At 39.6% G+C, this 143099-nt stretch overlaps 9 protein-coding genes across 25 annotated transcripts in view; 4 read left to right on the forward strand and 5 right to left on the reverse strand.

Moving 5' to 3' along the window:
- Positions 1-584, reverse strand: part of LOC103705116 (WAT1-related protein At5g47470-like) — a 3903-nt gene extending 3319 nt beyond the window's left edge. The window contains exons 1-2 of the mRNA XM_008788730.6: positions 388-584; positions 194-259 (exon numbers count right to left, since the gene is read on the reverse strand). Coding sequence (XP_008786952.5) covers positions 194-259; positions 388-584 — 263 coding nt within the window. The remainder of the gene's footprint in view (positions 1-193; positions 260-387) is intronic.
- Positions 585-4649: 4065 nt separating this feature from the next.
- Positions 4650-60516, forward strand: MIM (P-loop containing nucleoside triphosphate hydrolases superfamily protein). Of its 6 annotated transcripts, XM_039120638.3 has the most exons (29): positions 4650-5076; positions 5294-5613; positions 5812-5917; positions 7840-7973; positions 15149-15204; positions 22131-22217; positions 22463-22783; positions 24508-24627; positions 28984-29118; positions 33016-33092; positions 33195-33270; positions 35990-36064; positions 36230-36334; positions 38604-38773; positions 38899-39001; positions 39866-39978; positions 44450-44654; positions 44745-44873; positions 44984-45098; positions 47878-47963; positions 48042-48137; positions 53054-53190; positions 53283-53385; positions 59109-59188; positions 59303-59381; positions 59530-59587; positions 59928-60025; positions 60115-60209; positions 60318-60516. In XM_039120638.3, exons 2-29 carry the CDS (start codon positions 5598-5600, stop codon positions 60373-60375), a joined length of 3033 nt encoding a protein of 1010 aa, XP_038976566.2. In that variant the 5' UTR covers positions 4650-5076; positions 5294-5597; the 3' UTR covers positions 60376-60516. The 6 variants fall into 6 exon arrangements, with proteins under 6 accessions (XP_038976566.2, XP_038976557.2, XP_088574777.1 ...); XM_039120629.3 differs by lacking the exon at positions 5294-5613 and having other exon boundaries at positions 4651-5076; XM_088718651.2 differs by lacking the exons at positions 38604-38773; positions 38899-39001 and having other exon boundaries at positions 4651-5076.
- A 2546-nt stretch (positions 60517-63062) lies between these two features.
- LOC103716569 (expansin-B18-like) lies at positions 63063-65323 on the reverse strand. Its single transcript, XM_039115427.3, has 4 exons — positions 65066-65323; positions 64831-64943; positions 64517-64710; positions 63063-63765 (listed from the first exon to the last, which is right to left on the reverse strand). The coding sequence occupies exons 1-4, from the start codon at positions 65268-65270 to the stop codon at positions 63429-63431; spliced, it is 849 nt and encodes a 282-aa protein (XP_038971355.3). The 5' UTR covers positions 65271-65323; the 3' UTR covers positions 63063-63428.
- Positions 65324-79651: 14328 nt separating this feature from the next.
- Positions 79652-80809, reverse strand: LOC113463356 (cyclin-U2-2-like). The gene is made up of 2 exons (XM_026808249.4): positions 80264-80809; positions 79652-80116 (listed from the first exon to the last, which is right to left on the reverse strand). The coding sequence occupies exons 1-2, from the start codon at positions 80674-80676 to the stop codon at positions 79849-79851; spliced, it is 681 nt and encodes a 226-aa protein (XP_026664050.2). The 5' UTR covers positions 80677-80809; the 3' UTR covers positions 79652-79848.
- A 4753-nt stretch (positions 80810-85562) lies between these two features.
- LOC103716568 (transcription factor UNE10-like) lies at positions 85563-90160 on the reverse strand. The gene is made up of 6 exons (XM_039120607.3): positions 89605-90160; positions 88874-89507; positions 88598-88717; positions 86989-87054; positions 86549-86869; positions 85563-86098 (listed from the first exon to the last, which is right to left on the reverse strand). The coding sequence occupies exons 1-6, from the start codon at positions 89703-89705 to the stop codon at positions 85967-85969; spliced, it is 1374 nt and encodes a 457-aa protein (XP_038976535.3). The 5' UTR covers positions 89706-90160; the 3' UTR covers positions 85563-85966.
- A 10947-nt stretch (positions 90161-101107) lies between these two features.
- On the forward strand, positions 101108-108858 carry LOC103711681 (F-box protein At5g51370-like). Of its 4 annotated transcripts, none has more exons than XM_089929712.1 (4): positions 101108-102486; positions 106656-106917; positions 107009-107271; positions 108148-108858. In XM_089929712.1, the coding sequence occupies exons 1-3, from the start codon at positions 101315-101317 to the stop codon at positions 107057-107059; spliced, it is 1485 nt and encodes a 494-aa protein (XP_089785838.1). In that variant the 5' UTR covers positions 101108-101314; the 3' UTR covers positions 107060-107271; positions 108148-108858. The 4 variants fall into 4 exon arrangements, with proteins under 4 accessions (XP_089785838.1, XP_038976527.3, XP_038976523.3 ...); XM_039120595.3 differs by having other exon boundaries at positions 101146-102486; positions 107006-107271; positions 108148-108785; XM_039120599.3 differs by lacking the exon at positions 108148-108858 and having other exon boundaries at positions 107009-107299.
- Positions 108859-109635: 777 nt separating this feature from the next.
- LOC103716556 (P-loop containing nucleoside triphosphate hydrolases superfamily protein) lies at positions 109636-127294 on the forward strand. Of its 5 annotated transcripts, none has more exons than XM_088718657.2 (17): positions 109669-109958; positions 110188-110271; positions 112532-112588; positions 112717-112790; positions 114254-114287; positions 115094-115152; positions 115914-116028; positions 116136-116173; positions 118916-119013; positions 119189-119244; positions 121165-121429; positions 121666-121781; positions 122671-122727; positions 123649-123714; positions 124350-124424; positions 126362-126485; positions 126951-127294. In XM_088718657.2, exons 3-16 carry the CDS (start codon positions 112586-112588, stop codon positions 126452-126454), a joined length of 1149 nt encoding a protein of 382 aa, XP_088574783.2. In that variant the 5' UTR covers positions 109669-109958; positions 110188-110271; positions 112532-112585; the 3' UTR covers positions 126455-126485; positions 126951-127294. The 5 variants fall into 5 exon arrangements, with proteins under 5 accessions (XP_008802820.2, XP_008802817.2, XP_008802818.2 ...); XM_088718658.2 differs by having other exon boundaries at positions 126389-126485; XM_008804598.6 differs by lacking the exon at positions 112532-112588 and having other exon boundaries at positions 109636-109958; positions 115970-116028; positions 116140-116173.
- Positions 127295-128077: 783 nt separating this feature from the next.
- Positions 128078-130170, forward strand: LOC148714413 (uncharacterized). The gene is made up of 6 exons (XM_088718660.2): positions 128078-128638; positions 128760-128913; positions 129027-129251; positions 129356-129560; positions 129652-129733; positions 129841-130170. The coding sequence occupies exons 1-6, from the start codon at positions 128225-128227 to the stop codon at positions 130030-130032; spliced, it is 1272 nt and encodes a 423-aa protein (XP_088574786.2). The 5' UTR covers positions 128078-128224; the 3' UTR covers positions 130033-130170.
- Positions 130171-130236: 66 nt separating this feature from the next.
- LOC103716554 (uncharacterized) overlaps positions 130237-143099 on the reverse strand; it is a 32148-nt gene continuing 19285 nt past the window's right edge. For all 5 annotated transcript variants that reach the window (XM_088718655.2, XM_008804594.6, XM_088718654.2 and 2 more), the window contains 15 exons: positions 142945-143048; positions 142738-142863; positions 142532-142618; positions 141693-141839; positions 141456-141605; positions 140239-140286; positions 139994-140140; positions 139858-139919; positions 139001-139154; positions 138714-138905; positions 138499-138603; positions 138132-138266; positions 136079-136327; positions 130830-130931; positions 130237-130721 (listed from right to left, as the gene is read on the reverse strand). In XM_088718655.2, coding sequence (XP_088574781.2) covers positions 130572-130721; positions 130830-130931; positions 136079-136327; positions 138132-138266; positions 138499-138603; positions 138714-138905; positions 139001-139154; positions 139858-139919; positions 139994-140140; positions 140239-140286; positions 141456-141605; positions 141693-141839; positions 142532-142618; positions 142738-142863; positions 142945-143048 — 1958 coding nt within the window. In that variant the 3' untranslated portion in view covers positions 130237-130571. The remainder of the gene's footprint in view (positions 130722-130829; positions 130932-136078; positions 136328-138131; positions 138267-138498; positions 138604-138713; positions 138906-139000; positions 139155-139857; positions 139920-139993; positions 140141-140238; positions 140287-141455; positions 141606-141692; positions 141840-142531; positions 142619-142737; positions 142864-142944; positions 143049-143099) is intronic.

Consider the following 143099-nt stretch of genomic DNA (forward strand, 5'->3'; position numbering starts at 1 on the left):
AATAAAAATTATTCCAAAGCAATCTTGAACATGGAATCCCATGAGTTATAATATGAATGAAACATATCAATAAAACATATCAAACTAAGCAATAAAAATATGAAACTTGTATCTCCGTCATTGGTGTGATATATTTATGCTACGAGTCTGATGCTGCAATGCTGATGAACAGAAATTCACCGAAATTTCCTACCCTCCCAACGCAATCAACAAGAACTGAGCCACCAAGGTGGAAGTCAATCTCGACGGCCATCTTTTCCTACACCCACGTATGCAAGATCAATCAAGAAACCAATATAAGAAGCATCTCATCCTGATAACCAGACGCATTGCACTGGCTATGAGAAAAGTGAGAAGAAAATCTACAATGAAAGCTCTCAGCCATACTGCTCATATGCAATCGCAAATGGAAGGATGAAAACGGAGGTGGCCAGGCTTCCAGAGATGATGAGAAATGAAGGCTTGACTCCAAGGGAGAGGATGGGGGTCAACAACACAATGTAGATGGCATTAGTGGCTTGCACTGCTGCAAGGCCACATACGATAAGGAAATCCTCCAAGGCCCTCCTCCGTGAACTTGACATCCTAGCAACATCAGGAATGCAGGGATCGTCACTATGGAATGAACCCGAGGGCCGTCTTCTCGTCGACAGCCCAACGGCCCCGCCGGAGAGAGGGGAGGATGGGAGGGGAGGGTACGAGAGATTTTCTTCGATGCTTGTTGTCATCCCACTTTCCTCCCTCTTCTTTTCTTTTCTTTTCGTTTTTTTCTCTTCTCCTTCTACTCTCTTCCTCTCTCTCTCTCTCTCTCTCTCTCTCTCTCTCTCTCTCTCTCTCTCCCCCCCCCAACAAACTTCCGGGTTCCTATATGTTTCTTGTGTCGTCCTCCAGAAAACGAGAGGCCATGCATCTCTCTCTCCTGCGGTTGGAACCTTTTTTGGATGGTAAAAGCAACGGTATCCTTCTTTTTCTCTCGAACTCCTCCTCCATTTTCCTGCATAATGATTTGATCCAAGTAATTATGTTCTTCAAAAGCTATTTTTAAAGCGCACGACTTGGATGATCAGAAATTGGCTAGTAACTTGGGTTCGAGCTCAAATCTATTTAATTCTTGAACTTGACCCAAACTATGTTGCAGTAATGTGATTGTTTAATGGTGCACCCTTCAGTTACATGTATGGTGAATGGGTTCGGGTTGCGTCTTTTGGGTGAAAGGCTGATTTATCTTCTTCCATCAATCACCGGATCGTGCAATAACAACAGTTGACATCACAAAAGAAAAAATAATAATTATTATTTTGTGCAAAAGATATAATCCGAATACATAGTAAATGAGAGATCAATCAGAGCATACTAAATTTATATGATTGCCTATTGGTGGTCAGGGTTGTTCAACGCCTAATATTTTGATTTTATGAATGTCATTTTCGGCAAAAAAATGTCATCCTTTAGTTTAAGGGACAACTTAGGAGACTAAACTTTTCCAACTTTGAAACTTGCCGACATAATATCGCCATTGCTCATGAAAAGCCTGTAGATGGTAATAAAAAAAATATTTGCACTTGGTATGGTTTTAAAGAGACAATAATGTATCCAGCACCTTAGAAATCTCTGCTTTCACTTTTCAATGAGATGCTCATAACTTTTGCTTCTAGGCCTAGTTTGAATGTGATATTACTCTTTTTTTTTTTCAAGAAGTTGCATTCCTTGATCCTATAAAGTTACCACGGGATAAATTTAAATTAGGGATCCAGATGCAATTAATTGATTATGCCTAACTAGTGTTTCGTAGGTGCCATGCACATGATGAGATGCATACGTGCGATCTCATTTTTAACATATGCACTTTCTTTGTTTTTGTTTCAAAAAGAGCGGGAATTAGAGAACCATTTAGTCGTGGACCGGAAGCATTAGTTTTCGTCAACAGGGACTTCCTGTTATAGTGGAGTCTTTAGAAAGATGGGAAAGTAATTTTTCGTATTTTATTCTAGGTATCTATAAACTTATGAGAAGCGATTTACTTTGGAAATTGTTGAAGACAGAATATGATAAATGATAGAATTCGTATTTTACCATATTTTCTCTAACACTTATCTTAAACTAGAAAGTCCAAAAATCAAATAGGAACAAGACTCCTACTAACGGAGTCCGTCAATCTCATAACTTAAAAAAAAACAAACAAAAAAAAATGACACACGCCAATTAAATGGGATCATCTGTGGAGAAAGATCATCCACACTTTTTTTTTCCTCGTCCAGCCTCCTCATTCCTGTGTATCGATTTATCTTGATGTGTGTATTGAATTGCTAAATAACTAATTTGCTTGATATATATTACTTAATTGTGTAATATGTAATGCAGTTGTTTTTTTAAGTTATAAGAGTAACGACTCCGCTAATAAAAGAAATTTATAATTTTTGGATTTCTTTTCCAAAATGAGCGATATAGAAAACGTGGCAAAATAAAAAATTTGTTATATATGTTTTTCTCTGATGCTGGCTCATATATTTTTTGTTCGCTGTACCCATACACATGCTTAGCCACGCTGGGCTTGCGCGTTGATGCGGCTGGCCAATTTGGCTTGCCACGTCATCTCACAGTTAAGGAGGAAAAAGTCTCCCCTTGCTCTATTATACTTTAGAATTGATGTGATTGTTGTCCATGGTAAATGAATCACACAGGAGGAGCTTAAAGAGAGCTCTCGTGGAGACCCAATGCCTTTTTTTCATGAGGTCAAGACCTTGATCCGAGGCAGCTATAGCCCTGACAATGTTTTAGATGAGATTGGGATCGAAGAAATGGCCGGTGTAATGAAGTTTGTGATGATACGAGGATTCCAGTCAGATTTGAAGGGATAATGGAGTTTATTGCTGCTAGAATCTAAGGTCTGTTAAGGTTCGTTGACTTTCGAGGTGAGATTAAGATTGGTTGCAATATGAAGTAAACTCCTTGTGCCGATGAATCTATTGCCGCTAAAATTCAAGGTTTATTGAGGTTGGCTGACTGTCAAGGCGAGATTAAGGCCGACCACGATCTGAAGCGAAATGCCTTATACTGACGAATGGTAGAGATGTTGGCAAAGTGTTGAGTAGGCTCTTAGGATGCAAATACCCGAACTGAAAATTCTCTTATTGGAGATTTTTCAATGGAGGCTCTTCGAGTTCGAAGTTAATTAAATTGTAGGAAAACAGTGGAATAGAGAGAGAGTTTCCAGAGAAAGAGTGAAGTCGAGATAATAACTTACTTGAGGATCCTCCGGTTCCCCTATATATAGGACAGGATCGGTGTTCATTGCCGAGATTAACAGAGAGTGTAATAACCATACAGTAACAACTTTCCATATTATGCACATGGAGATAATTGCTTGAATCATGCAATTACAATTGAGATGGCATAATTGTCGTTGAGATCATGGTCATATTTTTGATGGGCATTAATCACCTTCTAATGATCTTTAATCTTAATAAAACATGCCATGCATCCTTGTTGCTTGAATGGTGGAGATTTGTATTTTGTCTAGCGTCGAGGTAAAGTACTTCAGATCATACCAAGTTAAGGTTAGCAAATATTCATCAAATGAGAGATGAAGAAAAGAAAAAGGAAAGGACCACAACAGAACCATGGTTGGAAACTTTGGTCAATGCTGCGGCCCAAAGAGGGGATCGGATAGCCCGGGGAAGGTGTGAATGGAAAGAAGGCATAAATGAAAAAAAAAGGGAGGGTGGTTGGAGCCTGGAGGGGAGAGGATGCCATAAAAAAGAAAGACCTCACGGCACCTACGAAGTTACAGCGTTTCCATTATTCGATGAATAACGACATTAACTTGGGAGGCCTACGAGGATGCTCCGTCCCCTTGATTCCTTCCTCATTCAAAATAAAAACATTAAAAAAGAAGAGGCATGCTAATAGAGGAAATTATATTAATTTGATATCCAGTTTGAGAGAGCAGTAACCCACGCACTCGAGTCGTATGTAGCTACATAAACGCATGGGGCATTGGGTGCTCAAGCATGTAAAAGAAGATATTAATGATATTTATTTCTTATTTTTCCATTAAATCATTAAAAATAAAAAAGACATAATACTTCAAATGGCCACACTCATAGACTTCGGCATTACATGCAGGAACAAGATCACTTCTAATTTTCGCTTTTTTATGATATAGACCAGAGAGTTAGAGTTGTGAAGCTTATTTTGTTATCTCAATAGAATTATAATAATCACTATTGATCATTCCATAAGTCTTATTAGCAATTAATTCTCTCGTAATTTTTTTTTTTAGTAGATCGGTTGCTCATACCAATCTCACATAAGAATTGCTATCCGAGTCTGGAGAAAGAATACGACGTAGAGGTAGAGAAATAGATACAAAACAAATCCATAGGATCTTTCCGAAATAATAAGTAGAAAAGAAGGTGATTTAATCAGCAGCTCTGAGCGCCTTCAAGAGTATTTACTCTTCGTGTAAACGGCGAAATAGAATTCCCCTTCCTTAGTCGAAATCAACGGTTGGATTGATCATTGCACAGATCTCAAAGCTCTATGAAATCCCTCATCCATGGCAAAGCGAACGGTGGATGATCAAACGGTGATAAGGGCGAATGAAACGGAATCCTTCTTTCGAGCAAAAGATACAGCCCGTTCCCACTCTTCATAGCCCCGGTGAGCTGCTTGCTTGCTGGTTGCTCCGGTGCAGGTGGGTTCACTGACCGGTCACGTGACCAGGTTACCCAATATATTTCTCTTGCCATAAGAATAAGGTGCCCATTGAGCCCCTGCAAGTCCTTTTGGCGGGCTTCGAGTTTTCTTTTCACCGCCTCCTCCTTCCCCCGACCCTCGGGTGTCTCTTTCCAATCCCTTCTCTGTTTCTTGTCCTGCAACCAATTTCGATCCTCTCCTCGGAGCTGGTGGAAACCCCCATGGGAGATTCTAGGGATTTCGCGGAGCCTCGCGGGAACTCCGCCAGATCGGGGGCGGGGATCATCTCAAGAATCTGCCTTGAGAATTTCATGTGTCATAGCAGCCTCCAGATCGAGTTCGGGGACTGGGTCAACTTCATCACTGGCCAGAACGGAAGTATGAGCCCTTCACGATCCTCTCTCGTCGATTTCTTGAAAGAAAATCCTTTTTTGTTTCTTGTTAGCAATCTTGTTCTATTTCTAGGCTTTTCATATCTTTATACGTGAAAGAAAGTGCATTACTTGCGGTATATTTCTTGGAAAAGAATTTTCCCCCTTGTTTCTTAGTCAAAATCTAGAATTCATGCCTCTCTTTTATTTCATCCCTTTTATAGGTTGAAAAGGTGTAATACTAACGGCACTCTGTGTGGCATTTGGAGTCCGGTATTTCTTGGAAAAAAGAGAGCATATTTTCCCTTTTCTTGCTGCTAAAATCTTGATTTACATCTGGTATTTTCCATCCATTTATGGGTGGAAAAAGTGGAATACTAACGCCATTCTTTATGATACTCGGATGCCAATATTTCTTGAGGAAAAGGAGCATCCCTTCTTGTTTCTTGCTACCAATCTTGATTTGCATCTAGGATTTCTTATCTCTTTCTATGTGGAAAAAATGCAATACTAGCACTTGGCTCTTGGATGCCGACATTTATTGGTAAGGAAAAAAGTTTCCTTTCTTGTTTCTCAGTACCAAAGTTTTTTGCGTTTGGTATTTCCAATCCCTTTATAGGTAGGAAAGTGCAATACTAACTGTAGTCTTTGCGGTTGGATGCCAATATTTCTTGGGAAAAATAGCTTTTTTGTTTTCTGTTACCAATCTTGATTTTGCCTTGGTTTTTACATCTCTATACAGGTGGAAAAAGTGCAATATTAACGGCACTCTGTGTTGCATTTGGTTGCCGAGCAAAAGGCACCCAGAGGGCGGCCTCTTTGAAAGATTTCATAAAGACCGGCTGCAGGTACCATTGTTCTCTTCATTCTTTATTTTACTTGATAGACGGCGGTTTAATTTCTAAGGATTTTTAGTGCAATTTTCTTTCTTTTTCTTTTTTCTCTTTTATCTTTCCTTTTTTTTTTTATCGACATTATTTCCTGCAATACATTTGAACTGGAACACTGACAGTGGACTTAATCGAGGATATTTAATTATGGAAACTCGGAACCAATAGATAACCACCTAGATAATGAATGTTATTACTGCCGTTGAGTCTGCTCTAAGTTCTAGTTGTTTGTGTCCTTGTCCTTGTTGTTGTTGTCATGTACACTGAATATTGATAAGTTTGGAATATCCGCTATCTATCAGGGTGGAATATCTTTTGTTTAATCAAGCATTACCGATACCCTTATGGTTTGGAATTCATCAGTTCATATGGCTTCCAATTTCCTTATCTTTATTTGACCTAACCTAAATTTTAACCTCCATGACTTGGCTTATTTATTTGGGTCAACTTGCGATTTTAGATTGAACTGCAATTTTGGAAGACCGATTAGCAAGAATTGTTTTCTTCTCTGCTGTTCTCCAAGTTTGAGCATGGATCGTGCAATTAGAGGGCATGTTTCTAAGGATCTTTGAACATGGTAATAGTCTAAGGGCAAGTCAGATGTTTATGTTGATTTTGAAAAACCAATTAGCAAGAATTGTTTTTTTCCCTCTTCTTCACCTAGTTTAAGCTTAGATCATGCAATTATACGGTATGCATCTATGGATCCCTGTACATGGAAATAACCTAAGGGCAAGTCACGAAGCCCTAACCTGAAATAAGTTTTCATTTACTAGAATTATTATTATATATTCAAAAACATAGATATGAGGTTGAAGGATGGCTATATAAGAGTAATTGGTTAAGAGGTTCTATTTAACAAAATTAAACAAGTGGCTAATGGGACATTATTCTATCAAGGGAGTTAAGCTTAGGGTGGAGGGAGACCAACTGATCTCATATTGATGTTGCTATGGTGTGTATGCAGATTACTTTTGCTTGTATTGTTGGATGAAGGTGCAGGTTTGTGGGATTCTCCGAAATCATAGAAAGCATAAAGTCTATATAGTTTATTCTTTTAATCAACCAAAAAAATTATAACTTTGAAAGAAGTAAGGGAATTGGTGTCAAATCTGTGTGGGACATCCCATGAGATGCCGAATGAGGTATCTTCCCAAGTGTTGGGATGGGACCATCCTGCCATTGTCTTAGCACGCTGATCAGCATGTCTTGGGACATCCCTTGTCCCAAGTTTTGGGGTGGGGTAGGACAATGGCACATTCATGGAAAAGCGGGATGACCCCATGATATAGGATTTAGAATGTTAATTGTTATCATGGCTAAATTTAGGGAAGAATGTAATTGCTTTCTTTGTCAACTTGATTAGAAGCATATATCTTGGAAAAGTTTTGTTATATCTATGCTTAGTTGTTGCAGGTGAGTCATTTTGATGCTTGAAAAATAAATTAACATGGTGAAAGAATTTTTTTATAATTTCTTGTATTGTATAATTTAGAAAACGATGATGTTTAGTTGTCTGTTATAATATTCGAGAGTTGAATATCAATTGTTTTTCCTTATGTTCTGAAATAATGCAAGACATGATCATTTATCACAATCCATATGGAAGAATGGCCTTTTGGACTGCTTGGAGCTAATGGTCCCTAAAAATTATCTTGGTTATGTTTCAAACATCTAGTTAAATAATGTTTTTCTGTTGATAGTACACGCTAGTTGGATGTGTTTTTCATGCATCTTATTGTTAACTTGATATCCTTATTTTCTTGCACTGCAAGGTGTGGAATTTTGAGCACATTCACGCAGTTCAATTTGGTATTTAGTTGGTCAAACTAAAGCCTTTTCAAAGTGTAAATGATCTGATTTATCTTGTGCTTTTGCAGTTATGCAGCTATTCATGTGGAAATCAAGAATCAAGGGGAAGATGCTTTCAAGCATGAAATCTATGATGATCTGATTATCCTCGAACGCAAGATTACGGAGTCAACAAGCTCCATCATATTAAAGGATTGTCAAGGTAATTGAAATGTTTTTGACTTCAAAATTGCTTCATTCGAAACTATATCTTGGTTATCAGTCTGCTAATTGCAAACATGCCATGCTTTAATCATTTCCCCCTTTTTAATAGAGCTGCTTATTTGAAAATTATTTTGTATATTTATATTTTTTAAATAATTTTGTAGAAATTCCTTTATTTCTTTCAATAAATTACTAATTTAATCAGAAAGCATCAGCTCATCAATAGGGATTGGTTTTATAGATCAAGTCTTCATGCACATTTTGTTATCAATTCTCAACTAAACCTCAGCTCTAGTTTTTTTGTTGATTTTCCAGCTAAGGTAACTCTAGGCAAGATCCATTTTATTGATTGCATAGTTTATGATCAAGCCAAGATGATCAATTCTCTAAGGCCATGTTTGATTGAAATGGTTTTTTCATTCCCATCCATGAATTCAAAAACCGCTAAAACAGAATGGTATCATCAGTATGATACCATTCCAATGTGAAATCGACATAGGTGTGGTTGCCGGGATGCTAAAATAGTTTGTACTATTACATACCGGCCATGCAGGTCCATATAGAGAGTACCATACTGGCCATACTGGCTGGTTCTGACAGTTTTTTATTCTTTTTAATATCTTTAGTTTCGGTCTGTACCATGGTGGAATTGTCAAAATATATTACTAATGCATTGATATTTGATAATATAGAATTGATAATAGAAAAACTATGTAATATAGTATAACTATGCTTTAGCTATATGTGATTAATATAATTATATATTCTATTCAAATATTCTTGTAATAATCACTATTTGATTTATTATTATTATATAATATTCATATTTACAAAATAATGTGTAATATATTATAATATTATTCATTTATTAGAAATAATACAATACATGATGATAACCAGTAGATGTTCTAGTATTACAATAATTAAGTAATATTATAATATTATAACAATTAGTAATATTATATAGTATAGTATTATACAGCATTCTCTAGAATATTATATGATATTATAAAATATATAATACAATGCAATATAAGTATGCATTCAATATGATAGGTAATACAATATATACTAAATAATTTATTGTATTATAATATTACAATCATTGATTTATTATATCTCACTTTTACATAATGATATTATTGTAATGAAATTATTTATACCGATAAATAATTATAGGTTATACAAATCTCATAACATTAGAATATATTATCATATTAAACTTCTCTTAATATTTAAATTGTTTATTATATTAATAAAATATTACATTCATACTGATAATTAGTTACTGGTTATACAAATCTCATAATATTAGAGTATAATATCATATTAAGCTTCTCATAATATTTAAGTTATTTATTCTATCAGTAATATATTATATTTGATACATGAAATATGTTTTATTACACATAACATATATAATATAAATATATTGTATGGTATAATATATATACATTTTCAGCTGTATATAATTGCATCTTATATTATATAGCATATAGTTATTTTACATATGAGGGCTGAGCCAAGATTTAAACCTAAGGGGTCCAGGTTACTTACTAAAGGTATCGTTACTTTCCTAATGAAAATATTAGCCTTTTGCTCTCAAAAGTGTTGGTTTTTTCATCGCTTGAAAATGTAAAAAGATTAACTAAAGCTGGAATATTCAACAAGAAAATTGAATCATAGAACTTTGATCTAGTAAATAAGAATCTAACGGACCAAAAGGAGGGGGGCCAAGGAGAATCTAATAAGGCACAAAAGGAGAATCAAACCATTGCCTTTCTCAATTGCTTCATACACAAATTTCAACTAAATAGATGTGTAGATGATGATATAATCTAATGGACCAACCATTCACTATCTTGCATATTTTAAGGGATGCTATCCATAAATAAAGGAGGACAATGATTCGCTATGGACTCTAGAGGCCTTAGGATACAATGGCACCATAAAGATTTTGGAACTTTAGGGAGGTCAGCTCATATGGAGGTGGAGCAGAAAGGGCCTATCATGTGGGGCAGGGGGGCCAAGGAAGCATAATTAGTTGGGTGCTACAGGATTTTCTCGATCTTTGGATAGGCCATGCCCCCTTCCCCAAGACCCCTAGCTCCGCCACATTTTACATATAGATAATTACTTTACGTATGATATATTAAATATTACAATAAACAATCTCTATGTAATGTTTTATGTTAGTGTTATATAATATTGATATTTACATATTAATTTACAATATAATTTTGTTTATACAATAAATCATGTATATGATCAGGATATATTTTTTATATTATATATAACTTATATCAATAAATACAATATGTAAGAAAACTCTTTTTAATATTACTCTGGCATAGATTGAATACTAGGAAATATGGTTCACAATATCAGTTTTAGTCCCCATATTGGTACCATGCTAATATAATGCTAGCATGGGTTTGTTCATGGTATTGATACTTGGTATGCTCCCTATGCTAAGTATTGGTTCACCAGCATTATGGTACGATACACTTAGTACCGGGCAGTGTTATCCGATGCGATGAACCATGCTACGAAAAATGATACCCAATAGCCCATTGGCAATTATTTTGCCCCTTCATGGTAATATGATACTAACTGGAATTAGCATTCTTGAGTCTACATGAGTTATCAAACATGGGATGGGCTGGAATGGAAATTCGTACCTAGCACCCTTTCCAGTTCTAGCAAACCAAATTATGTGCCTAAGGCTCTTGCAGACTTGAAAAAATCTAGCTGAAGGGGAGAAGGCAAGGCTCTATGTAGCGACCCTGTTGTAGATCATTTAGATTAAGATCAAGTAAAGCTAGGAGTAGTCATCTTTTGGTGAATGAGGATGAAGGCAATTTTTGATAAGGAAGCACATCCACCTTCAAGTCCAAAATAATTGGCAGACAGCCAAACTGGTATGCAATTCCAAAAGATAGTCATTTTTTCTCTTTTGGTTGGAGATGGGTTGCTGGTCCCAAGAACAAACTCCAGATGAACAAAAGAACGCCCATAACAGAGGACATACATTCAAAGCCCACCCCCATGGCATCAACTTGTGCCTTCAATAGGACTTATGCTGGAATATCTTCCTCCAGACAGTTGGCTTCTGCATTTGTAAAAGGGGATAGTCTTTCATTCTTTTCAGTGTTTGAAGAAGAAATTAGGAATTTCATGTGAAGAAATAAGAAAACTAATAAAAGGGGTTATATTAGATCCATCAATCTCTACATTTTTGGAGATTATTCTATTTCTGTATTCTTTGCAGTTTTGATGGAGAAATAGGAATTTCATTAGTCCCTACATTATCCATGTTTGAAGAGGAAATAGGAATTTGATAAGTCTCTACTTATGGGAGATTAGTCTTTATTTGTAAATTTGTCAGTGGCTTTTCACTAAAAAATGCATATGCAAGCAAATCAAAAGACAACTACTAGCATTTGAAAGGGCAAAATTTTCTCTACATGCTTTAAGCCTAGCGAAGCATTGATCACCATGATACAGAATTACAGATTGAATTTTAGCATTTCAGATCCAGCTCTATTATTACCAATTATAGTTTCTTCAAAACCTTTTACAGGCTTATAGTGGACTAAGTCCACAAGGACTAGATCTAAAAACGATAAATTAACCTACACTAAAACCACCTACCACACGGCAAAACAATAATTTTTTCTTTTTTTAATACAAACAAAATTGAGATAATCCTCATTTTTGTTTTGTTTTCTTTTCCTTTCCATTGAAGGGAATTTTTTTTTTCTCGCTTTCGAGCCTTAATGATGAGAACCCATCCTTATACTGAAATTAAGAACTCTCAACAACTACAGTTTGAAACTCAATACCTTAGTGTCCTGAAATATTTGTGAGTTGGTAGACAAACTTTTGTGCAGAAAGCCCAACACTTCTATATGTTCTAATTTTTATCTTTAATATATCTAATGCCCCTTGCTGGAGCAATTTTAATAACTAGAATACCGGCTAGTTGTAACTCCTCTTATGTTAGAAAGTAAGGGAAGGACTAGAGCTAAAAATTTCAATATTCACTTAAACTACGTCTATGACATTATAGAAAATTCTAACATGATTCTATAACATCTTAATTAGTTTCAACAAAAATTTAAGTACCATGTCGGTCTACCAACAACAAAATGTCATGATAGGATTGTTATTTCTGGGCTATATTTTTATTTATTAATTTTCTATTGTTTCCGTTTGGGCTTTGCTACATGTTTTGCTTATCTCTGCATTAATCTTGACTTTGGATTGTGGTAACTATTTTACTTTCGAGTGAGGTTTTAAATGAATAATTGTTGGCTAGCTTATATTGTGCATATTATCAGGTCCATCATGCACCCCTAGTAGCATATTGGCACTTCTCTCTTTTGCAAGATTTCACTTTATTATTTCAGTCGCGGCTGAGCCAGGATTTTCTTGGGGGCATTATTTATCAAAATGTTTTTCAATCAAAATGTTCAAAATATATCTTTTACAAGTTAATAATGTCAACTAGACAAAATTTATGCAAAGAAGTTAATCCTTCATGTTTTGAAGTTTTGCAATTGAACAAGTTAATTAACAAGAAAGTGGGCACCCTATAATAATTAAATGTTTTTCCTGACCGCTATTGTCTTGCTAAGAGGATTATTTTTTTTAAAAAAGGTTGTTGTATCTTAATCTACCTTCACAACAATAAGTGCATAACTCACATGCCTGATTGAAAACGATTGTATCCATAATTTCAAACTGCTATACTTATATTTGATGAAAATAAAAATGTTATTTCCTAGAAAATGGATAAGTGTTCTGATATCAAAATGAATTCTATGGAACCCTCCATAGTCTTCATCAACACATGACAAACAAATAACTATCTCCCAAACACAAGAAAAATAGGATGAGAGAGAAGCCATTACTATATGTTGCTTTTTGGCTATAGCAAGAAAACCAAAGGCCGGTGGCAGGTTGGTTAGGGTGGCGGTAAAAGAAATAAGAAAAGTTTTTTTTTTTTTTTTTTTTTTTTTTAAGATTCCAGCTGCAACCACATCCTCTTGCTTATAGCATTCTTTTAATTTGTCTTGTCACCTGTTGGATGGAAGTCTTCTGATGGGACTTGCTTTTTGTGGGAAATAACTTTGGTTGGTTTGCTTAATATTTTAGTTTACCAATTATTAATAGGCAACAAAATCCTTAAGGTTTGGACCAGAACAAGAATCCTATCAAAACATGGAGTCATGATAATCATGATTTATTGATGGGAATCGAGACTTCCAAGAATTTCAAAATAGTCAACTCTTTTCAAATATTAGAGAATCTGGAAAAAATAGGCTGCCTTAAGTTAGCAGCCTGCATACAGCCTGTATAACAGCCTATTCTTGCAAAGAAATAGCTGTACATATTACTACATTTGCTGTACAGGTTTTGGAGGAAAACTATTGTAAATACCTTCCTTATTTAGAGGTGCTGTAATTAGTAGGAGCACATAATCAGGATGTAATTATGGGATTATAGTCTTTTGTTAATGAAAGAAACTCGGAGATGGAGGGCATTCAGCCATTCAGCCAAATTGACAGCCAGGGTTTTAAATCTCGCTTACAAGCCCCATATTTTTTTATATAATGGTGTGGTATTGGTGGTACATATTGTATCCGACAGCATTAGAAAGAATAAGAACCATTGATTCTGACTGGTATGGTTGGTATGGTATTGTCAGCATGCACCATGCAGACTGCCACGCACTGGTATGACCGATACGTACTGGTATGGATGGTTTCGGCATTTTGTCACCCCTATCAATGCCCCTTTTTTTTTGGTAAACCGAGAACTCACTACACTCGGCCGTGAGAAGGCCCAGAACAATCATAATACAAAACACGATCCAATGCCTGCGGCACACGATCGGACATCCCCCAAAATACAATTCTGGAGTGGTGGGCTGCCAAGGGATGCTGGTTTCATGTTGGAACTTTATGTTATCGATGGTACCTTCTTGTTTCCATGGTTTCTAATTCCATGCTTGTTGGTGTCCATCAGATTCATTTTTGAGATGAACGGGGATAGTGTTGAAACCTAAGCTTTCTATCTGCTACTTTGACTTGGCTTCAACAATTGAGGACTAGTCTATGTTCTTGAGACTTCAAATTGAGGTTTTGATGTGTTTTTGGACCTTGCGAAGTGTCCACTTCTAATATTCAAAATCTATCACTAATATCCAATTATAAACATCAAATAATTCTTGGAGTTTAATTGTGTTTCGGGCCCTTTAATGGTGGCAATACTCTTGGAGTTTTCTCATTAGCTTGATATCGTAATTTCTCATCATATGGAGATTGAAAGACTGGGACTCCTCTGAAAGATGAAAAATTTCATCATGAGCTTGGGTAAGATTGCTTAGTGAACTACTTTGAATGAATTATGATCTTCTGTGGATGGTCTTTTCTTTTCAATTATTTGTTATGACTGCAAGGAAACTCCGACTTGAGTAGTTATGGGTGCTAACATTTTAAGCATGTGAGGTAGCCATTTCATTTATTGGTTGGAAAGATGATTTGTTCTTAAATTAATATATGCCACATCTATGGTGCTAGGTCTTATGTTTTGCTAGATTTTCATGGTGGGCTGCATTCAAAAGTGGCTGCTTATATTGATCATGCTTATTGGTTGTTAGAGTCATTCTTCTTCCATTTTTTTGTCCTAATTACTTTCACATGTTGGGCTTTTGGCAGTGAATTAATTCAGTCTTTGTACAAAGATCTTTCTATTCGTACTTAATTACTTGCTTGCTCATGTCTGTGGATGATATATTTTTTATCTAATGCATTTCAGTTGTATAATATAAACTTCCTTCATAAAATTTACTGTCATTATTTATCACATAAATCTAAGTGTGCCGTTATTATAAACTTTTCCTTTTGTGATATCTTACACATTACCTGTGTATGTGTGGGTGGGTTTATGAGATAAAGTAATGGTTGTTTCAAGTTGGAGGTTGATGATTTGTTTGCTGCCAGTGATTTTTCAGTTGGAAAATTAAAAACTTGAACAGAATTAACTGTTTTGAATTTTTCGTAGTCATAAGTTTTTGTTCTTGCTAATATTTTTTTCCATGCAAATCCAATTCATAATTTTTTCTCTTTTCAATTTAGACATTTGTTGACTTTGTGCCTTGAACAGGAAAAAAGGTTGCCTATCGGAAAGGTGAACTAGATGAACTAGTGGAGCATTTTAATGTGAGCGCAAATACTTGATATTTTCACCAGCCTTAATTTTATCTATAGTTTTTTTTCTTAATGATTTCTTGTTGCTAATGTGCTTGCATTCTAACAGCTAGTGTCATGCACATGCTATGCATGTAAAAATGGTATAAACACTCATGTAAAGAACCATCTTGTCTTTCAAAAATCTTTTTATTTTTTATTTATTTTTCAAGCTGCTGACATGAGAGGGAGGGATGACTAGGTCAGGGGTTAAAATAAAATTGAAGGGTGGGATGGTGGAGTTGGTTTCCATGTTGATGTTTGAGCCATATCTTTCAAATACCAAACTATCGTGGTTGTTGTAACGACTTAGGAACTAACCCAAAATGGCTAGCTAGAAGGTGTTATTTGGATTCTTTGGCCCCATATAAGTACCCAAGGTCTACCCAGTGTATAAATGATGTGAGACAAAGCACACACCTGCACGGGTTTTCATACACTCCCCCCATTTAATCCTTGATGACCTCGTCAGGCTAAAGGTCCAAATTCCATCAAATTTGATCAAAAACACTACGATCATCCTGTGCTCAGCTTCATATGGGCCTGTATTACAGTGTCCCCAGTCCACGTGGACCATGGGTCGGATCTGCTCAGATACCATTTGTAATGATGCAGGACCTCATCTAAAAAGCTATTCAGAAGGTATTATTTAGATTCCTTAGCCATTTTAGATCGTCCAAGCGCACACCCGATGTGGGACTAAACACACCCATAAGGGTTCTCACAGTTGTGTAGCAGGATATTGAAGAATAACTGAAAAGCTAGTTCCCCATTTCGGGTAACGAAAATGCCTTTTCAGATCCATGCTCAGCTGCTTGGCTTTTTTATTCCTCTCTTTTGTTTTAGTTTAATGACTAGTCTTCACACTTTTGGCAATCCAGTTTTCTAGAACTAATACACACACAGGCAATGAAGTGGCTTTTACTCGAAATCGGTGTTTGGTTGAGAATTGAAAACAAGTTTTTAGCTTATACAATCATAGTAAACATCGGAATATGCGCTTTATGGAAATTCATATGATATTTATTTTTTGGAAACATAATCCCACTTGTATATTTCTCTGGCCTATGTTTCTTTCCCTTTCTGAAATCCATTCTTTCCCCTCCCTCACCCCCATGGAACTTCTACAGGAGGATTCAGTCATCCCTTTTCATGTGCTCCAAATGCCAGCAACCATACAATGATACAAGATTAACTCCAGCTGCAAGATCTAGCAAGTCTATATCTGAGAAGAAAAGTCTTGCACTAGAGATTTTAAAATCTAGGATACTGCTAGGAAAAAGAAAACACTTTGCAGCAGAGTCCTTTTCTATTGCAATTCACTGCGTTCGCAGTTTATTTCTAAATCTTCATATATTATCTCTCTCTCTCTCTGTTGGGACATCGGAAATAATTGCTTTTTCGAGCACAGAAATGTGCTTTTGGGCTTTTCTCTTTTGATCTTTGTGCGCCTTTGGAGTCGTAGAAGAGATGGGGATCCCAGAAGTAAGTGGTGATGTTGATATATTTCTTTGGACAAATTTGTTTTATGTTTTTTGCTTGAACGACCTTTGTCTCCTTAGGTCTTGCTTTATTTTGTATAATTGCGCAATGAAATATATGAAATTCAAGAACTTAGCCTGGTGCATTTGGGGAGTGAGAATATGGGAACACTGCATTTATGCCTTCTCTTTAGGGTTCATCTTTGTTGAAGTGTGAAGTTTCCTTGATAGGTTTTAGGTAAGATGATTTATATCTGACGAATAGACAATAATTTCCATGGGGCTTGGACTTTGGGCTTTTTTTTCCAGTACAAGAGAGGTTAGGGAGGGTAGGGTTGGATTTTTCATAGTTTGCTGATAGACATCCAAACAACATTTTAATATCAGAGATTGCTAATTCCTATTTTGACAGAATTTAGCCAGACAACTGAAAGATATAAAAATAGGATTTGCGAACCAACATTAGAACATGTTTTTTTATAAGATTTTTTTATATATATATATATATCCTGCTTTTACAAAAAAGTATATATAAGCCTTAGCAACTAAACAACTACTTAGCAAGGTCGGTGGAACTGTCCTGAACTGTCCGGTTCATGGCGTCCTGAGCCGTACCGGCCGCAGACTGAGACGGTTCCGACGACGAAAATGAGACCTGCGTTGGAGGGGAGAAGACGAAGGAAAAAGAGGAAAAGAGAGAGAGCGGGGGAGGGAGGGAGAGAGAGGAAGGTTGAGGCCGGGGAGACGCCCCACAGAGGAGGGAGCCGTAGGGGTGGCAAAATATGACCCGTGTTCGATCCGTCATAAACAGGTTTGGGTTTGGCCTAAACAGGTTCGGGTCGTAAACAGGTTGACCCGTTTAACCTGTTTATTAATTAGGTCGGATACAGATTTTAGATGTCTGACCCGTTTAACCCGTATAACCTGTTTAACTGTCGAGCTGATAGATAAGGACCACAACCCATAAGATAAAGCCCAGAGCCGGCTCAACTCCCCACCTCGGCCCGATTTCACCGCCTCGGCCCAACTCCCCTCCTCAGCCCGATTTACTTCTCCTTTAGGATTAGGGTTTGTGAAATGGCGCCGCCGAGCTCTATTCCTCTATTCCCTCAGTGTTCGGTGTCCTTCTCCCTCTCCTGAGTCTCCTCTCCTTCGGACCTCAAGTCCACCTCCCCATGGCTACTCTCTCCTCCTCTTCTTGCCCTTCTCCTCCTCCTCCTCCTCCTCCTCCACCACCACCCTTCCTCCTCCTCCAAATCGATGGCTCCGAAGAAGCCTTCTTCCAGATCCAACGGCGTCGAGGTCACTGGAGACGACCTCTCGGTGTCCCGCACCAACTGCTGGCCCTCCACTTGGGAGAAGATCTCCGTCGTCCCCCTCGACATCAACAGTCTCAAGCAACATGTCTCCTCAGCCCCTCCCCAGCTAGCCTCCTTCGCTCCCTCTTCCTCTCCCTCGCTTGCCGCAGCCCCCACTTCTCCTCCTCCTCCGCCGCCATCGACGAGTGGCGCCTCGCCGCGGCGAAGCTGTCCCAAAAGCTAGTCCACGCCACCCGGAAATGCGACGAAGCCCTCCTCGAATCCTCCCGTCTCAAGCACTCCCTTGCTGAGTTGGAGCGCAAGCTCGGCTGGCTCGAGTCCCACTGCCACGACCTGCAGGCCGCCCTCGACCGCCGCTCCTCGCTAACCCCGCTCCAGACCGCCTCCCCTTTCATGGTCGAGACCTTCCTCTAGGCCGTCTCTGACGCCCGCACCGCGGTTCGCCTCCTGAGCCGCTCCCTCGCCACCCAGCTTCGTCCGGACCGGATGGCGGCCTTGCTCCAGCCCCACGATGCCAGGGCTGCTGACCAGTGGTGGAGAACATCGGGCGGCGCGCTCTTCTGCCTGGAGGACCGGTTTTTCGGCTATTTTTTGAAATTTTCTGTGATCATTTTTCTTCTATTTGTTCTCTCTTTTTTTTTCTTTTTTGAACATAGAATCTTGTATTAATTTTGAATATTAATAGCTTTGAACATAGATTAAACAGGTCGGGTCAGGTTGGGCAAACATGTTAAACAGGTTGGGTCAGGATAAATAGGGCTAAACATGTTAAACAGGTCGGGTTGGGTTGGGCAAACAGGTTACCTGTTTATTAAACAGGTTAAACGTGTCGGGTCGGATTACCTGTTTATTAAACATAACAGGTTCAGGTTGTAATTTCTGACTTGTTTAATAAACAGGTCGGGTTTAGGTTTATGATTTTCTGACCCGACCTCATGTGACTCGACCCGTTTATGTCTGACTGACCCGATTACCACCCCTAGGGAGCCGCGGAAGAGGGGCTCGCTTCCGTCCCATGTTTCGTTCGAAATAGAGGCCCTTCTTTCGGCCTCCGCCTCCTCCGCGCAGCGGCTCTTCGGCCTCTGTTTTCTCTGCGTGGCGGCTCTCCGGCCCTCCGCCGACTTCTTTCGGCCTCCCCTTTCTCGCTTTCTTTTTCTCTCTCGTTCTTTCTCTCCCCTGGCTCTTCTACCATGTCGGTACGGGCCCGACACGACACAGCGTGAGCCCGTACCAACTCGTCCCGCCGGACAATTAGTACGGTGCCCTGTACCGGTTTCGCCGACTCTGCTCCTTAGTATATATATAGAATTTAGTAGTTACATATTTTGTAAAGATTTGAGCTATGATTAATAGAGTTTAAGATACAACATTTTTCTTCTTGCTTTTAACTTGTTTGTCTTGCTAAATTTCTGCAATTTTGGTTCTTGTACTTTTTGTGACCAAATAACCTGAAAATTCCACTTTCAATGGCGGCATTCATTCTTCAATGTCTTTGTAATTGTTTATATATTGCTTTCCACGGAACTTTCGCAGTTGTCTCAGAGAAAATTCCAAAGTAGAAAAGTCATTTAACTGCAATTTTCTTTCATATCCTGATCACAAAATAAAAATCCCTTCTTTAAAATGCATAGACCAAGGATACTTCATGCTTGTGGAAATATCAGTATAGATCAAAGATGCTTTTCAAGAGTGCTTACCTTGAACTATGTGGAAAGCCTGCTGTCATCCTTACCCATATGTTGTTCTTATTTCCCTTGATTAAGCTCTTAGAGGTGCCATGTGATCCGAAAAACTGATCTGCAATGGTTGTTTTGTATTTAATTTTTTTCTTGCTGCTTTTGCTTCTTTGTTGTCTTCCATCAATTTATTAATTGAATGAGTCCCTAATTATGTCAAAGGTGGTGGTGGTGAAATTTCCTTGTTGTATTTGCTTTTCTTCATGCCGTTATCATCATCGTCATGATCCTTATTTTGTCTTCTCCTCGAATCATCCTCTTCAACTTCTGTGTCATCTTTCTCTCCACTTTACTTTTTTCTTCTTTTTCTTCATTTTTCATCTGATCTGAAACGGCTGCTATGATCTGATACAGTCTTAGACTATATTTAATTCCACCAACAAAGATGTATTTTCATGGCATGATTTTTATTTTGCCATATCCTTCCCCCATCATGTCGCAATTTTTCCAAATATTTGTAGATTTTCTGAGCATTTCATTTTGAACAAAATTTTGATTTCGAAGTATTTGTGCAAATCCTGCTTTGGGCAATGTCAAGAAATCAACCTAGGTGCTTGGTAGGGGTAGCCACCATGATAAACACCACCTAGTCCACTTTGCTAGTAAAAGGTGTGTTAAAAATGTGCAAATAATGTATGAACAACTAAAACTAATCCATCTGTATCCTCTTTACATATTTCTGTGTAAACACTTACTTTCAGGCATTAATACATGTCAATGAGCTAAAATTTTGCTTGGACTGATTTTATGACATATCATATTTGTGCCAATTACATGACAGAAAATTCAAATTGATAACTCAAATTGTTGAATGTGATCTAAAAAATTTATAAATCCGCTGTTTGGAGGTTTAATTACTGTTGCATCAAATGGTTATGTAATGGACCATGTTGAAGGGAATTTATATAATTTCTTATTTACATCGTGTTTTGCAAATATTAAATTCATGTTTTAAGATGAATAGATGGTGATCAACTACACATTCTTGATATATTTGGTGAACCTTGTTTTTTTTCATGAGACCTTGCTTAATTCTCTTAATCCGGTTCATGCCCCTTGGTTAAAATCTCCGAAGTGCTTAAGCATTTCAAATATTATGGATGATCAGCTTTGTTGATTCTCATGCATCATTATGTTTATGCCAATGGGATTTGGCATAAATCCTCCCAAGAGCTCTTTATGTCTCTTCCTTGCTAAAGAAGCAAAGCCCAGTGCCATTGGCTTTGAGTGTTAATGCAGCAGGCATTGGTTGTGCTTCTGCAAATGCAAAGGGGTGCCGGCCAGATATTGGGGCTACATGGGAAATAAAGGAGCAGGAGGAAGGTGGGGGGGTTTGGGTTGATGCTGCTAAACGACCACCTTTCCCCTCTGCACATTCCAATCCTCTATCTGGCTGGTGCATTTGAATCTTCGCCATCCGCACATACCTCATCACCACTGATAGCTGGTGGATTAGTTTCTTGGCTGTCACTTCTAGACCTTGTCACTATTGTTACCATTCCTTCACTTGTTTGTAGCTTTAAGCAGGGTAGTGTATCCATTTGAAAAAACTTAATGGAAACATGAACCTGTACCTGCTTCTTCTAGTGCTCCATCAAGTGTTTCTAAATTACCTACTTCCTCACACTCACCCCCGTACCCTCATATGCACCCACTTAATTCTTGTAAAGTTGCACACTGTAGTAAACACTGATGTTCATCATTTTTGGTGACCACAATTAGCTTTCTAGCCTTCAGACTGCCTTGTGGAAGTCTTTGCTACACCCAAGTTAATCATAGCATATTGCTGTCCTTTCTGGTGATGATCTTCCCTCAGGTGACCTTAAAGTCTAGCTTTATGGCACTATCAGGTTGACTTTAAAGCTTCTTGTCTTTAATGGTTTCCAACCAGAGCAGAGCTTCAGTGTGGAGCATGATACTCATTACTTTTTTTTCTGTGAGTGCTCTGTTCAGGATCAGGCTACAACCCTTTGAGAAATTCCAAGTTTTGTTGGAGACTGACTGAAGTCTTCTTGCTTCTTCTTTGGGAGCAATGTTTTTCTGGGTAATAGAAGTTACTGTTGCCTTGCATGGACCACAATAATAGTTGTTTGGACCTGCATCTAAATTGAATCAACTTTTTTGTCTGCAATTTTGTATAGTGCCTATCTTTATTGCACTGACTTCATATTGTTTTGCTTAAAACTCTTTTCATCCTCTTGGCAATTACATCTCTATTCAGTATTCACAGTTATCATATTGGTAATTCGCTGGTCAACTATTATTGTGGTTTATGCAAGGCAACAGTTATTATATTTGGAAATTACATCTCTATTACATCTCATTTAATTTTTATGTTTGCATGTCATATTGCTAAATTGCAGATTGATGTTGAAAATCCATGTGTCATTATGAGCCAAGACAAAAGCAGAGAGTTTTTGCATTCCGGGAATGATAAAGACAAATTTAAGGTGAATCTTGTTAACTCTTTCTTTTTTTTTGACCGCATTTGTGGCCTTCAAGTCTACTGGTTTTGTACCTTCATTTTTGGCATGTTGTTGCCAATGCATCAATTCTATAGCAGTGTGCAAGTATTTTTTGGCATCTGTGAAATAATATTTACCTCTGACTGTTTATCCATTGCTATCATTCTTTTTCATTATTTCAATAGTTAATGCCTTTTCCAAACATTGTATGTAATTTTATTTTTGTACAGTTCTTTTTCAAGGCTACACTTCTACAACAAGTAAATGATCTTCTACAAAGTATCACAGAAAATTTGAGTGCTGCGACTGAAGTTGTTGAACAACTGGAAAAATCAATAATGCCCAAAGTTAAAGAACTTAATGAGTTGCAGGAGAAGATTAAGAACATGGAACATGTAGAAGAAATAGCTCAAGAAGTGCAACATTTGAAGAAAAAACTTGCCTGGTCATGGGTATATGATGTTGATAGACAAATTCAGGAACAAAATGGCAAGCTTGAAGTGCTCAAAGAGCGCATTCCCATCTGCCAAGCTAAAATTGAGCAATGTGTGGTAAGATAAATATATTTCAAAAATTGTTCTCTTCAGTTCTATTGCTGTATCCTATTTTGATGCAATATTCTTAGTTAACATTGTCTTCTCGAAATGAAAGTGTGTGATGATGAATGGAAGTTGTACCATTGTTGAACCACAAGCTCTAGTACTCTATCTTACATATAGAAATCATTCTCCTAGTTTCCTCATTCACATGGTATTCATAGATTAGAGTTTTAGTGTCTTTCTTTTTTTGGATAAAGTGTGAATGGATGATCACTGCTTTTGTTAATATGTGCTTCTCTAAAAAGTAGAAAGGTTTTTGCAATCTTTTGATCCTAGTAATATATTGAAGTGCTGTATTTTAGGTCAAGCTAAGGGAGGAGTCCTGAGGTTTTGTTTTCTTGCCTCTGCTGACAGTGGCTCTTTATATTAGTGCCTGTGTGGGGCTGCTGGCATGGCCACACTTATAGGGACTTCACATCTCACTGCACCTTGAGTGCTGTATTCCTTTTAATACCTATTCTTACTTGGTTAAAGCTACAGGACCACCCATGAGGTGAATTGGAAAAAAACCTGTATGCCACGTACCAAGAAGCCATTTCACAATTTAAAGGGTCAATGCAATGTACATTACGATTACAGTGTAAAACACCAATATTTTTTATGACACTGGCAGTGGAGCTTTGTTGATACCTTGTTTGGGCTCCAAAGCAATCTTCTTCTTGTTTTGAAAAAAGAAAAAAAGGTAGTTTTCCAAAGGGAAGACAAGGGAACAAGTTGTGGTGGGTAGTCTTGCAACCAAAGTTCGCAGTACTGGTTTTGGTACTTGTACCAATACCATGTTGGTACAATGTCGGTTGGGAATTGAGATGCTCTAATGATTCAATATCCATGATAATCATTAGTGATTATTTTTAAATTTTAAATAATTATTTTTATGCTAATATAAAGGTCAGTTGTCAGCGGCTAACAAGTGGCTTTTCATGTTTCTTAATGTATAAGGTTAACTCAAGTTTGTACTAGCAATGTTCTCTTAAAATATCAGCCCTGTAAGAGTAATGCCATCGAATACTGTGAAGGACATAATTGCTCTACTAGAACTAGCCTTTTGATGGACTATGAAGCCCTTCCTTAGCCATTATAAAAGAAAATTCCGATAATCAGAAGAAATCTACTTAAACAAAGTAAGATTACTTAAACAAATGAAGATACGTCTGTTCACTTGATAATTTGATGATTTCTTTCTGTGGGGAGATTTTTTTTTTTCAGGTGAATAATTTTTTTCTAGTTTTTATGTTCCTTCTACTCTGCATTATTTTAGTTAATTCAATATTACTGTTCTTATTTCTTTCTTTAAATTTTTTTTTTGATATTGCTATTTCATCTATGTAACCCTAATTAGGAATGCTTGGCAAAAGAGGACTTATAATGCTGTCTCCAAATAATTTGGGACCACGCTTGATGGCTATGATAATAGTTATTACAATTCAATTTATGCCATGTGCTATGCCTATGCTGTTCTACAGTGACTTTTCTTGGTAAATTTAGTATATCATTGAGTATGCTTGTTACTCAGTATGCTAAGGTAAAACAGATATCATAGACATGGAGCTACCAACTATTACCTGTTCTCGGCAATATTCTGTGCTCATCAACTTCTATCATTGCTTGAATAGTTAATTAAATAATACTTCTGAGAATAGTTAATTAAATTTCATTAACTTGGTTCTAATTCACAGGCTAAGGTGGAGGAATTGAATGGCTTGCTTACCGGTAAGAAATCCCAGATTGCATTTTTGACAGAAAAGACCTCGGAAGTAAGGAGAAAGAAGGAAGAATTGGAGCAGAATCTTTCATCGGTATGCGGGTGCTTTTAGATTACCGATGATATCTATTTATTTGTTTTAATATGGTATGACTGTCATGCAAAAGATTACCTTGTTGTGCTTTGGGTTGCTTAAAGCTCATTAAACATATAAATGCACTACCCGTTTCAGTTGCTTACATTTCCTTCTAGTTGCTAATGTAGTCCCAAAGGATTAGAGGCTGCATTTAGGAAAAAGTGCACTATTAAGAGGAAAGTTTGCCATCTCGGTACCGGATCTGGTGCCAGTGCCATGCTGGTACAGTGTCGGTATGCTTGGTATAGGAGTCGGTTCAGCATACTAGTCTTGATTTGGACCTATAATGGTATGGTATGGTATGCCTGGTATGGGGTGGTGAGCACCAGTATGGCGAACCGTGATTAAGAGTCCAGATCCAAGGGCTATTACGCGCAGTTGCAGCAAACAAGGCACTGCCTCTCACCTTCTGTTTTTTTTTAATGCAAAAAACCAACATCCAGTCAGTTCTGGATCTAAAGACTGTTATGAAGTGATCAAATAAAACAGAGAAGAGGAGAGTCATGAAGATGGGGAAGTGAAGTAAAATAAGTGATAGAAAGGAGGAAAGAATAAGAAAAGAAGAGACAGGGAAAGGAAAACAGGGCCTGTGGCCCTTACGATTTAATGCATGAAAATCTCCTGTGAGACTACCAGACAGCATATCACTCCTTTAGAAGGCCTGGTAACCACAAAATTACCACAACTCAGAACGAAATACTAGAACTCTAGACCAGCCAACTATTGTTCTTGCAAATTTAATTAGTCGACAACATAATTTTTCCTAATTGAGCCCTTATCGGGACTCTACAATCAATATAGACTCCTCCCAGATTTGGACACTTCAAAAATTTCCATAAAAGGCTCCTATTAACTTTTTCATAAATTTGATAAGTTGCATCGTCAGATTTATGTCTTTGACTGCAGCTATCAGGGAACATGCAAGGGCCTGATTGAACCAGTTTTTTGATGTTTGGTGTTTTGTGCTGCACCAGTTATCCACTAAAATTTGATATCCTTTATTTATTATATTGATTTCTTGGGATTGCTATAGCCTGTCTGGTATATCATCCATCATTTTGCTTGTTTGTTGGTTATGTTTTGAATGAGCTTTGACAACTAGTCATTTATTCTCTTCAATCTTGCCTATGACTTAATTTTAAATCTATATAGTAATATTCTCGTGCATGCTACTAGAATATTAAACATTATTCTTTTTTTTAGAGAAAATCTTCTTTTCGATTCTATATTGCATGGTGCTTTTGAGGTAGACTTTGTTGACCTTTAAATAATTATTTGCATGCATATACCTGTTTTGCATGTTAAATCTTTATCTTGTTAAAAGATGCAGTGATGGAAAAAAATGACTAGTGTCTTGGGTACAATTCCACAATCATTTCTTCTCAGTGGAGATTGTTTTTGAGTCCCATTCCGGGTGCTGTGGTTCTCACAAGTTTTGTAGATTGAGAGAGCTTAGGAATTATAAGTAATATTAGAAACATTGTTAGCTGTTGTAATGTTGTGCCTCTGTGTTATAAAAATTGATGATCATTTGGGTCTAAACAAAAGAAGATTTTGAAGTAGACATATAAGGGGTGACTGAAACATTCGAGTAGAAAAGTAGCATAGGAAGCAATTGAAACCTGCTTGAAGATTGGATTTAAATATCAACGTAGATGTGTTGCCCAAGTTAGAAGGTTCTGCAGACAAGGTCTAGATTCTTAAAACTAGATTTGTTGGAGCAAATGTCGGTGGCATCATTTTATTCAATCATGTCATGTTCATCTTTGTTTAACCCTTAAATTTCATTCAGAACGTTAATGAAAGATGTCCTGAGCTGAGCTGCTTAGAAGCATAACAATCAAAGCTCAAAAGGTAAACAAATCAATATTTATTCATTCATATATTAGGCAGAATGTGTACAACTTGTGTCTATTGATTTCAAATTCCCGACAGGTGCAAGCTAATGATGCAATACAAATAAAGAAACTTGGTGGTGAAATAATGTGGTACAAGAAGCAATCAAAAATCAAAATAAAATGGATTTGCTTTAAATAATGATGAAAAAGTAATATTGACAATTTTATTAAATATGAGGCTAAAAAAGAAAAAAATGCCAGTAAAGCTAAATATGTGGCGTATGATACTTCATATGATAGGTTAGCTTCAAAAAAAAAATGAAATTAAAAGTTATAGAATAGGTAAAGCTAGAGAGGAAATCTAAAGACATTGATCAACTCAATTGCATTAAAAGCAAGAATAATGGGAATATGGGATATTAGTGAAAGATAAGGCAATTTAAAAAAGATAAAGCTATTACTTTAAGAAATTGTTAAATAAGGATTCTGCTAAAGAAATTTTCGTTGAAGAAGTAAGATTAGGAAGGAGTCAAGGTTTTATTCGTTCAATTCATAAAAACTAAGTGGAGATAGTTTTGAAAGGAATGCAAAAAAGTAAGGCAACAGGGGCAAGATTTAGAAATATGAAAGATAATGAGTTAAATTGGCTTATGAACTTATTTAATGAAATCTTATAAACTAAGAAAGTGCCAGTTGATTGAAGGATAAGTATTGTAGGTACCTATCTATGACAATAAAAGGATAAGTATTGTAGGTACCTATCTATGAGAATAAAAGTAATGTTCAAAATTATTCTAATTATCAGAGAATTAAACTTATGAATCATCCTATAAAATTATGGGAAAGGGTAAATGAACAAAGATCAAGAGAAATAAAAATTGTTTTAGATAACCAATTTGGATTTATGTCCAAAAGATCAACGATGGAGGCCACCTTTTACTAAAACAATTGATAGAAAAACTGGAAAGGATAAAGTAAGAAATGAATATAGTAGAGGAATTATAGGAGTTGCACAAATGAAGGACAAAGTGATGGAAAATTGATTGAGATGGTAATAACATGTACAACGATGGGGATGCTATAGTGTAGAGAGGTACTTTGGTTTGTGCTGAAGGTGGTAAGAAAGAGAGGGGAAGACCTAAGGTAATATGGATGGAGGTTGTGAGGAAGGATATAGAGAAACTTGGAATGAAAATCAGATGTAGCTGTAAATAGGAGTACTTGGCAAATGAGGATTCATAAAATGTGACCAAATAATTGGGAAAAGGCTAGGTGGTCATGAATTCATGATTATGGGAAGCCTGGTAACTTTGATATTTTAAGTATAAAGGACAATGAACCGTTTGTGAAATAAATACCAAACTTTTGCGCCTTATTTTCACATCCAGTCAGCTGTCTCCGAACTGTTAAAAAAGGTTAAACAAAGCAAATGGCATAAAGATTACAAACCTTCTCTAACAAAAATGAGGTTGTCTGAGGCTACTGTTTGTGGACTAAAAGTTGAACATGTGGTACAAGTCTAAATCTCTACCAGTATGGGCTACTGATATGTAGCCATATAGGTTGATGCATATATTATACTGAATGCAATCTATGCTCTTCACATTATATGTTGACATTGTACGTATATATGGTACTGTATACCATAGACCAGCACTCGGTCATTGCTGGTCAGGTACTGTTCACTAAACAAACTCTTTGCTAGCACTGTCATCAATGCAGAAAATAATACTAGGAAGTTGGAAGCAGGGAAGGCAGGTTATGGAGAAAGATCTATTTATAAAGGGAACTATTGGGAAACTGTATTCAAGATATTGAGACAACCGAAAAGACCAATATAAGTATGGTCTTTTGATAAAAATATAGAATACTCAAAACTGTTTCTCTTTTTTTTTTCGTGATTTTTGTCATTTTGCTTACTTTCTTCTATGCATTTATCAGACATTTCTGAAGTCTGGGAAAGCCAAATAAAATTGATCGTCTGAATGCTGTCCTCCATGAAACTCAAGTTGTGCAAGACATATTTCCATCTAATATCATGGGATTATTTGACCTTTCCTGAAGTTCTGTCTATATTTGAGTATATATGGTGTCAGCAGATTGTTTTCAGTTTCTACTGCATTGTTAGTAAATCAGATATAACAAAATTTTTTGTGTTAAATTGATTTTCTTTTAGTTGGTCAGGTTACTTTGTTTGTATTAAGTCATGGCTATGGAACTTGATTTATGGTTTGGATTAATTATTCAAGCTGGTTTAGTTAATTTCAATATGCTATAAAAATTTAGTTTGAATTGTAATAATCATCTTATATATGTCAAGTTTAATTGACATGGGCTTTTTTCTTTTAACTTCATGGCTTTTTTTTTTTGGTACCCTATATATATTTGTGCATTGGAGGTAGTTATTTCCCTTAATGTCAAGTATAACCTTGGTTATCTCTAGTGATCAGTCTTAATGATGTTGTATTTTTCTTAGGCTACAAAGGAGAGGCTTGAACTCGAAGAGGTGCATTCTCGTGAAATTAACTTTACGAAGAAAATGAGCAAGCGTGTGAAGTTGCTTGAGCAGCAAATTCATGATATTCATGAGCAACATATGAGAAATACGCAGGTTTGTATTTCTGTTCTATTAGACATTTAGCGGTTATAAGCATGGTGTTTGGTATCGGACCATATCACTCTGTACTGGGTGTACCAACTTGGTACCTTTGGGGAATCGATACTCAGTATGACCCCCCTCCCCTGTGAAAAGAAAAAAAAACCCCACCAAGTCTCAGTATCAAGAACCGGACTGTATTGACACTGTACCAGTTACTTACCGATATGACTATCATAACTGGTACTGAAAACCTTGATTTAGTCAATATCTTTTTGAGTCCACTGGTGGTTCGTGTTTTAGGAAGATTTTGAATGGATAGGTAGTCTTATATGCGATGACTTGTAGCTCATTCTGTTTTGCTTATCTCTGAAGCCTTATAACACAATTGTGACCGCTTAGCTTTCTTAGGGTGGTTAGGCATGAATTTTAAAAAACAAAAATGCTGTTGAGGTTGTCCAGGATCTCTTTCCTTGCTTATGTTATACAATCTTTCTCTGTGCTTGTGACCCTTATTTATGTTATATTTTGCATTAGATATCGTATTTGTAACATTTAAAAATCTATACACCTAATTCATTAAGTGCAGAATGAAATATTTGAATCTAATTTGACTAAATTGTACCTTGAACCATCACTGCTGCTTACCCAGTTAAATGGTGTTTAAACAGCTAATGGATGTTGTGTGAATGGCTAATGGACTCAACTGTTGCCTAGCATTTAAAACTGTCGCTTGATATTGTTGGGTAACATAACAAGTGATTTTATTTAACATTATCGGTGCATTGGTTCAGTATTACAGACTATTAATGTACCATATACAAGCAAAATAGGAGAATGACCGCTTACAGGTGCGGTATATAAGATACAAAGTTCATTCGCATTCTTTATATAATGCTATATATGTTATATGGATCTACAATCATTTTCCCAACTATTGAAATTTCATAGACAAAGGGGAGTATAGTGAAAATTGTAAGCATGTGGCAGTACAAGTCTTCATGAACGAATCAAAATGTACTTAGTAAATTGGATATTGTGCTGGGAAGTAAGACATTTATAGCATTTTCATTTAAAGCGGAAATGAATCATGATGCGTGTGTGTGCATACATGAGTTTCCTGAGCGAACAATCCGTATAGCTCTTGCAATCTCAAACGAGTGGGGGATTGCTGACTGTTATGCTTTAGATTAGAGAGAAGGTAGCAAAGCCAAGTAAACTAATCATAAGGGTCATCTAGAAAATATGTGGCCTAAGTGCTGGGTTCAATATCTTGTTATTTATTCTTCTTAAGCTGAGTTGTTCTATGATGAAGATGCATAGGGTGGAGCAGTAGGTGTTAGTGTTGTTTGCCTACTCAACCATGGTGATCATTTGTAGCTCAGGCAAAGTGAGAAACAAGGGAGCAGGTGAAGGTTTTACAAGAGTCACATATTGACAACTTATCAAAGACTTTGCTTGTCGCATATTAGAAAAGAGATAGAAACCAAGGAATACGAAACCGTCCTAAACCGGACGGTTCCGCCCGTTCCGAACCGTATCGGTAGTCTACCAGTACGGTTCTGGCTTTGAAACTGGTTCGCTACTGGGGCCGGAGAAGATGAAGAGAAAGAGAGAGCGAGCGGGGGAGGGAGAGAGAAGGAGCGCTGCGGACGCCTGTGGAGAGCCGCTGCCTCGGCCTCCGCCCCCCGCCTGCAGCGGAGCGCAGGCATCTGCGGCACTCCTCCCTTTCTCCCCCGCTTGCTCTCTTTCTCTTCGTCTTCTCCGGCTCTAGCTGGTTTTCTCTCGGTACAGGTCCGGTACCGAACCGGACTGAGCGCCGACCGGTACGGTACCCAGTACAGGTTCGGCAATCCTTGATAGAAACGCTTAACAAGTAGTTCATTGGACAAATGGCATGTGCAATTTTTGGCCTAGAGATGGCCAAACAAATGGATCATACTTAAGTTGATGATATATAATGGGACCTGGAGTTGGCTCCGCAATAATGGTTGTAGGTTTGTATCGTGGTTGGAATGCATTACATATGCGATTTGTCAGGTTGGAGATATATCTATATTGTGATAAAAAGCTCTTTTGAGAGGGCAACTTCAAGCTGCAGAATGTTGCAAAGGGAGAAACCTTTTCAGCTCATAACAGAAAAAAATTCAAATACTAATTTAAGATATTTTTAAAGTGTTAGGATGATGTTGCTTACGCCAACGAAGGGCTCCGTACTGGGACCTTACAAGTGCAATACAGCACAATGGACCTCCAGTGATTCATGGTACACTGTTGGAGTCATAGTACTCATACCATGTCTCTGTACAGGGGCATATCGAGCCCCTGCACTAGTACTGTACTATATCAGTTCAGTGTGGTATGCCTTGCATTGCACAGTATGGTTGGATACTTAAAATGCTGATATCAACTATTTATCCTATATACATTACTAGCATATTTTTCTATGTTGCAGAGGAAGGCTCCATTTTCTGTTCTTGTTGAGTTGGATTTAGTCTTTTCATTCTACCTTTTGTGGGAGCATGAGTGGGATTTCTGTAGGTGCTTCTACTGACATAACTTTTGTTAACCAAGAATAATAAGTTTGCGATAAGAGCGCCTTTAGGCTATTAACTCTTCTTACTATTCCTCATATTGTTGATGTCGAGATAACTCTTATTATTTTGAATTTGTGAGTAATTTGACACGGCGTTGGATATTCATGCGAAGAGTGTTGGACACATAATTTCTGTTTTTGATCACACCATTGTCAGATGTGATATAATGGGAAACATCATGTTAGCTGGTCCAGGGCCTCCTCATTCTTTCTCAATAAAAAAGAGAGGAACCATCATGTAAGAGAGCATAGTTTTGAAAAGGCAAGTATATAAAAGAATTCTCAAATGAAGCACAAATGGTTTAAGTTTGTGAAAAGCTTGGTGGATGATGTCAAAATTGGGAGAAGTGGCTGGAGGGCAGCTGTAGACCAGGCATTAACAGTTGTGATAGTAATTGGAGGACAAAATTTACCAAGTGAATTCTAGTGCGGTGAACTTGCTTTGCAGCTGTTGATTGAACAAATGAATCTTGCTTTTACTTTGTAGATCCATTTATAGATGATGGTGACCAGCTCAGGAGTTAGAGAGAGGACTAGATATGCATCTGTGTGAGAGCTTGAATCTTTTGATCCAGCATGTTACTCTATTGTTGGATGACTCTTTGATAGTGTGATGTCTTATAACAAACCTGGATGCTGGATGGCTGCAAGCTTAGAATGAGTAACGGTGTATTATGTTCAAGCTTAGATTAACGATGGGCTGTATGCGGTAGAGGGATTTGTTGAGTCTTTTGATGGATGTTGGGAGTAAAAGAGTATTTTGAAAGCACTATAAGTTGATGAGAGTTGACCAATACTGAGCAGCTGATTATAAGTTAGCACGTAGAAGAAGGGGCAATTGGGTCCATGGGAGGAAGAATTAGTACTGAAGTCACATAGGCGGGGGTTGGTATGTACTCCGTGATGCCAGAGGAGATAAGGAAGGCATAAGTTTAGGACTGTCTGCAAAGGAGAGCACTTGAATTTTGGCAAAATATTAAGCAACTCCTTTTAAGGCGATACCTTAGGTATAAATGCCCCACGAAAATAGATTATGATATTAGTTGATCTAGTGCTCATCGGCTATGGTCAATGAAAGTTCCTTAAATGTTGCAAGGGGGCACTCTATGTAATGTGAAACACTTGTAGTACAATGTGTTATATGTATAGCTATTTCTGATGGAAAAATAAGTTGCAGTTTGATTATCTTACACCCGCTCTTTAGTCATCTGTTATGCCAGAACTCAGAACTATGTAATTATTAATTAGTTCAGATTTTTTTTTGTACGTCATGCTGTATGATTTCCTCTCTCATGTATCTACCTTTTAAACTGAAGGCTGAAGAATCTGAGATTGAGGAACGAATGAAGAAACTGCAGGATGATGTTGATGTAGCTTGTAGAAGTGTTGCAAGGTTACCAAATTTCTTTCCACATTCTGTTTTGCATTTCGACTTTTAATGCGGTTATGTATCATTTTTGCTGTTTTAGTTCAGTTTTCTTGTAATTTATTTCAGGTTGCAGGAGGAAGAACATTCACTATCAGAAAAGTTATCGGCAGCTAAAAATGCTACTAATGATATGTCTAAAGAGGCAAGACTCTTGCTCAGATACCATCTTGTCTTTGTAATTATTAGTGCATAATTCTCCAGCCTTCTGTCATTTTACTGGGAAAATTTTTCTGCAAATTTGGAATGTTAATATTAACTTTATTGAAAATTGCTCCATGTAATTCACCATTCATGTTTCAAGTTCTTGAATTGTCTATCCTCAACAAGCTTTATATGCATATTTGCTGGTTTTCGGCATGTGTATTTCCAGTTTGTGAATTTTTTTTGTAAGTAGCTATTGTGCTGATATCATTTGTCCCAGAGATTAGCATCTTCCTGACATTATAGGTTTTTTCCTTTGCATGATGATATGTTTTTTATTGTTTCAGTTATGGTCAATTTTTTCTTTGATTCACTTCTGGTGTTCTGTTTGAAAGCTATTATTCTTCTCCTCATCTTGGGTGATTTTTGCAGAACAAAAACTTGAGGTTTAGGACTCTTAAAATCAAGTATTTCATGACTCCTTTCAGTTGATGTGCTTAAATTGAAGCTATTAATACTGATTTTTCTGAGCATTTTGTTCCAAGTGACCAGGTCATGTTTTAATAATAAATGCCTGCTGTCTCTGACAAATGGTTTGGGAGTGAGCACTTAAGTCAGCTGGTTTACCCTCTTTTGAATGAGTGATCCAGTGTGCAACGTCTCAAGTGCTTGTTGTAGTACTTGAAACTGTTTAGGTTTACTTCGGTTTCAAACTAAAGGTTCTTTTGCAAGCTGCTGGAAAAATGAAATATGAGTATCATGATGTTTTTAGTTTTATACATGGTATGCTGTACCATACCGAACCAGACGGTACTGGGGTACCGTACCATAATGATGCGGTACTGATAATGTTACCGGTGGCGTACTGCATACCGTACCGTACCGACACTATGATAGTGTGGCACTAGTATGGGGTCCGGTACTAGTACGGCAAACCTTGGTTTTATATGTTTTCAAAATATTTGAAGGATTTCTTTGCTCACGAATATAACCAACTGTGTCTACTTATCATTTCATGTATTAAAATTTGTTATTCGGATCATATTAATCCAAGTGTATGAACTTTTGAATCATCTACTGCGTTGTAAAAAATGTCAGAACTTGGTAACTGCGTATTGTTGGCAAATTAACACCACTTAGTTCTAGCTTCCATTAAGCATTATATAGATATTAGGTTAAGTCATATGCTGGTGGGTCTGGGAGACCCAGATCTGATCCACTTCTAAACTGACACAAACCTGTGCATGGGGTGGGCTGTGCCAAATTTGATCTGATCCAATTTGGGTTTAAGCTTAGATCTGAAATATGAACTTGTGGATTGAGTATGTGTGTCGATATGAGATCTAGCTGCTAGCTGGGTCAGATGCGACATTGGATGACCTGATCAGACGCAGCCACGAGTAGCCTAGAAATATCGGTCAAAACTTTTTGTCTAGCCCATAAAATTCCGACCCAACACTCTGTGTTCTACTTGAATGATCCTGATTGTACATAACCAACACTAGTTCAAGATATCTTCCACCTGTAAAATTTGGAAAATTGGAACTGTGTAATACTGTTATCCATGCCTTTAAAGTAAATAACTTGAGTGTGTGTAACTTATCCTGCATTTGTAGTCACTTTTGCCAAGCATTTTGGACAGGTCATTAGCAATCTTTTTGACCTCCTAATTAGCAGGCTGCATTTGTGACGGTAAAAATTACTTGCTTCTGATATCACAAGCAAGTTACAGTATAGAATACTTTCAAACTTCATTTTTTCGGAAACTTTAGATTTATTAAGCCATTTTTCAGATTTTTTTTTTGGAAGTTGAGCCTAAGTGTGAGTAAATATATTCGCATGTATGAATTTGTTCTTGTTTAGTTGTAATTTTTTTTGAACAGATTTCCTTGGAGATTTATATGATGTTTGTTTAGATATGAATTACTTGAACTTGATGGATGCTAAACCCTGTTGAGAATTAAATACACTTTAAGAAATTGTTATTTTGATATTGTTAGCTACCTGCTGGTCAGCAACAATAAGCTGTGAATATGCATATATTCTAAAGTTCACCAGATGAGTATTAAGGAATGTATTCTTTTTATTGTAATAAGTTCAAATCCTTTTTACAGGAAGACTCCTCTTAGGAACATGCAAAAGTGGGCGCTAAACTTTAGGATTTCAAAAATGCCCCTAAAAAGATGTTGTGATAGGAAATAGTGCCATATACCCATTTGTCTAGATTTTAAATTGAAGGGAAGTTGACCTTTTCAGACATAAGAGCTAATCTTGATTTTGTTTAATTATTTGTATCACTTTGTGAGTGGTTTAGTTGAACCAAAATGCAGATATGATGTGGTCTCCGTGCATTTGTTTGCAAGCATTTTCAGGGAGCACTTTTCCTATCTAGTTTCAGGTGTAATATGAGGAATTCTGTATGCATGGTGCCCTTGTTTGGGCTGTGATTCTTTTGAAGAGGGTACCTGCACAGACAAATTTGCAAGAGGAATTATCTACAATCTTTTCCCCCCTATTTTATGTTATATATGTTTAATGTATAGTGTCATACTGTGATAATTTTTCTCATTTATTTTTAGTGTTGGGTGTAAATGGAAAATCATCTGTACTCTTATTATCCTGTGTTATAAAGCCATTTTCTTTTAAGTTTTGATGACTGCTCAACTTTTACATGGATCATATTTGTTGTACTAGAGATTGTAATAAGTTCATATTTGCAGATTGAAGAAAATGAAAGAAGATATCGTGATTTATGCTCACAGATGAATGAGTTTCAGCAACACCGAATGAACAAGGTCTATTTGACTGATTATTTGACCATTCTACTGTTCCATCCTAGAGATTTGCTTAGCTAATTTTCACTTGTCTTGAAGTGCGTCTTTATGCATGCATGTGCATTTTTTATGTGTATCTGAGATATGCTACGACTTTGTCTATCAATATGGCAGTTTTTCATGTAGGTAACAGCCTTTGGAGGAGGAAGAGTTCTGAATCTCTTACAGGTTATTGAAAGACACCACAGAAAATTTAAAAGCCCTCCTATCGGTCCAATTGGAGCTCATGTGGTACATAAAATATTAGCTGCATGTTGTTTTTATTTTTTAATGCTTGTGCTTGCATATGTTGGTTTTGTGCGATAGCTTTTTCAGCAGAATTTGGTATTAGCTTTCTGAACTCATGCACAAATACTCATTTAAATAATATAAAACAGATGCTTCTACAACAAAAAACACTTGCAACTTACCAAGATGCTTAACATAAGAATTCAAAATGATATTAGTTGGATACTTTAACTTTTCCTGGTGTCTCTACTTATTACGGTTTCTGATATCTTCTTTTTTTGTCCATATTTAGGTTGTAATTTGTTTAATTTGCTTTCCACCAAGGTTTTTAAATGCAGGTGTCGACTGGTTTTTACCAGCTATGTTAGTTGTACTGGTAAACCCCTCATCCCCGTACTATAATGATACACGTGCAGTAGCCCAATTTTTGTTGTGCCAGCACTTGGAGGCGGGCCATGTATCAGTATGATGCTATAGCATCTATACCATAGTGGCCCATACCCTACCTGTACTTTTAACGATGCTTGCCAATTTGTTGACTTTTCCATTACCGATGCTGCACCTCTCTTCCATTTCTTTTCTTTATTATTGCATCTAATATAGTCCCAGTGTAATTGTGTAGGCGGCATGATTCATGGATACTCTCTAATTAATCTGTTGTTATTTAGGGTGAGCTTCATGTCTTTTGGAAAAACAGTGAGCAGTATATAGTCATTTGGTTGCGTGTGGGGACTATTAGACCAGTGCAACAATAATATGAATACTACGAGGTTGTCTGGTGTTGACATCTTGTTGTTGGCATTGGTGTCCTAATACATGCTTCTATAGAGATAGCTTGTGTAATACATTGATGTCCAATGACTGGTGTTCCACAAAGGCGTATATGAAGTGCATCAATATTATTAACCTTTTTGCCGTTACTTTCTAGATGTAATTTTGTAGATTCCTCATCTGTGATCATTTCTACTTGCCGATTTACTTTTTACCATGCCGTAAATTTCTTCTTGTTCTAGTATGAGAAGCTCTTGTATAAGATGTAGTTGTTTTCTCAGGGTTTACTGGTTTCTATACAATTTCCATGCAAATGAGTTATTTGGCAAGTACAAAAGTCATGTGTCTACTTCTTGTTTCTAGTTGGACCTGGATATTCATGATGTGCAGGATACACCAAATGTTATATAATAGGGAAGTACACCCAATGTTTTGGTTTGACTAAATGTAATAATTGATACTCTTAACATTTCTTAACTTTGTTACAGTTTTAATCTCAAGCAAGCAACTAACCAGTGCTTGATCCTGGAAATGGTCAATCTAGTTCTAGATTTTGTATATCGACAGCTAGTGTGTCTTTTATATGTTTCTAGGCTTGTTTTTGCTGCTTCACAATTGTAAATGAAAGACAAACTCCATTCTTGTCTTCCAGATTAAACTCCACATCCATGCTTTATAATTGTATCATCTTCAAAATCATGTGATTAAGTTTCTGAAACATTATGTTCATTCATTTGCAATCATCGGGGAAAGAAATTAGTATACCATGTTGCTACTGTCATTGATTGTTTGTTACAATATTAATGAATGTGGCCATTTTGATAATTTTGCTCAGATCAGAAATTTTTAAAACTTTTGAATGCATTTCAAAGATTATTAAGTGAAAGAACAAATGAGTAAAAAATTAAAATGGATAAACTCATAACAAGTTTCAGAAAAAATCATGAAAAATTTGCGAAGATTATGAATTATTTGTGGGGTTGCTAGAAATTCAAGAAAGTATGGTTTTTTCACTCAGGATAGTTCAGAGAGAAGAAGTTTTATTAAAATGTATTCTGAAGTAATCCAAAAATTATTGAATAAGGGAAATCTGTCACTAGGTTTGCAGTACTTCTCTTAATCCATTTTGAGCGTGCTTTATTAGCCATAAATGCAATTTCTTCTCAATCACACAATTTGATTACGTACATATACATGTTTATATAAACAACTGCATTTAAATTTGCCTCTGAGCTGCTTGTAGATGGAATGGTTGGACATATTAAATTGGGTTTGTATTTCTTAGGAAGCACATGTTCTTTGTAATGGTGAATTATGCAAGATGAATTTCACCCATAGTTCAAGTGTACAGCATGCATCTCATGTAGATGTATGTTGAGAAGATTCTGCAATTTTGTTGTGTATCTGCAGTTCCGCACATGCACTTTCAATACAACAACTTTTGCTGCTTTTAACCCATCATAATTTCTCAGACCAACAAAATTATGTTTTTATGAGACAGACATTGGTCAGTGGTGACATCTGGGCCCTAGCAGTTGATTGTGCTGTTGGGCGGTTACTAGATGCTTTTATAGTTACCGATCATAGAGATTCACTTCTTTTACGAGATTGTGCAAGAGAAGCAAACTATGCAAACCTTCAGATCATTATATATGATTTTTCCAGACCACGGTAAGACCTACTCCACCCATCACTCTTTACCCAGGTGTATTGTACCTTTTGGTGCAGCATGCTGGTTTTTGTTTGTGATTAGGAAAAAAAGTCTCTCCATTGTTATCGTGAGTTTATATATGCAGGTTGAACATTCCAAACTACATGCTTCCTTCAACAAATCGTCCAACTATTCTTTCCGTTATACATTCTGACAATCCTACTATAATTAATGTGTTGGTGGATATAGTAAGTATACGACCTGAAAATTCTTTGATATGATACTAGTTTTTATCTTATACCATAATTTTCTTGATTCTTTAGAAGGCTTTTTTTTACATATGTCCCATAACCTAGGTTGCTTTTGCCTTATCATTTTCTCTGAACTGCTGGTAAATGTCACATACCATTTCTTTGACGTTGAGATGTAGTAAATGGAATATTAGGACAAAAAGAGTCAGATTATAAATGATTATGTGTCTGAACATGGCATAGTAATATTTATATGTTAATGACTGCATGTGTCACTTTTTACATTGGTATCTAATCTTAATTTCTTTATTAATGATCATTCCACAAGTAGTTGATTATGCTCTACTTTGTAAGTATTTACAAAGTTCTTTTTTAATCTTTTGGGTGAGGGTGTGGGCGGTTGAGTTGGGTGTTTGAGGCTTGCCTCAATGAATCTTTGTTTGTATTTTTGACTTGTGGACAGTGCATGAAGAACTGCAAATCTGTCATGAGCCACCTAGATGAGGCATGTCAACTATATACAGATAATTTGGGCACAAACTCCATTGTTTAATATAAGGTTTTGGTAACATATTTTTGTATTTCCTCTTTATTTTCTACTTATTGGCGGTTGTTGGGCAAGAAGTTGCATTTCTGTTTATCTTCCTTTATGATTTTTTTTTAGCCAACCCATTACTTATCTCAAATATGTTCAAAGATCGAAGTTCTTGCAGTACAATAAGTGGCAGGAACTTATCACTTGTTGCTACGACATGTTTTCACTTATGACACAAAATTTCACCATGCTTAGTGTTGTCCTTCATGGAGGTTTTTATTGCTGCATTCATACTTTTGATTGTTATCATATCATCTCTATTTTAGGGCAATGTTGAGAGGCAAGTGCTTGTTCAAGATTATGAGATGGGAAAATCTGTTGCATTTGATCAGAGAATTCAAAATTTGAAGGAAGTATACACTTCTGATGGATATAGAATGTAAGCTTTTAATGTTGAGGTTCATTTTCATTTCATCTCATCACCTCATCTTTATTTTTCCAGCTTAATCTCCTGTTTTGATATGCATGGTGATATGTTAAGTAGCAATGCACAATATCACACGTGAATTGCTAAAATATTTTTCAGCTCAAGGAAGTCTGCTTGTGCTATGTTTAGAGAAGAGTGTATTTCCCGCCAGAAAAAGGGAAGAGGGTATCTAATGAATGAAGTATACGAGTAGATAATACCTTGGAAAGAATATCAGAAAAGAGTTCTGTGCAGTAAGTGTTTTCTATGTTCTGATCTGTTTTTTAAGAAATTTTTTTTGTAAGCGAAGTAATTTTGGCTTCCAAAAGCGAAGTGGCTAGGAGACACTTTTGGACCCCATGAGAAGCTAATGAAACACATGGGGGATATCATCAAATTTATGTAAAGTGCACTAAGATATGCTTAATGTAAAAGTTGGTTATGTTAAGTATCAATAATTTTCATATTGATGTCCCAATTATCCCAATATCATGTATGATACATCATAGAATATCTTTTTCATTTCACATATTTCTCCCTACAAAATTTTTGGAATTTTTGTTTATGAATCTGCCTATGACTTCAAGAGGGTTAGACTGACCTGCTTCTGATTAGGAATTAACCCAAATATATACCTGACCCAGTCCAAGCCAAAGTTATTTGATTAGGCTTGGATTGAAAGATATAGCATGTTTTGCATATGGATTGGATGTGGATCTCTAAGGACCTGTTGGTATTTCTTTTTTATGTTTTGTTTTCAATACACAAAAAGAAAAATAAAGTAGACAAAGAAACATGTATGATTAAATACTTTTGTTCTTTTCAAATTGTTTACACAAAATAAAGATTTATTGCTGTCAAAAAGAGTGAAATTGAAAGCAACAAATAACAGAAATTTTGTGTAAATGCTGTCTTCAACAATGTTTGGAACCTGTTGACCTAGCTCCGGCTGTTTCGGAAACTAGGTCACAGGTCCGCAGTTCAACCATGTGTGGACTATTTGTTGACTGTGGGTTGACCACCAGATCAGTTTATTTATCCATTTCTATGGATGTCTAGCATTAATCCCCATCCTCCTACAATTGCCCAGCATCAACTAGCGACTGCATTGGTGGAAGGCCTTAAGCCTCTGGATAGAGAGGAGGGTGTATTCATCTGATGGAGGATAAACTCTATGGGTCTATGTGGATTAGGAGTTAGGATTAGGTTTTCTTTTTAGAGAGATGAAGCACGAGGAAGTGATGAGCCCCACCAGGAGGAAGATCGGGTTGCAATTAGAGCTAAGTGAGGATGCTTTTGGAGATCTTTATCTTGGTTAGAGGTAGTTAACGGCACGGAGGACATATTGGAGACCTCCATGGTGACAAGAAGGCGGCCACCCTTGTTTATGAGAAAAGGCTTCACCCGCAATGGAGGCTGGGGATGAGGCTCCAATGGAATCAATGAAGCTCTACCAGCAATGGATGAGGTGGGTCCAAAAAAAAAGAGGAGAAAAATAGGGGAAAGAAGGGTCCCACAAATGCTTGATCCTTCTTGGCTTCTTTGAGTCTCCTCCCCCAAAATGTCTTAAGTGGTCATGTTGAACCATTGAAATGGAATTGTTTGAGTGAGTTAATGGGTTGAACCGTCCTGGCTCAATGGCTTAGGATCTTTTATTTATAAATTTTGGACTTTAAGCTGACTCAGGTGATGGGTCGAACAGATAAACCCACTCAGCCAAAATGAGTCTCACAACATTGATCTTCATCAATTTCTATATGAAATTTCACTAATTTGTAGAGAAACAAAAATGATACGAAATAGGCCTTGGGTAACCTGATGCAAACTTGAAACAACTCGTGCAAAGTGAAAAATAATAAACTATATTTTTCACAACCCTCCTTGAATTTGAGAATTTGAAAATAATTTGCTTTTAGGTTTAGCTTTTATGTAGTTAATCAGTAATTTGTGTTCTCAATGATTTTTATGTGATTGTGGATGGAATCTCATGCACAATTGATTGTTGATAACATCTACGTGTTGTTTAATTGTTATTGGCTTGCACAATATGTTTAGGATATAATGTACCAACCAGTAACCAGTTTATACATGTTTCTCATGGTTTGTGTTTGGAATATTCCTAATCCCACTCGTAATCAATCTTATTAGTGGAAGTGGATTAGGATTGGATTTAGAATTTTGATCTGATTCATATATTTAGAGTATTTGCATGTGCTAAACCCTGATCTGACCTGAGCACTTGCAGCTTTAAATCTGGCTAGTGGCACAAACAGAAGCTTGTCTTTCTTAACCACAAGACACTATTGGGTTTATCAAATAACAAACAGTTTTTCATGGATAATGGGAAACTAGAATCCAGATCACGTTTTCTTGTTTGTTGTCCACTGCAATCTTTGTGATCTTGGTTCCTGACCATGCGAGAAACTGCCAGTTGAATGAGAGGAGAAACATCCAAGAGTTGAACAGTATATTCATATGTGCTTGACAGACGATAAACTGATTAGTGTCATATTTGGGCTTCATTTGCCCCATATTTATCTAATTTTCATGACAAATATTCTTTAGCACTTTTGGGAGCATAATTTTAGATCTTAATGAACCGGTCCTGTTTCTAGTTCGAATTTTAGAAAAAAATTCCAACAACCTGCAAAACTACTTACTATTTCGGAAACCTTTTAGAAACCATGGTTAATACATGAATCATCCCCGCCATCTGTTCACTGAGGTTGAAGCCCCAAGTTAGAAAGCTGTCCTGTCCTATGTCAAAGTCCCGTATATAAAGATGAAAACAGAGGCCATATTTGTTATAGTTAACTTTTTTTGATCCTTTGTTTTCTCACCTTTTCGGTCAAGAAACTCCAACTTAAAATGAACCTGAAGAATATGAGGCAGTGTTGGCAAAAGAGACAAAGAAATGAGAATGAAAATCATCTGATTTTGGGGAATATATAATGAGGCATGATCATCAAATAACCTAGGCGATGCTAAACAATGGATCTAGACTATTGCAAGGTGGTTGCTTGCCCAAGCGCCTAGGCAAGAGGCTTAGTGCAAAGTTAGTTGTTTCTTAATTCAACTACTTCATTTACAGAATCTGATTTTTACATTTATTTCTATAAAAAATATCATTTTTATGCTCTTTAAAGCATAAGCGCATATAGATAATTAAAATAATACTAAAGATATATTGTAGTTTATAAAATTTATACTAAAAAAGATTGTCCTAGTGCATGGGGCTCCTGCCATTGGGGGGGTAGGGTCTAGGGAGGGTTAGATGTACGCCGCCTTACCCCTGTGTGCGGAAAGGCTGTTTTCATGTTTTGAACTTGGGACACCTAGGTTATAATAGAGCAATTTTACTATCGACAAGCCCTGCCCTCATAAAATTTATACTAAATTGTAAAAATAAAATATTTGAAGTATGATAAATGTTATTGTTGTCTAAGCTAGGGTGCAAGAGATTGCCAAGCTCCCTTAGTTGTCATTCTTTCTGGGGCTAGAGCTTGGGTCTTGAGTTTGACTGAATGACATTTTGCAACCACTTGATTCAACTTAAACTTAGATACAATAATTATTCCAATATGATTTTTTTTCCTGCTATCTGGTCTGATGTAACTCACTCCCTTGTTAACATCGATGTTTCATTTATAAAAGAAGTTAGAATCAAGTACTTTTACAACCCACAAACACATATGGTATGCAGAGACTGTGCATGTATGCCTGTGTGGATAGTAATCATGCATTTACATGTACTATGGTGTATATATGTCACTTTCATATTTCATACATACATACATACATATATATATATGTGTGTGTGTGTGTGTGTGTAATTACATACAGTTATACGCTCATCCATAGACAAATATGTAAATGTGATTTCTTTAATCTATATATGTAGTTCAGGACGCTTGCCTTGGTATTCGGAGTCCTTTCTATAGCCAAGGTGCCTGGGCAACTGATCATAACAACAATGGCTTGAGGACACCTTGATAAGACATATCTGATCAACATCCTAGTAAATAAGGAAACAGAATTAGCTAGCTAAAGTTTCTCAGATTATTCAAAACCTCAGATGATCGAAAAGATCTAAAGTTAAAGTTGATAGTGTGGTAATACTTTTGGACCAACCAACCGGCCAGTCTATAAACAAGTACTAGTAACGTCGCTTAGATATGTTTAGCATGCAGGTTTTTCTTCCATACATTGCATCTAGCTGTAATAGGTTAATATTATGAAAGTTTTAAATGCAATTTTATTCTCTTAGTTGAGGATTTTACATTGATAAAAAAATAAAGGTAGCAAACCTCATCATGACTTCAATAAGATTTCTAACAAGCATGTGTTCATTGTTTCATTGGGAATAACACTATCAAATTTCAGTCCTGGACTTATAATTTAGTGCCATCTTTGTGTTGGTGGTTGTTATTACATGGTATATCAGGTTTTATAGAGGTTCAGTTCAGACCACCCTTCCTCCAAACAAAAGGGCCAGGAGTGGCCGACTACGCAGTTCTATTGATGATGAAATTTACAATATTCAGAATGAAGCCTCTAAGGTTAAAGAACTTGTTCAAGAAAGCAGAGGTAGGAAAAGAGATTCTGAGGAAGCACTTCGGGATCTTGAACTCAATGTACAGAATACGAAGGTAATGATTTCTGTTGCCATCTAAAGATTTCTATTGCCATCTGATATCTTTTATTTACTGCCTGATATCTTTTTTAAAAAAATCTCTTAGAGGCGACGAATAAATGAAGAAAAGCTTTTGATGTCGAAGCAACTAGCTTTGCGGGATATGAAGAACTCTTATGCCTCTCAGCAAAATGATGACCCCGTGAATGTTGAAGAGCTTTATCAAGAAATCTCGGTTTGTTTCAAGTTACCTTTTAGCGATCAAGCACCTTGTTTAGGGATCATATGTTTGGCATTCTCTTTTACAAGGTACATTTTGTTGTTTTTTCCTTTCTTTCTTTTTAGCAAGTGCAAGATGATTTACAAGGAAAGGAAATGTTACTGGAGAAACTCCGTATAAGGATGACCATGGCACAAGAGAAAGCCAATAACTTAAAAAATTCCATCGAGGACTTATGTGGTATTCTTCTACATTTCCCTCATTTTTTATGTTGTGTATTCATAGAAGTACATACATGCACAGACATATGTAGACACACCTATATGCATGCACGTGCACATGTTGTGTACACATGTCTATACATTCTTACATAATATTTTGCTAATATAAATGCTGGAGTAGCTATCATAATCTTTTATTTTATGATTTAAATTTGTAATCACATTCCAAATAAATACTTTTGATGCAAGGTAGCATTCTATTTCTTGGTTATTATGTACTTGCTGGTATTTAGAATTATGTGACATAAAAGGAAATATATTGGAGTTTTACATAGCTTCTCATATTTATTTCTTTTAGCTTTTATATGATTGTGAGGGTGGGCCTTGGTGCAACAGTAAGATTGCTCCATTATGACCTGGGTGTCATGGGTTTGAAACATGAAAACAATCTCTCCTCATGTAGGGGTGCCTCGTGCACTAGCCAACCTCCCTCTTAGAATTGATATGACTGTTTTTGTTTCTTTAATAAATTTTTGATATAGACAAATAGATATGGGGTTGTAGTGAATTTTTATTTACTAAGATGACCAACCTGGTAGCCTTGCTGTATTTAGGGATCGCCAAGGTGGTAAAAATTTAGATTGTCTAATCGGTCACCTTACAGAAGATTAGTTTCTTCTTATTGTTGAAAACTATCAAAATTATGTCATTTGATGGATGGCAGTCAAAAGGCTTCGAATCTTCGAATCTTGTTTGCTTATTTACTTTTGGTAGATGAGGAGGTAGCAAGGACTTGGCTTCAAGTCCCATCTTAGTTCTTAAGAAAAGGGTGGAGGTTTATGTAATTTGTGAAATAGATGTCTGAGCGGTGATTTATGCAATGTCAAAGTATCTGGGATGCCTATTGCAAAAAGCTTATCAAGTAATAACTATAAGGCAACTTAGAAGATCTACAAGTTATGTATATAGCAAGGTTCGCCGTACACGTACCGGACTCGTACCGGTGCCACACTATCATAGTGTCGTTACGGTATGGTACGCAGTACGCCTGGCGTAACGAGTGTCGGTACGCTCGGTACCATCGTTACGGTACGTCTGGTATCGTCCGGTATGGTATGGTACAACATACCATATAGTAATTGGCAAGCGAGATCCAACGGTGAACAGCTGCCCAAAAGAAAAACCGCCTGGAAGTCCGAGGACCTTTAGTACCGTACCCTACCCCTGAACCAGCAGCCTTCGCGCCAAGCGAGAGATCTAATTGCTCCAATCCATTTTTTATTAAAATTAATTATTTGGGATATGTTGAAACTTCTAAAAATATGGGCTTTGAATTGTTTATCTCATCAGTATTTTTTTCTTATTATTTAGAGTATGATTTTTTAGGAAGGAAGATTAGTTGGGAACCAATGCTTTTCAGATTTATTATGAATTGGAATGCTCCATTGTGAGGAGCCGTGTGGGTGTGTGTTGTCCCACATTTGTTATGCGCTGGATAGATCTATTACCTTCTAGCTAGCCTTTTTGGGTGAGGTTTTTGGTCGTTACAAATGGTATGAGTGCATCCAGCCCATGTGGACTAGGGATAGTGCAACATAGCCCTTTTGTGGTAGCCCAAGGGCCGAACATGGTGTTTGTGATTGGATTTCATTGGGTTTGGAGTTTGGACTTTTAGTCTCGCAAGGGCATCAAGACTTAAAATGGGGGATTGTTTGAGGGCCTATAAGGGCATGTGGATGGTCCCTCATTTCTTATGCGCTAGGTAGATTTTGGTACTTTAAGAAATATAAATAATACTTTCTAGCTGGCTTTTTTGGGTGAGGTCTTGGTTCATTGCATCTGTATCAAGATTAGTTGAGGACCACTTTTTCATATTTATTTTGAGATAGAATCTAGTCGGACATAGGACTTCTTTTTCTTTTTGCAAGCATTGTCTACTATTTCCTTCAGTTTGGCTCTTGATGGAATCCTAATTCATACTGTGCATGTTTCTCCATCATCCCATCCACTTTTCCTCTTATGCCAAATTTTTCGCTGATTTGTGCCTAACATGTACCTGCGATGATTGAATACCCAAATCTACGGTCACTCTGGAATTTCCTCTCTAGATAGAGAGAGAGAGAGTAAGAGATATATGTGTATGAAAATAACAGGAAAGCACTTGACCCAGTGCTAGTTTATCCTTAGTTCCCTAAAGCCCAAACTGCTGCCTTCCTAGGTTCCATGAATATAATAGTTTCTTAGGCAGTGGCGTTGCGCAATCATCTTGTTGGAATTTCCTGTGACAACATTGCACACTCCTTGGTGGGTTTGCTTCTTGCTTGTGCATAGACAACTTATATTTAATAGTTCTCCTTTCGTTTTGGTAAACAATAGTTGTTACTATATCCACCTTGTATGCTACTCTGACACCTCCATCAGTATATTTTCTTCTTTGTTCTACTAGTCCATTTCACTCCCCCACTCATTCGCTGCATGCACGCTCATGTCAATGTATGTATGACCTTATTGCTTTCTTCTAGACTTCTAGTGCTAGTGGGAGCTCTTTGCTACCTCATAATAACTAATTTAGCAGAACTAGTGTGGGTATTTTCTTTTATCTTTATTCCTTCCTGTTTGTGCATGCGTGCTTACAGTTCTCAATTCATGGCCATGGACTTTTATTACCATTTCATGTACTGAGTTATGGATTTAAGAGCATGACCATTAAACTTTCATCTTAAAGAAAAGATGCTGATCTCTAGTTGCATTGCATTTATGTTTTGTTTACTTGATTTATATTATGATGTATCGTTTAGAGTCAGCAAAAGGAGAAATTGATGCCATTGAGGTTGCCGAGCGTGAATTATTGTTGGCTGAAGATGAACTGCGCGCAGCAGAGGCTGTATGTTTTTTTTTTGCATGAATTATTTTCTCTTTTAAATTCATTAAGATGCTAATTAGATGATCTTGCTTATCTCAGAAGAGAATCCATTATGAAGGTGTCATGCAAAACAAGGTACTACCCGATATTAAAACAGCAGAGGCAGAGTATGAAGAGCTCCAACACAACCGTCAGGTCATTGACACTTGATGTCATCCTTTCTTAGCCTTATGTTCCAATGATTGTTATCAATTAATTAATTGATATTTGAGAAAAAATAGATGGTTTTATCTTTTTTTTTTTTGGGGGGGGGGGGGGTGGTCTAATCTTCTATTGGTTGGATATCTTGATGAGCAAAATAATATGAAGTCCCTAGGTGGGATCAATTTGTTAATTTCTAAAATGATTGCAAAATTCATGACATTTTTCTATTGGATGTTGAATGATGTTTGTGCATTTGGTAACAATGGCCTGAGTTTTTTAATATATATATATATATATATATATTAATTATTCATATGTATTGTGCTCTCTATTTTTTTTTTTTTTGATTTCTTTCATGTCAAACAATTTAACAGAGTATTATTAAGGTGGTAGGCTTGCCTCTCTGTTTGTTTGGGTTTTCACACTGATTTTTTTTGAACTATTTTGCGGCCACTTTAGTGTTGCTTGGGGTGCTTCTTTAGTCTCAACATTTTCATGTTGAACTGCTGCTTAGCCATGGAATATGGCCTTCTTAGAGATGTATGTGAAGTTTTAGGCTTGCGATTGTTCATCCTAATGTATCGTACTTATGAATAAAACATGGTCTCAAGCAAGATCCGCAATCTCAGTATCAAGTACCGTACTAGTACATTACCGGTTCAGTACGATGCAGGTAGATACATAACTATACGTACCTTGTACTGAAACAACTCAAAAATTATTTTTCTCGCTTCTTATCTTGGGATGTCTCAGTACTGTTTGGTACGCACCTGGGTATGCCTTGGTACGGGGCTTGCATCGACCCGAATATGAATTTCATACTAGTTCCGACCTGGTATGGTCACCTTGTACTGAGCGGTTCGGGGTAATATGATAGTCCATGGTCTCAAGTGCTACCCTCTGCCAGACTAATTCTAGCTCTTGACATTGGCTTGTATTAACTCCTTTCTTTTTAATTTTAATTTAGAATTTTTTGTTCTATTTTTGTTCTAGTACAATGGTACAGAATGCCATGTGCCATGTCTGTCTGCCTTGTACTAGCATCAGTTAAATCCTCAAAATAAATTAAGCTTCTTTAGCAATTAAACTGTTCGTTTCTTTTCTCAGTAATATAGTTGCATTTGAGGATAAGCTGATGAGGTTGAAAAAATCAATAAGGATGATATGATCATTGTGTTGAAAGAATTACATGTCTTCTCAAGAAATAACCTAAATCGAGTCAAATTTTAGATAGAGCAGGCAAAGGTTAATTGATCATCCATGGAAATTGCGAGAAACGATTTGATTGAGCTAGCATTAATTACATTAGGCTTTTATAGGATGCAACAATGCACAACTTTTTGGACATGCCCCAGTGCATGATTTATGCCAGATGCTATGGTTATTTATTCTTATTTAACTTTATTGACCTTCAACTTTGAATCTTAGTTAACCTTAAAAATGTGGTCTTCTGGATATGGGATGAATAAGAAAAAATGCACCCACAATTTGCGATCATTAAACAAAATTAAGGACAAGTGGTGAAAATCTTTTAGTACCCTTTTTTAAGATTGGATGATTAAAACACCAAAAGGTTTTGTAGAGGTACCACAAACAATGCTTTAAAAGACTAGCTAGATCTTTTGTCCAAATAAGGTATATGCTTCCTTGGAGACCTCTTGCTTGACTGCCAAACTAGAGGAACTATGTACTTCTAGGTATCTACATATTGTGCTTTAGAGGAACTTTTCCCTTAAATTTCTTTACTCGAGGACTTGTTCTTTTTTAGCCATTTTGACAATGTCTGTCAATCTTGGGGTGGGGGAGTACGGAGAGCATGGTTTGAAATATCTAGTGGTTGGGTAGTACCTCTCAATATGTACCATACAAGGCCTTCTCAATACAAGGAAGCTTTACTTGGACAAAACTGTCCAAGCTCTGGATAGCTTGAATTGAGCATGGATTGATTGGTTTGGGGACTGATTAAAGTCAGTTCTCTTTGAACCAATATCGAAATGCTCTTAAACCAAGTAGTATGCCTGAATACCTCTTCGGAAGTGGGTAAAAGGTTGATTCTCTCTTGTTCTTCACCATTTGAAGGCGGAAACAAGAGAGGAGGTACAAACTTCTACATGGGCTTTTCATATTGGATTGACCAATCTACAATCATTTTTGCACGAATAATAACATATGCTACCAACAATTGATCCACAATCAATGTGATTTTGGCACGCTCAAAGCCAAGGCCCAAAATTATCATAAATTTCATATTAGTTATCTTTAAATAATGTTGTTAAATCACACAAAATGAGAAAATAGATTGATGCATGATAAGAAATAAAGTGAATGCTCTAAGAAAGTGCTTGCAAAAAACTTTCATTTTAGTGCATGCTATAAAAATTTTGAAAATATAAAAATTGATTAAAAATATGCATAAGTAAGCTAATGCCGAGTATGTGGTCATTAATGATAGTAATGATCATTTGAATGATTTTGGATTGCAAGTATTGCTATTGTTAAATGTTGTTAATTGCTAATTTAAACATGTATGTCCTTTAAATGTATATTAGATTGCAAGTAATGTGATGTTATGTAATTATTTATGCATGTTAATTACTTCAATATGCACAAAAATTCCTAACTCAATACTCCTATCTTAGTTCTTGCAAAAGGATAGCATTTAGATAAAAATATATAATAAAAAGCCAAAACCGTAGTTTAGATGTCAGAAAAAGCCGAGTGCTCAGGGCATACCTTTGTGTACCCATTGATACCCTTTGTTAGTACGATCCTCGGTGCGGCATGCACCATAGCCACCCTTGGCCGATACGGTACCAATCCTTGATATTTCGAATATTTTGGTAGAGAGTTACAAGAGATTGGTTTAAGGGTTGCACAAAAGAAGCTTGAGCCTTTGTAGTCGAAATCTATCTAGGGTAAAGGCACCTTCTTTGAGATCTTCCTGGAATCTTGAATCCGCACCTGCTTCTTGAGCGCTTCCTTTCGAAAAGTGTTTCTAAAATATTTGCTTCCCCAAATATGCACCTACGCCCACTCCCCAGTCTGCAAAGTAAGGGTTGGACTGGTGATAAAGGATGGAAGGTAGTTTGGATGGCGAGGGTTGAGTTGAGGGTAGCATGGGACTTGGGGCTAGGAAGGTTGAGGGTTGGTACAAGTTGTAGGCTCATTAAGGGTGGCAAGAAGTTGGGAAAAGGAGGTCAGGGAGGTCACAGGAAGGAGGGTGACTTAAGGGGGGAGAGGATGATGAATGGAGCATATGACCTCACTTCACAATAAATAGGTTAAATTGGTTTAGCTTATCAATCTAGTTTGGAACAAAAAGGACATTTCTGTTGATGATCTGTTCGATTCCAAAAGTTTTGCCGCGCCTCTTCTTCGACAGGAAAAGAGCATGATAGTTGCTCTTAAGCAAGGGTATGAAGTCAAAAGGACCGATTAAGCTAGTATTATACCTAACAAGTGATAACACTTGTTGATTGTACTAGCTATTTGATAATTTAAAATGATTTCCACAATGCATATATTTTGTTGTAATTGGCTGTACAAGAGGCCTTATTATTATTTCAATAGCTACTACTCAATATGAAGATCATAACCATCCAAAAGTATACTGAACAAATGGAAAATTGCCAAATATTCATGTAAGATTAACTCTAGCAAATTTAACTTTTCATAGTTTTAGAGCATTATGCAAGATGTCTCTTCAAGATACGACAACGATGTGTAGATGTGTATTTTTATGTGAGAAAGGGCACCACATCACTTAAATTGTGGTCCTTAAACATATAGGTCTTTAACTAAATGAAATAGACTAAAAGTTTAGCATAAACTTACCTTTATCAAGAAATTTAATTAGGCTGAAAAAAGGGAAAAATCTATGTATGAAAAGCCCAGTCTATACAACATCTTTCTTTTCCATTTCATGAGAGCCCGTAGCTGGATTTGGTCCCTTTATGCTGCAATTGCTAGCTGCCACCTTTTATATCATCTTTATAATCCTAAAAAAACTAGATAACATGTCCTTTTAAAATGTAACTACATAATTATTTATTCCATTGCTCCACTATGACCTATGCATCATGGATTCAAAACACAAAAACAGCCTCTCTGCACGTTAGGGTAAGGCCACATACATCTTGCCCTCCTCAGATCTTGTATTGGCGAGAGCCTCGTGCATTAGGATGCCCTCTTTTTTATCTTGATAGCTTGTCCTTGATATCCTAAAAAATTTTATCCATCTGTTATATAGAAAGATTCAAGAATCTCGCTTGTACATCTCTGAAACTCAAGTCTAAGTAGATCTGCTAAGAAATTCAATTTTGGAAGAACAAGACATGGATATTGTGAATTTCTATTGCTGGTAAAATTTGAGTACTCAAGGAGTTTAAATTTTTTCAGCACTCCAACTCAAATGTGCTCATGTTTTGTTTTGAATCACTAGTTTGATCCCCAAATATATACCATCATTCACACTCTTATTTTATGACAATATTCTATGATAGGACATGGTTAACTGCGAGGTGTGATTATTGTACTAATGTAGGACAACCACATAAAAATCCACCTTCCAGCAGATGATAATTAAACAAAAGTAAGAACCATTGCAAAAGTTGAATGCTTATCGAGTGACAATCGTAGAACACAGGCTGCACCTCAAGTGAAATTTAGACTTTCATGCTTAAAGTTGTCCTAGTGCTGCCGAAACCGGTTGACAGGTTATAAAAAACAATTTATAGAAGGATCTTGGTACACCATAAATAATCTACTTCTTTGTTAATTTTGATATTTTTATTTCTATATCATGTATCATAATTTTAATTTTATATTTGGTACTAAAAATATTGTTGCTTCCACAATTTATGATTGCCACATGTTTCAACTTATTTGAAAGTACTTTAAATCTCCAGGAAAACTTTAGGAAGGCTTCTATCATATGTCTTGAGTGTGAAATGGAAGCTTTAGGAGGCTGTGCTGGGTATACTCCAGAGCAACTAAGTGCCCGATTAAACAGATTGAAGCAGAGGCTTCAGCATGAGAGCCAGAGGTATAGTTCAGTTGCATGATATTCTTTTTGCAGTATCATTAATCTATGACAATTTGGAAAAGATTATTTCATTGAGTGTGTTTGCCTTGCAGGTACAATGAATCTATTGATGATCTTAGAGCAATGTATGATAAAAAGGAGCGCAAAATTCTAAAGAAACAGAATACCTATGCAACTTTCCGTGAGAAGTTAAATGTAAGTTCTGATTTATGTTGTAGCAATACGAATATTGTCAAGTTTTTCTTACCAGTGCTATTTCTGGAAGCTTTTTATCTGAGAATTATTAATCAGATAGGCTTTGAACTTGTCAAAAAAAGTTTAAGATTACAGGTCCTAATGTGTTTGCACGCCTTGCACTCCCTTTGAAATGTGTTCCTTTTCCTAGATGTCGTATCAAGTTGGTGTCTGATGCTTTTTTCTGTTATCATGCAATGGTGCAGTAATTGTTACGGAAGGGAACTACTTGACATGTTTGTGAAATCACATTTTTATGTGTATGCATATCAAAGGGAGCAAATAGCTGAAAGTTAGTGAGCAAGGATCTGAGAAAATTACCTACTTCTAATATTACTAATAGGGAGCTTGCTTTTGGTGTATTACCACCTTGAGTTGCACTTTTACTCCCACAAATTCCATTGATCATTCTATTTGTGTTGACCTTCTACTTATTGCACCATTAGATCTCTTGTAATTCTACTTATCTGAGAATTATTAATCAGATAGGCTTTGAACTTGTCAAAAAAAGTTTAAGATTACGGGTCCTAATGTGTTTGCACGCCTTGCACTCCCTTTCAAATGTGTTCTTTTTCCTAGATGTCGTATCAAGTTGGGTGTCTGATGCTTTTTTCTGTTATCATGCAATGGTGCAGTAATTGTTATGGAAGGGAACTACTTGACATGTTTGTGAAATCACATTTTTATGTGTATGCATATCAAAGGGAGCAAATAGATGAAAGTTAGTGAGCAAGGATCTGAGAAAATTACCTACTTCTAATATTACTAACAGGGAGCTTGCTTTTGGTGTATTACCACCTTGAGTTGCACTTTTACTCCCACAAATTCCATTGATCATTCTATTTGTGTTGACCTTCTACTTATCGCACCATTAGATCTCTTGTAATTCTAGTAACCTAATAGTGTGTAATTGTTTGTTTGCAATGTTATAATTTTATAGCCATTAATACTTATTAGTGCTACTTAAAGTCGTTCCAGCCATGATGTGCTTCGCTGCTTCAGTTATATATTACTATAAGATTATCAGACATGAAGAAAAGTAAGGAAGGATGCCTGGCCACCTTATAGACTGCTTGGTTAATTTGTTATTTTCTATGTTAAGGGTTATGCTTCATATTTGGATTTTGGGGTAAATTATTAAGTCAACAAGACCAAAATGCTAATTGTTCAACATTGTAAGATGACTTTTGTGTAAGAGGGGAGGATTGATTTATTGTTGCATACATCATTTTACGAAATCCGATCCATTTGTGTGCTAGTCTTTACTGCTGAAATGGCATGAAGTGCTAAATGTTCATTCAAATCCTCCACTTGTTTTACCCCACCTTCTATTGTTTATTGATGGCTTGGCTTTTTTCAAGCATGATGATGCAATGTGTTAAACGTATTATGAAATAATATTTGATCTTTGTTAGAAGTAGATAGAGGGTACATGGTTCATTTAGAGGGTCGCAATTCCTTTGATTAGATGGTTGAAACATTTTTGAGTACTTAGATGGTAGTGATAGTGGAAATATACTTTTATGAACATTAATCACATAAGGATTTAGAGAATTGATCTGAAGTAGGTGGGATAAGTCTTTTTGATTATTTGCTCATAGAGGGAAAAATGAGCCTAGATGAGTACCTATGCTCCCAAGGCTCAGGTAATAATGTGAAATGGATGCCAAGCTTCAGAACAAATGTTCAAGTTGGCTTGTTGTTAACTGAACAAGCTAATCATTGAGCCAAGCTTGAGCTTTTGCTTATTTTTTGTAGGCCCGTAGCTTTTAGTTTTCATTTGTTTCAACTTGAGCTTTTAATGAAGTTTAAGCTTGACCATTTTGCTAATTAAGCAAATTCAATCAAGTATGCCAAAATCCAAGCTTGAGCTTGATTCGGGGGCATTGTCTGACTCACCATGAACCAATCTAGCCACTTCAGGTTGGTCTGGATAAGCTTTAGGAGAAAGATTCACGACATCCAGGACTCAATTGAGCACCGAAATTTTGAGAAGCGATACCTTATAATCTGGAAAGAATTTGATGATGCGACTGAATGTGTAATTGATAGGAATCAAGACCTAGCTTTTGGCAAAATTTGAGAATTTTAAAATATTTTTACTATTTTTAGTAATTTGTATCCTCTTTAATTTGCTGGACTTTACTAGAATAAAATGAGAGATGTTTTCATCCTCTTTTGACTAGAAGAAGAAAGACCTAAATAAAACGTGGACCTCTGTAGAATAAACGTCGACCTATCATCGACCAATCTTGCCACTTTGAATAGGTCCAAACAAGTGGTTGGAGCAAAATATGTTGTATCATCTAGGACTCAGTCAAGTATTGAAACTTTGGAAAGTCATAAATTCTAATTCGGGAAGAATTTGATGATGCGATTAAAGGTAATTGATATAGATATCACAATCTACTTCGAGCCAAATTGGAGGATTTTTGAAATATTTTATCATTTTCCAGTAATTTGTATCCTTTTCTGATTAGAAGAGGAATCTACCTTGATTTGGGCTAGACTTCACTAGTATAAAAAGATGGATATTTTCATCCTCTTCTAACTAGAAGAATAATCCAACAGCTAAAGAAAGTGGACCTAATAGTAGAGAACTTGTATCTTCTCTTTTTTTGGTACAACGACGGCTCAAACGCGACGGGTATGAGTGCAGTCAATAAAATCAGAAAAGAGAAGGTAATACAAAGGATAATGCACCGACACGTCTTTCTAGGTGAAGCCTTCAGAATGGTGAGCCGTGAAGGAGGCCACCCAATCAGCAGTGCTATTCGCTTTCCTGTAGACATGTGTGGTTCGATAGAGACCACCCTCATCTAAGAGCCTGTGGATGTTGTGGAGCAGTGTCTAAAGCCAGCGCCGCGTCTCCGACCTCGGATCCACTCGATCACCTTGGCTGAGTCTCGCTTGAGGAGAATGCAGTTTGCACCCAGTACACGCCTTGCATAGGTGATGCCTTCCCATGCAGCTCTGAGCTTAACATTGATTACAGACGTATCGAAGATCCGTCGGCCTCCAGCTGCTATCAATCTGGCATCATGGTCTCTAATGACGAATCCCACACCTTCAATGCTCCCTCACTACCGTTGAAGTTCACCTTAAGAAAGCTAAGGGGTGGGAGCTCCTAAGAGACCAGCACAGTTCTGGGCACTGTAGGAGCAGAAAGGGGGCTTCAAATTTTTCTGGCCATCCCGAGAGACGACGATGTGGTGGTGCGAATGACCTCCGCCGCATGAAGAAGAGCTCTGTCTGCCACCAACCTCGGATGTGCTCTGTTATCTTCGAAGACTCGGGCATTCTTATCCAGCCAACAGTGATAGGCCAGGTAGGCAGCCCTGATCCCTCGCTCCTCAAGGCCGGCCCACCGTGAGGAGATCTCCAGGAAGTGCAGGAAGTCCTCAGTCGACGTCCACTGTTGAGGGTCGGCGGGGCATGAGGCGCACCCCCAGATCTGAGCGGCCCGCAGGCATAAATAAGGAAAAACCAACTTAAATAAGGAGGATCAAACTAGTATAAATATAGGGCATATGCCATAGTTTTGGTGGAGGGCAATAGAGGGAGCGAAAGCAAAGAGTATAGACTCTATTTTCCACCATGATATATGCACCACATTTCGTGGATTTTAAAAAATTGGAATTAACAGGGGACCTAAACCCTACTCGCCAATTTCCTTTTTTTCTAATATTCATTTGAGAGATTCAAGTTAAGAAAATTGAAGGAATTTCTTCGTTATCATGGTGGGCTTACATCCGAAACATTACTCAGGATGGTTTACCAGCTAATCAAGTGATGTTGATCTTTTTCGTTAAGCAACCAGCTAAACAAGTGAAGATGACCTTCATTTGGTGTTGATGCTTTTTGTTTATGCATCTTGTAAAGAAATCAAATCATTATGTGGCATGTAGATTTTGCATACGTATAATGCCTAGGCTGCAGTTATGGCACTAGTAGCTCAGGCTTTAACTGTTGTACCATGCACCAGAGAAGCTGAGTACTGAGGTTTGAGTGGGCAAGTGTTCTATGCTTTTGAGGAAAAAAGAGGTTTTTTTGATGGATATTTAGATGTATATTTTGTTACTCTAGGGGGCTATTACTTGGTCTAGTGGTAAAGGCTTCAGCTCACAAGCACAATACATGGGTACATGTCTTAGGGCAGCAGCCCCTTTCCAAGCTGATGAGTGCTGAATCTCAGATGAAGTCAAAGCATCTACTCAGGGATGAAGATGTTGCATGCTGCAATGTAAAGACTTGAATAAGATCTTTCAGATTTCATAAAATAGTTTCTAGTTTTTTCCCTTCTTGGAGGCAAGGTGCTACTGCACAGGTATTGGTTAGAAGTTTTGGATGTGAATTCTTTTAAACTATGTCGAGAAAGAAAATTATTTTAACGGAGGATGAGTGTGCAAGATATCATGTTTCTCATGAGGGGTTGATGCAAGATCCGTCGAACTAGTACCGGGACCTGTACTGAAAAGCGGACGGGTCGGTACCGTACCGACATAGTATGCTTGGGCGTGCCATTCCGTACTGGCACGCCCAATTTTTTTTGTAGTTTTTCAAGTTGATTTAATTAGTAATCAATCTTTTGAACTTTTTCAATGATTTTAAGTCTAATTTGATGTTTTTTGATGTTTCCATAATTCCAGTTTAACCTAAATGATGTATCTTGTTGTTTTAAAATGATTTAAAACATAAAATGCTTAGTGAGATATTGCATGCTACAAGAAACATAACATATCCTCAAATCAAGCAGTGAGGTAAAAAATATAAAATAATACAATCAATTACATATATTTAAAGTACAACATACATACCAATATCTAAAATCTTGTCGAGTGGCAATGTCTCTCGTAGATATCCATATCATTAGCATAGTCAGGAGGCATGTCAGCCCATCCTTCTAACCAAGCGGCGGTGTAATCTTTCTTTATTTTGTAAATTTTGAGTTATTTTTTCAAGCAAAAAAAATAGACGAAATGAGATGGGAGAGAGGAAGCGCGCCTTATTTAGGTTTGGATCTTTCTTCAATCGCGCTGAATTGGTGTGATTTCGCAAATTGGGGGGAAGGAGTTATTTAGCCATAAGACGACTAAACGAACTCCATAAAAAAACTGTTGGGGACCTTCCCACTTCTTTTTAATAAAAGAAGCAGAGGAAGATGGGGCCTGGTTTCGAACCGGGTCGACTCGATGCGAATCAGATGGTTCCCACCGAGTTCGAACGGAACTAGCCGGTTTCGAAAGGTTTCGGCCGGTTTGTTTCGGTTCGGGCTTTTTTCGGCCAGTTTTGATCGATTCAAAACCTGTTACGGCCGGTTCGGGGCCGAAACCGATTCCAATAGGTGAACCGACCTGGTTTTCCATTGGGTTGGCTCGGTATGGTTCGGCCTACGTTGGGCTGATGACTTGTGCTGCAATGGTTGCTTAATTCTGCAGAGTGGAGCTTTTGCTATCCTTTTGTTGCTTTGTTGTCTTCGTGCCGTTTTTTTGAGCTTTCTGCCTCCTTGCCTTCTTGTCAGAGTACACAAATGCATGCCCCTTTGAAAATAAGTACTATTCTTCTCCATGTTCATTTATTATCTTTTTTCTAGTGATCTTATTCATTCACTTGTCTGTGAGATAATGATGTGTCTTACCTTGCAGTGTACTTGATTATATAACTAAATGTTATTTTATTTGTAGGCATGCCAGAAGGCGCTTGATTTGCGCTGGAGCAAATTCCAGAGAAATGCAAATCTTTTAAAACGACAACTAACTTGGCAGTATGTGCAATTTGCTTGTCAATATTTTATTCACTGGTTTTTATCTATCTGAGAGCGGTGTGGTGGATTGGTTTTCATGACAGTTCAGTTAACGTTGCTTTATTTGTTAATCAGGTTTAATGGACATTTGAGGAAGAAAGGTATAAGTGGGCACATTAAGGTAGATTATGAACAGAAGATTTTATCTGTGGAGGTGAGCAATTTAATTATCATGTAAAGAATCCTTCTCAATCTGCGTAATATCTGTTTCTGAGATGGAGGTCATTGGTGCTACTCGAGCTGCCAGAATTTTTTTTAATAATTACTAGGGGGAAATATAATTTTGTTCCTTTCTCGTACAGGTAAAGATGCCTCAGGATGCATCTGGCAACAGTGTTCGGGATACTAGAGGGCTTTCAGGTTCCTAGATTTTTCTGTTTTCAATTGATTGTGTAATTGCTACTTTGTTTTTGGTGTTTTGACCGGTAATAATGCCAAAATCTGCCATATGCTTCTCTTTATCCTTTCTCCTAGCATAATTGTTTTCAAATCCTTTTCTAATTGATCAGTTTTTTTTTTTTTTTTTTTTTTTTTTTTTTTTTTTTGTACAATAGTTGGGTTTTTCATATAATAATAGTTGTTGAGCATTGATTGTATCATATGATCATTTACAGTTGTTTTTTGAACACATCAATCTTATGTTGCTTTCATGCAGAGTGTCAAGATCATCTGGTTTACTGTGATCTCATTGTTTTATCAGGTGGGGAGCGCTCCTTTTCCACTCTCTGCTTCGCATTAGCTCTTCATGAGATGACAGAAGCACCATTTCGAGCCATGGATGAGTTTGATGTGTTTATGGTGAGTGAATACTGAGATCTGCCCTTTCATTCTGAGATCTGTATTATACAGATAGACCGTATTATCTTAAAATCTTATTTGGTTTCTAGGATGCTGTTAGTCGAAAGATCAGCTTAGATACTCTTGTGGATTTTGCGGTGGCACAAGGATCACAATGGATATTCATCACCCCGCATGATATCAGGTGATAAGTATACAGTTCTAATGTTTTATACGATCCATTTTCTGTTACAGGGATTTTTTACATGGCCGCAGTAGATTGATTTTTTTTTCTCGCTACCCTGGTTTCCAGCATGGTTAAGCCTGGGGAGAGGATCAGGAAGCAGCAAATGGCAGCACCTCGTGGGTAAGCGACTGTATTATAACATTAAGCATTAACACCAAACTTGATCAGAACAATTTGTCTTTTTGTAACATTAGTCAGTGAAATGCCAGCAGCCATCTGTCGCCTCAGGGCATCATCCTGGGGACGTTAAGATGCCTTTCGAAAAGGTTTCCCTATTATTGCCATCTCCAGTTTCATTTCCGCTTCACTTGAACTCGATGAGCCCTGCAATTATGTCCAATGGAAAACAAAACTAAAAAGAAATCATCATCATCATATGATGATGATGATGATGATGGAGAAGAGTTTTTAGTGATTGTGGTTTAAGATCGGGCTTGCTAGGTTTCTCAACTCAATAAACTGGAATAATAATAATAACTCATAGCTGTTGAAATTGTTAATGAGCTGGATTTTTTATATTAAAATTTAAAAATAAAAATATTTCTGGAATAAAACAATTTGCTCCGCTTCTTCATCTTCGCGCCCTCCTTGTTACCCACCCTTCTTGCTGGCATCCTACGTCTCACCGCTGTCTGACCGTGAAACAGCCATCCACAGTTCCTTTTCCGCACCTCAGCTTGGGTGGTAGCGTAAGTTATTAAGAGCTGGATTTTTTTTATTAAATAGTTGGAACGATTAGAAAGTGTTTTTTGGAATGGATTAATTCTCTCTTTGCTTCCATCCTTTTTGGCACCCAACAACTCATAAAGACTGTGATGTTGCCATCTAGGCCTGTTAACGAAACGAGTTGCGCCCGAGCTTTCCGAGCTCTTTATCTTGAGTTTGTTTCACGGAAGCTTGGGCTCGGGCTCGGTAGTTGGTACCGAGCTCTGTATTGGGCTCAAGCTCGGGTTTGCTTTGCAAAGAAAAGGCTCGGATTTGAGCTCGTAAAGCTCGTTTTAATTACGAGGGCTCGGGCTCGAGCTCGATAACAAGAATTCGGTATACATTAAACACCACAGTTAGTATAAATTATTGACAAAATTCACCAAACATTTTTTTGTGTGGGCGCAGAAAGGTTTTAGAGATGGAACATTATGAAGAAAGAGGTAAAAAAAGGAAGAAAAATACCTATTCTTCTTCTCCGCGATCTCCCTTGTAGCGTCGCTTCTAGGCTTGTTAACGAGTCGAGCCGAGCCCGAGCCTGAGCCTGGGAGGCTCAGAGCGGCTCTCGGCACATAACAAAATAGAAAGAGAGAATACTGGGGGGCTGAGAGAGGAGAGGGGGGAGACTCAAAAAGGGTCCAGGCAGTATTAAGTCACTAGCCCAAACGGGCTTGTGAGATGCTCAGGCTCGAGCTTGGGTTTAAATGGGCCTCATTTTGGGCTCGGGCTCGAGCTTGTTTGACTAATGAGCCGAGCTTTTATCGGGCCGAGCCCGAGCCGAGTCCGAGCAGCTCAGCTCGTTAACAGGCCTATTGCCATCCGCTGTTTTTGGGTGGTAACATTATTAAACACCACCTTGTAGAAGAGAGGGAGAAGGGAACCTAGCCCATGGGGCGGTTTTTAGTCGCAGTTCTGAATCAAGGGGGCTGATGCGAGTGAGATGAAGTGGGGGACATGGTTATGGGAAGGATGGGGATGGCCACAAGTAAAAAAGAAGGGGATGGCAAAGAAACCGGAGAAGAAAAATTTGTGCGATTGGGTTTTAGGGGGGCTGGAATTAGGTTTGGATGGGTCAGTTTTCGGTTGGGCTGGGGATAGGAAGTTCATTCCCAACTGGGTTTGGACTAAGGCTCGGCCTTATCTCAAGTACTGGCCTAACGCCAGTCTCGAAGTCTAGGCCAACTCGAGGGTCCCCTGAATCGGCCATCCAGTCCCAATCGTCTCTCCTCGATCCTCTTTCTCCCTCTCACTCTCCCCGTCCGTCACCCCTTCATATGATACCATAAAGCTCTATCGTGATATAATATCTTGCGATATCCTTGCAATCAACGATCAATTGAGAATGAAGGCAGCATCTAGGTGATGGCCTCCATGTGAAATGATCTGAGCGTGTTAACTTTTCCTTGGCAACAATTCATATATAGTTATGTTTTCTTTGGTAAGTAGCTTTGTAGGCCCAAGATAACAAGAGCCATGTAGCTTCGACGAGAATAAAATTTCAGCACTCTCTTGTGGCAATCCACGATGAGCATGGCTTTACAATCATAAAAGAGACAACAAATCTAAGCGGATGTATGAACTTAATTTTACACATAATCATATGGCTTGTTTATCAACTCAATTGCGCGCAATTGAGATTGGTCGTTTTCGCCGCCCTACCTATTGATGACAGGGTTGCAAGAAGTGCAAATTTGATGGTAACATTGGCTGCAACTTGTGGTAAAATTAAAAAGAAAATGTTCTCTCCCCCAAAACCTCAATATTCAACTCACCAATTTTTTGTGAACCGTGAAGGGCATAGTTGGTATTTTGGTCCCAGCTTGACAACTGAAAAGAGAGCAGTAAAAGCCGGGTTTTCCATCATTTCCGGAGAGGTTATTGACTTGTAACCAGCATGATGAATGAATGTTTATCTAATGCTTAGATATGTCCAAAATTCAGGTCTTAACATAAATTCAAGCCAATTAAGTCTAATTAATTCGGTTGGGTCTAGTTTAGGAAGTTCGGTTCGCCAGCTAAATCGCAATGCCCATCTGTGAGGTGCCCATTTGTGTCGATGAGATGGACGCCATTCCTACCCTACATGGCATATCTCTTAGCTGGTTGCCGTCGGCAACTGGATTTATTTTTTTGATGAAATGGGAGGTTTCAGGTCACCCAGTGAGTGTTATTAAAGGTAAAGAGCATAGCCTTTGATCTCTTTTTCACTATATTGTTTACAGACAACTTTTTATTTTTAAATTCTTCGTCAAGAATTGGCAAGCAAATAACATTTGAATCACATTGTAACAAATTGGATTGCGGAGGGGAGAACACACCCGCCTCCTCTTCACTCCACATCCAGTTTTATTTCTGAAGCTGGAATTAACACCATACTACCAAGGGTCTAACACAACCACCTTCAGACCCTAACACAGCCATTACATAGAAAAATAGTAATAATATATCCTTATAGTCCCCAATTTAAGAGTACTAGGCATTGTAGTTGATCACAGACCTATAGGTCGCACCAGGCTGCCACCCCACCGGAATCACATTAGTAGCTACAAGGGTCTTGCCGGACTTGTCTGATGTCAACCGGAATGAGAAAGGTGCTTCCAATGCCGAGCCTGAGTCCAACCTCCAAACGGCACCCCATGAATGCTGCATAGGGAGCCATGCATCGGATTCCGGCGATCCTTGCTTGAGATCGACTGCTGCAAGATCTCCATCTCCATCTTCGTACAAGATATGAACAGCAAGGTAGTTGGTGTTCGAGCCTGCGTCCACCTGGAAGGCGATATCAACACCGGGATAGTTGCAGTCCACTCTGGAAAGCCACATCAGGAGCTTGGTTAGCGTCATATTATCTTTTTGGGATTTAACTGAAGTAAATGCAATTCTAGGATAAAGTCGAAGGTTTGAAAGCACAGCAAAGAAAGAGATGGGGAAACTCGATCGGTTAATTGGACTCGAGAGAGTCATATATTCTCTTTTGCATACGTTGGATGAGTCATCAATTTGATCGCTCAAGAGAGTTGTGTGTTCTCTTTACATGCAATACAAGACCCTAAAAATTCTTAGAAATATTTGATTGATCTAAATATCAACAATTATTTTTTGTTTGAATTCCATATAGGCTTAGATTTTCTAATAATAATGAAAAATATCTAGATATTATAGACTCAATAATGGCAAATATATAGAAAATAAATAGGAGAATAACGCTATCAAAATAGTCATCCAATATTCCATATTGTTAGAATCAATCATGCCAAGCCATTTAGTCTTCAAAATGTACGTATTATAAATTAACACAAAAAGGAGAGACACTAAAACGTCATGCATTTTGTTTGAACTTGGCTGAGTTATAGGTTTGACTCATTTTCCAACCTTGCATTTTGTTGCACTTACCAGAATAGTTACTCAAAACGTCATGCATGCTTGGACTTCAAAGTTAGCATTCAAAGCATGCCATCCTTTCATAAGCTATATGCCAACCTTGCTTATTAGTTTTGGGCACTTCTCTTCTCCCATTCATCATGGTGATTCTACGTACATGCGTTGCATGGGAACTCTACCTGGCGTAAAGTACTTGGAGCACTCCGGCATTGCGAAGCTGATCAGCTTGGCCAGGTAATGCCATGGCCCCAAACGCGGTACCGCTCATGTCGAAGTGGACGGGCTCCGCAAGGCATGCACCGCCGGGGCACTCGTCCGTTATCACGAGCGTGGCCGGGTTCCCCGAGCACGCATCGTTTTCTGTGCACTTCACCTGATGTTTAAATGATGTCATGGGATGGTTAGATCCGAAAGTGCATGGGGAGCAAGTGGTGCAAAAAGGCCTTTAGTAAATGTGTCGTCGGTGAGCATTTAATAGCTCTGCATGTCACACCTGATAGCAAGCACCACATCCATTGCCTGACATGAAGATTGAAGGATTTCCAGCTGCTATCATGGATGAGAATGGAGGGTTCTCCACTGCATCTCCATACCCGCATGCACCACCTACATGCACAGTAGAAGACATGTGCTCATGCCATACTAAAATATAACGCATTAATTCATGCATGATGCTGTCATATATCATCTATCTTTTGGAAAGAATCCATGCATGCATGCAGTAGTACCATTGCTTCCAGCACCATTAGGACTTCCATACCAGGTGGCTCCAGCCGGGGACCAACTTGAAGTGGCGGTGGAGGAGGAAAAAGTAAAGTTTCTGGGTTTGAAACCATTGCAAGAGTTGAGAGAGAGGAAAGCTAGCAAAGCAATGAAAGATGAGAAAGAAGAGAAGGATCGAGGAAGTGAGATGGTCATCATGGTCGCTGCCATAAAGTTGGGAGATACTCACGAGAGATGAGGAACCGGTTGGGTTTCGTCGTTTCGAAAGGGAGTGTTGAGGGAGTATTTATAGAGCGACCATAAATTTCTTTTTTTTTTTGGTCAAAAATAAATTTCTTTCTTTTTTTTAGGGGTCAAAAATAAATTTCTTTCTTTTTTTTTTGGTCAAAAATAAATTTCTTTCTTTCTTTTTAGGGGTCAAAAATAAATTTATTTCTTTTTTTTTGGGTCAAAAATAAATTTCTTCCTTTCTTTCCGACGCGTATGCCATAAATTTTGGGCCGGCTAGCTTTCTTCATTTTACTGACATGGCCTAAGAGCTAGACTAGAACAATTTTTTTTACGATTAATTTATTGGTTCGATGTGATAGAAGACTCTGGGTTTGTCTCCATCCTATGCGAATGCTTTGAGTGTGCGAGGGACAAGAAATTAATGATTTCCCAACGAGTCATGCAATTTTCACGCTTTTATGCCCAATTTCCACGTTCAACAACTTGGAGCTGTCGCTGACACGCAACAAAGTAACAGAGCACGAGTTTCGAGGCGGTCGGTCCGTTAACTTCCTGAATCTCGGTCCGTTGAAAGCGAGGGGCCTCCCGTTAACCGAGCCGTTGATGGTGGCTCCTGGCCGTCGAGCTCCACGCACGGGGCAGAGCTAAGTTGCGTCAGCACCCGATCGGACGGCTCGGATCGGATCCCTGATGAAATGACCTACGACTGGAGCCGCAATCTTTGGCAAGGTTTCAGGTTTTTATCCCCCTCCGCCCATTCATCTAGCAGCAAGACCTGGGACCTTGGGCTCTCTTGCAAGCAAGCGGCCGATGGTGAACGTACTTAGTCTTAATCGTATATCGACCTTAATTTTCCTCATCATGTATTCATGCGTGAGAAGTGACAATTACTTAAAAGCTTCTATTGTAACTTATCCAGAAAAAATAAAAAACTTAAATTATCATGTACCTCTAGCTGCATGAGGAGTTCTTTTATAGTTTATATCTAACAAGATTACCGGCCATGGACATATAATAACGGAATAGTAATAAAAGACTGCTCTTTTTATCATAATTTAAACAATTTTATTTTATTTCTTCTATGATTGAGTTCGATTGGTTGCATGTCGGCAGCTTTAGATGGTTTTTTTATTTTTTATGTAAAATTTTTAATAATAGAGTTATAGAGTCTGCAGACAGAGTTCCAACTCAGAACCTCTGCTCTTATATCATGTTAAAATCACCACTTATCCTAAAAACTTAAGTTTATAAGATGAGGTAGATTTATTTATATATTTTATATTTTTTGATAGAAGAGGTAAAACATTCGCTGCATCATCAGTCTGAATTAGATGATTGAGCTCGACAGAAAGATCTAGAGTCCGCAAAGACTTGCATCGAGTGGTGCACACATGCTTAGCGATAAAATCCGCCGCTTGATTGCCCTCACGGAAAACATGGGAGCGGGTGAAATACTCCATTCTCGAGCAGATCATCCTGATTTGCTTGAGAGCAGGATGAATGGAAGAACCCTCACCATTGATCGAATTGATGACTGTCATGGAATAATAGCCTTCAAGCTCAATCCGTCGTTCTGAATAAGATTTACTGCCATAATTTCTGCTTCGGGAACAGACGAGGTGTAAACCGGAATCGATGCTGCAAGTAGCACTTTACATTCATGATCACAGAAAACTTGGACCAGCCTTGTTGGAGCTAACCGATCCATTAAACTTGGCCTGGTTGGTTGTGAAAGATCTCTTCATTTCTTTCTTTCCGCAAAATATAAAGCAGACAAGCGGCGTTTGATCTCCACCAGCTCCGACGGTTTTTGAAACAGTCACATCATTCTTAATTTTATTCACGAGGTTAGGGATGCAAACGGACCGGGCTGGGTTGTGGATATACAAACCATACCCATGGGTCGCCTATCTGCATCCCTTCTCACGGCCCAAATCCCCTCTTCGTGGGTTACTCAAAAAAACAACAAAATAAAATAAAATAAATAGGTACTGGATCCACTAAATAGGGGACATCAATCCCACTAAATATTTGAATTTAGTCCAAAGAGACCAACTTGGCAAGTTTATCACCTTATGACGGGTGATTATTACAAGAATCAAATATAATTTTCTCTTTTTTTCTCTCTTTTTTTTTTTTTTTTGCTGAAACAAAAGGGGTAGGGGGAGGAAGGGACCAGCTCACCCCCGCGTAGCAGCCCCCACTGGGCCCCCACCCTACCAGGAGAATGTTCGATATGGGTAGCTCCGTTTTACTCATATCCTTCCCACCCAAAGGTGAGTACGTCATACCTGGTACCACCACTGTACAGGTGGAAGGAAAGCATATCCACCAATGAGCCGTCCGGACCTGGGGCATCCGGTTTCCGAATTTAATCGACGCCCGCGCGTTTCGAACCCGGACAACTCGGATGGAATTATCGCCCCCTTACCACCATGTCTACTATCTTGGTGGCAAATATAATTTTCTTCAAAAAAGAAAACATACTATATATAGCATCATCAATTTGTACCGTCGTTTCATCACGGTCACAAAATTGATACCAACAAGAGATTAATTGAAGAGTTCTCAATTTTCTGCCAAGAATCATCTGGGAATTAATCAGCCAAGAAAATAAAAGGATAGCAGGTAACTCGAAAAATTTCAGTAATTCAAAGAGTATCAATGGATAACAAAGGATATTATTGAAAGAACGGGTTGCATAAAGGTGTTAAGATTTTTGATACTACTGCCCTATTAAAAGAATCATGGGTTGCATAAAAAGAATATTTGATTTATGCTATATAAAGATTGACGGAATACTTCCCATGTTTACTTAAAAAAATTATTGATAGTTATTAGATAGCTATCGGCTCCTCTATTTATTGATGCCAGTACCACACTCTTCTACATGGTCGTTGCCGGACCATGCATGTTTTGCTTTTTTTTAATTGAAATTTTACAAATTTATCAAAAAGCTAATATTGCTACAGATTTAATGGTAAGTTATGTGGCCAATGATATTGGATCTAGAGCATGGGATTCTTCCACATATCTTTTATGCTAATTTTTAGATATTTGATTATTTGATTTTCAAGGATATATACGTAAATCGTCTTAATTAGTTAATTCATCCGTTTTATTAAAAAAAATAAGGGTATTGTTTGCCCGAGTCAAATCAAGCACTTTTGTTCGAGAGACCTCAATCCTGTTGGCACGAATGGCAGCGTGTGCACACGCAGCTATGCTACTCATGGTATCAAACAAAGCTTTGGTGGTTACGGTTCATCATTGCGCTGGGCCACCACTCTTTGCACGGCCATTATTGGTCCGTGCACATTCGTACAACTACAAAGCCAAAACGCGAGCAGGTCGATTTCTTTTTCTTTTTTCTTTTTTTTTTTTGCTTAAATGGTCGATTTCAACTGCTCCAACAGCTCTTTAGAATGAGAAACTCTGAGAAAAGAGATTTGATTGCTGTGCTAACGGTCTCCTTCACCGGCGATGAGCGGTGGTGGGGGAGCTCTGCTGTGTCAGGGCCATCCCGAGAGCCCAGTTCCTTTGTTTTGCAGGGTGTCAACCGGATCTGATGAAGGGGAAGACGACGATGGAGGGTTCGGCGGGCTCGGTCGGGGGAGTCGGGGTCGGGGGCGACGGCGGAAGCTGCCTCGACGAAGCAGACTGCGGCATCGTCGTCGACGAGGTCTTGAGCGGAGGTGGTAGCTCAAGGACCAGGTACGTCTAAGGGGAAGGGGAAGGGGGGAAAAGGGGACCGACCGGGTGGTTGGACGCGGCCCGGGCCCTGGATCACCCATCGACTGACGGACGAGGAGGTGGCTCGCTTGAGCCTTCGCTTCCCATCGGTCTTCGAGCTCTCGGAGGAGCCCATTGAGGCTGCCCGCCGGGAGTGGGAGGGGCTAGCACTCGTCGGCCGGAGCCTCGGCCGGCGGGTGCCGGTCGAGTGGGTGGCCAAGGACGTGGCTGCCTGTCTGAAGAAAACAGGGGAGGTGGTGGCGGTGACCCTCGCCGAGGACCACTTCGCTCTGCGATTCCGGTCGTCGGAGGTCCGGGATCGCGCCCTAGCGGAGGGGCCCTGGGTGGTGGCAGGGCAACTGCTTGCCCTGGAGCCGTGGGCGCCGGAATTCCTACCTAGGGAGTCTCCGGTCAAGACCGCAGTGGTCTGGCTCCGGCTACCTGGGCTCCCCTCGGAATACTGGTCGCCTTCGACTATTTTAGAGATTGCGGCCAAGGCAGGAAAGCTAATGGCGGTGGACGGTGTCACCGAGGGCCGACGGGCTATGGGCTTCGCTCGTGTCAAGGTGGCCATCGACGCATCCGCGCCTCTCCTCCCAGGGATACGGATACTCGGGCGGACGAAGGCTATTTGGCAGCCTTTCGTCTTCGAGAGCATCCCGGACCTCTGCGTTCGGTGCGGACGAATCGGGCATCTTAGGCCCGTGTGCCGGTTTGGGGCTCCGGCTCCGACTGGCGATAGCTCACCTGAAGAGGAGGTCCCCGGCCCGATCTATGGCCCGTGGTTGGTGACCTCCCGTGCCAGACAGCCGCGGGGAAAAGGGCCGCCGGAGCTGGGGAAGACGATCGAGCCATCCGCTGGGTTGCCCCTTTCTCAGCCGGATCCGCCGATTGCCTCGCCTAGCCCTCCGGTGTCCCCACCGGATCTCGAGGGTTGGCAAAAGCCCGTCAAGGTGGCCCGTCACCACTCCCTGCCGGGGGTGGCGGTCCTGGCCTCCGACGGGCGCGAGGAGGGTTTCCGAGTCGACTCGGCCCCGCCCGTGGGACGTGTCGACCCGGTGCCTGTGGCTGACGAGTCGGCGCTGCCTGAGTCCCGGGCTGACTCGGCGGACCAGGGCGGGCCGACTGGAGCGGCGGGCCAGGCCACGGTCAAGCCCAAGAAGCGGCCCAGAAACACTGGGCTGCTAACGGATCTGGGCCGGTCCCTGGGCCGGGGGCTGGCGGGCCACAGGGGTGGCTCGGTCGGGACAGCGGCACGCGGGGCACGCGTGCCCCGCGTGTTTCGTTCGGTGAACCGCGCGATGGTCCTGGGGGACCGTCGCGCGGAGCTTGGTGCGTGGCCCAAATCGGATGGGCCACGCACGGGATTCCCTGGGAAGGCCCCTGTGGGCGGGGGCCTTCCACTGTTCACGGCCCAACTGGGCCATATGGGGCCTGAGTCCAGGCCTGATCCACTAGCCCAGTTCACGGGGCCCAGTGACTTCCAGTTTGGGGCCCAGTCCCTGGGAGTGGATCCGCCAGCTGTGATGCTCTCCACTCTAGGCTCTCTAGAGGGGGATGTGGGGCAGGTGGATGGTGTCTCGGGCAGGCCTGATTCGGTCGATGTACCTAGGACTTGTGGGGTCTTTGCCTGCGCTGTCGGCCCTATGAGTGATTCCTTGGCGGAGCAGGATATGCCTGCACCTATGGAGATAGGGGCAGGTGATTCGAGTGGCCCCGAGGGGGCTGGGATGAGTGAGGCCCCTGTCTGCGTTGATTGTCCCATGAGTGACCCTTTGGTGGGGCGGGATACGCTTGCACTGGTGGTGCCAGGGGTAGGGGACCCGAGTGGTCATGAGGGGGCTGCTCGCACGACCGTGGATCACTCGACTGTCGTTCAACGGGTGAAGGCGGCTATGTTGCGAGTAGTGTCCGGGACTAGTTCGGATGAGGGTCAGCAGGTTGATCCCGATCGCGAGGTGGAGATAGACCCTATGGCCCAGAGGGTCGATGTGCCTGTGGCCGACCTCTCGGACTTTTCCCCATGAGGATTCTTGCGTGGAATTGTAGGGGGGCGGCAAAGCCGGCCTTTATGTCATCCTTTAGGCGGCTGGTCCAGATCCATAGTCCGGAGATCTGTCTACTTTATGAAACACGACTCTCCGGCAGAGGACTCAGTCGTGTCTTACGACGGTTAGAGGTTGACTGGGAGTCGTATGCAGTTGACTCCCAGGGGTTGTCGGGGGGTATTGTGGCTCTGTGGAAGCGGGGTGTGGCTACGATTGACGTATTCCACAACTGCTCCCAACAGGTCATCATGACCATCTCGGAACCTAATGCTGCACCGTGGGTCTTGTGCGGAGTGTATGCTAGTACAAACCATCGAACCAGGAGGGTTCTGTGGGACGAGCTCACCCACCTAATTGCTCTGGGTCTTCCATCTGCGATGGTGGGTGACTTCAATTGTATCTTGGAGGAGAGTGAGAAACGAGGAGGCAGGGCCTTCACTGACTCTGTGGATAGGAGGGAGTTCCGCGATTTCCTCTCGCGGAACGGCCTAGTAGATCTGGGTTTCTCCGGGCCGCGCTTCACTTGGTGTAACAACCAATCTGGACGAGCTCGGGTGTGGGAGCGAATGGACAGGGTTGTTGCTTCTACTGACTGGCTTATCAGATTCCCGTCCTATAGGGTCAGCCATCTTACCCGGATTGCTTCGGATCATTGTCCTTTGCTGTTCTCGACGGTATCAGGCCCGAGTCACCGTAGCCCATTCCGTTTCGAGAAAGTTTGGCTATCCTTTCCTCAATCCTGGGACATTGTCTGGGGAGCTTGGGGTCTGCCAGTCCACGGCGACGCCATGCAGAGGGTTTCACGAAAACTGGAATTGACCAAGCGACGGCTACGTCGCTGGAATCGGGAGGTCATAGGTGATATTTTTAGGAAGCTGGAAGATGCGGAGGCTGCGATTGCTGACCTCCAAAGTAGGGAGGATCAGGTGGGCGTGCTCCCCGAGGCTGATATGGTGAGCCTCTGGAGACTATTAGCCACCCACCACTCGATCCTACGTCAACATGAGATCTTCTGGAGACAGAAATCCAGAATTCAGTGGGTCAGAGAGGGTGACCGGAACACTAGTTTCTTTCACCGATCGACGGTCATTAGGAGGCAGAGGAACACTATTCGTTCCCTGCGGGATGAGCGGGGCCATTGGGTGGACGATGATTCGGCGATTAGCCACATCCTACTCGAGTTCTTTCGCTCCCGTTGGACGGAGGATAGTGGGTCGGACGTCGCCGGCCTGCTACCGAGAGCTGAATCCCAAATCGGGGTGGCTGCGAATGCACTATTGGTTCGACCAGTGACGGAGGGGGAGGTGCGAGAGGCTGTCTGGGCATTGGGTGAGGACAGGGCTCCGGGCCCAGATGGCTTCCCTCCTTTCTTTTTCCCGAGATACTGGAGTATCGTTCGGTTCGCAGTGGTAGAAGCGGTCCTGTGTTTCTTTAGTCGATCAGGTATGCCTGACGACTGGAAGGCCACTTTTGTCACGCTTATACCTAAGCGAACGGATGCGTCCGAGCCGAGCCATTTTAGACCGATCAGTTTGTGCACTACTTTATACAAAGTGGTGGCAAGAATACTGATGGATCGTATGAAGCCTTTTCTCTCCGGCATTATTTGTCAAGAGCAAGGTGCTTTTGTTGGAGGTAGGAGCATTTTCGATAACGTTATGGTGGCCCAAGAGATGATGTGGGATCTTCGACGGGCCCCGAAGCGTCGAAGCCTGATGGCTATCAAGCTGGATATGGAACGAGCTTACGATAGAATCAGGTGGAGTTTTCTTAGGCGAGCTTTGGAGAGTCTGGGTTTCCATGAGACCTGGATTGGTTGGGTCATGGGGTGTGTCCGGAGTCCGCGGTTCTCTATCTTGATCAACGGTTCTCCGTCCCCATTCTTTAGTTCTACTATGGGGCTTCGGCAGGGATGCCCGCTATCCCCGTACCTATTCATCATTTGTTCTGATGTTTTGTCTCGATTGCTGCGGGCTGCATGTGCCGCCGGAGAGTTGGAGGCTTACGTCCCAGCTCTAGGGGCCCAGCCGATATCCCATTTACTTTTTGCCGATGACTGCCTACTCCTGACGCGTGCCCGCGTAGCAGATGCCATGGCTATTAGGCGGGCTTTGGCCGCCTATTGCCATGCATCTGGTCAGAGAGTGAATGCCCAGAAATTCTCTATCTCCTTTAGCCCGAGTTCGCCACCCGGGGTTCGACGTGAGATTCGGAGGATTCTGGAGATGCCTGAGCAGGACGGGACTTGGACATACCTGGGTGTTCCGATCACAGGTAGGAGACTGCGTGTATCTGAGTGCTCCGGGATGGTGCTACGGGTCCAGAGTAGGCTAGAGGGCTGGCGAGCAGCGTCTCTATCCATGATGGGTAGAGTTTTGCTGATCAGATCTGTTTTGGGCTCTATGCCTATCTATCTCATGACCAGCACGGTGGTGCCAAGATCCGTCCTCCTAAAGATTGAGCGACTGATTCGGGGCTTCTTATGGGGCTCGCTTGGTGGGGGCCGTGGGGTGCACCTGGTGGCATGGAAGAGTATTTGCCTCCCTCTCAGGGAGGGTGGCCTTGGGGTGTTGTCTCTCCGGGAGAGACGAGAGCTGCTCCTCGCCCGGCATGCTTCCCGCTTCATCCTGGAGCCGCAGGGTTTCTGGAGCCGGATCATGACCGCCCACTATGGGGGGATAGGCCAGGAGGGCGGGGTTCGAGGAGGGCGGGGATGTTCCTTTTTATGGCGTGAGATTGCGAGATATGTGCCCATGGTGTCGGACCACACTCGATGGCTGATAGGCGATGGCCGCAGCATCGATGTGACCAGGGACTCATGGGTTGATGGCCTCCCCCTGTGCCGCTGGCCGACTACTGTTAGTGTTGAGGCAGGGGAGGGTTTACAGGTCTGTGATCTTATGACTCCCGGGGAGGCTGGATGGGACGAGATTCGATTAGCCCGCTTCTTCGGGGAGCATCTGGCGGAGCGGGTTCGCTCCCTCCCTCTGCCACAGAGCGGTGGACCAGATGTACGAGTGTGGAGTTCCTCGACCAGTCCCAGAGTCAGGATGAGCGTCCTTTCTCGTATTCTTAGGCGGGAGTACGAACCTGGTCCTGATTGTGCCTGGATCTGGCGATTGGGCCTCCTCCCGAGGGTTGCGCTGTTCCTTTGGAAGGTGGTCTGGGACCGTCTTCCAACGAGAGCAGTACTTGGTGGACGAGGCTTGAGGATCCCCCTGGAGTGTGGGGTTTGCGGAGTGGCCGAGACGGTCGACCATGTCTTGTTTCGGTGCTCTAGGGCGAGGGACACTTGGCGTTTGGCAGGGGTCCCGCAGCCGGTATGGATCTGTAGGGACCAGTTCTTACAGGCCATGCGTCAGGCCTCGGAGTCCCTGGCGCTTCGTCAGGAGGTGACTCGAGTGAGCTGCACTGCCTACCAGATCTGGTTGGCCAGGAACGCTCGTATATTCAGTGAACGATGTATGTCGCCGAGATTTGTGGTCGAGAGTGCCTGCAGTCAGGCGGCAGAGATGTGTCATGCCTCCACCACTGGAGGGACCTTGACAGCTCGGGACATCTGGGGCCCCCACCATGCTTCGGCAGTATCTCACACGGTGTTTTTCACCTGGGAGCGCCCACCCCCGAGTTTCCTCAAGGTCAACTTTGACGGGTCAGTCCTGGATGGTGGCACGAGGGGAGGTGCGGGTTTCGTCATTCGGGACCCTTTCGCTAGGGTTGTAGCCGCTGGTGGCAGTCACTTATTTGATACCTCGGTTCCGAGCGCGGAGCTGAGCGCTGCCTGGGCTGGCCTTCGACATGCCCGGTGCGTGTTACAGGCTAGGTCTATCACCCTAGAGGGTGATTCTGCCACCGTTATCAGTTGGATCCGAGAGGGTCCTAAGGGTGACGGTAGTGACCACCCTTTGCTTCGTGATATATGGACTATGGCGAGGGATGGAGGGGCCTTTCAGGCCAAGCATATCTACCGTGAAGCCAATGGGGTTGCGGATTGGGTGGCTGCATTTGTAGCTCGCCACTTCGGAGACACATTGTGGACTGGAGATGGGGAGTTGCCTTTGGCACTCCGAGGTATCCTATTTTCTGACTTTATTGGGTGTATCCGTACCCGACAGGTATGATCCACCCGTATTAGCAAAAAAAAAAAAAAATGGTCGATTTCTTTTCCTCGGAGCACTCTCGGAGATGGTTCGCGAGGGGAGCAAAGATGACATGTAATACCCGGTTGCTATTGACGGGGTCGGACGATTCCAAAAAAAAAAAAAATACACACGTCCACGCACTACCTCCTTCTCCTGAGTTCTACGGATGGCTTCTCCTGAGTTCTACGGATGGAATTTGATTTTCAGACCGAATTTCAGTCATGAACAAGAGCTTCCCCAATCTCGCTTCCACAACATCGGAGAACCTAGGTTCCGATCATAGCTTGTTGTCAGATTTCGTCGATTTCTTCTTCAAACACCGGCCGCCATTCGCACTATTGCCACGGCCAATCATCGTCGGAAATCAAGTAAGGATCGTAGCCTTCCTCGAGCTGCTCTTTTTTTCTTTCTTCTGCAGACTTCGGAGCTCCGATTCGGCTGGTGAACGCCGAATTTTTGGCAGAAAAGGATGGTGCCTTATTTCCTCTATTTCAATAGGCTGACCCTATTTTTTCTTGTTTTCGACAGGTTTTGCAATCGGCGCTCGTTACTTGGAGCTTCCTCCAGTCCCGCACGACGACTAGAGGCCATGGTCAGAGCTCCAGTCTCTGGAATGCCCTAATTTTCACATGTTGGCTGGCCATGGGTTCTTTGACCTCGAGCACCACCCGCAGCCATTCTCTCTCTCTCTCTTTCTTGGTTAGAGAGGGAAGCTTGTTCCCTTCTTTCTCTCTCTTCTCCATTCTTTATCTCTCTTGTTTTTCTCTTTACCTTGGCTATCTCTTTCTACTCTCTTTATAAGTGTTGATCTAGTAAGCGACTCTTCTAAGCGATTTTGGATCAACCTGGATGAAGTGCTTTGATCCATGGTAGTCGGGCTACATGCCAGCCCCCACCTTGGCCCTTCACGGATACTGTTAGATTTATTTCTGATCTCTATTGGACCACTTGTACCCTAGTCTAACCATGAACAGATAAATTTCATCTTGATTGGACCAGCTAGGGTGTCGGATACCCTGCTTGGTCAGCCCAATGAGAGTGTCGGAATTTAGATTTTTATTTTTTAAATTATGTAAAATTTTGATGAGAATATATTTTTTGAATATTAGGCTTTGAGAGAGATGTTTAGAATTAATTAAATTTATTAGTTGGATTGTGCTCACAAGGTAAGTAATGTAACTATTTTTTCAAATTTATCGGCAAATTATATAATATGCATATTATTAAAATTTTGAGTCGCATTTCTTGTGATTTATAAACTTGAAGCATGGTATTTATTTGTTTAATACCTCCTATAGAATATTAATTGATGTATGATCAGATTTATTGATTTTATTACGGATTGTGTTTGATTAAATTCGATACCGTATGGTTTTGTGTATTTGTCGATCAAGAGCATAAATTTGATTTATGAAAAAAGAGTTTGATTGAAGATGATTTCGTAGCCTGACTATGTAACGACACCCTGCAATATGGTTAAGCGCTGGTGCATAATACCCTGCCAGTGGGGTCATGCATTGGTACATTGATATCCTGCTAGTGGAAGTTATATGTTCGTATATTGATATCCTGCTAGTGGGAGTTATAAATTGGCATATCGATACCCTGTGAGTAAAGATTGTATATTGGTACTATGATTATTACTGAGCTCATATTCTAGCTCAGCCATAGAATATATATGCGGTCATGGTTTATAACTGTTGAGATGAATTTGAAGTTTTGAAAAAAATTGATTTATGAATGAAATTTGAAATTCGAACTAACTGACTAGTGTTCAGATTTGGTTTTGTATTGGTATACTTTGCATACTTATTTTTGGAATATTATTATTATATTTCTTGATTTATCTAGCTAAAATATTCATTGCTTACTAGGCTGTCTAGCTCATTTTTGTATATTCTACTATTTTTACATATTCGAAGGACTAGCTTGAGTTGAGAATTTATCATGTGCGTGCAACTAGAGAGAAATTTTGGCATATTTAGTTTAGATTAGAGTTTTTTTAAAGTTGATGCAAAATTTTAAAATATTATTGATTTTTTGAAGCATTTAATTTTAATTTAATTATTTAAATTAAAATATGAATGTTAGTTATTTAAATTTATTCCATTGTTTGTATATGATATAATGTTGAGATGTCATGCATATTTATGAGAAAAGTTTTCTATAAGTATTCTATAGAAAACTTGTAATCCCCAAAGCTCGGACCCCCAAAGCTTGCTCTGCCCACTGGTTTAAGGTGCTCTTGTAATCCCCACCTGCTTTTGGAAAAGTTTTCTATTAGTATACTATAACCGTGACTAGTCTTGACTCGCGATCTCCGTTGAGAGCATGGCATGACATTATAAAAGCTCATCCATATTTTGTATTGGGGTCCATAGGGGTTCAACTACAGCTCGGACCTCCAAAGCTTGTTCTGCCCACAGGTTTAAGGTGGTGCTCTTGTAATCGCCACCAGCTTTTGGAAAAGAACCTTCTTTTTCGGCCGATTGGGTTGGTGGGTGTTTTGAGAAGAAAGATTGATCGATGCTTTCTTCTTTTAGGCAAGAGGGAAATGATTGCACGGAGAAGGGAGCGTGTAGATAATTTTGTTGGTAACAACTTGGATTGATTCAAGTATAATATAGTAAACAAACGGTAGTTTTATTTAAACATATTGTGGAAAATGGAATCAAGAACTTTTTCTTCAAAGAAATTTGTAAAAGATATGTCTGTCTACCCTTGCGAGAGAACTTCGGGAATGAGTGCAACGGTTATATTCATGAAATTATGGTAATCTTAACATAGGAGAACAGGAGTAGAAGGGCGAAGAGATGTGACAAATAAGCTTCTTTGAAATCATTTAAATTGTAATTGGGATTCGTGCTATGACGATTCTTCTTTCGGATCAGATGTCAAAATGTTGTTAGTTCAAGGCATTTTATTTAACGACTTCGAAAGTCACTCGACACTTTCCCGTTGCTTCTCCATCCACATGTAGTGGAACCTGGCCAGTGACCAAAGAGCTTAGATGATGTAACATTTGTCCTACTCACTGTTAGGTTAACGAAAGGAAAATTTGTCTTGCCAAAGAGATACATTTTTTCCATCATTATTTGATATTTAGGAGACTAGCTACACTGTATGATAATTTTGTACTCTATGAGATACCCGTATAAGTAAATGATGGAAGATTGTTGGCTCTAGCGACCATCAAGAATACAAGAGAATATAACAGTCTTCGAACAAGCTCCATCATTTAAGTTGTCCTTACAACTACAAATTACAGTAGGCTAGCTTGCAATGGAGATGGAGAGAGGAGAGATGGCAATTTGAGATCTAGAGACCTTTGAATCTTTCGGAGGATAAGGGATTTGGGGGACGTCAGCATCTACTATCTGGCATCTCTCTCGCTGGGAATAATTATAGATACCTGCACACTAAACTCATCAAAAGTAATTGCTTCTCAGCCACCTCGTTACTAGAGATTTCTTGAATCAAGGGGGATTTCTTTGCTCATTCTGCAGAGTCCTTGTGGAAAGCAGCTAAATTGAGAAGGCCGAGATATTTATGTTGCTGGCCCCCTGAAAAAAATCTCCATGCCAAAGACTGGTTGGCTAGAAGATGCTGGAACGTTGATCCTTGTAGCGTTGTTTGTGGTGTAGACTCTTAATCCGTCGACCATAAGTTGTTACACTGCAACATTGTCCTAGCAAACTTGCTGTGAGAGTCATGAAGTTGCGTACAACACTCTAAACCCTGCTCTCTAACCATTTTTGTCATCCTTTGTATATTTAGTTATTGTTTTTCCATAAGGGTTGGTACATCAAGGGATGGCAATGGGTCCGGCATGGGTTGGACAGACATTTGCTTGCACCTGTTTCATATTTATCTTTGGGCGGAGCAAGATGGATGGAATCTGCAGATGGGGCAGAGTAGATATGGTTAAACGGAGCAGGTTGGATGGATCGGATCAGAAAAAATTATAAATATAATTTTTTATATATACAAATCAATTTTTTATCTTGAGAAAAAAATTATGTATATATATATTTATTTATATATATGCGCGCGCGTGCTGAGTTTGGAACGAATTATTATTATGCATATGCCTGCTTCAGATATCTTGTAGGTCGAATAAAATCCATCCTATTCATATAGGATCAGATCAAGTATTTGGTGGAATAAAGTAAATTGTCATCCCGGATATATGAAATTTGTGCAGAAATATTTTACGTGCAAATATATATATATATATATATATGGGTCTCTCATTGCTGACTATATTTTGACAACATTTGTACGTGTGTGGGGGCGGGTGGAATTTCTGTGTTATAATCATTCGCCGACACCAGCCAAAGTAGGTAGGTACGTGTGCTCAAGATATAATCATGTGAAGACAGGTGGCTATAAAATGGGCACGATCCATGCACCCTCTGTTGTCAGGACATCGGCGTCATTATCAAATCGGCACAAAGCTCTGAACAACATTCATTAAAAAAACATGGAGAGGGACAGTAACAGGGGAAGCAATGGAATCAAAGAGTTTCAAGCGTCTTTCTCAACCAAACGACACATTAGAAATTAACAGTAACTTCCTATATACATGCCATGGCCAGCTGACATTGCGAGTTAGCTGCTGAATTGGATGCTCCGCTAAAGGACCCGGGCCAGTTGATTCAGTTCCCTTCTTTCTCGCTCTTTAGAAGTGCTCTCTCCACCACACACAAACTTTAGGCTCCTCTCGATGTGGTATCCTCCTCCAAAGCTCACCTCCCTCTCCAAGTGGCTGCAGTAGCTCTCAAAGACACTAACACTCACATGTAGCTTAAACTTCATCAAGAAGAGAAAATTGAGCTCCAAGCTGTTTAACTCCAACGTCGATATTCCCCCAACTTTCGCGAAGTATGAGTTCCGATAATTCCTGCTTGGAGTTAAGATCGTAACGTTAACAAGGCCAAATGCAACGATATTCTCCGATGCAGCATAATTTATGGAACGAATCAGGCTATGGCCTGTGGATTGTGTTTGACAAAATGTAATTGAATGGTACTAGAAAGAGAGGGCTTACCTATCCTCCACAAATTTGGAGGCTACCATAATACTGGTAATTAGTAGCCTGTGCACATTCATCAAGCAAACTTTGAGGCCAGGGTTCAAATGACACAGCCGATCCATGTAGACGTACGCGACGACGTAGACGGGCGGGGCGACACGAGCGTATCGAAAGAACCTCTCCAGAAACGATTGGATGGTCATATCCAGGACGTGGCGGCTGTAGAAAGCCCGACTTCTCCCATCCTTCAAAGCCACAACGCCGCATTCTCCGACGACCCTCTCGTTCCGAGCAATGGTCCTCTCCACAAGGGATGCAAGAACCGAGATCACCAATGGCGCCGATGGCTCGTCTTCGCATGGAAAGCTGTAGAGGTCCGATCGAAGCTTGCTCGGAGAGATTGGATTTGGAGAAAAAGAAGAAGACATGGCGAGAGAGGAAGGGAGAAATGCGTGGAGAGAGAGAGAGGTGTTGGTGTTTGATGAGAGGCTGGAGAGAGGGTTGATATACAGGAGAATGGGTTGGTTGGGAGAAAGGTCCGGTTGTTAGAGCGAATAAAAGAGGCGACATATGGAAGGGGGAGAGAAGTAGAGATAATATTAGATTCGGATATGTTGTCGGTCGACTGGGGAAAAGGACAGAAATGAAGCTGCCCCATGGTTTCCTTTGTGTTGTTATTTTATGGGATGGAAGCCTCTGGCTTTCACCAAAAAAAAAAAAAAGCCTCTGGCCGACGGTACGGTTGGAGGTGGTCATGTGGGATGCCTTCACGGAGTTATTGGATACGTAGGATATACACGGGAATGGGTTGGGATCCATCACTGTCTCGTGAGGCTGCGCTTTAACAAAACAAAAAAGAAAAAGAGCGAGTCCTTTTAGCTATTCTGCTGTGAACTAGTTGCAGATGAAATAGAATAGGAGATGTCACATCAGATTGGGGAATGTGGTTTAGCTCCAAAGTTTCTTAACCAAGGGCACCAGTTGCGAGCCATGTGGGCTGGGGATCAGGTCCAATGACTCGATCAACGTGTTCAAGGGCATGAGTTTGGAGAATGCATTCACAATATATTTATGCGATGAGGAGCCATCAATCGGACCCAAAGCTTCCAAAATCGAGTTAAGCAGTCATCAAGTGGCTATGATTAGCAAGGGATCGGACTATATTTTACGTGCAAAAGAATAATTGATTATTTTTTTTCACAACATCAACCATCGAATAGCATCTTGCATAGATTCCAAAACATTGCAATTTTTTTTTATTCATCTATATAAGATCTCGAAGTGGTCGTTTCACAATCTAACGTTGAGGTCGCGAAGAAAATGAAACATTCTTTTATGTGAAAGATATAACTCGAACCTGAACCTCATTAGCAACGGGATATTGTTGAATTTGATGCGATGGATGAATGGTGGGTCGTCAAAATGTTGCCGAAATGTAAAATTTCTTTTCTCGGTATAATATGCTGCCGTCCATCGAGACAAATGTGGCAAAAGTTTTTTATTTTTTATTTCTTTTGGTTGAACGGCAAAAGTTTATTCAAGAAACTTAATTTAACACACGGCCGACTCAATAGGACCTATTAAATGGCCGGGCAAGATCTAAGCTTTTTATCTCAAATCCAAGTTGCCTATTTTTTTTTAAAAAAAAAAAATCCCAAATGGACTCGGATCTTATCTAGATGAAACTAGAAGTGAGCTCAAGCCAAACTTACTTGCTACCCTAGTCTATTCTTGCCTAACCAGGTATAAATTTTATAATAGATAAAGAAATTCATATTATTTAGGTAAATGTTTCCAGTAGAGTATCCCAAGCTAGTAGCATTATATATGTAGAGATACTCTTCTTTGATGGGTTTTCGCCCTTCAGTCGATAAAATGATACTGCAGTGACTAGAAGGTAAGAAATTTATGTTAGCAAGAGGGCGTCAAATGTGCCTGCTGAACTCCACCATTTGTGTAATAGATATCTTTTTGCCGTGCACACTCGTTTGTTTTAGTTAAGATAGAACTTGTCCATAACAGCTCTCTTTTTAAGGGATCACCAACTGGTGAGATATGAAAAGATAAGGCTAGCATCATTTTAATGAGGTATAATGACATACATCTGCCAATAATTAATGGCTAATAGTTGAATGTTGAAAGGTCTAATCATGCAAATGGTTCTTGGAATTGACATGCATTGTCACGGTAAGGAGGAGAAGTGATTTGGGGTTTAATTAAGGGAAAATTAGTGGCAGTCCATCCTTGGACCGTTTCTTAACGATTGGTCCTGCGGACCGGTTTTATAACAAGTAATCTAAAGGAATTATGAGCTTTAACTATTCCCATCATCGGATGAGAAAATTCTTCCGCTCTTCCCGATCTTTTCTAAATTTTTTTTCCCTAGTTTCCCACTCCTATTGGCTATTCCGATCTTTTCCTATTTTTCCACCAATAATCTGCCAAAGAATTTTACTTCTATCATTATAGTAGATAGATGTCTCTATCTTTCCATTATTGCGTTGTAAATTTGATCGAAATTTGTGCCCTCGGAGATGAAAATAATATAGATTTTACTACCATAAAAACAAACAGCCACAAAAACCGCACTACCTGTGTTCTTTGAAGCCGTGACAATTGAAAAAACAAGAAGAGATGAAGAGATGCTGCAGAATATTATTTCAACATTTATTGTGAAGAGAATGTTGACATAGAGCGAGGAGGATTCTTTCTTACGAACCTTTTTTACGTATTAATAAACTAAGAATTGGGACTGTTTTCTGTTCGCATTTTACAGTGAGAGAGAACAAAATAGAAAAGAAGAGATTTGGCAAATGGAGAAGAAAAGATTTTGCTCGCTTTAAAAAATATGTGATTTCAACGTTTGATATCGGAGAACAATACACAAGCGATTTCAATAAACAAATTAATTTCCATAAATAACAAATTTGGGGTATTGGGATTAATCACCTAACTGAAACAGATGAATTGTGATCACCTTAGGATATCGAGATCTCTTCATCGCATTGTAACCATTTTGGTGGAAGCCTTGGGGGCATCTTGGTATTTTAAAATATTGAAATAGCTATTAGGGATCAGGAATTAGGAATTGTGATATTTGTGAACCGAAAATGGTAGTTTTGGTCAAGGGGAAGATTTTGTTATACTGTGGCCATCAGGAGGATGTGGAATTAATTTTTACTCTAATTAATTCAAACCCATATTGCATACTGGTGGAGATCAGCCCGAAATACTTTGACCTGGCAAGTTGAGGCCGGTACCCTTTTCTCTGAATGAGGTCACGGGGCTGTATAGGCCGATCTGGTCAATTGACGGCCCTAATGACATGATGATGTTAAAATTGATTAACCTAATGGTCCTAAATTGGACATGCTTGTTATTGTTTCTGTTTACGATTTTAACAAAATTCATGGCCTAACAACGTTGATGGATTAGTAACTTAAACCATTAATCACAACCTAGTTGCAATCTCAGTCTCCATCTGATCCTAACCTTTGAATCCAATAGGCACCTTTTTAGACTTTATTATCTCAATACATTTGGTGCAGGCTAGAAACTCCCTCTCTATCTCACAGAGACAGATAGAAGAAGAGCAGGAGGAGGAAGAAGTAGCTTGTGACAAGTTTCTTTCTTCTTTTTTTTTAATGACAAAGGGGGAGGCTAAAAGGAGCCACCTAGCCTTTATTAACAAGAAGCCCAATGAAAATTAGACAATCAGAAGAGAGTAAGGAAAATCCTTGACCATAGGAAGAGAGTTGGCTTCTGACAAGTTGCACCAGGGATTTAGCCATGGGTTACACATTCATAGGCCTAGTGCGGTTGTCATGGGTTTCAGATGCAAATTTAATTGAATCTTTGGCCCATTTAAACCCCCACCCCACCCAACAAAAATATTCATACAAAAAAATGAAGAAAAAAAAAGATGAAACCCAAGTTCGTATTAATAATGGAAGTCCATTCAATGAAGGAAATTTTTTATTACATATCTTAGAGTGCACAAATATTTTTATTCCATTATTTACGATAAGATTTGATATTTTTGTGCAGTGCGGATCCTGTGATTCGCAAACAAAACTAACTTGCCTGGTAAACAAACATTACTAAACTTTTTTTGCTAAAATGACAAACTTGTGATACTGTCTACCTTCTCGCCTTGCGTTTTCATGAAAAATGCTTAGTTAGACACGAAAACAGAAGAATGACCAAAGAATCTGGGCCAGCACCTGTTGCTATTCATTTGATGTTGATTTAATTAATTTCCTTGTCACAATCTTGGCAATATTGTAATATGCTGACCGATTTTTATAATAGAACCCTATCATGCCATCAGAATTTGTGGACCAATAAGAATAAAACCACAAAAGCTTCTCCCTCCGCAATTTGCACCTTGGACATTTATTTGGAGTATTCATTCCAAGGCTTACTAATTGATCGAGAGAATCAATAAATTCGATATGGATTACTTTAGTCACTACAAATAGGATTGGACAGTATCCAAAAGCAAGATCCATCATATCAGAAAGCCGAATTATGAGCCTAATTTCTAAAAGTCATAACTTGATCATATGACATTTGATTGAAATATTTTTTTTTAAAATCAAATATTTTTTTGAGCTCTATAACATAGCACCGCATTCTAAGAAGAGCCATGTCTTTAGCAATCAGATCTCAAAATTCCATCATTTGAGCCCTAAAACAAACCAGTTGAACTGAAAAAAAATTTTTCGAAAAGGATTTTGATCGAATGTATCCACCAAGCATAGAAAAATCACGGAATGCAAAGAAGATAAAGTTGATGTAAAAATCGAAAACTACCTTCTACGTAATTTTAGCTTTTTGTATATATTTTTATTGGGTATGGCTATTTTTGAAAAAATGGCTATTTTTGAAAAGATAGTTTTATTTGAATTAGGAGAAAATTCTAGCTTAAATTGTACAAAAACGTAACTTATCATTATATATGAAAGCTATGTACCCTAATTTTAATTTTTGATCAATGAAAGAAAAAAAAATATTACTTTTACTAATTTTTTATTTTTTTAAAAAAAATCAAATTGAGTGGATTGAATAAATTTTTTCTACTCTCACCTACACATGATTTTTAAATTCCTATGGTGCAGCCACCCATCTTTCTTTTTTTTTCTATACTCTTTGAACGAGCATTCTGTTAAGTATATCCTAGTTCTTGAACGAGCTTGAAACCCTCGCGCGCGGACTAGTGACGAACAAATATGCTATGATAACAGCTCTTATGAAAAGAAAGGGGTCCTAAAATTTTCCTCTTGGAAAAAAGATCAGATGCCAGTGGCTCCTCTGCTTCTAACCTGATAATTCTTTGCAAAAAGTGGAAGCGTCTAAGACCTTCAGCTCCACAAGGGCTGTCATCGTCACCATGAAGTTAATCGTCTCCACATTACTTGCGCCATGGTGTTTAAGATGCAACCCTTGATGGTTTTTTCCATCAAACGTCTCGCGTCCAGCCACCCAAAATTGAGTCCAAAGGCAGAACGCCACATATGGATTTGTGAAGGCAAAAATATAAACGCGGTCGATCCATTTTCCACGCCAAAGCACTGGCCGTCGAGTCGACGACAGGTAGGTCTTATCATCAGCTATCATCTAAAATTACGTTCCATCTCAAGCCTTAACACCCGCATAGTAGGCTGCCCCCATGCACGTCTGCCTCGAGCTGAAGTCCGAAATATACAAGACCAGCGCCTAAGGCTTGGGATTGCCTGATGGAGGCTGCTGATTAAATTGTTGATACAGGGCGGCCATCCAGTTGTATAAGTCCATGCCCACAGCAGCAGCAGGAGGAGGAGGAGGAGGAGGCGGAGGAGGCGGCGGCGGCTGCAGGGAATTACATAAATTTGTTAGTATAAGGTTCTACATAAGAATTCTCTCTCAAAAAAGACATAACAGAGTGCCACTTTAGAAAAAGAAATATCACCTGCACGGCAAAAACTTAGTAGTTCCAAAAGAAACCACATATAAAGCGACAATTTCGCGGCAAACTCGAATCTACATTGTGTATCATATTCACCTCCACATTATTGAAAAAAAGTAATTTTTTTTATATTTACCAAAAAATATTTTTTTAATCAAAAGCAGTGGAAATATAGTGTTTGCTGTTCAAAAACAACAGACCTAAATCGCTACTAGGACTTAAATAAGCTCGTCTCCTACTGGGGAGAGGCCTTAGTCTTGGGTTCAACCATATATATATAGATGGCGGCAATTCCATCTTGTTGCTCAAAATAAAAAAAGAAATGGAGCTAAATGGCATCCCTTAGTGAATACCTGTGCTGTTTGGGAGGCAAGGAAGGCCGAGAAGGGCTCGGCAAGGTTGGTGCCACCAGGCTGCTGCATTTTGTCGCCGGAGCCATCCCAATGGGCCGTTGAGGGAGGGAGAAAGGCGGACGGGTGGATGAGGGAGTTGAGGTCCATCATGCCCATGCCCATTCCCATACCCATCTGAGCCATCTGGGCCATCATGGACATTTGGAGCTGTAGCATGGTCATCGGCATCATCATGGTTCTCATCCTGCTCATCATCCGAACCTGGGCTTGTAGCTGCTTCAAATATTCAATCACCTCATCTAGCATAGATGCTTTATCGCTCTTTCAGAAGAAGAAAGAAATACAAATAAAAAATAAAAAATAGAAAAGTAAGGAACGCATCTTGTCATATAGGTACACGAGGAAATAGATCAAACTATTGTCAAAATATAAATATGTACCTTACTTGAATTTGGAACCAACTTATGTAAGGTCTTCATCTTTTGGTTGATCCTATTCCTTCTTTTCTGCAAAGCTATTACTTGTCATTTCTTACATGTCTCCGCATAATATCTTCTATATCTAAGTCAACCTTATATATATATATATATATATATATATATATATATATATATATATATATATATATATATATATATATGTGTGTGTGTGTGTGTGTGTGTGTGTATGTATTTAGTTCGTATCCAATTCCAAACATAGTCAAAAGCCCAAGGATTAAAAAAAATGCATTAGGGCTTTAGGGTGCTTATCAGTGCACCCGGGAAGTTTGTCACCCCTATGGTTTGGTAACTCAGCCTACAATCTAATTAACTGGCGTATCATATCAAAATTCCTACAAGTAACGCAAACCTACTCATCCCATGCGACAAGAGAAACTTCCCATATCCACTAAACATAAATGCCAGTCAGCATTACTCATGGAATAAATATAATGAACAATTCTGTACCGATCATATGGTCCCTCAAACAAACATGGAATAGACATGCAATTAGTATAGCACGGTGCAGGGTTATTAATTAATAGTACTGATCATATGGTCGGGAGAGACACGCTTGACTATGTTTCTAAATTACACACAATTTTGTGAGCTGATGTGCCAAAACTTTAGTGGTAAATATTCTTAGATATTATATGGAAGATGCCATGTTTTATTTTTTTAAAGGGCAATTCATATAGCTCTAACTTGAATACATCCTGTCAAATCAGAAGAAAGCAAAAAAATACAAATGTGGCGGTAGCTCTACTGTGGATGTCCAGTGGAATTCTTCGGAGTGTCGTGCAACATAGGAGGCGACCCAGTCTGTTCGGCTCCCAGAAAATGTGTCCATACCTATCAGTACCCCGGATCCAATCTATGACTATGGAGGAATCCCCTTCAAGATGCACCCGCCCGGCCCCGAGCACCCGCCTCGCATAGGATATACCCGCCTAAGTTGTCCACAACTCTGCCCCAGCAACCGTGAGACCTGTCGAGCTCCGGCGTCCGCTGCAACCAAACTCCCAAAATGATCTCGGATAACAAATCCGACCCCTTCCGGCCTCCTGTCCGTGTCCACACTGCCATCAAAATTGGCTTTTAAGATAAACCAAGGGGTGGGGTAAGATGCCATGTCTTCCAATATCTTGTCTTTGCATGTCCTATGCAATGTGAATGGTGGGTCCCATTTAAGCCAGTCAATTAAGTCTTAACCTGTCAACTCCTAAAACTATAACCATGTAGAGAGCGAGCGAAGGGCAAATTTAGTTGCGGACAAGCATAGGCAAGCATGATGTAGATCATATATTGCATGCTAGCTGTGGCCTCCAAGAACTATAAGTTAGCATCTTACCTTATGTACCATAGCTAGATTAAAATTAATTTATACAGATATGAAACATGATGTCTTTGTCCTTATTACTATGAGAAGGCAGTCAGCACGTGTCAATTCGGTTTTAGAAAAAGAAAAAAAAAAATAATCTAGGAATTTGTTTTTTTCTCTACATTTGAATTAGCTGATGAAAAATAAAAATAATTCTAATAAAACAGGGATGCGTATCGCTTCTCTTACACGTTCGGACTGGTTATGAATGGCGGCAGCTCTGCTCCTCCTGGTGGAGGCTGAAACCCTCCTCCCTGCACTCTCTTTCATTACCTTCTCTTCATCGGCGCATACCCCGCCGCCATCCGCCTTTGCACAACCAAAAACCGCACCAACCATGAATAAATAAAATAAATAAGTACACAAATAGCATGACAAAAAAATAAACTGAATTTTTCAATTATTATAACTTAGTTTGATTCTAAAAGGTGGAAAGAAATGACGAGGGGAGGGAGAGAGGACTGCCTCAGAGTGCCGGCAGCGACAGACAGAGTCGCGGTCGTCAAAAGCCAGCAGCCTTCGCCGTCCTCCTACCCCGCCGCCAACGCCGCCGCCGGAGCTTGTGTTCTCCGTCTCTGGCGACCGGTCATCCTCCCCCTCCGCCATCGACGGCGAGGCGGAGTTGGCGGCGGCAGTGAACCCCACGTCGTCTCCCCCGCACGTGTCCAGCGTCGGTTGCGTGCTCTCCCCTCTTCTCCCCGCCCCGGGCACCGCTGGGCTCCCCTGGCTCGCGCATACCCCCCCGCCCTCCCCGACCCTTGGCCGCTTCCTCCCGATCTCCGGGTCGGCGACGTCGTCGCGCGGGGCGGCGGTGCAGGGGACGATGGCATCCATCACGGCCTGGGTGGAGCCGTGGGCTTGGGGTACGGCGAGCCAGGCGGCGAGGTCGGGGGTTGGGGTCGGGGGGAGGAGCTGGGCGTCCGCGGCCTGGTCCACGACGGCCTCCAGGGTGCCGCTCGGCCGCGGCTTCTCCCACTCGGCGGCAGCCGCGGAGGAGGAGGGTTCCTTGGGGATGGTCTCCTCGATGCGATGCTGGCCGAGGCCGTGCGAGACAAGGGGGCCGTTCTCCCATGCCAGCTCTGCCACCTCGTAGTCCGACCTAAAAGTATAATATATTGAAGGAATATTGTGCGGTACAACTTCATAGGTAGCTTGATAAATTTAATAAATAAACAGAGATATTGAAGAGAACGGACATGGGGACGAGCGGGGCGCGCGATGGAAGGTGGTTGGAGGGAAGAAGAGGTGGTGGGTTAGGAGGGTCGTCGAGGTCCCAACTAGGAACGCACCGGCTCATCTCGTCTCCTTCTTGTTCTGTCTTCTTCTAGTTCTTTGATTTAGATATAGACTACTGAAGTGAAGAGAGAGAGTACAAGATCTAGTAAAGGAGTGGTACTGGAGGTTGGATTTTCTATTGGTGGCAGCACCGGGGGCCGAGGGAGGGGGATCTTTCTACTGCGTCCAACGATTGTCTCGGCTGTAACGAAGGGGGAGAAAGGGACATATAACCTCGAGAAATGATGAGCAATTGGCATAAGAAGCGAAGGGCACACGAGAGAGAGAGAGGCAGTGTGTAGCGTAGGAAACGGAGAGCGATAACAAAAAAGGTAACGCGATACCATAAGCTGATGAGCATGGAAAGCTGGGGGTGGTTGGCTTGCGAGGATAGGAACTGTGAGAGAGAGAGAGAGAGAGAGAGGGGAGAGAGGAGGAGGCCTGGGCTTTTGGCTGTGGGTGGCGGGCACGTAGCTCTCTCCTACTCCACACGTCAAGCTTACAGAATGTGTGAATTAATAATTTGGACGCTCGCTTTTACTCCGACGTCTGGTCGCTGTTCTGTGGGGAACCTACATTGGTTGCTGTTCGTCGATCGTTCTTATCAACGTTGCATCTCAATTTTATCGTCTTTTGTTCCAGATACAATGATACTTCGTTTTGATGCGCCCGAGAGCCACGGGAAGGGCAGTGTACGTCACTGTAATAGACTGCTATGTTGTAGGTATGGTATCAAGATTTGTCATCTCGACGCTACGTTAATATAATATTAATATAATATGGTACAAATTTTTTTTTAACATATTGAATATAAATACCGATCGAATCAATATAATATGATACGTTTTGGTCCAAACCGATATGATATACTATGTATAGGATATATTTTTGGCATTCATGTTGAGTTTAGATTTTTCCGGGGTTTGGGCGAAGTTGGCTCGAACCGATCTTCCATTCATGGACTTCCATATAAAATATTAAACAGTGACTGCTATTTTTTTTTGGTTTTGGTACAGAGTACTTTTTTTTCCAGTTTTACTGCACCATGACTAAGCCTGGGATCAACATTCGAACAGGTATTGTTTGCAGACTAGAACTTTCGAGTTCAACACCAAATTGAGGAGAGCAGATCCAACATCATGTTCTTCTATGCATGATTATTTCTCTGTATGAACATGTAAACGGCTTTCCTTGCATCACACTTGAATCCACCATGGGATGGTCCAATCTTTGTCTATCCTGCCAGATCTAGTCAAATAGTTCTTTAATGATAACAATCCTATAAAATTCGAGTGGAAACTCTCCTCCAACTTGTGTATGTACGTGGCAAATACTCATAGGTTACTGTTGGTGGAAAAATGGACCACCCCACAAATGCAATTATAGCACCCAAATCCGTCCGCTCTCGAGCTCATCCAAGTGATCGGGCTCTTCCGCTCTCGAGCTCATCCAAGTGATCGAGCTCTTCCGCTCTCGAGCTCATCAAGTGATCGGGCTCTTCTAAGTGATCGAGCTCATAGGCCGAGCCGAGCACAGCAGGCCGAGCACAGAAGGCTGCCGACCACAGAAGGCCGAGCACAGAAGGCCGAGACCAGAAGGCCGAGACCAGAGAGCCGAGACCAGAAGGCCGAGACCAGAGAGCGCCGACCAGAAAGGCAACCCCGCCGAGCCCATGCCTTGGCCAAATATCCAATCTCCGCCTAACCCTCCAAAGGATCTGACAACTAAATATATGACTCCACTTCAATCTGCCACCATCCCCAAGTCATTAAGGCACAAGATCTCCGCAGGCATTCGGCACACCCTATCATTAATGCATGAGACCCCCTCAGCCCTCCGATGCACTCCGTCATTAAATGAACACGGCTCAAGATGATCTCCGGATCACTGAACCATCAAAGCGTACGGCTCTTTCTGACCACCGGTTCACTCAGCAATCAATGCACTTATCATCTACGGACCCTAGGCCCACCACGGCCGGCGGTTCAACCACCCCAACGGGTCCGATCAATCGTGACAGCTCCCTGACAGTGACGGTAACCCATTAATTCGCCCAGTCACATCACAGGTAACCCTGCCACTCTCCCTATAAAAGGGGAGCTTCTCCCTCTAAAAGGGGAGAGGCCTCTTCCTCCCAAGAGGATTTTTTCGGACTTCTACATACAATCCCTCTCTCTTCTTCAAAGTTAAGCCCCCCTCTGACTTAAGCATCGGAGGGCCGGCGCCGGAAAAGCCCGGCCACCGGCTTTTTGCAGAACTCTCCAGGAGGACGCCAGCCGTCGGCGCACCGCCACCCACCGTCCCGGCAGCGGAGGCTCCTCCCCCTTCTCGGTTCGTGGCGGCCCCCGGGTCCAATTTCCAGCAACAGTTGGCGCTAGAGGAAGGGCCCGAGTTCGCTGCCATGAAGCTGAGAAGCAAAGGGGCTTCCAACGCCTCTCGACGTCTTCCACCCAGTCCTGAGCATTCCGTCCGGAACTCACCACCTCCGGCCGAGTCAACCCCTCAGGTTCGGCCGGAGCAGTTTGATGCCCTGGTGCAACAAGTGCAAGCCTTGGCTACCGCTGTCCAAAGCTTGCAACCCAGGGGCATCCCAACGGCACCGCCTCCTCCGGCTCCAGCTCAACCGGAGCCTCCTACAAGCGGACTTCCCCTTCGAGGTCAGGACTCCCAAGTCCAGGCCTCCCTCTGGAGAGAGCACCCAGCCAGAGGCTATGGAGGCTGGCCACAGCCTTCAGAAGCTGAGTCGATTCCAGGGCAACCTGCGCTCGAACGAACCGCTGCAGCGATCCTCCAGAATGATGAACTCGACAAGAAGGTCGAGAAGCTGGAGCGCCAAATCCAGGCACTCCATGGCAGAAATTCGGGGCGTGATGACGACTTTGAGTTTACTACGAAGTCGCCCTTCTCCCCGGAGATTGAAGATGAACCGGTTCCGCTACGGTTCAAGATGCCCCCAGGTGGAGCCCTACAACGGCAAGGCTGATCCCCTTGACCACCTGGAGAGTTACCGGGTCTTAATGGCCCTACAAGGAGCCTCGGAGGCCATGATGTGCAAAGCCTTTCCAGCAACGCTCCGAGGACCGGCCCGGCTTTGGTTCACCGGGCTGAAGCCGAGTACTGTCTCTTCCTTTGAGCAGCTCGGCAGACAATTTGCTGGCAACTTTGCCGCCAGCCAGCCCCAGCGGCGGACATCCGACTCCCTCCTTGATATCAAACAAGAGGAGGGAGAGTCCTTCAAGGAGTACTTGGATCGGTTTACTGCCGCAACATGGGAAGTCCGGGAGCTGGACCAGTCAATCGCCATGTCGGCACTAAAGACTGGAGCCCGGTCTTACAGGTTCCTCTTCTCTATCGAGAAGAACTTCCCTGCGGACCTCACCGAAATATTGGCCCGAGCTCGCAAGTACGCCAAGGCTGAGGAAGCCATGGCCTCTCGGCGGGAGGAAGCCGAACAACCTGCCAAGATGCAGAAGAAGCACCAGGAGCACTCCCAACCAAGTAGCAGATTCCCCTGGCATGAGAAAGAGCCTCCTTGGCCCAAGAGCCTAGCTCGCCCGGGGTCTCCCCTCCAAAAATTTCAGACGTACACTCCTCTCACATCCACCCGAGCAGAAATTCTCATGGAGATTGAGGGTCGGGGCTACCTCCGACCTCCATTGAGAATGCGTCCGACAGAGTCGCGGAAGCACTCGAAAAAGTACTGCCGCTTCCACCGAGATCGCGGCCATGATACGGAGGATTGCTACGAGCTTCGTGATGGGATCGAGGCACTTGTCCGCCGAGGTCGGTTGAGTTATTTTGTCCGTGATCATGCCTACAGGAGAGAGCCCGAGGAACAAAATCCAGTGCCGCATAAGGAGCAGAATGACAACTGACCTCTCACGGGCATCATCAATACCATCAGAGGGCGGGCAACTAGAGGCACCAGAAGCTCCGAGCTCGGAAAAAAGAGCTTCCTCAAAGCATCCGTGCACTGTGAAAGTCACATCTCCTTTTCTGATGAAGACCAAAAGGGTGTTGAGCCCTCTTTATGACGATGCTGTAGCTATTTCCCTCATCATTGCAAGGCTTTAAAAAAGGATTTTAGTACATAATGAAAGCTCGGCTGATGCCTTATTTTGTATGCCTTCCAAAGGATGAGCGCTCCTCTGGCTAGATTCATAGGAGATTCTACCCCAAGAAAGTACTATGAAGCTAAATCCTTTCATGGTCCAGAAGGTTGCCGAGCTCAGAAGAATGCCGAGCTCAGAAGCCGCCGAGCACCGAAGGCCGCCGAGCTCAGAAGGCTGCCAAGCTCCGAAGCCCGAGCTCATAAGCCCGAATGCAGAACACCTCCCAGAAAATTGAGCCAAAGAAGGCCGGTGCTGAACCAAGGCCTGAGGGACTTCGAAGCTCGGAAGCCATCAAAATATCTCCAAAAGGTACAGGACGCCACTTTGGCTTCAAATAATTTCAATATTTTATCTATTTCCAGGTCGGAGAATCCAAAAAACGACCAACGTCGCCCCGAATAGGGCGCACGATCGCCGACGGACGAAGTCCGTCTCCTGTATGCGTCTCCAATGATGCTCTGGCTAAGCTCGGGATGCCAACTTCGACGACATTCGACGCCATTCGACGACACTTCGACGACATTTGACAACACTTCGACGACATTCGACGACACTTCGACGACATTCGACGCCACTTCGACGACATTCGACGCCACTTCGACGCCATTCGACGCCATTCGACGCCACTTCGACGCCATTCGACGCCATTCGACGCCATTCGACGACATTCGACGCCATTCGACGACACTTCGACGCCATTCGACGACACTTCGACGCCATTCGACGACATTTCGACGCCATTCGACGACATTCAACGCCATTCGACGCCTTTCAACGCCATTCGACGCCTCCTACGACAACACGCCCCGATCTGAGTGGGGGCACCCTGCTGAGTTGACCACAAGCCAAAGAAGGCCGCTGAGTCGACCTAAAGCACTATAACTGCATGAAAGGTACATCCTGCTTGGCACGCACATCTCCATATATATTTGGCTATATTACAGGATGATCGACGACTGGACTACTTCCTTCGTCCGAGCCAAAAGGCAGCTCGAACTCGGAAGTCGGGGGGTAGTGTTGGTGGAAAAATGGACCACCCCACAAATGCAATTATAGCACCCAAATCCGTCCGCTCTCGAGCTCATCCAAGTGATCGGGCTCTTCCGCTCTCGAGCTCATCCAAGTGATCGAGCTCTTCCGCTCTCGAGCTCATCAAGTGATCGGGCTCTTCTAAGTGATCAAGCTCATAGGCCGAGCCGAGCACAGCAGGCCGAGCACAGAAGGCTGCCGAGCACAGAAGGCTGCCGACCACAGAAGGCCGAGCACAGAAGGCCGAGACCAGAAGGCCGAGACCAGAGAGCCGAGACCAGAAGGCCGAGACCAGAGAGCGCCGACCAGAAAGGCAACCCCGCCGAGCCCATGCCTTGGCCAAATATCCAATCTCCGCCTAACCCTCCAAAGGATCTGACAACTAAATATATGACTCCACTTCAATCTGCCACCATCCCCAAGTCATTAAGGCACAAGATCTCCGCAGGCATTCGGCACACCCTATCATTAATGCATGAGACCCCCTCAGGCCTCCGATGCACTCCGTCATTAAATGAACACGGCTCAAGATGATCTCCGGATCACTGAACCATCAAAGCGTACGGCTCTTTCTGACCACCGGTTCACTCAGCAATCAATGCACTTGTCATCTACGGACCCCAGGCCCACCACGGCCGGCGGTTCAACCACCCCAACGGGTCTGATCAATCGTGACAGCTCCCTGACAGTGACGGTAACCCATTAATTCGCCCAGTCACATCACAGGTAACCCTGCCACTCTCCCTATAAAAGGGGAGCTTCTCCCTCTAAAAGGGGAGAGGCCTCTTCCTCCCAAGGGGATTTTTTCGGACTTCTACATACAATCCCTCTCTCTTCTTCAAAGTTAAGCCCCCCTCTGACTTAAGCATCGGAGGGCCGGCGCCGGAAAAGCCCGGCCACCGGCTTTTTGCAGGACTCTCCAGGAGGACGCCAGCCGTCGGCGCACCGCCACCCACCGTCCCGGCAGCGGAGGCTCCTCCCTCTTCTCGGTTCGCGGCGGCCCCCGGGTCCAATTTCCAGCAACAGTTATAAAGATCCAGTTGCAAATTTTCTCTATTTTAATCCAGACATTCTAATTAAATAGGACAAGAATCTATATTGCAAAGCTAGAAAATTTATTCTGATCCTCAACTGGAGCAATTTCAGCATTTAAGATTGTAGAGGATTTGAACTCTATCTCAAAATTGAGCATCGACCTGATTTGATCCACGTTAACATCATCAGGTCCGCGACTTGGTTCGGTACGTGCAAACTTCAGCTTCTCTAGAGCATTTTCCTTACCCAAACTAGAGTCGGTTGCAAAGATCAAATCATTTGAGATGGTGGGCAGGGAACGTTTTTTTAAAGCACTTCGCAATCATGCAAAAGGTACGAACTCTTGCATGCAAAAAGACAAAAAAAAAAAAAAGAAGAAGGAGAATGGAAACTTCTAATTACGGGGTGGTTCGTAGAAAACATTTTTTTCGTGTAAATATAATTTTTAAAAAGCAGATTTTTAAAAAAAAAATCTGAAAAAGTACCTTTAGCATATTTGATTGACCACGAGAAAGTGACAGATTTACAGAGTGCTTATGTTTGGTTGATCATCCACTTTCGTGTAAAAGTTATGTGTAATTCCTATTATACTTTTAATAAAAATTAGGTCTTTAATGCTTTGGATCAAATAAGGATCCTTTATTTAATGCTGAAGGATCTTTTTGAGAAAAAATAAAAATATTTTGATTTTCGGCTCACGAAAAAGTAATTTTTTCATGTTTATCATGGAAAAGATTTTTCTATAAAATATAGGAATCATATTTCTACGGAAATACAACTTTTCCGTCTCTCTCCGTTGAAAACATCAACTAAACAAAAAGCATCTCTTTACTTTTCCGTTGACTATACTTTTTCCACTTCTACTTCTGCGAACCAAACGAGCCCTACGTTTTGAGTAAATTATAGGTTGTGTAGGCGTTGGAACCGTTTGCGCTGATGCTGTAATCCAAGGCTTGAAATGACACCTAGACAGGCTGCCTGAGAGGGCCCAGCCCAACAGCGCCTCTACTCAAGCCCTAGAAGAGTTGGTTGGTGGGCTAAAACTCGAGCCACCAAGGCAATGACCGCCGGGACCTGTTCATTTAGCACAATGCTATTGGCAGGACTGCTATTTGATCTGAGTAACTTGAACTACGCACGGATCAGGCTTAATTCCAATAGAATCATTCCATATATTCAAAAGTAAGTTCCAGGCTTGGGAAAAAAAAACAGATCAATCGGCTTATAGCTTAATGAGGCTCAAAATTTGACAGAATATATTATGATACATAATATTTAGCCAAGGATTGAAAAATCACCTAGTTTGGTATAAATTGCATGATTTGCACCGAGATGGAATCAATTAGCAGTGAGGCAGTATCTTGGGGCAGTTTGGGGATGAACGAAACCCGATCCGCTCGAACAACTTACTAATTGAGCGGTTTCGAGCCCAAGTGTTATTGATTCGCACCAGAATGAACCGATTCAGGCTAGCATAGATGAGAACGGCTATGTTGCCTCTTTTCTCTTTTTTTTTTTTTTTCTTCTATCTCGATTAGGTGCGAGTGGGCAAGGTAGGTTTGCGGTGAGGACAAGGCAGCAATAATGGGAGGAGTCGGGAGGGGATGAGGGTTTTTGAGGAGAGAGGTGATGAGAAAGGCAGTATCATCCATGGTTATGATAGGCCATTAATAGCAGATAGAGGCGAGGGTTCGAGCACCCTCTTGATATAAATCATTTAATAATACAATATATTTAACAAAGTATAATAGCATGTTTGTGGTTGGGATTTCTTTTGTTAATATAGATGCATAGGAATTCAAATATACATTAGAACATTTTTTATTGAATTTATTTAACTTTTAAAATATTACTTTTGTCAATGGCTTTCTGTATATCATTATTAAAATTATAAAAAATATTTTTTCAGATGGCACCTCCAACAAAAACTCCCAACCACCAATATAAACATTTAACGCTTTTTGGACAATGAAAAATACTTAATTATAATTTTAATAATAATAAAAATTTTGGCAGTTGTACCAAATGACTTGAAGTAGAATCCTATCTTCACCAATATTTGAGGCGTAAAGGTGAACAAGTTATCATGTAATAAAAATATTGTTCAGAAGAATTATGCTTGCCAATAATTTTGTGTATGTTGATAAAACATTTTCTACCATCCCAAATTACTTTTATTCATGCCTTTTTGTATACTGTTACTAAAATTATACTTTTAATTGTAGTTTCCACATAATTGAGATATAGCTTATGCAAGACCACCTACAAAGTTTGTCAAGTAAGGCCCTTTTCCTTGCAGTGAATGTTGTAGTTGAAAAGGTATTTCTCATGGTGTTATAAAATCCTATAATCATTTTAGAATTTATGCACATACATTATACTTGAAAATAGGTTAAAAAAAAATTCTTCTCTATAATCAAGTTTCCATTTTCATCAGTGTATTCAGAAAAGAAAAAAAATAGCTACAAGTGTAAAAATATCTTAAGATGCAAAGGGAAATGATCTTTATCTACATCATCCATTCTTTCCCTTTTGTGCAATACCTACAAAATATAGAAGATAAAACTATAAAATAGAATATAACTTTATATCAATTTAGTATAAATTTTAATAAAATACGTCATCTATACAACAAATTAGTTTTAAAATCTAATATGAATGTATAGATGTTATATACATAACTTGGATAGTGCATGATTTTTCATCTATATAATAAATATCCATATTTCTATCTTTGACATGGACAAAATCTTTACCAAGATAATTAGCTCGATACTCTTGCATCCTTTCTTACAAAAATATAACTTGTATATAAGTAAACATCATAGGAAACTTAAAATTAGAATATACAAATATACCCATCGGTTCTCTCTATCTGTTCAATCCATGGTTCAGTACCTGACATACCCACCTTTTGTTGGTACAGGGCCGATCCTCGGTTTAGAACCTTGCGTACAATCAATTGTTAGATTCAAGTCGATGGCTAACCTTCGATATAGTTAGCATATAATTGATCATTAAATCAAGCCTAACTTAAACTTGCATCAAGATAGAATCGAACTTTATTGAAGCTTGAAATAAGCTCAAATCAAATATATTATAGGTCATCAAGCTGATTGACATAGACTTAGGTTTGGCTTGATTTGGTATCGGGCTTGATCAAATAATAAATTCAAGTGTGATGTCAATCTTCAAGCTCGAAATTAATTTCATTTAAGCTTGATCGATCTATGGTTCAACTTAGATTTGCTTGATCACAACCTTGCATATGTGTGGAGTTTCATCACGCCAATCCCACAAAGTCATAGTGAAACCTATGGCTACCATTGAAAGACATAGTGTACAATTGATCATTCAATCAAGCCTAAATTAAGCTTGAATCAAGACCGCATCTAACTTGATTTAAGCATAAAATAAGCTTAAATCAAACTCATTAACAGTCACAAGGCAACTGAAATAGACTTAGGTTTGGCTTGATTCGAAACTAGGCTTGGTCAAATTTCGTGCTAAGCTTGACTGGACCAAGGCTTGACCCAGCCCAACTTGATTACACCCTTGCATAGGCGTAATGTTTCATCATGCCAGTTCCACAAGGTTATAGCAAACCTATGGCTATAATTGAAACATATAAACCCAGGACAATTTCAAACCATTTCTGCATCATCTTCCCCACTATGGACAGAAGACCTGTGGGCCAAGAATGGGCCCAGAAATGGATGCATCAAACATTTGAAGTCCGCATATGCACACTGTAGATGAATAGTGGAATCCAAACCAACCTGATCATATAATAAACTACTCATGTGAATGATTCTAATAAACCTAACTTTACTTGGGCTCTATAGTTTACATGGCATGTAATGAATAGTTTTACTTTTATATCCTTCACATTTTATATAAAATTTACTAGCTAATTTGAAATGATATTATTATTGAACTATTTTGACTACCATAAATGTATTTTTCTTAAAAAAAGTTATCTTTCATCCAATGCTGATATTTGCTATCAATCAGCTTGTTTAGTTTCATGCCAATTCCATTAACCTTTTAAAGTCTCTTCAATCTCCTGGACCAGAGGGGCAATCCCGCCCTTATCCCGAATTCTCGTCCCATCCCCGCTAAGGCTGCAAATGGGTCGGGTCGACCCGTGACCCGACCCGACCTGACCCGTGTAGACCCGACTCGATCCGAATTTTAGGACCCGCGGGTCCGGGTCGGGTTCTAAAATTGGACCCGAATCATTTTCTGGGTCGGGTCTGGGTTTACCAAACGGACCCGACCCGACCCGAATGGACCTGAAGAGAGAGAGAGAGGGGAAAAGCAAAAGAAAGTCTTTTCTTTTTCTTTTTCTTTTTCTTTTTTTTTTTGGCGTGGGTTGTGGTACTGTTGGTCAGTGTGGGAGGATAGCAAGTTAGCAACAAGCATAGGTTCACAGAATCCAAAGGAACGTCGGCCCGTCAGGATTCTCTCTCGATCTATTACACTGTTGAGACCTCTGGTGTCTCGGTAGCTGCCTTTTTTTTTTTTTTTTTTCTTCTGTTTTTTGGTTTTTGTTTCTTTTAACTTTTGAAGGGAGAAAGTGAGGGAACACTGCAATGGGTCATGTGCCAGTTTTCTGTAATGGAGTTGGATTTTGGAAGAAGGTCTGGGATTTTTTTTGTCCTCGTGAGAGGGGAGCTGGGAGACACCGAGTTCCGTCCAATCAGTCATATAGATAAAAAATAATGTGATATGAAATTTGGCTTGTAGACCGACTTAGTTAGCAAGTCATGGGTCATCTGTTCTGACTGGAGCTCAATTGCAAAGTCTTTCAAGTCATGGGTCACCTAGCACCTCATAATTATGATATGACCAAATTAGATTTGCCCAAATTTTTTTCCAAAAGCACAAAAAAATGGATCCGATCGGACCCGGACCCGACCCGAATCAGACCCGGACCCGACCCGAACCCGACTCGGACCCGACCCGACCCAACCCGATCTTCAACCGGGTCGGGTCCGGGTCCAAAATTGGGACCCGAACAAAAAACCGGGTCGGATCGGGGTCACCTAGGACCCGACCCGACCCGACCCGACCCATTTGCACCCCTAATCCCCGCTCGGAGCAGGAATAAAAAAATCCCCGCTCGGCGGCAGCTCCAAGCGTCGCGTCAAATGAGACAAACGAAGAAAAATTAAATAAGACAAAGCGATGAAGGTCCCCACCACTTGAGGCTTTTTATCTCTTCCCTCTTAGAAATCCGTTGCCTAGACTGGAATAATAGAATAACTTGTTAGCAACAATTTTATTTTTAACTCGAGAGAAAAAGTTTGAACGGAAGGGAGCGAAGGGAAGCAAGAAACCGTGGTGGTACCAGGGCGCAGCGAGAACCAGAGGACGAGGCAATGTGCCGGCGGAGCACCAGACCACCGCTCACCTATGCCGCCGCCGCCGGAGAGACCCGCCTCAGTCCTAGATGCATCAGCAGAGCCCCCAACGCCGCCTGACGAGCTGGCCTGACTTCTGGTTCGGCGACAAGCCCCTCAAGCATGTGGTCCTCAAGATGCAGCTCGGAGACCAAATCCTGACCCTAGAGCCCTTCCCCGCCGGAATCCCGGCCTCAATGCCGCCGCCACCAGCGGGCGGCCCCGACCTCACCGCCCTCCTCTCCGACGAGCTTCTCCTCCGTATCCTTGCCGCCCTCCCCGACCCCCTCCATAGCCCTGCCTCCCTGGTCTGCAAGCGATGGCTCCGCCTCCTCGGTCGCCTCCGTCGCTCCCTCACCCTTCTTGACTGGCCCTTCCTCTACCACCGCCTCCCCCTCCGCTTCCCCGACCTCACTGACGTCGACCTCGTCCCCGCATCCTTCGCCTCCCCTTCCTCCTGCACCGCCACCGGCGGCGGCGTCCTCACCCGCGGCCTGGTTTCCGTCCGCATGGACCCCCATGCGGAGCCCCCCATCGGCGGGTGCCGCTTCCTCCCCACCGATGTCATCGACCGCGGGCTCGAGGCCCTCGCCCGCGGCTGTGCGGGCCTCCGGAAGCTCGCCCTCGTTTCCGCCGCCTCCGAGTCCTCCCTCCTGACGGTCGCCGGCGAGTGCGCCACCCTCCAGGAGTTGGAGCTCCACCAGTGCACCGATCTCGCCCTTGGCCCCATCTCCGCCTTCAAGAACCTCCAGATCCTGCGGCTGGTGGGGTCCGTGGAGGGCCTCTATGGTGGGCCCGGGGTCACCGACATCGGGCTCACCATCCTGGCCAATGGGTGCAAGCGGCTGGTGAAGCTGGAGCTCAGCGGCTGCGAGGGGAGCTATGATGGGATCTCGGCAGTCGGGCGGTGCTGCCTGATGCTGGAGGAGCTGACGATCTGCGATCACCGGATGGATGGCGGGTGGATGGCGGCGCTGTCCTTCTGTGAGAACCTCAAGACTCTGAGGTTGCAGAGCTGCAAGAAGATTGACACTGATCCGGGGCCTGAGGAGCACCTGGGGTCGTGCCCAACGATCGAGCGGCTACAATTGCGGCGGTGCCAGCTGCGAGATAAGAGAAGCTTGCACGCGCTGTTTATGGTGTGTGAGTCGGTCAGGGAGATCGTGTTTCAGGATTGCTGGGGACTGGACGATGAAATGTTCAGGATCACGAGCATCGGCAGGTATCAATTTTCTTCTCAAGCTTCCCTCGCCTTTTTATTTGTCTTTTGGTTTCTCATCATTATTGAGTGTTAGGTTAGTTTGGTAAGTTTTACAAGCCTGATGATTTGATGGCCTTGCAAGACGTAAGAATTTAATTGTGGCTTCTTCGCAGCAGATAAATGGTGTGGTTGTGGGTGGAGATACAATTCAGCCTAAAAGTCATCTGTTGGATTCTCACCTTCCCCTCATCTTCTTTTTAACCTTGTAGTTAGTGTTATAAAATATTTCTGAGGTAGCGTAATTCATGCCCGAATTACTACTGTTAGTTAAAAAAGAATTCAAAAGATTATGCGCCACTGATAGCTAGGTGAAGGTATGCATGTTAGGTGCTCCTCCAGCAGTGCAGAATATTTTCTTAATGATTCAAAATTGGCATCATAAAGGTGCAGTAGAACCAGAGTGATAAAAAAAACTTTGCTTTCATTATTCGTGTCGCCTTTCCGCTTCTTTTAGTCCTTGACATTTTATTACTGTTAATAACTACTCCATCGATGCAAACCTTTGCATATCCTATCTATCGGTTGGGGTAGGTTTTGTAGATTCCTTTATCATTCATATATAGGGTCTTGTAGATTCCTCTTGCACTAATTGGTGTTTTTTCTACACTTGTTTCATGCTAGATCTAATAAGAGAATTTGATGGTTCCTTATATTCTTTTGTTATATCTAATCCATGATAGTACTGAAAGCATTAAAGAAATATAAAGCATATATAGGAAGCACAACAAATGAAGGTTTCAATCATTATTAGCCTTAGCTAGGGCCAATTTAATGGATCGATTTGTATTTATAAAACATGCATCAGATATGGTGTATCTATGCTATCTTTGGCATTATCATGACATTGTTTCGTAAATTTCAATACGAACTTGTAAGAACCAAAGCATCATTTCCAAACTTTACTATCTTAACAATTGATATAATCTTGAAGATATGCTTATATATGTAAACATCATTGTCTTCATATATATTACTGGAACACTAAATTCTATATCTATGGATTTGGAGAAGATGGCATTCTGCACGACATAGGGATTGTGAAGGTTATCCAAGAAACATACATGATAGATAATCTGTTTTCATTTCATGCTTGAACAAGCATTCATATCAATTTACGGGATACAATGAATAACACTCATGAAAAAGGGCAGCCCGGTGCACGAGGCTTTCACCACTGCCAGGTCTGGGAATCATAGTAATATATTAAAAAAGGCATGTCACGAATTTTGAGCGATATATCTGATATAAAAATCATCATTAGATGTTGTAATCTTGTGATCCACTAAAGCTTTTTGCATAGTGTTGTTTTGGAACTGTGTGGTTTCTTTCTTGGTCTTGGTGTGTTGGGTACTTGAGATAGTTGACTATTCGGATAAGGAATTCCTAGAGTTGGCTGCTTCTTGAACGATGTTTTAGTACTCTTCTGGGATTGTTTGGTTTTTGGTGGCATGCTCATTGTAGTGCCAACACTTGTTTTATAAAACAGTAAAAAACCAATGGGGGAAAAGAAGATGACATTGAAACAAAGCTTTTCTACCCGTATGGGCAATTGTGAATTCCTATTACATAGCTCTTATTCCATGGTTAATGAAAAATTAGTTGGACATCATATTATCCTCTTGATTGTCCCTTGGTTACCATTATTGGTTCTAGGATTGTACCATCATTAGTGCAAGCACACTCAGGATGTTGGGATGAAAAACAATTGTGCTTTATTCAAAGCTGGATGATATCAACAAGCTAATACAACATATTTTAGAATAGAAAAAAAGAGTCAACACCAGTAAAATACCGTGGAAATTTATGCTCCAACATCCTGGAAAAGTGCATTATAGTTTTCTGGAATGACGCCTTCTTCGAGGACAACATAAGCCATCAGAAATTTTAGGAGAACTAGACAAAAAATATCCAGATGACAATCATGCAGGATTTCATATATCTGACCTAGTTCCAGTGGAAATCATGATTTGCAGATGCCAAAACCTTGATTACATTTGTGGAGTGTCACTTGGGGCAACATACGTGCCTCCAATTTTCATTATCAGAATTAAGTTCTTCAACATCTGACTAATTACGATGTTTCGACATTTTAGTTGGTCTGAATTCCAAAGCACCTAATGACATGAGATTGTCCAAAAACTTTAAATGCTACATGTAGGTAATTGTCTTCAGAGCCTTTTCATACATTTTAGTTTGAATTATAACTGTCCCAAGGTTTTGCAAGTTAACATTCATATACCATGTGTAGAATATTACCTTGGCATGTGTAATAAGAAATTGTTGAGATTGAAATCAGTACTTTAAAAATTTGTGCTAGCTTTTTTTCGTGTTGGAAATTTCTTCCCTCATTTTTTTTGTGAACATTTTGCAATTCTTGATATGTCCTTTGTCTTACAATGCTGGCTAGTCATGTTGCTAGTGACCTGACATGATATGCAACTATTTCTCTCTTCTTTTCTTCCCTTCCTTTCTCTCTTTTGGTATGTTACTCACAGTGGGTTTGGAGGGTTTTGTTTGTCTCAATATATCATGGATCTAGGTGTTGAACCTGCCCAAGCCACTCGATGCATAGTCCCTCTAGCCCCCAAAGTATGCAATATGCATTTGTGAATTATCTAGATTGTCTCCTCATCATATTTTGTTTCATTTTTTTTAAATTAAATGGCCATTGTTAGACTGTATCTGACACATGCCAGACTGTATCCTAGTGGTATCAAGTTCAGATATGTATTGAATATGGCCATTGCCAGTCTAGCGAAGTATTCATCCTTAGCAGGAAATTAAAGTGACTTTCAAGATGCAAACTGTTGTACAACAGCTAACCTCTATCTTCACCTTGAAGATACAATATTAGGGCTGCAAGATGTCTAAAGAGGAGATTTTATTTGTTTCTACTTTTCTAATTTTAGTAAATGGTTTCTAGTTTTTTGAGTACTTCTATTGATGTCTCTGTGGGGCCTACCGTATTAGGTTCATTATCTGTCTCAGATTTCTAGAGTTTGATGCTAGTGAAAGGCCTGAATTTCATTTTTGAGAGTTGGAGTTGGTGACGAAGTTTTCTTCGCTGATATGATAGAATTTGATAAATTTCTTATTCCAGCCTTTCTTATTTCAATTGGAGGTTGTTAATATTGGATGGGTCACAGATTTTAAATTATTTAATGACTTTACTTCAGACCCACCTACTTCAATGAAAATAATATATTCAAAAAAACAAATCGACTATATCTTTGTGGACTAAAAATTTGAGATTTTGGTCGTCGGTGCAATTCAAAAAGATCATTATATTTAATGATGTTGCCGAAAGGTAGTTCATTGTTCTTGTAAAAACATAGAGACTTGGTAATTGTACACTCTTAGATGAAACTTACTAGTTATTGCCAATCCATTTAGGCAAAACCTTAAATTATTTACCAAAATGAGTTTTAAAGATGAGTTCCCCAGGGGAGAATGTTGTTTCATTTTCCATCAGCAGTCATAAATTTGATATTAGTGAATGCAAAAAGGAAAAGAAACCATATAATGAAAAAATTGCTCAACTTCAGGTATATATCTGAATGCATAATGAGATAGCATATAGAGTTCCATTTTATTTTCTCCTTTTTGCTTGATTATATGTCAAGATTCCATTCAAATTCAATATCAAGGAACAAGCATTTGTCAGAATGACAGCCAAGTGTATCAGTGCTAATGTACTAGAGAAAGAATTCATCTCAAAATAGATCTTCCACATTGAGAGAGAAGCAGATGTTCTAGCCTTCTTCCATATTGCTGTCAGTTGAACATGTATATTGTTGAAAAAATAGTTGTTTATACCATATCATTTTCATGGTGTGGCTATTTATGATGCCTATATACTGGCTATTATCACGCCTTCAGTATTCTGCTCACAATGAGTTCTAGAAAGTTGCAGAACGTGGTAAATATGTTATGGATTTTTTTTGTTGTATTTATTTTTTATGTTTCCATGTTGGGCTGCCTTGTGATATAGCTTTTGGCTTATTTTCAGCTTTACATTAACTGGACTGATTATAGCAACTAGTTATTCTATTACATTATTGTGGTTAAATGTGTGATGGTATTAAACTGTTTGCTTTCTGAAACTATAATTAACTTTTATTGCTTTACAGGTGGGTGAAATTTCTATCATTGGAGGGATGCTCCTTGTTAACTACAGAAGGTCTGGAGTTGGTAATCTTGTCTTGGAAGGATTTGCAAAGACTTGTAGTTATTTCGTGCAATAAAGTGAAGGATGATGAAGTCACCCCTGCCCTGGCAAGCCTATTCTCTGTGCTTAAAGAGTTGAAGTGGAGGCCTGATTCTAAATCTGTCCTTGACATGAACCTTGCTGGGACAGGAATGGGAAAGAAGGGTGCAAGATTTTTCAGAAAGGTACGAGGCCTAATCATCTTGATACCTTCGTATTCTCTTTATGTTTTATTCAAAGAGGAGAAAATTGAATCCCGGACATGCTTTGCAGCAGTTTCTGCAAGGACGACAACATTTAGAAGGGAAGGCAGAAGAGAATCCATGAGAAAGAACAAGCAATAGACACAGTTGTCCCTGACTGTCATGCTGATCCACCAATTCTGTTCGTGTACAAAGAAGGCAGGAAATTTCCTCTTGATGCACCACTATCTGAACTGTGCCATTTTATGCTTTGTTAGAAAAATTAATGCCCGCACGGCATCTCGAGCCGCGTGCGCACTTGCCAGTGGGCGCTCATTGGCGTCCGCTGGAACTTACGTGGGCACGCGCCAGCGGGCGCGCACTGGCGCCTGCTAGCGCACACTGTTGCCAGCATCCGCGGACGCTGGCCAACCGCGTCCGCTGGCCACGAGATGACTACGGACGCATCAACAAAAATTATCTAAATGCTCCTGCCCAAAATCCTATAAATACCTCTTGTTTTTTCTCCCTTCGGACACGAAAAAATAGAGAAAAATACTAAAAAAATTCTGAAGAAAAGTTCTTTCTCCTTTTAGCCACTTTTGATTTTTATTTTTGCAATTTTGTTCTCCAAAGTTTATTTTATTCTTTTTATTTCGTTCTTCGCTAGATCTGCAAGTCCGATCGGATTCGATTTGGTTTTTTCCGAGACGTACCGAAAAAGAAATTTAGAGTCGTCGTATCTCTGAGAAGGATTGTCGGAAGATCTGTACGTGGGGCAAACACTTCTATATATATTATTCATGTTATGTTTTTCTATTAATTGCAATTATAGCTTGATTTGCTTATTTAGGTGATGTATTGCTAACAATCCAAAGAAGTGTTTGCCCCCACGTATGGGTCTCTCGGCAATTCTTTTCATAGATACGATGATCCTAAACTTCTTTTTCGGTACGTCTCGGAAGAAGCCAAATCGAACCTGATCGGATTTGCAGATCTAACAAAGAACGAAATAAAAAGAATAAAATAAACTTTGCTGAACAAAATTGCAAAAATAAAAATCAGAAGTGGCTAAGAGGAAGAAGAACTTTTCTCCAGAATTTTTTTCTATTTTTTCGTGTGCCGAAAGAAGAAAAAATGAAGGGTATTTATAGAATTTTGGGCAGGGGCATTTAGGTAATTTTTGCGGATGCGTTGGCGATCATCTCGCGGCTAGCGGACGTGGTGGGCTAGCGCCTGCGGACGCTGGCAACAGCGTGCGCCCGCTGGCGCGTGTCCATGTAAGTCCCAGCGGGCACGCACGCGGCCTAAGTCTCCGCGTGCGCATTAATTTTTCCAACATGCTTTGCATGGGTATCAGCTCTTTGGCACGTGCTTTAACAGGGATTAATGCTCCACCGTCTCTTGCAACTAAGAAGTTCAAGGGTCATTAGCATGTTGGTATCAGCTTTTTGGCATGTGCTTTTACGGGGATTAATGCTCCACCGTCTCTTGCAACTAAGAAGTTCAAGGGCAAATGACCATTTCAAGTCCCCATCACTTACAAAGAGGCAGTTCAAGGGACACTAGATATATCAAACGCATTGGTCAACTTTCCTCTTCTAAGACCTCTGATTCCACAGGCGTCTGACCTACATATCTGCAATAATGCCATGCTATTTCTTGAAGTGAAAAGAGGCACATCTGCGGCATCCCCGCTGCTCCATGCTCGTTCTCTATAATGTTATCCTTTGTTGCTAACATCTCTTTTGTTTATCAAATGGACCTTGAATGGATATTTGGAAAAGCTTTTCTGAATGCTGATGGGAAAAAAATCAATCCGTGAAAAGAAATACAGAGAATTTTCTATATCAGACCTTACTCTTGTTTGATTTACGATTCTCATTTATCTTTTGTATATGGGAGCATACGAATTATGCAAGAGTTTACTGCATTCTGAAGCAATGCAATGGTTTTAGCTAGGATGTTCTACCTCCCGTGTTCTACATATGTTCGTGTATCATGTGCAAGCCAACTCAACTCAACTGAGTCTTAATCCCTGACTAGCTAGAGTCGGCTGCATGAATCTTTTTCTTCAAATCTATTTGATTTGACAATGTATCTTTCTATACCTTTTATTTGCACACAATTGTATTTCGCATCTCTGGTTACATCTAATGTGCCTCTTCAAGGATGGGAAAAGATGTGAAAGTTTATCTCCAGGCCGGAAGGCATTTGCAGCAGTTCTTTGCTCTTGGTTGTAGTTTATGAGATACCTCATTTTAACCATATCCAATGTGTTTTAGCATCTCCATTCTCCTTTTACTGCGTACTTGTATATTTTTTTAAAGGGTATCTCTGGTTCGCACCGAAATATGGGGGTAAAGAAAAAACTTCTCTGTGTCACACATACCAATTAGTTGTTTAACCGTGGTTCTGGCTAAGCTAGAATAGATCAGATCCGTTACGAGCGGAAACTGAACATCAACGTTTTATTGCCCCCAACGAAAAATTCTAATCCTAGATTTATTGTTAGTTACCAAACTACTGCTGGCTGGCTGGCTAACGGTCTCCTTAGCTTCCAACCTACCGGCTTTCTCGGTGGTACATTTGTAAACAATCCGTAACTACCGTTACATGTAAGCCAGAAAACAACGCATAATTCCACAAATTATTAACTATCTAATGTACAAATATCCGACTAAGTCGGGGAGTTAAATGTAAAATATCTTTGTGGCGTACGTTACAGAAACAATCCGTAAAATTCCAGAAACCATCGACTCGCCGTGCAGTTGGTGCTGGGCACCGTCGAACCCCCGAGAGAAACCGAAAGCGTCCTGGAAGAGGAGAGAAGTTGAGCGATGAAAGAGGCATCATCGGAGGGAGAGAGCTGCGAAGCGATCCGCAGCAGCATGCTGGGCCGCAGCCTCAGCGAGATGACGGGGAAGGTGCCGTCCGCCTTCTCCCATGCTCCTCCCCCGCGAGAATCCTCGTCCGAAGATAAGAAGGAAGCCGCCCCCTCGCTGCCCGCCCGAAACGCCTCCTCCAAATACGATTTCGTCAAGGTTAAACCCTTGCTCCGATCCTCCACCGCACCCAAAAGAGCAATCTTTGGGTGCTCTTTCTTGGATTCGGGATCTTGATGTGGGGTTTGTCGCTATTTGCTCGTCAATCCTTTCTTTCTGTTTGGAATCGCGGCGATTTGGGTATACGGCGTTCTGTTGAGTTCTTGATATGGGTTTTATTTGGTTTTCTCATCAACTCTTGCAATTTGCTTGGAATTTTGGCGATTAGGTGAAAGTATGGCTTGGGGACAATGCAGATCATTACTATGTTCTGTCCAGATTCCTTCTCAGCAGGATGTTAACTGTAACGAAGGTTATTGCTCTTTTATCAGTTGATTCTTCCTTATTTTTATGTAAACTTATGCTTGCTTGTTCTGTGGAAATATTTATCTTGTTGGTAACCTAACTCTATAGTTATTGGATTGACCCTCGCTCTTTGTTTAGATTCTTTAGGGAAAAAAAAAGATTTTCGTTTAATTTTTCTTCGTATAGTATTTTGATTCTTCTATGAGTTGATTATCCTTGTAGGTAAAACTTTTAAGAGAATTTTGTGTGGTCTAAATTGGTTACTTCACTAGCAGGTATTTTAAGACTGCGAGAAGCTTAAGTCCATGTATTTGAATGTCCTTTAACATGCGGTATCAGCCTGATTGAGTTTGGAAGTATCTACTGGGATCAACTAGATGTTTGTCTGTTGTGTTGGAAACTGGATCTGGTGCCGGCATGTATCTTTTGGTTGATGTGTTTTTGATGTTTCATGTGAACTTCTTGTTTCTATTTAATTATTGGATATTAGGCACTATATCATCCATCGAATGTTGCTAACATTCTTGAGAAATATATTCTCACCAGATTCTATTCTGCTAAGTCCATTAAGTTCAAGTTTTCAACATATTTATTGGTGTGATCTTCCACCTTTTTATTGTTTTATATGACCTGGCCTTGACACAGTTTAGTTATGTTCTATATTCTGAGGGAGTAATCCCTTCATCTACTTTTCTCTAACTTAATGCTTCCATGCTTTTTACAAGAAGAGAATTTGTATGTTAGAATTATAAAAAAGGAAAAGACAGATACCAAAACCTATTCTAACTTATTTGAGTTGTTGAGTGATCCTATATTCAAGGGACACTGCACTTTTGAAATGAAATATCCAAACTCGTCTTGTGTAAACTTGAATTTGGAGGGTTTGAGAGGAACTGAGCATTTTCTAATGGTGAACAGTCTTGAGAGAGGTTCTATTGTCTTTGGGTGGTTTGCATATGTCCTAGATGGCTCTGACTTGTATTATTCCTTGCAAAAATGGTACATTATTGGATAAGCCAAGCTATTCAATGCTGTATGATGTAGGTGGATACACGATACACCCCCAATAGCAAACATGTATTCCTGCAGTATATCACATGTTATTCATGTCATATGGTGTATGACTTCGATATGTATATTAATCGTTCATTCTGACCAACAATATGACATAGTGTTATTTGTATTTGCTTTCACTATTTCCTTTCAAAATTATTATGCAATATGCAAAAATAGCTCAAGTGTCCTGCAAACAAATTTTTGGGTTGGATAGATGAGTAGTAGATTAGGCTACATGATTTCTGGTTGTAGTTGAAGATGGAGCTTATAAGATACTAAAGGAAATGTTAAATTAAAGAATACCTACATAATACATGTTCGTGCTCTTGTGTGCATGTGGACGATGTGTGTCCGTGTTGTGTATGCTTGTGTACATGCAAGTCTTGGATTCATCACATTGTTACCAGGCCTTGTGTGCTTGCATGCATGTGATACCACCATCTACAAGGAAAATAAGCCATACTTGAACCCAGCAGAGGCAAAGGGAAAGTATCACTTCTATTAATATCCATCATAAAAGTGTGATTACATCCTCTCGTGGTAGTGATGGGGATCCAACATCTTCATCTTTGCCCTTCGTAGCATTACAAATCAGTGGCATGTTCCAGGGAAAGACCCATAATTTGACAAGATAGCACGAATAACATTGCCTTTTGGAGTGCAAGTCAGCTTACCAAGTAAAACTAACATGTTCTTGGTCCATGGACAATAAATTTTTGATAGATGATTGAGGTGGATTTTGAGGCTTGAACTTTTGTGTCCTTTAGCTAATTGGAGTCATTTTGAACCCATGATATGATAGCTTTGGTTATGTCACAATTCTAATCTATTTGTTGTATAACTGCTTTGAAATAGCTTGCGTGTAGGGTCACCTCAATATAGAGCATGAAGGAATTTAAGTCACTGCAGTCCTTTTTGAAGGCAAAAGAAGTCAGTTTTTCTCATTCTCCTTTTGTAGATCATGGGACTGTTTTTCCTAGCATGTACAAGAATTATGCATGTTAATAGTGCAGTATTCCTATTTGGGGGTTAAGAAAAAATGGGGAGAATGCCTGGTGCTTTGAACTTTGACCTATTCACTGTGGCCATGACGCTTGTTCTCTGATGTTATATTAATATTTGATATGCATAGTTAATATTTGATATGCATAGTTATGTATTCTGCAATTTAAAGATGTCCATTATGTCCGTACATTGCTTGCTACATGAAGACTTTTTGTTATCTGAAAAGGCTTCTTCATGAGGATGCACTTCACTGAGACCTCATGGTACAAAATCATTACCTTCTTGCTTTTCTTGAAATCTCTCTTTCTGAAGCTCATGATAATGAGCTAGCTATATCATTATAGCCTGATAACAGAATTTAGTAATTTATTTCTGGACTTCTTTTTTCCAGATTCCTAATCATGTTGCTATCAAGATTGCGCTTGAACTCAAAAAGCTGCTTGTAGACAATAGCCTTCTTGATGTGTACGTTATGCACAACCATCTCTTTTATCACTAATCAATGAACTTTGATAACTGACATGCGCTGCATCAATTTTCTCCCTTGAAGATTTTGGGAAAATGTTCTCAGTTGCTTCATTGATATTTAGCAAAGGAAGCATCACATGCTTATACTTTTTAGAGATCTCATGTATTTTCAGGTCTCAGAATGTAGAATTTGACAAAAAAAGTTGTATGTTATAATTCTTTATTTACATTGGCAAGATGTATGTGCATTTGGGTGTTTAAGCATGAGGATGTGCTTGAACATCTTGTTCTCTTGCTGTTGAGTACTTCATCCTAGAAATATGTGAACCTACCATGCCAAATCTTGAACAATATACATGCAAGAAGTATTTTTGTTCTTTATATATGTCAATATGCATATATTGTAGTTGACTTTTATTTTCTATTCCAGATTTTTGCTATAGAATTTTGTAATTTTAAAAGCTCATGTTTAATCTTTAATTGCCATATCAGATAAAGAATTCATAAAACCATCCAATATCATGTGTATCCTCTTAAGTTTGCTTGTTGGTGGTTAAGTTTAACATGAACTAGATACCTTGTATGACAAAACAAATACTAACAATATATAGCACTATTAAGGTAAATAAATTATAGAAGAGCATGGTTCTATGAATTCTGATAAAAAAGAATCGAATACATTAATAAATATAATAGGATCTGAACCATTAGGCAACTTAACGGGCATGATACAAAACCATGGGGCGTGTGAGTGAAAATAAAAAAAAAGGCTTGACTTTGATGCTCCATATTAATATAAAACAGGTATAACTCAATTAAGCCTTAATCCCAAACTAGTTGGGATCGGATATTGAGATGAAACAAGTACAAAAGCAAATTTCCAAATAAGAGCAAAGCCTCTCAAATTTGTAATGTTAAGCTTCATGTATTAGGTTTCTTATAGTTCTCACACTACACTAATGCATATGTGCATACACACACAGAGAGGTTCACTAGATATTAGCATTCTATATAATGGTAAATCAGAGCGATACTAATGTTATCATTGTTAATGGTTATAGATACTCAATTTCAAAATTTAGGATTCTAGAGGGATTTTTGTTGGTGGTGATCTTGTTATGTATGAGAGGGTCAACTTTTATTTCATGCTTGACATGGTTTCTTAAGTCAATTAAAAGACTCAAAACAACGTTAGCATTTGTATATTACAGATAGTCATAGCATATGTTGGACACGACCGGACATGAAGACTGCTGCACAGAGATAGATGATGATAGCTTGCCAGGAACAGAGTCAATGTACTTTGTTACTGGATTCCTTGTGAAGATTATTAATCATGTTCTTGGAGTTGCACTTGAATCTGTAAATTTGCTTATTGACTGCGTCCTTCTTGCAAGTATTACTTAATTTTTGTTTCGGTATTTATTGATATTTCTTTCTTATTTAAACTATTTTTGCAGTTCACAATCTGATTTGGAAGCTAATTTATTCAAGGTATTTCCTCTCAACAACTAATCTCTGTTTGGCTTTCGATGTTTCAGCAAACGAAGGAACTTGGCTCATTGCATCATAAAACATTTTTGACCTCTAAATTTCTCACATTTTAGATTGTCACTGTTGCATGGCACGAACCATAACAATCAGTACCATGAACCAACAGTTTCTTAGAAATAGCATTTGATCTGTGTATTATCTAAATTATCTTTCCCCGGACCCATTTATTTCTTAACAGTGCAGAGCAGTTCATATTCTTGTTTTCTGATATATGTTTATTCTTCAATAATGACTTTCATGAGCCTTATACCTTAGCTTATTTTAGAGGGAGTTTAGCACAAATTGGTGCTATGTTGTCTTAGAAGGTTTTTCTGTTATCTATTCATAAGCGTCATGTTACTTTCAGAAAGATGTAGTTAAAGATCCATGTCTTACAATGATACTGTCTGAAGGTGAATTATATGGTTCACTTCTATCTGGAACACATCTGATCCAAATATTTTAAATTGTTGCATGGAAATCAGTTGAAATTCTTTTAATTTGCTAGAAAATGAATTCAGATCCTTACAGATATATTGTTACATTGCTCTGTGAGAAACACTACAGTGGAAGTAAAAATTGTGGGCACAACCGGATAATATCAATTTCAAGCTAAAGAAGATGCTGTATCAAGAGAATGATCCTTGACCACAGCTAACCATTTCTTTTGTGCTGCATTTAAGTGGATTTTTTTCTTTTTTAAAATGTATATCTAAGTTATGGAACTATTTAAATAATTTTAGCTTTCAATTGAGTTCCCTTTGCAGCTTATGGAGCGACGGGGTTATGGAGAGGAGTACATAAACCGCTATAAGATGATGACTAGGTAAGTAAGATATTTGATCAGTAGATGCAGTGCATTCAAAATTTTCTGGAGATCAGGGAAATATAATATCCCGGAGCATGCAAACTCTTGTAGAAACTGTACTGGCTAGATGCTTAATATCATGAACATCGGTTATAACTAAATTAGTTAGTTCTCTTTGTAACTTATATAATACTTCTGTATTTTTTTAATTTGTTTTTGTACAAACATGTTCATATGCACCAAAAGTTCACTTAAAATTAATTTGCTATTTCATGCTTGGTACCTGAAGATGCTTCCCTATATACTTAATTTTAAAGATCACCATGTGTGTTGGATGAACATACTTTTGACAACAGGCTGATGTGTAGGCCATCCGGTATTGGCTGCCAAGGATGAATTCAATATGGGCAATATGGAATCTCTTATTACTTAAGTATATATATTATCCTTTAGCTGCTAGCATTGTTCTGTGTATTTTGTCTAGTCTATATGCTTTGTGCATGACTAAATAGATCCATTTGAATATTTAAACACAATAACTAGCTTATATGTTTCATGACTGCATCATAAGTTATTTGAACAAGTGTCATTTTAAGAATGCATGTAATATATATCAATCTTCACTGTATTATGATTACCTATCTGTAGATTTTTTTTCCCCATTAAAATGTTATCCTTGTTGAGATGCAAATTTATAGTTTGATCGATATATTTAGCTACAAAGAACCCCTACAGTGACCTGTGTTTCCTTTGTTTTTCTTTTGGTTATTGTCTTTTAGATTTCATCACCAAAGGGTACCATTGGTTATTCTCGTTTGCGGAACTGCTTGTGTAGGAAAATCTACAATTGCCACACAACTAGCACAACGACTAAATTTACCAAATGTTTTGCAGGTATGTCACTTTTTTTCATGAATTTAACTGGATTTTGAAGTCTTGATAACATTTCTGAGAACAAGTAGAATAGTGCTAGTAAAACAACTTATTTCTTTATCACACAGACAGATATGGTGTATGAATTATTGCGCACATCGACGGAGTAAGTGATCTCACAATTTCTTTTGCCAGGTTCATTCCATGTGAGATTTTCTTATAAAATTTATTCATTTTCCTTCCGTTATCTAATCTCTGACTAATGGACAAATGGGTGTGAATGCTTCTTGTTTTCCCTTTTCCAACTGCAAATATCAACTTCTTGCAACTCTATATCAGAAATAACTCTGCATGGTAGGTATTGGACTGATTATATTAAATTCAGTAATTCACTAGTAAGGAAAATAGCCCAATTTATGCGCTTAATAGTCTATACCTTAAATTATAGTATAGATACACTGTAATTTGAGTGTACAAACTTTAAAATTTTTAGATATCTTGCAAGGCACATATGAGGTCAAACCACTTAATCCCACTATTGCTGAATGACAACATAATATCAGTTACAATGGCTGGTGACATCTGAGAATTGAGGACCCATGCAGGTGAATGTTTGGTCCCAAAATGCGAAGGTATTGAGTACTTAAGATAGGCCAAGGAAGCTGATTAATAACCTTCCAGCTGACATGTCCTTTTTGCCCAGCCCACAACCCATGTGCTTGGTGCTATAGCAGTATGGACTCTTTCGTTTTGGAGACTGACCACGAGCTAGTCGTGGTATTTGTGATTGAACCCTTTCCTTTGCGAGGATGACAAGGCTAATGAGTGTGTGAGGACCTGTGTAGGCATGAGTTTATTCCCACATTTGGTGTTCATTGGAAAGGACTGGGGTACTTGGGCCGAGGACCCCAATCAATAACCTTCTAAGCTAGCCCTTCCTGGGCGAGGTCCTGGATCGTTGCTACACGGCCTTTGCTACCTATGTTATTTATTGACATCTACGATGCCTATATGAACAACTATCTTTTATGCATTTTGACTTATACAATGCTGATAGCAGCTATTATGTGAGACTGTTGCCATTTCAAGATTTATCTATTGTTTGCTTTTCACAAAATGATACAATAAGGACAAGTTTTTCTGACACTGATTTAATTTACAAGCCATTATACTGATGTTATGACATTTATAACTGAATACTAAAACTTAATTTCTTAAGTTTTGGCCTTATCAGTCCATTAACCCTTAAGGGTTTCAGCCTTCAGATCATCATGAAAATTGGAGATAATGGAATTATTGAAATCGTGCTTCCCTCTCATCCAGGCTATACGTATATACACACACATATACATATTTTTTATCATATACATACATACATGTAGTAATGAGTTCATATATAGTGCACAATGGGTATATGAAGGACTTTGTACCCAAAGCAAAAATCAATGTTGGTGGTTGAAAAATGGGATATTTAAACCATTGGATAGGGTCTAGGCAACTTAAAATGCCAATGCAAGAAAATTATATGTTTGAAGACCCCTATGCATCAAAACGCCACAAGATCAACACACTATTTAGTGCCATTCAAAGTATATATTTGGGAGGAGTTGATGCATAGGCAAGAGGTTTTATAAACATGATTTTTCATACGTAGGCATTCCAGATCCTGTAGATTGCAATAATGGTTTAAATTTTAATTTTGCAATTCAGGTCATAGAAACCTGTAGTGGTTGCAAAGGCCTCTGTTTACATCGTGCGTATATTATGAAGTCCACAAAAACATATATATATATATATATATATATATATAGACACACACACACACAGTCCACAGATTAGAATATACAAAGACAAACTTTAGCAAAAGTGAAGAGTGCATAGCAAGAAACTTGAGTGATTACATGGAATAGGACCCAAGGGTCGTTATCTTCAAGATTATGTAGTGTGAACTATAGTGCACCAAGAAAAACCACAACATAGTAAATGTGACAATATGTGGATCAAATCCCATGTAATAGCTTATAATCATTATCCAGTGGCTGGGAAGATCAATTCGCACAATCTTGAAAATGTTAAAACGGAACAAGAACTGCTTTCTTCTCCATATCTCAGAGTAATAACCTTGTCAACAAGAAACTCTTCATATCTCAGCATCGGAAAGTTCCAAATATTTCTGAGTTTCCTTTTGAAAATGACAGTGTCCTGAAAAAGTTCTGGAAGCTTATAGTGAATCATTATTTTATGGAGTTATTCTTGAGTGACCATTCTTTACTGGCTATTAATTGGTAAAAACTTTGGTATAAACCAAACTTTAAGACACTTAAGGAAAATCACAAATGATTCTTCTGTAAGCTGGTATATATCAGGTAAACTCGCTAGTATTTGAGCACTGCTTTAAGGATGATGCTAAAAGCTTGAAATTAGGTAACAAGTTTTCTTCTTTATACTCATATTTACAGATCATCTATTCATCATATAATAATTATTTTTCTTCTTCTTTTTAGTTTTCTTCTCCATGATTAGACCCCTGGATCATCTGTTGATCATACAAAGACTGAAAATTATGCTTATTTGTTAAGGATATTACCTTAAGATACATGCAAAACAACAAGAAATTAAAGAATTTTCTAAAAAAATTAAGCAAAGCTTATACCTTGTACACTTGCATGTGGTGCTTTATCTCCAAAAAATACAGCTTAATGATATTGTTACTTGTCTCAGGACCTCCTTACTGGAAGTTATAGGTCTGTAATACTCTCTATTTTGGTGCATCTGTGAGCTTTAGCCAAGCGGTTATAAACTGGACAACTCTAGAATCATAGAAATGCTCCAATGGAATTACATACTATTTTGCTTTTAAATTATAAGAACCAGATAAAGTTATGGTGCCTTCTAACTTTTTGTGCAGTGCCCCATTAACATCCACACCAGTCTGGTCTCGAGATTTTAATTCTTCTGAAGAACTTATTACAGAATTTTGCAGGGAATGCAGGATTGTTCGTAAAGGTAGTTCAGTGATTTTTGTCTATATCTATCGATATTTTACTAGATTGATGTTATAATTTGTGAATGCCTACATATGTAGAAAGTGGTTCATGTTTGAATAACCCATATAACTGTTCAGTTTATAAATTTTGGCTCCCTCAACCATGATTAAAAGCTTTTTCTTTGTATGCTTTAGGATTGGCTGGTGATTTAAAGAAGGCAATGAAAGATGGCAAACCTATCATAATTGAGGTGTGGTAGTCTAACTTCTATTGTTAATTTTTAAATTTTTTGCTTCCCTGCACTCATGTTTTCTTATGCAGGAATATAAAGGTTAAGTGCAATGTGTAAAATTTGTGGTTGCACATATGAACTACAATATTTAAGAGTAAAGGGCACCAATGGGCTTCCTCCAGTCCTATTTTAAAATAAAGGGGAAAAAGAGCAAAAAAACACTATGTAAGAGTAGCCATTTCAGCCACAGGATGACATTCATCAGTCTTGGATGTGCTAGATATCGGCTGTACTCTTCTATGTCGCCAGATTATTTTCATGTTCCCTGCAATTTTAAGTAGACTTCTATATGCATATGATAAATCTATTTAATCATATGAAAGAGTCTTCACCTTAAGCTACTTGCAAATTAAGAAGCATGTCCCATAAGGGTTTCTAGTTGCCCTTTTATATCAACTACAAGCATTTCATATGTTTGTGTTTGTTACTACATGTACAACTTTTTAGTACAAAATCATCTATAAGTAACATATATGAATTTCTTTTTCGCTGTGACATTGTCAACATGCTCATGCAGTTGATTTTCAAAGTTATGTTTTTGATAATCCAGGATTCCCTTTTTACATCAAATAATGTTGGAGTTAACTATTGTTACATGCTGCTGGACATGCTAATATATGAATCTTTTTCTTTTGAAGAAGCTTTATCACTAAAATAAACTAGTTTTCCCTTATTTTTTAATGCCATATCAATATCTTGGAATGTATTTGATTAACCAACTGAACATCAAATAAAATTATATGATGGACGTGTGTCATCAAAACCAAGAGATAATATCTTATCAGTCAGCCAATAAATCCTCCATTTTCAGCTGCAAACTTTGAGGTGTACTTTTAATAGTCAGAACTTCTATGTTAATGGAGGTTAGTCATGCATCACTACTAGGAATTATTGACTAGTTAGACTTCGTAATCATAAATGGGAAATCTCACGAGTAGTTGATTTTATATGGTTTGGAGGTACAACATTATGCTTCTGATTACTAACCAAGGAAATGATAGTGAGTTGTCAGTATACTTCGACATTAATTTAATTTCCTTTTTTAGATACACCTCATTCCATGAAGAATAATTATAAGGAAAATTTAGTGCCTAAATATACAAAAATCAGTTTGATAATGTCCAAAACTGCGATATTATGGTGGTTTAGGAATTCGAAAAGTAGAGTGCAAGCATCAATACCATATGTAATGCGAACTCTTTGGAGGATATTGAGCTGACTCTACGGTGTTGCTATTGTATAGCTAAAAGCCCACCATATACCCAAACTTCTTCATAATCTTTTAGAATCTAAAATAAGAGATTGCATCCATTGAACAAGTGTCCTCGTTAGTTCATTAGGGACAAAACCCAATATCTCAAACAATAAAGATTATCTAAATTTACAGGTTTGCTATCAAATTTCTTTCTAAAATCGATCTCCAAGTTCGAGACCATCTCAACAGATCAGTGTAGATTCTCTTCAAATTTACAATATAGCCTTCATTTTCAACACTTAAGATGACCGTTTCTATATATTATCCCATATCATTCTCACTCCACCAATTATGTAGTTAGAGGTGCATTAACCAAAGTCGGGTGCATCTGTCATTGGGGGATGACCAAAACCTATAATCCCAATCTTTTCGTCACTGGGTGGATTCACAGGTATCCACAAATATTCTTTCCTCCTGAGCCAGTCACAAACAATGAACTTACTAAGTTCTATCAACCCAATCAACAGTCTTTATCTAATCAAGTTGGCATTGGTTGGTAATTCAATTGAAGTTTTTAAGTTCTTGTGCAGTATTTATCAGTCATGAATTATTATTTTAGATCTTCTTTGGCTAATTCATTGTCATTACATTGACTGTGTTTTCCACCTATATTCTTGTGGCAGGGTATACATTTGGATCCAAGTATGTATTTAATGGACGAGGAGAACAGAGAGTCAGTAGACACACACAAAAAGAACGCAGAGTGTGGGGCTTCGAATGATATCACAACAAATATAGAACATAATTTAGGAAATGCTTCTGGCATTGAGAAACGCCATTCCACAAATGTGGACCACTCTGGAAATAAGAAGTGTTGTCCTGAGATGGAAGAAGCTGGGGAGGGGACATCTGCTTCTGAAACTGGGGGGACATCTTCTAAATCTCAAGGTTGTCTTATGAAATTTCTGTGAATTTAGAGTGTGTTGATGATGGATTTCAGTCATTATCTATCTCAAATATGGAACAAGGCAGAAGATTTTTTTTTTTTAATAAGATGCTTTTGTCCAAAAGTTAATTTGAACTTTGTTTTTGCTAAACGTTTTCCCTATATCTTGCAGAACAGAAAGACTGATATCTAAATTTTTTTTTGCTATCTTCTGAAGTATTACTTTGCGACTTTCCAGGTGAACCTAATAAAGAATTAGACTTAGAAAGCAGTAACTCCATGAAGAAAGAAAGATCTGCTGCTGAACCAATAATCATACCTATAGTTTTGAAGATGGTGGAGTTTGATCACAAGGTTTGGCTTTTTTCTGGTTTGTGATTGAACATATATTATGGTAGTGCTTATATTTTGATGGCTGTAGCTATTGCTTGTTGGATAGTCAGTTACACTATGGACCATCATCATGCCATCTATTAGGATCATGTTTGAGTCTTTTTAATCATAAAGTGCTTTTTAACCATTTACACTTTATGAAACTTAATCCTCTATCAAGGTAACAACTTCAAGTCTGCTCCCACAAGTAGCATCCAGTTCTTCATTTTGTTTCCTGGTCTCCTTCTCCTTTTGTTCTTGCCAACTGAAATTTGACCTGCCTTTATCAATTCTCCATCACTTTATCCTCTGCTATTGCAGTTCTTGTGCTTAAGGTGCTCATGTAGTCCTTACATTTACTAGTTACTCTGAATTCACCTCTGCAATCTTATCTTGCTGTGCTCATGTAGAATGTTTGATTCCCTACTACATCTTTTCCCATCCGCTTCACCTTGTTTTTGTTTTTGCCTTTCAAGGTGTGTTGCCATTGGTTTGTAGATCAATCTATGATGTTTGTTTGTGTAATTCAACAAAAACTTATGAGCATTTTTGCGAATTTGGGATTAGGTAGTTGACTGTTTAGATGTATTTGGTTTGACATATTATGATGGCAAAATCAGTTTTTTAGGCCCCAAGCTGTTAAAAGTTCATGCTAACATTTTATATTTAGTGAGCAGCTATTAACTATATTGGGCTCAATGTGATTGTGGATAGCATAGGGCTTTCAACTTTTAAATACTTATGTTTTAGTTCCAACGGTAGTGTGATTTCATACTTGTAAGTATTTGATACATATTTGTAGATATTCTCTTTATTCTCTATATCTGGGTAAACATATTTTGGCTCCTATGTATCCTTTTTTTTTCTGCAGGCATTACTGGAGGAGTGGATCGCCACTAGAGCATTTGGGGGTAAAAGTCTCGTGCAGGTATGTACATTATGTGTTGCTGTTATGGGTAAATTTAATATGCAGTCATCTTTAGCAATGCATTTGTCCACCAATTTTGATCCATTCCAGTTTCTTGCTCCATGATGAACCATTTATGTGACAAATTTAAAATAAATCCATATAGGGAATTATTTATTCCAAGGAACACGTCAATGGGTGTTTGTGAACAAATGGAAAGATAATTTTATTTGGCCATGTCAAACTATCCTTCGTCATTATAATTAGTTCTTATGGTATAAGCTGTCTAAAGAACAAGTGATGGGTGCTGTGGGATTTTATCGTTTGTACTTACACATCATATGGTTGAGGTCAGGCATCAATTGTAACATCAAGCAACCATGATGTGGAAGAAGGAAGGTTTCTATTGTTTCGTAGTAATAGATTATGTGGTGATGTTATTTTGGTCCTTTACTATGTATATTAAAGATGCTGATGAACTTAGGGTCGAATTAGTCAGTTAACTATATATATTCTTTTGGTTTCGAATGAAGAATGAAGAGTGCCCCTCTTTTTTCTTCCCTAAATCTTGGATTTTGAAGTTGGTAAAGACCCAGGTGAACTGAGTAGATATTCCACAAGGATTCCTGGTTTATTTTCTTCTCTACTTTAACCTGTGATTTCAACACATACCTTAGCAATTACACACTTTAAGCTCTGCATGAGTTGCAGCCTGACCTGTGGAGTATGTCCTCTGAATTATATGGTTCATACTGGTTCAGGGGAACATATTGTAGTAGCTAGAATGGATAGTTGATTATACTTTTCTATGTCAAGGCTTACTTTCTTATTTGATTATTTATTATATTGTACTTCATGATATGTAACTTGAACAGAAAAGCAAAAAAGGAAATTAGCTATATTTAAAATTTAACAGAGGTACTTTTTTTCCTTGTTTTGCAGGATCAAAGTAAGCTTATAAGCAATCTTAAAACTATTCAGGATTATCTTTGCTCTTTTGAGTCACAGGTACACTTATTTCTTCCATCCAATGTTATATGCTCAGAAGTGTGCTGTCATATGCAATTACACATATATTTTGATTATTCCAATTTTATATATTGTGTATGGTGTTTGAGATGTAGTGCTTGGATCTTGAAGTGCATATCTACTGATTTATGTTATTGTAAGTTCTGGTAGAAAATGTTGTTAAGGTTCTTAGAGAATGCTGTATGATGTCTTACAATTTGTAGACAATCTGCTTTGAAAAGTACATTTTAATGGTTCATTCTATAATATAATTCTATTATCTGCACAAAGTTTCTGGTGTTGCTGAGTTGTACAAGATTTGCCTTGGCCATATCTGGATCTTTCCCTGAGAACGACCATCTCACTGTAGCTTTCTGAATCTAAATGGACCCTTGAAAATATATTCTACAGCAACAGATATAGGTCCAATTTAGCAATTGGGAAACGTTATGTTCTGTTGGAAATGTTTTGTTCATTACTTGGTGCTCTATTTGATATCGCACATTCTATACAGTACTAAATGTCATTTTGGTCTTGTGCTTGAACATATTCCAAGAGAAAATTTTAAAAATCAAATGCATTGGAAAGCAGAGGATTCTTTCTTTTTTTTAATTTGCCTTTGATTTTTGAAGCAGGGATTGACAGTGGCTCATATTTCTGCAACGACATTTCCTCAGACACTGGATTGGCTCCACAACTTTCTTCTTCAGGTATTGTAGTATATTGAAACACTATCAGTCAAAAATTGTTCAACCGTTCAAGCATATATAAGTGCTTGCGTATGCTATATGTTCTTATGAAAAAGAGCAATAAATTTGTTCTAGTTGACATAATAAGTCCCTCAAATCGACTAGAAGCTTGACCAAGATGTACTAAATGTATCACTTCACGGAACCTCAAGATCTGGACATGTTGCAGGACAGAAAAAGCCATGTGACCCTTTATTAACATTCTATAGGGACATAATACCTTCTTTAGGAGCTATTAGAATCAACGTGTATTACCTTAATATTATTTGTTTGATTTGCTGAAATAGCCCCTCTACCATGTGGAACCAATAGGGACATAATACCTTCTTTAGGAGTCATTAGAATCAACGTGTATTACCTTAATATTATTTGTTTGATTTGCTGAAATAGACCCGCTACCATGTGGAACCAACCTCCCATAATCTCGGGAAACCACCTACTTTAGGCGATTGTAATAATATTAAAAGTTAAAGTGGCTAGTTGAGTTATTTCCCTGTCTGCAGTCAATTCAGTAGCTTGATACCCCAGTTTTACTGAAAATATTACAGATAAATATTGTCAAATTTTTGGTCCCCGCAATATATTCTTTTTGTTTGGGTTTACTTGACCAAAATAGAGCTAAAGAAGAAAATATGTATCAAGTGGAAAGATTAGTTTGAGTCGATGAAGAAGGGACACCAACACATGATACAGAAACAACACAATACAATATGCTCACATGGCAAACCTCAGAAAAAGTAGGATATGATACGACTGGGATACAACAATGAATGTATATATTTATATATATATTTATATATTTATACATGTGTATGAACATATACAAGTAGATATGCTCATGTATATGTTGTAAAAAAGCATCCGTAAAGCATAATGGGCTATCAAAATAATGTAGAAAATACTTTACAAGATAATAACAACTTTTACAAGTTCATCATGTAGTAATCATTCAAATATTGATCGTAAACCTTACATCGTATTTAAGAATCTAACATCATAGACTACAAAATTAATCATTCACTATTAAAAGGTTAATATCAGAAAAAGAAAGAACATGTCTTGCCCCTCATTCTTTGAGGTAGCAGGGAAATACCTCAAGTGTATCCAAGAAGTTTCTGGAGTATTTTTTTAATTTTGAAAAATATGATATCAATATCCAATAAATATTCAACATGAACACCTTATGTGATTTGAAGTCGTGCTTCCTAGATCTGAGTTAAGGATTTAGATATATTTTTTGTGGTAACTGGGGTTCACGTTAATTCCTTTCATCAATTATGTACTGACTGTTTTTGAAATAGTAGTGTGCAGATTTTTATAATCAATGAAACTCCTTGATAATTTCACATCAAAGTTGTTTTATGCAATGGGAACCAATGAAGAATAAGCTAATGATATTTTATTGATGTTTTTTTCTCTCAAATCAGTAGTTGACTATTTATCAGAGATCTTATTTTCTTAATAATTCTTGCAATGTATTTGTTATGTGCATTCATTGTCTATGTCAGAAATCACAGCCCATTAATTATTTATTTTCTTTGAATCAAGTAATGTGTTGGTTTTAAATGTATTTCCATGCTATAGGTGCTGGTTTATTGTAGTTGTACTAGTTGTGCTAATCTGGAGGACTCATTTAGTAGGGACATGATGCTTGTGTTCATGTCCAACTATTTTTGATTTGCCTGATGGTGTTCTGACATCGATATTTTTGCTGGTAGTCAAGCATGATATTTGTTACTTTATGCTTAATATATGACTGTACCTAGCTTATGCTTGAATGTACCATGTACATTTTCGTACAGAGAAGGGTAAAAAAAAATCACTTTTGACTTGAAGTAGTTAGGCCATCTCTGTACTGTTCTTATTGTGGCTGCTAGCACTGCATGACATTTTTACAGGAACTTACGTGGATTTTCCAACTTCAGTGCATTGAAAGGGGTGTTTCAGCTGCATCCTGCAGAAGTGGCAAGCCACCGGCAGAGAAGAACTAGGCTAACAATGCTGTTGATCGGGTCACAGCAGGTACAAGAATAGTAATTGCCACTAAATATTCCCTAGCATCCAAGAAAAAAAAAGTTGGTTGGCAGAGATATTGATTGCCATTATTACCTCAAGTTAATCTTTAAACATCCATAAAACGAGTAATGTCTTATGCCTGCACATTTGCTCGGATGCTAATTTGTTTATTCTTTTTTCTCCATTTCTTTCAACTGCATATTATTGCAATTTTGTTAGTCCACCTGAGAAATTGATTTATCTGGCATTGAAAGCAATTTTCTATGAACTATCAGAAAAATAGGTGTTTCAGTTTTTCACAAAGGCTACCTGCTCCACAAAGATGACTTTTGGCATATCCTCTAAAGTTTGCAAGTTTACTGGCGAAAGTATTTTAAAAGAGCATCATTGCATAATTTTATTTGCAAGCAATCAATAATATGAAAATATTTAGTCTCTTGATGACAATTGCTGAATTTCCACTTTTTCTAGATCAACGAAGGTTGCAGGGCTTTGTAGACTTCATGTTTGCCACGTTCTTATGCTACAACGAATCTGGGATCCCATCATGAGGTGCGACAGGTGTACATATTGGCAGAAATTTGACCTGTTTTCTTTTGTGTCAGTCAATGTTGGTCCATTCTCCAAGTGCTTGATAGTGGGAAGGAGCACAAGAGTTGGTTGTTTCATATTCAGTCTGCCTAGATGACATGTGATACTTGTCGTGTCCTCTTTGTTTGATGTATATTTCTGGTGGTGTACCAGATTTGATAGTAAAAATGTATCTCTCCTGAAATTTTTTATTATAGTGATGGAATTCCAGTGTTTATTACCCAGATAAGGTCTGCAAGCTGCACAGCATCAATCCTGGTAAATTAGACGTTTCTATCTTAATGTATTATTAGCTAAATTCAGAGATTTTCACATTGGTATTAGCACCAATTATGCTGCTGATTGGATCTATAGAGGCAAACTGGTTATTTGAATTTGGCAGATGAGCAGTAAAAATACATGGCTGATGTCTAAACACTCCCTCCCCAGACCCAGAAAATCGGGATTGCATTTTCCTTCAGCCGTGTAGATGATATTGCGTTGGATATATTAGCTAAATTCAAGGAGGACCTGTTTGAACGCAGATGGAAGATTTTGTAGTCTGCCATTTTGCAACACATCAATCCAATCCATATCTGTAAATGGCTTTAAGAACCAATTAAATTTCTATTGAAATTCTCAAACTCTGATCAACAAAATGTCATTCATGTTCTGCGAGAGCTCTGTATCGTCGTCATTTGCGTAAATAGATGGACGAGAGCTTGAGGAGGTCCAAGGCTTACAAACGTACGAGATTCCCTATGCCAATCACGAACATTAGAATAAATACCACACACCTGGAACATCTACGAAGCAACAACTATAGTTCTTTACACCAGACTGGTAATGTGTGCGTGTTTCTCAGAGATAACAGATTGTTAATTGTATTAAACAAATAAATTTGGGTTTTTCGGCCTTTCCAGGAAGGCCGATGTAAGCTGTTCGCCTGTTCACCCTCAATATTTACATGTTAGGTCCAAAGTGTAGCCGCGGTAAACCGTTTACCGTCTGGATTGAGATCTTCCTCAGTCTATATATAAACCCTCAAGACCAGCCCCCAGTCTCTCTCTCTCTCTCTCTCTCTCATCCCTCTTTCTCTCCCTCTGAGAAACAAGAAGAAGAAGAAAGAAGTCATCTGTACGTCCGTCATCCAAGAAAAAGAAAGGACGAAGAAGATGCGGTCGTCGCGGCGGAGGCAATGCATGGACTACATCTCTCCATGCAGCAGCAGCAACAAGAAGAGGCTGGACCTCCTACTTCACCATCCTCTCCACTGGTCCAACACCAACACCACCGCCCACTCCGACGACGAGGAGTCGCTGCCCTCGGCCACTGCAGCCAAGAGCTCGGACCAGATGCTGATGATGATGGCTATGATGATGGGGAGGGAGCGAGGGTCGTCCTTCGGGAGCTGCGGCGGGGGTCTCAGCAGCCTGGGCTCTCTCATGGACCACTGCCCGCCGACTCCCTCCCCGGTCTGCAGCCCGGTGAGCTCCCTCTCCTGCACCCCTCCCTCCGAGCTCTGCTGCTTCTCCTCCCAGGTCTCCGCCACCGCCGACGACCCCTCCTCCTTTGCCACCCCTAACCAGGTCTCATTTCTTTCTTTCCCTCTTCCTTTCCAAGAACCTTTCTTTGTTCTTGTTTTCTTGACGTGCGCTCTCTCTCTCGCGGGCGCGTTTTTTTTTTTTTTACTTTTTGGATGTTTATTAGAGCTCTTGCATCATATCTAATGATGGCAAGAAGTCGGCATCACTCGAGGAAGTGGTAGGAGGAGAAGAAAGAGAAGAGGGAACGAAGGTGGAGCGCAGAAAGGCCTCTTCCAAGACACCCGACCACCCTTCTCCCAAGAAAATGGCGATAAGAGGTGAGTGGGTTTGCGTTCATCGTTTCTTGCTTTCTTTTGCCTACTTTTGCTTCTCTCATGTATTTTATTACCTGAATCATGTTTTTCTTCTCTCTCCCCTTTCGTGGCGGTAGGGGGTGAAGGTTCTTCCATACAAGCCCCCGCCCCAAAGCCCAATCACAAGCTCAAGTCTATAAGAACGGTGCGGCGCCGCTTCCCTCGCGAGCGCAACGATTCTTTGGAGACGAGCAAATGCAGCGACGACGGAAGATTGCCCACCGTCAGCGAAGAGCAGGAGGACAGAGGGCACAGCAAGAACCGGAACCACCTTACCATGTCTTCTCGCTTGTCGTCTGGTGGTAAGACGATCAATTCCTCCAAAATATTGTGTTTGTTACTCTTTAAGATTTTTATCTGATTTGGGTCCCAGAATGTGAGACTCTGTGATGGAATTCGGGTGCAGACGATGGGTATTATACCGGTAGCAGCGGCAGCGGAAGCGGCGACAACAACTCGGACATGGAGAGCATGATCGAGGAGCGTCTCGCGTCGATGACCCAGGCATGGGAGAGGCCTTACCACGGCCTCGCAGCCGAAACCCGAAGAAACGGTATGGAGGACAAGCTAATGGCATGGAAGGAAGCCAGAACTATGAAGCTCATGAACAAGTATATGCTCTCCTTTCTTTGTTTTATTTTTTTCCGTAGTTCTATGTGACGTTTTCCGGTTCCGGGGCTTTAATTAGGTCCAAATCCACAGGCTTAGGAAGGAGGCGGAGGCCATAGACGAATGGGAGAAGAAGCAGATCACTAGGGCCAAGATGGACATGAAGGAATTTGAGGCAATAACTTGTACCTGCTAACGGTCTATTTTCCTTTTTTTTTTTCTTCTAAGAGATGATAAATATAGAGTTCACGGGAACTCGCTTGGTTTATGACAAATGAGCAGATTAAGCTGGACAAGAGGCGATCAAGAGCAATGGAGAAGATGCAGAGGAAAATAAGGACGACGCAGAAGAAGGCGGAGAAGAAGAAGCTGAAGGAGCAGGCAGCTGCGGCCAAGAAAATAGCCACCGTCAACAAAGCATTCGACAAAATCTCCAGCACCGGAAAACTCCCCTGGATGCTGGTTTTCGTCTAACCATGACTTTCAGCGCACCACACAAAATGGATCCACAGTTCACCGTCCTGCACCATTTTCTCTAAAATGAAACATTAATCAGCCGTACATCAACAAATTCAGATATTATTGTATGCCTAAATTGGGAAAAAGGTCTCGTGCTGCTCAAACGAATCAGAACTTGTTCGAGAGCATCTGGAAAGCTTTTGACATAATATTAACTCATTTTTCGTCTACAATGAATCATTTAAAATTTATATAATAAAAAAAAACGATTCTTTTTTCAACCCAGTCGTTACACATTATGCACCTCTCTAAGTTCAATTACTTCAATGCAGTGCCAGTTCAGATTTGATTTATAAAAACACCACCACAATCCCACAACCTCAAGACAGGCTGCACAAATTGATGACTCTAAAATGGCACCAGCACCAGAAGGGATTCATTTAATTCATCTACTGTACAAATAATCATCACCAAAGCTACGCTGTCTGAAGAACGTATAGACATTTTCATTTCATGAAATCGTGTAAACGTGGTTTAACCTTGTCTCTGGTCATTCAGTGGTTGCCATCGGGAATGCCACTGGAGACTATACCATCGTCCACAGCTTTCGGCCCACCACAAGATCTTGAAACTGATTCAAAAAGCTTTTCAATCTCTGGCGCGCAACGCGTGAACGACCGGTTCCAGAAGTTGTACCGAGGATTCTGCATATATATGCAAAGGAGAAATCAGGAGGCAGAACATGGCACTTTAAAAAAAAGATATGCCAAAGCAGCAGACGATGTCATCTGGCCACAAATTTCAGAAGGTACCTTGATTAGCTCAATGAAAGTGATAAGCAGACCCCATGGATGAGGGCGGTTAACTATCAAGCGCTCTAACAACACCCGTGTTATCTGCTCCTGGATGATGTCCTGCAATCATACAAGAAATGAATGTGTTTCCCTAGACTTGGAACTTAAATTGACTCGAAGCAATGAGGATTCTTTGCAACCATGGGAAAAGTAACAATAAGAAGCTAACATCTTGCAATATGCCATTAAGGCTGTCTGGCATGAAGAAGCAAAGCACAGAACTTAATATACATGCCCAGCATAACGTTTTGCACCTAAATCTTGCTCATATCGGATTACATCCTTATTAGTACAAGGATCTTCATGTAACAGAATAATTGTCAAATTGGATGGAAGTAACAAGAAGCCACTAGCACACAAGCACCAAACAAACACTTGATGGCTATTTTAGACAAATTGAATGCATAGTGTCATATGGATAACCTTTGCCATCAGCACAAGAGCTGTTATTGGTGTCAATCTTCTTTAAGCAAACTGGAGCTACAGTAAGTGATCTTCCTAATGAAATGGATTTCAATGACTGTTAGTTTGATCCATGGAACATGATTCCTGTCTAACTGAATAGCACCTCACCTGTTGTATGACAAGATGGCAATATCTCATCTTAAATAACCGACCAGAACCCTAAACCGCTGGCTTTTCTTGCAGCCATAATTGGCCTCCATGGTCAATAAAGCTCTAGTATATTACACTGCTAGCCTCCAACTATTCAGCCATCCAGTAAATATATCTTACTACATCATGCTAAATATCAGCATCAGAACATTCAGCAAACTTTTGGCAGAGTCTCATATGCACCTCTCCAACACCTCATCATACCACTTGCCAATGACAACATTTAGAATTTCCAATGGCTAACATCTATCCACTGTCTGACCTGGATCGCATGACCACATTCATCATTCGTGGTTGAGCTAGTAAGCATGTATGCAAATGCAGTTAAAGTACTCAAGCTCCTTGGTATTAGTAGGTAATCTGACTACTGGAAGATGAAAGTGAATCTAAGGGTTATTACTCGGTGGCTTTGATTTACACATCTCAAATCATGATAAACATCGTTGTTTGTAAAAAGTATAAATAAACACAAATTACCCTAGACTCCTATGTTTTCATGTCAAAGAATTTCTTTGTTGCCCCAAAATCTCAACCTTTCGATTCTTTGCTAAGTCAGACAAACACCTTTTTAAGCTCAGGTTGCCTGATGCAGTTAACATGTTACTAGAGTTACAGATGAAATCCTCTTCAAGTTTGTTAAGATAAGGAGACCACTTATACAGAAATATATTCCCATTTTTACCTACCTAAATGCACCAAACCATTAAGTGACATAAACCTATAAACATATTTTCCTTGCATACAAGTCAGTAGACTTCTGAAAGGATCATAAAAATATACCAATGAAAATGCTGCCCTCAAGATCACCGCGTAAAAATGCCAGCTCTAAATCACGCTGCTCCAACTTCAATTCGTTCAAAGCCAAAGACTCATAGATCCTATGTATCAAGGTGTGTTTGTGTGTCACCACAGTACACAATTTTGGTTTGTTTACTCCAGCTGGTGCAACCACTGAAACACCATGCCTGTGTCAGCCCATTAGTGCCTCTTCACACTGACATATTTGGAAGAGGTTTCATGTCATCCACAGCAGCCTTCTTGTAATGTTGTTCATAACCACCACATTGATAATCCTCCATATTCTGAGTCAAGGTGTATGTTACAATGCCCTTAACCTTAAATCCAGTAGGTAGCAAAATTCCTGTTGGGTCTTGTTAACGAAGTTCTTTTATCAACAGAATTCTAGATTCTGTCTTCAAATTAGGTTTCTGAAAGACAAGTTCTTCACTTTCTTCTTACCACCGGAATGTGCCCTCAGCAACACTTCACTGATGATAAGAAAAATAACTACAACTAATCATGCATCATGCATCATCTATAAATACACTACCAGTTCACAACATCCATAATTGTAATTAATAACCAAAAGTATCTCTGGTTGTTTGACAAACTTGTATTTCTTTACCTCGTATACATAACTAGGAAGATGCCATTACTCCTCCCAAAGGTAATCTATTTAAATTTAAATGGACCCAAGCAAGATAACCTTAAATTTTAGAATGGTCAACATGCTAAAGGAATCATACCTCTACCCAGGGCCACAACTGTCGAGGTCTGGGTCTAGTTAATAGCTAATCCAGACATAATTTGACCAACCAAAAAAGTTCAAACGACCCACACCTGTATCCTTCCCAGTCATTAACTTTTAAGTTAAACACATGGGTGTAATATGGGTTGGATCAAGTTGAGGTGATTCTACTAATGTTTAAATCGAGTTTGGTTGGAAGGTGTATAGCTCAAATGTGGGTTAGTTTCAAGTTGGAAGCCCAAAATGCAGAATAAGCTCAGGTTGGTTGATAAGCCTTATTATTTTTGTCAAAAAAATAGTTAGTGCAGGCTCTTTATGCCCTCAACCCAAAACCTGATCTGAACTGAAACCGGGTTTACATTTTCCATTCCAACTCAAAACAATTAAGATGCAAGTTAGACCAACCTCACCCAAATAAGAAGTTAGATTGGTTGCAGGTTGACCTATCCCAAATCCTTCCAACTTCCTAATGTCCAATGCTACAAATGTTGATCCACTGCCAGGTATGCAGCATGTAAGGCCTACCCATTCTTGATCCAAAGATGACCCACAAATGATCTGGTCCATTTTGAACCAAAATCATTTCTCAGGCATGGTCTGAAAATATTGACCTGTTTCAGAATGGATTGGACAAGGATTCTTGAGTGCCAAAACCAACCCAGAACTAATAAAATAATTTTGCCCCCACAATCATACTTGAATTTAAAAGACATACGTTCATAAAAAAATATGTAGGTAATCGCCAATTTTTTTTGATAACAGACATACTGTTCATAAAAACTTTATGTAGGTAAATGACAATTTGTTTAATGACAACTTATATGTGATTGGTCACTGATGTTATGTCAACTGGGTTCTTATTTTTGCCTACAAGTTATTATTGTTGTTCCAGCATACTGGGTTTTTACTTGTGCCTGCAATTTATTATTGTTGGTCCAGCATGATGCTTTAGATACGATTAAGAAACCCACCTTACCAATGTGTCTTATGATTGTGTTCTGGGTTATGTTTTAACCAAAGTCAACCAAGAAATCCTAAACAACCAATAAAATAATTCTAAAACCATATCCAGTTCAACCTGGATGAAAGTAGATTAGTTGGATTCAAAATCGATTCCACCAAGGATTAGAGTACCCATGATAGAAGGTTATCAGCACAAATTTTTGTACTACAGTTGTCAGCCAAAATTAACACAAGAGCATGTGCCAATGTGCATCATTTCCATATATATTGATACAGGTTGATTTGTAGTTCTACTTAACATTTTAAACCTGTGCCTTCCCATGTGAATAGTCGAAACTCTTATATAATAACATTTTTCTTGTTTAATGAGGATTCAACTGTTTGAAGACCCAATCTGTAGATTTTTTGGGTAGAGCCTTAGCTAGAAAATGATAAGATGTCTAATCAATACAAGACAACGGTGCATAATATAAAACTACTAACCATTATCTTATACAAGCCAGTGTCCAGAAGCTCATGATTTCTCAACAATATGTCATACAAAGTGGCTTAATTTGGATTAGAACTGCTTAATGCTCAAAGATCATTAGCATACCACAAAAGGTGCCAACCAGCCTGCTAATTAAGCCACTTGTTGGTTGTACCAAAGACCTGGGACTGATGCCTGCCTTCATCAAGATTGCATTGGAGCAGCTGATGTAGCGATTTTTTTTCGATCGTGTCCTGAATCAAGACGTAGTCATCGAGCCCTATCATAATTTTTTCATGGCGCCGAGAAATCCCGTCCGTCCGGTTAAGGCAGATTATTAAGCTCGAGTAAAGTGCACGAACCAAAGGCTCCTCCTCCTCCTACTATTGGGTGGGTTCTAATGCCACTGGAAAGGTCTTATTTGGTACAGAGAGACTTTCATCAGGCAGAACTTGGGCTAGACTTTGGTTGGGCAATGGTAAGCGGATTCGCTTCTGGGATGATGTTTGGCCGTGCCACTCTCCTCAGAGATGCATGCAAGAATTTTTCAAAATTCACACTGTTTTCATGACCTGATCAACTTTATGAAATATGAGGGAGGGGATATTTTCACAAGAGCAGCTCCCATTCCGACCTTTGCTACTGCTATCGGGTATGCACTTCTAAATTAAGCAGTTGATGCCCTGATCCCGGGAATAAGAGAACTTCTATGCCTCCGAAAAAGAAAAAAAAGAGAAGCATATGCTGACCGTTGGACGTTTTTAATAATCGTATGCTAGGCAAAAGTTTTTGCACTCTTTCTCCTCAAATTTAAGTGGGTTCAGCCATGTCTGATCAGGTCATGCCCAATTCTACAAGCAATGTAATCTGAATAGGGCTCAGATTTTAATTTGGTTAATGTCTCATACAGAGTAGATTTGTGTCCAGCCAGTACCTAATCCACCTGCACCCCTACCTTGCACCCTCAAGTGTCAAGCCATTTTTTCCTGAATTTTAATAATACAAGTAACAAATAAAAGAATTCTGTAAAGCTGCATATTGCAAGATCTCAAGCATCTGCATGGAGAAAAGTACAGTCCCTGCAAGATCTTAAGCACCTGCACTACTCGAGTGCTCTTTGATAGTGTATTTCAGAAAACCAGGCATCATGCTAACACATAAGGCTGATGCAGGCAGAGTGTAGTGCTGCACCATGTCAAGTTCAAGTGCCTAGAAGTGTTAACACTTTAGAATTCCTAAAAATTAGAGTACTCATGTAAGATTGAATGGCAAACCTCCATAATGATCAGATCTTACCATAGAGAAATGTAGTAGTGAGACGATGAAAAATAAAGATGAAGTCAAGAAACAGTATTGCGTTAAATTGACCTTAACCTCAATACTAATTGAAAGAGGCTGAGGCCAAATGGTGCTATGATCCTGATAGTATGTAATCTCTTAATTTTTTGTTGTACTAAAGTTTACAAAGCATCATTGTGTTCATCTTCATGCAAATAAAACTATCAATTAAGCAAAACTTTGGTGATGCCTCACAAGCTTCTACAAGACTATAACCATATAAAAAACAATCATAGAATTTACGTGCTAGGAAAAGGAAATGAATGCTGCAAAAGATGATACAATCGAACTCACCTGGCTTGCCTCTGCAAATAAGTACAGAAGGACAAATGAGAAGTAATGTGTATGGTTGTTTGGGTAGCGCAATTGGTTGGCAACTGCATTAAGAAAGAGGTAGCGACCTTCTGTATCCAAGTTCTTTATTAGGCTCTGGAATATATCCATAGCCGCTCCAACTAGAAAAATATCCATAGGAGGGCCATGAGTTATCTGTTGCGCAGGTGCATGCTGCGAACTGGACTTGCTCTGCAGTTGTTGTATAGCCTACAATTTTGGAAAAAATGGTGTCAAGCAATAACACTTCGAGTAAATACCTAAGAAACTGTAAAAATTATAACAGATAATTACTTCCAAGTTCCATTATTATGCACCAATACATGCTCATCAACACAAATACTGTAAAAAGTAAAAACTATCAATGGTTAATAACAAGAGCTGTTCGATAATTTATTGCAAACACATCATATGCTAATAACTGTAATAATGAGAAAACTCTTAGAAACCACTCCAATAAAAAAATCCATCAAACATGATAATTATGTATACAACAAAAAAAATAAGTAAAGGAATTTTCTAAATTTCAATTCAATTACTTCACTCAAAAAGAACTTAGGGCTCGTTTGGTTCGCGGGAAAAGAAGGGGGGGAAAGTGTGGTCAACGGGAAAGTAATGAGATGCCTCTTGTTTGGTTGGAGTTTTCAAAGGAGAGAGAAGGGAAAGTTGTATTCCCATGGGAATGTGATTCCCACATTTCATGGGAAAGTCTTTCCCATGAGAAACATGGGAAAGTTACTTTCCCATGAGGCGGGAATCACTCCATTTTTACTTTTTCCCAAAAAGTCCCTTCAACATTAAAGAAGCATTAAAGAGGCATTAAAAACCTAATTTTTATTAAGGGCATAATAGGAATTATATATAACTTTCCTAGGAAAGTGGATGGTCAACCAAACATAAGCACCTTGGAAATTTGTCACTTTCCCATGGTCAACCAAACATGCCAAAAGTACTTTCCTAGGCATCCTCTTCCTAGGAATTTGTTTCCCAGGAATCATATTCCTAGGAAGAAAAATGCTTCCCGCGAACCAAACGAGCCCTTACAGTTAACTAAGGATCACCTCAGTAATTAGGCATGCATCTAGTCTAAAATTTTCTTACGATGTACCATAATGAAACTATCAAGTATTGACCAATCCTGCAAATGAAAGGAGACAGGAAGGGTCTTTTACCAAACAGTCGCTTATCATATAATAAGACTCAGAAATATTACAACTCGAGGTCTCGGCACTGAATGATAGAACATGTATTCCACTAATGATAATATAGGACATTACCTTACAACTAGAATCTTATATATACAAGTATCAGATATGTTTTTCTGAATGTGATAGAAGCTCAAAATCTTTCATTCGTCGCATTTGTTGTATTAGTTATAGTTATGGATTTTAATAATCTGGGGTGCTGCCACATCACAGCTCCAGGCCCCGTGTTTGGAAACTGTCACAATCAAGGTAACAGTCCCAAACAACTCTGAAGACAGGAGAAAGCAACTAGATTTTCACACACGCACATGCACATGCACATGCGAACCAAGTTTGAGAACATTCAATGGTTGACTACCGAGTCTCAATCCAATAATAATGCACTAAATTGGCATCAGATTCCTAACCAACCAACTCAGAGCAGGAAAGAGGCCTGCCATAAAAACAAGAAGAGCAATTGGTAAGCATAAACCCTATCTTGTTTGAACTTCTTGCCACCGGAGAGCAACATTCAAGATTCCCCAAATCAGGACAGTTTAAAACAAGGGAGGCGGCAAGGTCTGATATGGGGAATCGCAGCCATCTCTAATGCACAAGTTGTTATGAGTTTTTATGTGTTATCATTCTATGCTCTGCTTGTTCCTTTGTGGAACAATATCACCAAAGGGTTTTCTCTCAAATAATCTAAGAACACTGAATAATATGTAAACAATTAGAAACCTTTTAGAAGTTTCCATGTTAAAGAATCTGCAATTTATTAGTGAAAGAGACAAAATAAGGGAATGGTCTAAGTGCAAAATAAAATGTACCTGCATGCCAACATAAAGCACAAGTGAGTTGATCAGAGGCACATTGTAACGGGTCCCCGCCAGGTTCGCCTCACTTTGGGGAAGCAGAAATCTTTGCTTCAATTCGGTCAAAAAGGGAGATCCTTCTGGCCTTGTCTGCAAGATTACGTAAGCATCGGTGATAAAACTGATCTGTGTGGACATGACACCATGACTGGTAATAATATGTCTCAGGACTCAGCCACAATGCATCTAAGAGTAGAACAGGTACAAAAAGAACTACAAAAAGCATGTCAAGGGAACTAATGTTGCTGGAAGGTTTATAAGACAGACATGTCAAAGAAAATTCATCCTATAAATGCACAAGCCTGAGCTGATGGAAACATACCTTGAGATACTCATCAATCTCGGCCTTAATCTGCTTGGCTTTTAGAGCACCATCAACGTCAGATAGAATACGTGGGGATTGGCTAATTTCAGCTAGCAGATCGATCTGTATTTGTAGTAGAAGTTAGCGATTTAATCTGCGTATAGATAATTTTCTCCTACGCAACAAAAGAATGTACATTGGCAATTCCAAGAATTATGTTATGCAGAAGCCACCTTTAAGTTGGGAGTGGAAGGATCAGGAAGCCTCATATTGCGAGGGAATGCACTGAGAATAACATTCCGCATTTGAATGCAACTGGGAGGGATCACATCACAGAAACTGAAGTGATAGTCACATAGGAACTCGGGAAAATCATGAAGCAGTACAAGCAGCACCCTTAGAGTGCCTTTGTACAGAAAATGGACCTGTCACAAGGTAAAAAGAAAACAAAAGCCTTTAACCCAAGCATCTCAATTTCAAAAGGCCAAAAATTCAAATAAAATTAAGGGAAAAAGCAAACCGGTTCTCCTAGCTCAGCATTTCTCAAGTAAGGCTCCATAAATTTGAACAAGTCAACAAGCAAACGCTGGAAAAATGGCCAACCCTTAGGCGAGTTGCACATCAGCAATTTTGGCATGAAGCTTCTATGGCTCACCAACTCCAGCCATGCAAAGCTATTAAAAAAAAAACTTCAATTAGACAGGCCTTGGCATGGCAAGGAGAAAAAGAAAAAGAAAACTGGAATAATGATAAATTCTGGAGTTAGCTGAAGCCACTAAAGAAAAGGGATGTAGGTTTCATTCATCTCTCAAACAGTGCAATCGCTTTACAAAATCTTTCAGTTAATATGGCTTGACAAAGGTTGTTAAAAATATGTGGATACTGATTCGGACAGGATCTTTTACAAAACATATCAACTCTATCAATAAGCTCCTGAAGAGCTGGTTATAGCAAGAAGAAATTCATCCATGTTAAAAATATTGAACTCAAACTTTAAAAAAGCATACCAACTGAAGCTTTTCAGTAGCAACAGTTAAGTGGACAAAGTATTCCTCTATGCTTGAAACTCAATCTAAGAAGACAGACATGGATTGGTAATGTGTATAATCCAGTTAAACAAAAAATAAGGTTCTGGTAGCACTTCGGGTGCAGGAAATATTCAACAGCATTCTTCTGTTTATCAACATGCATTGTTATTCATCAACACTACTTTGGAAAAAACGTTTATAGGACATAATGCCCATATGAGGCTCTGTAAATGTCAAACAGCTGAGATCATATAGTCGTGTAAATTGGAGTTTGATAGGAGCCCATATGGATAATGCACATGATGAATGAATCATTAAATGGAAGATATAGAAAAACAAACGTCCGAACCTCCAACCAGGAACCTTCAAGGGTTGCAAAGCATGGAAAGCATTTGCAAAAGATGTCAACACCTGAAAGTAGAAGATCAACATCAGAGAAATAAGAATGCACAAAGATGATCATGGATTATACTAAAATCACATACCTGAAAGTTGGCACTGTCAACGACAGGATCTAGAGAAGCAAGGTCCAAAAGCCAGTTAACAAACAACCTGAAGTATGGCCTGGGGTTGAAAGACAGCTTCTTTTCTTCTGCATCTTTTTGGATGACTCTTACAGTAACAGATAGGATCTATTGATGAAACAGAATGAGAAGAAAGTGTAATGATAATGATGCTCAGTAAATCAAAAAAAAAGACAAAAGGAATCAAATTAAGTGTGAAATTCAACCTTCGGGAGAAGAATAGCTTTACTGGATCCTTGATCCACTGAACAGAACTGAAAACAAAAGTAAAAGAATTAGATAAACTGAATCATCATGTAAGGAATAAATAAAATAAAAATTATTTCAGAATAAGATCAACAAGTAGTGGAGTCATGCTTGGTTCCAGAAGGAGCCAGGTTATGCCAATACATGGTATTTGAATCAATGAAGTATGATTCAATTATGCATTTTCGGATTTTAGAGTCTCTTTCGATTATTCAACAGACTCAAATGGGGACTAATCATATAACTTTTGCACAAGAGAAAAATAAGCTCAACTCTATAATAAGAAGCAGCTTAAATTTTGATGCTTTTTAATAAATTATCTTCATACTTCCTATAATTTTTCAAGGGTTGTGTTTATACAATTTTTTGATGAGAACTTGTTTTTATAATAACTTTAAAAAAATGGAAGTTGTTTTTCCCTTCAAAAAAAAAAAGTAACCAGAGAAATTTTTATAAGTGGGAAATTTTAGGTCCAACCACTGGATCGACTGCCATTTTATGTTGGGTCCTTGTTGACTGGAAAAATTATCCCTGGCTGATAGGCATTTTATGTTTAACCCTTGTCTGCACATAAGAGTGTGAAAAACAGACTTAACCGTTTGTAAGGTGTTAAATGCACAAGCTAACTGCATCAGGCTAAATGTAACATGGCAATCAAGAACAAGGATCAGGTGTTGAGCCCTGTCACCCCAGGGGATATCCATTCCATGCACACATGAAGTTCCTCATGCCATGTGGCACAAGAAGTTCCCCTTTGTTCTCTCTCCCTCATTCTTCACCCTATTTTTTGGTTCCTTCCAAAGCCATGCACCTTAATGAATACATTTAACCAAATTAAAAAGATTTGATAGAATCTTTCCCATTTCATACTCCAATTTGAGGTTTTAAAATTCAAATCTCATTGCAGCTCTCTTGTCGTAAAAATAGAAGCTAAATCTCAATATTATAATGGATTTAGGAAACAAGATATGATATAAATATACAAAATAAAATTTCTTACAAATCTCAGGCACAGCAATCCCTGGCTCTACCTATAGATACAACTGAAATTTCCTAAACAGAAAGTAGAGGCACAGACATGCATACACACAACACATAAACATGTATTTAAGTATGTGTCTTTGCAAATGCAACCTCAAAAATATATAGACGTGCACGTAACAGAAGTTCAAGTTACCTTCATTATTAGGACCACAAGCTTTGCATATGAATCAATGGAAAAGTAGGAGAGTTGCTGGACTTGTTGGAGTTGCTGAGCTGACTGAAGTGACAATGAGCCTGGAGCACTGACTTGCTCAGGAAGTACACAATGTGAAACAGAAAGCTCCTGAAATATACCATAAAATTAGCATCCTAACCATCTAGAGGAAATACAAATTTAGCATAGATCTCTAAATGAGAAAATCTAGATCACCATCAGAATACGGAAGAACCGGTCTGTGATATCGTCACCCTTAAGCAAACCACTTTGTTGCAACTGTGATATGTAATGACTATACACTGAATCATTTGTAGCTGGAAGCTCACAAATCCGACACCAATCACTAAAGAGAACAGCAACCTACAAAATAAACCAAGAAATTCCCAGCAGTCACAACACAAAAAACAAAAAAAAACAGTGATTCGCATAGAATTAAGTGATAAAGGGCAATACCGTGATAAACATGATATGAAGTGTTATAAAAAGTTCGTCTTCATCCAATATCTACAGTAGTTTCTAAATTAAAAATAAATTTAACAAAAACATAGTGTTGGCAGAGAAATTTGGATTGAAGCGTCAATGTCAAGTTTTGAACACTACAGTCACACATCCCAACTAACCCCTCCTAGTGCTCTTCTAGGCAAGCTTAGTTTAAAAAAAAAGAAAAGAAATTTAGTACTGAGGCCCAATATCACCTGTTCAATATGAAAATTCCAGTACCTTGCAACCATTCATTCCCATTTTAATTTCATGTACTTCTTGTGAAAGATATTTCTTTAATAAGTGCAGTGTAAATTTGCACTTGCTTCCTGAGCATAACTCAGTTGAAAAAGGGCATCATTTTGTGAGTTCTTCATATACTTCCAGCATGCACCAAAAACCAATATATATACAACCGATATATGTATATGCAAAAGAGTGTGAGTGTGTGCATATAAATATATACAACCAATATACATGTACATGCATGTGCATGCATACGTGTGCATGTGCATAATTACAGCATAACATCATAATCAACTGAATGCATTAAAAAGGATATTGCAAAAAACCTGATCTCGAAAGCCAGCAGGATCTGCTACTATAGGATCATTAGCATTATATTCCTCTCTGTTTGTCAAGGAGCGACCAGAAAGTACCTGTTGCAATCAGAACAGTAGATTAGGTTATTGCTATGTCCTGAAAATGAGGCTATGTAGAGCATACTAAAAACAGAATCGAGATATTTGATAAATTGGCCATTGAAGTTTGTATTTACCTTCTTATTATCCCTCGACTGCCTGGCCTTCTCGCTGGCAGTAAAGTTAGGTGCAGCGTTCATATTATTCCGGGCAATCTCAACTAGCTGTTGCAATGACTCTGGTGACCCTGGCCTCGTCGCTAACTGATAGTTGAAATATTAATTAACTACAAATACTTGATAAAATAATGGTAGCAACATCTAGCAATTGCAAAATATGCATACTTTTGACAAGACTTCAATGACATTGTACAGTTCTGACGCACTGACTCCAGGTTCCTGAACGACCAATGTTTGGACTAGGGATATGGCAAATTCTGTAGCAGCTTCTGTAAATTAATGCAAGTTGTTAGTGTTTCATTAGTTAAACGAGCAATGCT

Source organism: Phoenix dactylifera, chromosome 3 (genome assembly GCF_051530095.1).
Source record: "Phoenix dactylifera cultivar Ajwa chromosome 3, Ajwa_hap1_PhDact_Kaust_v1.1, whole genome shotgun sequence".
Taxonomy (NCBI): Eukaryota; Viridiplantae; Streptophyta; class Magnoliopsida; order Arecales; family Arecaceae; genus Phoenix; species Phoenix dactylifera.

Coding starts and splice junctions, on each gene's coding strand:
- LOC103711681 (XM_039120595.3), top strand. CDS start 101,315: ATGCATCAGCAGAGCCCCCAACGCCGCCTGACGAGCTGGCCTGACTTC. Junction 102,487..106,655: donor AGGATCACGAGCATCGGCAG/GTATCAATTTTC, acceptor ATTGCTTTACAG/GTGGGTGAAATTTCTATCAT. Junction 106,918..107,005: donor GTGCAAGATTTTTCAGAAAG/GTACGAGGCCTA, acceptor CATGCTTTGCAG/CAGTTTCTGCAAGGACGACA.
- LOC113463356 (XM_026808249.4), bottom strand. CDS start 80,676: ATGTCTTCTTCTTTTTCTCCAAATCCAATCTCTCCGAGCAAGCTTCGA. Junction 80,117..80,263: donor TCCAAATTTGTGGAGGATAG/GTAAGCCCTCTC, acceptor AACTCCAAGCAG/GAATTATCGGAACTCATACT.
- LOC103716568 (XM_039120607.3), bottom strand. CDS start 89,705: ATGAGCCGGTGCGTTCCTAGTTGGGACCTCGACGACCCTCCTAACCCA. Junction 89,508..89,604: donor CGCGCCCCGCTCGTCCCCAT/GTCCGTTCTCTT, acceptor TTATACTTTTAG/GTCGGACTACGAGGTGGCAG. Junction 86,870..86,988: donor TGGTTCCAAATTCAAGTAAG/GTACATATTTAT, acceptor TTCTTCTGAAAG/AGCGATAAAGCATCTATGCT.
- LOC103716569 (XM_039115427.3), bottom strand. CDS start 65,270: ATGGCAGCGACCATGATGACCATCTCACTTCCTCGATCCTTCTCTTCT. Junction 64,944..65,065: donor TAATGGTGCTGGAAGCAATG/GTACTACTGCAT, acceptor CTGTGCATGTAG/GTGGTGCATGCGGGTATGGA. Junction 63,766..64,516: donor CTCCAAGTACTTTACGCCAG/GTAGAGTTCCCA, acceptor GTGGCTTTCCAG/AGTGGACTGCAACTATCCCG.
- MIM (XM_039120629.3), top strand. CDS start 4,920: ATGGGAGATTCTAGGGATTTCGCGGAGCCTCGCGGGAACTCCGCCAGA. Junction 39,002..39,865: donor TTAATGTGTTGGTGGATATA/GTAAGTATACGA, acceptor TCTCTATTTTAG/GGCAATGTTGAGAGGCAAGT. Junction 53,386..59,108: donor CTTTCCGTGAGAAGTTAAAT/GTAAGTTCTGAT, acceptor TTTTATTTGTAG/GCATGCCAGAAGGCGCTTGA.
- LOC103716556 (XM_008804595.6), top strand. CDS start 109,755: ATGAAAGAGGCATCATCGGAGGGAGAGAGCTGCGAAGCGATCCGCAGC. Junction 115,153..115,913: donor CGCTATAAGATGATGACTAG/GTAAGTAAGATA, acceptor ATTGTCTTTTAG/ATTTCATCACCAAAGGGTAC. Junction 124,425..126,361: donor TCCACAACTTTCTTCTTCAG/GTATTGTAGTAT, acceptor ACATTTTTACAG/GAACTTACGTGGATTTTCCA.
- LOC148714413 (XM_088718660.2), top strand. CDS start 128,225: ATGCGGTCGTCGCGGCGGAGGCAATGCATGGACTACATCTCTCCATGC. Junction 128,639..128,759: donor CCTTTGCCACCCCTAACCAG/GTCTCATTTCTT, acceptor GATGTTTATTAG/AGCTCTTGCATCATATCTAA. Junction 128,914..129,026: donor CAAGAAAATGGCGATAAGAG/GTGAGTGGGTTT, acceptor TCGTGGCGGTAG/GGGGTGAAGGTTCTTCCATA.